At 38.1% G+C, this 142,906-nt stretch overlaps 3 protein-coding genes, 3 long non-coding RNA genes, 20 other non-coding genes and 20 pseudogenes across 29 annotated transcripts; 14 read left to right on the top strand and 32 right to left on the bottom strand.

Annotated features, from left to right (window-relative positions):
* Positions 1-1,669: 1,669 nt before the first annotated feature.
* On the top strand, positions 1,670-8,835 carry LOC125223210 (carbonic anhydrase 2-like). 4 transcript variants are annotated; one of them, XM_048126235.2, is made up of 9 exons: positions 1,670-1,822; positions 2,138-2,203; positions 4,000-4,061; positions 4,124-4,297; positions 6,145-6,193; positions 7,437-7,553; positions 7,687-7,740; positions 7,830-7,915; positions 8,448-8,835. In XM_048126235.2, exons 2-9 carry the CDS (start codon positions 2,150-2,152, stop codon positions 8,722-8,724), a joined length of 873 nt encoding a protein of 290 aa, XP_047982192.1. In that variant the 5' UTR covers positions 1,670-1,822; positions 2,138-2,149; the 3' UTR covers positions 8,725-8,835. The 4 variants fall into 4 exon arrangements, with proteins under 4 accessions (XP_047982192.1, XP_047982193.1, XP_047982194.1 ...); XM_048126236.2 differs by having other exon boundaries at positions 1,671-1,822; positions 4,142-4,297; XM_048126237.2 differs by lacking the exons at positions 1,670-1,822; positions 2,138-2,203 and adding an exon at positions 3,658-3,854.
* A 4,079-nt stretch (positions 8,836-12,914) lies between these two features.
* On the bottom strand, positions 12,915-19,477 carry LOC148934282 (uncharacterized; annotated as a pseudogene).
* A 14,294-nt stretch (positions 19,478-33,771) lies between these two features.
* On the bottom strand, positions 33,772-35,154 carry LOC125219207 (2-methylene-furan-3-one reductase-like). The gene is made up of 3 exons (XM_048121121.2): positions 34,884-35,154; positions 34,287-34,767; positions 33,772-34,189 (listed from the first exon to the last, which is right to left on the bottom strand). The coding sequence occupies exons 1-3, from the start codon at positions 35,061-35,063 to the stop codon at positions 33,918-33,920; spliced, it is 933 nt and encodes a 310-aa protein (XP_047977078.1). The 5' UTR covers positions 35,064-35,154; the 3' UTR covers positions 33,772-33,917.
* Positions 35,155-47,731: 12,577 nt separating this feature from the next.
* On the top strand, positions 47,732-49,112 carry LOC125219467 (2-methylene-furan-3-one reductase-like). The gene is made up of 3 exons (XM_048121446.2): positions 47,732-47,996; positions 48,113-48,593; positions 48,691-49,112. The coding sequence occupies exons 1-3, from the start codon at positions 47,817-47,819 to the stop codon at positions 48,960-48,962; spliced, it is 933 nt and encodes a 310-aa protein (XP_047977403.1). The 5' UTR covers positions 47,732-47,816; the 3' UTR covers positions 48,963-49,112.
* Positions 49,113-55,012: 5,900 nt separating this feature from the next.
* LOC148934281 (uncharacterized) lies at positions 55,013-59,246 on the bottom strand. Its single transcript, XR_016136778.1, has 2 exons — positions 55,703-59,246; positions 55,013-55,242 (listed from the first exon to the last, which is right to left on the bottom strand). It is a non-coding gene; the product is annotated as an uncharacterized LOC148934281 (long non-coding RNA).
* Positions 59,247-64,947: 5,701 nt separating this feature from the next.
* Positions 64,948-68,043, bottom strand: LOC148934280 (uncharacterized). Its single transcript, XR_016136774.1, has 2 exons — positions 65,638-68,043; positions 64,948-65,177 (listed from the first exon to the last, which is right to left on the bottom strand). It is a non-coding gene; the product is annotated as an uncharacterized LOC148934280 (long non-coding RNA).
* A 16,178-nt stretch (positions 68,044-84,221) lies between these two features.
* Positions 84,222-84,410, bottom strand: LOC125185860 (U2 spliceosomal RNA). The gene has a single exon (XR_007170342.1). It is a non-coding gene; the product is annotated as a U2 spliceosomal RNA (small nuclear RNA).
* Positions 84,411-86,416: 2,006 nt separating this feature from the next.
* On the top strand, positions 86,417-87,745 carry LOC125218184 (uncharacterized). Its single transcript, XR_007175895.2, has 2 exons — positions 86,417-87,435; positions 87,513-87,745. It is a non-coding gene; the product is annotated as an uncharacterized LOC125218184 (long non-coding RNA).
* Positions 87,746-87,826: 81 nt separating this feature from the next.
* LOC125185703 (U2 spliceosomal RNA) lies at positions 87,827-87,990 on the bottom strand (annotated as a pseudogene).
* A 463-nt stretch (positions 87,991-88,453) lies between these two features.
* Positions 88,454-88,648, bottom strand: LOC125185840 (U2 spliceosomal RNA). Its single transcript, XR_007170328.1, has one exon. It is a non-coding gene; the product is annotated as a U2 spliceosomal RNA (small nuclear RNA).
* A 486-nt stretch (positions 88,649-89,134) lies between these two features.
* LOC125185850 (U2 spliceosomal RNA) lies at positions 89,135-89,323 on the bottom strand. Its single transcript, XR_007170336.2, has one exon. It is a non-coding gene; the product is annotated as a U2 spliceosomal RNA (small nuclear RNA).
* Positions 89,324-89,746: 423 nt separating this feature from the next.
* On the top strand, positions 89,747-90,131 carry LOC148934279 (putative histone H2A.2; annotated as a pseudogene).
* A 259-nt stretch (positions 90,132-90,390) lies between these two features.
* On the bottom strand, positions 90,391-90,587 carry LOC148934278 (U2 spliceosomal RNA). Its single transcript, XR_016134768.1, has one exon. It is a non-coding gene; the product is annotated as a U2 spliceosomal RNA (small nuclear RNA).
* A 486-nt stretch (positions 90,588-91,073) lies between these two features.
* Positions 91,074-91,261, bottom strand: LOC125185852 (U2 spliceosomal RNA). Its single transcript, XR_007170337.2, has one exon. It is a non-coding gene; the product is annotated as a U2 spliceosomal RNA (small nuclear RNA).
* Positions 91,262-91,684: 423 nt separating this feature from the next.
* Positions 91,685-92,069, top strand: LOC125224330 (putative histone H2A.2; annotated as a pseudogene).
* A 259-nt stretch (positions 92,070-92,328) lies between these two features.
* Positions 92,329-92,525, bottom strand: LOC125185847 (U2 spliceosomal RNA). Its single transcript, XR_007170334.1, has one exon. It is a non-coding gene; the product is annotated as a U2 spliceosomal RNA (small nuclear RNA).
* Positions 92,526-93,011: 486 nt separating this feature from the next.
* On the bottom strand, positions 93,012-93,199 carry LOC125185853 (U2 spliceosomal RNA). The gene has a single exon (XR_007170338.1). It is a non-coding gene; the product is annotated as a U2 spliceosomal RNA (small nuclear RNA).
* A 423-nt stretch (positions 93,200-93,622) lies between these two features.
* Positions 93,623-94,007, top strand: LOC125224323 (putative histone H2A.2; annotated as a pseudogene).
* Positions 94,008-94,266: 259 nt separating this feature from the next.
* Positions 94,267-94,463, bottom strand: LOC125185846 (U2 spliceosomal RNA). Its single transcript, XR_007170333.1, has one exon. It is a non-coding gene; the product is annotated as a U2 spliceosomal RNA (small nuclear RNA).
* A 486-nt stretch (positions 94,464-94,949) lies between these two features.
* LOC148934277 (U2 spliceosomal RNA) lies at positions 94,950-95,138 on the bottom strand. Its single transcript, XR_016134774.1, has one exon. It is a non-coding gene; the product is annotated as a U2 spliceosomal RNA (small nuclear RNA).
* A 424-nt stretch (positions 95,139-95,562) lies between these two features.
* On the top strand, positions 95,563-95,947 carry LOC148934276 (putative histone H2A.2; annotated as a pseudogene).
* Positions 95,948-96,205: 258 nt separating this feature from the next.
* LOC148934275 (U2 spliceosomal RNA) lies at positions 96,206-96,402 on the bottom strand. Its single transcript, XR_016134767.1, has one exon. It is a non-coding gene; the product is annotated as a U2 spliceosomal RNA (small nuclear RNA).
* Positions 96,403-96,888: 486 nt separating this feature from the next.
* LOC148934274 (U2 spliceosomal RNA) lies at positions 96,889-97,077 on the bottom strand. Its single transcript, XR_016134773.1, has one exon. It is a non-coding gene; the product is annotated as a U2 spliceosomal RNA (small nuclear RNA).
* A 423-nt stretch (positions 97,078-97,500) lies between these two features.
* LOC148934273 (putative histone H2A.2) lies at positions 97,501-97,885 on the top strand (annotated as a pseudogene).
* Positions 97,886-98,143: 258 nt separating this feature from the next.
* Positions 98,144-98,340, bottom strand: LOC148934272 (U2 spliceosomal RNA). The gene has a single exon (XR_016134771.1). It is a non-coding gene; the product is annotated as a U2 spliceosomal RNA (small nuclear RNA).
* Positions 98,341-98,826: 486 nt separating this feature from the next.
* On the bottom strand, positions 98,827-99,015 carry LOC148934271 (U2 spliceosomal RNA). The gene has a single exon (XR_016134776.1). It is a non-coding gene; the product is annotated as a U2 spliceosomal RNA (small nuclear RNA).
* Positions 99,016-99,438: 423 nt separating this feature from the next.
* LOC148934270 (putative histone H2A.2) lies at positions 99,439-99,823 on the top strand (annotated as a pseudogene).
* Positions 99,824-100,076: 253 nt separating this feature from the next.
* LOC148934269 (U2 spliceosomal RNA) lies at positions 100,077-100,184 on the bottom strand (annotated as a pseudogene).
* A 452-nt stretch (positions 100,185-100,636) lies between these two features.
* LOC148934268 (U2 spliceosomal RNA) lies at positions 100,637-100,825 on the bottom strand. The gene has a single exon (XR_016134779.1). It is a non-coding gene; the product is annotated as a U2 spliceosomal RNA (small nuclear RNA).
* A 423-nt stretch (positions 100,826-101,248) lies between these two features.
* Positions 101,249-101,633, top strand: LOC148934267 (putative histone H2A.2; annotated as a pseudogene).
* A 253-nt stretch (positions 101,634-101,886) lies between these two features.
* Positions 101,887-101,994, bottom strand: LOC148934266 (U2 spliceosomal RNA; annotated as a pseudogene).
* Positions 101,995-102,446: 452 nt separating this feature from the next.
* On the bottom strand, positions 102,447-102,635 carry LOC148934265 (U2 spliceosomal RNA). The gene has a single exon (XR_016134778.1). It is a non-coding gene; the product is annotated as a U2 spliceosomal RNA (small nuclear RNA).
* A 423-nt stretch (positions 102,636-103,058) lies between these two features.
* Positions 103,059-103,443, top strand: LOC148934264 (putative histone H2A.2; annotated as a pseudogene).
* Positions 103,444-103,636: 193 nt separating this feature from the next.
* Positions 103,637-103,806, bottom strand: LOC148934263 (U2 spliceosomal RNA; annotated as a pseudogene).
* A 656-nt stretch (positions 103,807-104,462) lies between these two features.
* On the bottom strand, positions 104,463-104,651 carry LOC148934262 (U2 spliceosomal RNA). The gene has a single exon (XR_016134772.1). It is a non-coding gene; the product is annotated as a U2 spliceosomal RNA (small nuclear RNA).
* A 420-nt stretch (positions 104,652-105,071) lies between these two features.
* LOC148934261 (putative histone H2A.2) lies at positions 105,072-105,456 on the top strand (annotated as a pseudogene).
* A 12,094-nt stretch (positions 105,457-117,550) lies between these two features.
* On the bottom strand, positions 117,551-117,726 carry LOC148934260 (U2 spliceosomal RNA; annotated as a pseudogene).
* A 452-nt stretch (positions 117,727-118,178) lies between these two features.
* Positions 118,179-118,367, bottom strand: LOC148934259 (U2 spliceosomal RNA). Its single transcript, XR_016134777.1, has one exon. It is a non-coding gene; the product is annotated as a U2 spliceosomal RNA (small nuclear RNA).
* Positions 118,368-118,790: 423 nt separating this feature from the next.
* Positions 118,791-119,175, top strand: LOC148934258 (putative histone H2A.2; annotated as a pseudogene).
* Positions 119,176-119,982: 807 nt separating this feature from the next.
* LOC148934257 (U2 spliceosomal RNA) lies at positions 119,983-120,171 on the bottom strand. Its single transcript, XR_016134770.1, has one exon. It is a non-coding gene; the product is annotated as a U2 spliceosomal RNA (small nuclear RNA).
* Positions 120,172-120,912: 741 nt separating this feature from the next.
* LOC148934256 (U2 spliceosomal RNA) lies at positions 120,913-121,121 on the bottom strand (annotated as a pseudogene).
* A 2,535-nt stretch (positions 121,122-123,656) lies between these two features.
* On the top strand, positions 123,657-124,161 carry LOC148934255 (uncharacterized; annotated as a pseudogene).
* A 4,396-nt stretch (positions 124,162-128,557) lies between these two features.
* Positions 128,558-128,745, bottom strand: LOC125185843 (U2 spliceosomal RNA). Its single transcript, XR_007170331.1, has one exon. It is a non-coding gene; the product is annotated as a U2 spliceosomal RNA (small nuclear RNA).
* Positions 128,746-129,436: 691 nt separating this feature from the next.
* LOC148934254 (U2 spliceosomal RNA) lies at positions 129,437-129,549 on the bottom strand (annotated as a pseudogene).
* Positions 129,550-129,998: 449 nt separating this feature from the next.
* Positions 129,999-130,186, bottom strand: LOC148934253 (U2 spliceosomal RNA). Its single transcript, XR_016134769.1, has one exon. It is a non-coding gene; the product is annotated as a U2 spliceosomal RNA (small nuclear RNA).
* Positions 130,187-130,660: 474 nt separating this feature from the next.
* On the bottom strand, positions 130,661-130,868 carry LOC148934252 (U2 spliceosomal RNA; annotated as a pseudogene).
* Between the last annotated feature and the right edge of the window lie 12,038 nt (positions 130,869-142,906).

Genomic DNA, 142,906 nt, shown 5'->3' with positions numbered 1-142,906 from the left:
AGCTGAGAAATGGCGGAAAATGAGGGTTGTATGATTGGAATAAATGGCGAAATCGAACAATTAACAAATGAATTCAATCGAGTCTATGATGATGTGAATGGCACAAGTTGGAAATTTAGAAATTTAGAAGTTTCTATGATTCTTATGCTCATCACTTTCTTAATTTGTTAATTTGTTAGCTCATTAATATAGTGTATTAAAATATCAACATGATGACATTAAAATGTTAATAAATAATTTTATTTATATCTCAATAATTTTTAATAAACTGCGTTGATGAATTAACAGAGTTAGCAATATAACACACCATATTCTTTATGTTTCTATGTTTCGATTAACATATTTTTCGAAAATTAATATTTGATTTAATTTTATATTTTGAGTTAGATTTATTTATTCCCAATTAAGATTAAATCAAACTACTATTCAGAATTTAAATTATGATTTACTTTCTCCATTATATAAAAATATACAAATCACTCACAATACTTTCATCGTGTGATTCCCCTTAAAAATAAATCAATTTTATTTAAGGGAAAAAATTTCTCTGTGTCTCTCCACATTAACAATATTAAAGAGAGACAGTAGTAAATGTATCACACATTATTTTCATTACACAATCATAGTTTCCCTCTCATTTAATTTTGCCTTCAAACAAATTCTGCAAAATCACGAGAACAAAGCAAAATAGCTATAATGTTAATGGTTCATTCCACGTGGATGCAATTGAGATCACTGGAAAGAAGCATGATGAATTTTTCGGATCCCATACAACCCCTCTATTAGAAATGGGCCACTCATGGGACAAGGATTTGGAGAATTTAACACGCCCCTCTCACGTGTGGGCCGGAATGACACATCGGACTTCCATCACGTGGGTAGGCAAGAGAAGAGATAAAGAGATAAACCATCATCGACTTGGACCCTGCTCTGATACCATATTAGAAATGGGTCACTCACCCCTTAAAAGGCCTCATAAGGGGGAGGGTTATCCACACTTATATAGAGAAACTAGGATCATCACCAAGCCGATGTGGAACAAGGATTTGGAGAATTTAACACCCTCCAAACCATTCATACTATTCATACTGGCCGTTGTTCAATTACTATTATCTTCAATTAATTAAAACGTGAAATTGTCAAAATAGGAGAAAGATGACATTTGGCTAATCGTTCAACATTCACTCACGAACAAACATTTTTTTTTTTTTTAAAAAAAAGAAAAGACGGGACGTCATAATATATGTAATTTTGAACATTTACCTAATTATTATGTTAAAAGAGTGATCGTTATTAGATTAAATTACACATCACCAGTCCCACCACCCAATTACATCTAGTTTCTCGTTTTGAATAGACTATATATAGGACTCGTGTCATCGGATACTACAATACAAGACAAGATGTAAACTAAACATCTTATAAAAAGTGTTTTAAAGCGAAAAATGTAAATTATGGAAAAAAAGTAAAAGTGGGATAGTAAATTATTTTATACTATCATGCTTACAAATATATAGGAATAGGAAATTCCATCGTATACGTTATGAAGTCTTGTGGAATTCTGTGGCCCAAAAGTAATGTTAAACTAGGTTGATCATGTGTTCTCAATAAAGAAATAGTGACCATACATAGCTATCCTATTTCATCCACACCTCAGCACTGAGACACAATCCCTATCCTTTATTTTGTTGCATACCACACCACCAAAATATATTCTCTTATTTTGTTCACTGCAACCCCTTGCAACCAACTACCTTTCTTTTCTCTCAACTCATTTTCCTCAGCTCATCACCAAAAAAAGAGAAGCAACTAAGATTCTAAGGTACTACTATTCCTACTTATATATACCCTTCAATTTTCTCACGTATTTCACTAAATTCACTTTACTAATAAAATCGATGCTTATAATAAAATTTGTTATGCATGGGGTTAGTTTGCTTGTTTGTTTGACATATCAAAACCAGTACTACTATTTACACCAATTGAGATACCATCATTTCCAACCAAAAATAAGATAAATTTTGTATTGGGTAACATTTTATTTTTATAGAGTTAAAGAGGAATGACGCGTTTGAGAAACACTTGTGACTTCATTTATTTTTTAATCTGTGAATATTAATAAATTAATTTCATGCAGGGAGAGATTGAAATGGCTGCGAAATTGAAGAAGTGCATGATGCTATGCTGCACTCGCAATCCTGTGGTAATTAATATACTATTACTGTTCACTATGCTAATAATTTGGTCGACTTTTTAATTCAATCCACCAAAAATGGGCAGCCTTATTTTTTCTTCTTCTCGACACTATTTTTTTTTTAACTATTACTACATTACAATATTTCAGTATTCCTAAAAAATACAAGTGATAGTTTGCGAAAAATATATAAAAAACTGGTAATATCACTTTGGACAAACTAATGATTAATGACGTTAATTTATGTTCTAAATATGTCACCAACGTTTCAGAAAATATTCCCATTCTTAGTATCCCAATTTATCCTCAATTTAGAGATACTCTCTTTTATGTCTTAAATAGTACTCCCTCCATCCCATAAAAAATGTCACACTTGTGGGACGGTACGGGATTTTAGGAGGTTTTGTTTTGTGTGTTAAATGGAGAGAGAAAATATAATTTTTATATTCATGTGAGAGAAAACTTTTTCCAAAACGGGAAATGTGACATCTTTTGTGGGACAAACTAAAAAGGAAAGTGTGACATCTTTTGTGGGACAAACTAAAAAGGAAAGTGTGACATCTTTTATGAGACGGAAGGAGTACTTATTTTAATATTTTTCCAATACCAGTAGTTGCGTCTCTATTTTCGTGTTTTAAAAAGATCCAAGGAAGTTGTCAATCACCTCTCGTCTTTTGTGTGTGATTTATCATCAAGATTATTTCATAAAAAGATGCCTTATATGGAAACATTAATCCAAATGCTATAACTAGATGGATAAAGAGTCAACCTTGCATTTAGTGTGAATGTGATACTACGTACATACTCATCCTTCTATGTTTTATACATAAATCTTCAATCTAAATTGGAATATATACTCAAATTTTCCAGAATATGAAATCATGATTCATGAACTTTATAAAGTAAAAAAATAAAAAAACCCATGAATTTTCATTTTATGAATTCAAAATGTCAATGGTGGATAGAGTTTAATTATCATTTATTGATTAGTCAAATTCTAGCACCATCTATGTAAAAGGACAAATAAAAATACTTTGTATAAAAACTTTATCTCTTGATTGCAAAATGTCCCACTGTATCAGGTACCCAATAGCCAACTTATTGGACTCTATCCAAACGCCTACCAACCAAGAATTGATTTACACGTATAATATGGAGTAGTTAATTGGGACTTTCAGCCAGCACCACTATTCTTATTTTATTTGATTAATACTATACTTTTTTTAATTTGGAAACACTTTAACATAAATTTTGAAATATAATGAGCCCCTTACCAAAAATATGTGATCCATCTTCCCCACCGACGATTTATTTCCCATGTAATAAATCCTCCACCTCACACATTTAATATCGCTTTCACAACCAATTAAATAATTGAAACAATTCAATTATTCAAATAAACAGCCTAAAAACAATTCAAAAAAAACATCCACGATCATGATTCACGGAGCAATAAATAAAAATTAATTTAATTCGTGACACACCTTTTCCAAACTTGCAATAGTAGTCAACCTTATACCTTATTAAATTAAAAAATTCTTATACATTATAAATAAACACAAAGAGTGAAAGAACCAAGCCCAAATCTGCATTTCAGAGACAAAAACAAATCCAATCTTTCATTTTCGCAGCTTCAATTTGTGTATAGAATTCTCAAAAGGTCAGTTCTCGAATTACTTTTAAATCACCAAATTTATCGTTTTAATCAAACAACAAATTTTCCATTTTTCCTTTGTTCACCATTTTCACGTGTGTATGTAAAAAACTTAGTAATTTAGTAAAATCTTAATTTATTTAATTTGCAGAAAGAGGAAATGACGAAAGAGACGTGCGAGGAAGCCATCGTTGCTCTCCAGAAGCTTCTTAGGTATGATTTCTTCTGTTTTTTGTGCTCCTTTAATATTAGTCGCGGCTTTACTTTTTTTTTTGTGCGTGTTTTTACGGCAGCGAGAAAAGCGAGCTGAAGGCGGTTGCCGCCGCGAAGGTGCGGCAGTTGACGGCAGAGCTGGTGGGGGCGCGTCAGAATGTGGCAGTTAAATCAGTTTCCGACCCGGTGGAGAGGATTCGGGCCGGGTTTGATCATTTTAAGAAAGTGAAATACCAGTAAGTATCTTTCAATTATTCTGCTATTATTGTTGGAATTTTTTAAACTTTAACGAATGCTTTACAATTTTACACAGAAATTTTCGGGGCTTTATTGCTATTATAAAAATTAAAAAAGAAATGAAAGAGAGAGAGTGAGAGAGATGCATATCGATGGCACATTGTATGGATTCTAATTACTCCATAATCTCCATTTGTGAATATTAATTAAATCAAGTCTGAACATTTATGAGTATTAAGTAGATTTAATTAATATGAAGTACGTTCGAAAGTCGGATCTACGATTCTACATAATGTTACTCTATAATTAAAATACACTTATCCTCGGTGAATTTATCAATCACACACACTGACACAAGCACATTTATGTAATTGATAATAGCCCAATTTTGAAAACTTACTGATTTATTACAAAATTTTCAACCTAAATAAATGTTTTTTTTTCAATCCAACAAATCGTGACATGATATGCCGGTCAGCCGGTAAATGACATACTATTATTTTTCTTAGATTTTTCAATCTAACAAAATTATGACGTATACTATCTCCATCCTTTAAAATACCTATTTATATTTTAATTCACCCTCATTTTCTATTTTAGATTTTTACTTCTTTTAAGTAAGACTCATTTTTATCTCTCTTTTAACATTTCAAAATCTTAACTTTTACAAATAATTATTTTTAAAATGATTGTTTGATTTGAAACGAGCTAGTTAAAATATTATGATAGAGTTGATAAATTTCAAGGGTTCCGATATAAGTGATGCAATTGCTAAAGTTAGAGATATAGTCCATAGGGTTATATTCTAATGCTTATAGCACCCTAATTTAAAATCAAGACCAAATCTCCACCCTTAGATCTTAAAATGAGTGGATGAGATTAAATCTTACGAATCTCAATAAATAGTAGACAAAATATCAACAAAAGGATAATATCGTCATTATGTTATCATATGATAATTTTCGTAAATGTTTTTTTATATCAACATAGTGTATCACAAATATCAACAATATGACATAAGAATATCAACACTAGTACAAGAAAATATCAACACATATTTATTGAGATGATTTAAACATGGTTTTATTGAGATTTTTTTATGTATTTATTGATAAAAATCTGGTTATCAACATTTACGAAAACTAAAATAAAAAATATCAAATTTCATCATCCGAACGTCGTCGGAACATATGCAATTGAGATTTCGTTGGAATCCTTTTAAATTATCTTTAATTTGATATATTTTTTGCGAAAAAATAATTTAAATCAAGAGAGTTACGTAAATTTAAAGTTTTAAGATGATTTTAATGAGAAGGAATTGACATTAATACCCTCTAATTTTATTTATTAATTTTCTTAATTAAAAATATAATCCATATGGCATTATTTCAACCCCTAGATCTTCTAATCTAATGGCTAAGATTTAGTCTTAGTTTGGAATTACTAATTAGTTAGCCATTAATCACTCTCCATAGTCCATAAATTTAAAAAAAGTGGGATTGAAATGATATACTATAAAAATACGATAGATTTGGTCATTAATTTAAAAACAAAGTGGCATAAAAATGAGGGAAAATCGTATGTTCTTCCTTTAATAGTTATAAAAATTGTCAAAATGAAACCTCAAAAATAGGTGATATGCCTATTTCCTTTTCATCCCATTGAATAAAGAAAAAGACTATCCTAGAGAGAAATGCCACTTTAAGGATTAAAATAGTCTTAGTACATAAAAATTCAACTATAATAATGTGTTGAACTAGACCTTTCTGATTTTCAATGAATATAAAGACTTACTTGTAAAGTTGTATTAAAGAAATAATCTGAATGCATATTTTATCGCTTGTAGGAAGGATCATGCCTTGTACTCCAAGCTAGCCGTTGGCCAATCTCCAAAGGTAATAAACACATCGTTAAAATAAATTGAATCTCAACATGTTTATTTGTTTAAAACTGATAATCACATGATATAGCTTAATTTTAATTTTAGGCTGGTATTTCTTGTAGTGAACTTCTTATGCTTATTATAAGTTACCATTCGTAGGATTGCATAATTGATAGTAAAATATTAACTTTGTAATCAACAACGCAGAAAAAAACAACTAACTATGTAGTCTATGATAATTAAGGTGAAAAATTTCATTGAACAATGGTTCTCAAAATTGAACGCAATAATAAATAGGGTTTTTGGCTTTTTAAACCAAAACCTTTCCCTGAATTCCAGTTTTTCCCATGAACTATGAGATTTGTTTTTAATACCACGAACTTTCATTTCGTTAGGATTTTCCCAACCCGACCCGAATAGCACATTTCCGACCCGAATAGCATAATTCAAAATGTTAAAGTTGTGTCTTGTTTATTCAAAAGTTGTCATTTGTTATGTAATAATTGTGACTTTATGTATTATTGTGCCAAATAGGATCTAAGTAATCAATTTAGTGACAAATAGGATTAAAATTGACATGTAGACAACCCGGGTTTCGTCGTTGACCCGCCGGGGGAAAATCCCAACGAAATGAAAGTTCGTGGTTTTAAAAACAAATCTCATAATTCATGGGAAAAACCGGAATTCGGGGAAAGGTTTTGGTTTAAAAAGCCAAAAACCCTAATAAATACGGCTATTGGTTGCTAATATTATTGACCGGAGGTGCAAATTCCCTCCCTGAAATTTCTCACATATATAGATAAAATCTATTAATAAAAATATTTATTTTATATATTCAATAATTATTGATCCTTATGGAACACTTAATATTTGCTTATATGTAATGTTTCCCCTCCAAAGATGATTTCTCTGGCCCCGCCCTTGCTTAGTTGAGTATTTAGGTTTAGAGTATTTAGAGCCCAATTTTATTAGTCATATTCATCGTATTTCTTCCTCTTCTTCGATTACATTTGATCCAACAAAGGTCAACTATGAGTCAGTAAAAACCACATATGATTTGATTTTGCCAAATGGTGGAAAATTTAAAACATGATCTAAGTTCATTATTTTTACAATCAGAATTTAAGTTTAAGTTTATGGATAAACCCAAAATTTGATAATTGTTCATGATATTAGCGACTAATAATCTTAATTAATACAATAAAATAAAAAAAATAAATTGTATGATAATACTATTAATTATTACTTTTGTGCAGTTTTTGGTGTTTGCATGCTCGGATTCCCGAGTTTGCCCTTCACATATTCTAAACTTTCAACCAGGAGAGGCATTTGTTGTCCGAAACATTGCCAACATGGTCCCGCCCTTTGACAAGGTATTAATTTTATTTCAAGTTTTGATATTTTATTGTTTAACATTATTATATTAATCCGATTTGTAATTATAGAGTTAAATTTATTTAATGTATTTCTTGAAATGCATATCTCCTAACCTTGAAATCTATGTAGACAAAATACTCAGGAGTTGGGGCGGCCATTGAATACGCAGTACTACATCTCAAGGTGATTAATAATTAGTACTACTATCTCATTTTTTTTAGTAGTGCCAACCTTTTGAAAATAACTAAATAACTATAATGACAAACATATAGGTGGAGAACGTTTTGGTGATTGGTCACAGCTGTTGCGGAGGCATCAAGGGCCTCATGTCCATTCCTAGTGATGGCACGACTAAAAGGTTTGTGTATTTTCATTAATATTAAGTCAGGGTGAATATTAAAATTAAAAGGCGATAGATTTATTTATTGTGACGTTTTTGGTATAAAATATTGACAAATTGTTATGACAATAGGAGGAGTATAACCCATGAGATTTTCATAATGGTATCTTGGATGGATTCGACTATTTTTTTTATCGAGTTGTGAAGTTTTTGGTATAAAATATTGATAAATTGTTATGGCAATAGGAGGAGTATAACCCATGAGATTTTCATAATGGTATCTTGGATGGATTCGACTATTTTTTTTTATCGAGTTGGAACAATACTCTATTGATCTGGTTCAAATATAAAGCTCATATATATTATTGGGTCAGTTAAATGGCATCTCAACGAGCTATTCTGATATTACGATAGAACTCTATAGGTCACATTCTAAAACCAAATAGGTATATGAGAAGTGACCCATGCGTCTTATATAGTTATCTTAGTTTTCTCTCTTTACACCGATGTGAGATATGGTTATAATTATTTTTGTTTCATTTGACAATAGTGATTTCATTGAAGATTGGGTGAAGATCTGCAAGAGTGCTAGGGTCCGAGTGGAAACAGAATACAAGAACTTAAGCTTGGAAGAGCAATGCAGCCAGCTAGAGAAGGAGGCTGTGAATGTATCACTTGGGAACTTGTTAAGCTATCCATTTGTGAGGGAAGCTGTTGTCAAGAAAACCTTACTGCTGAAGGGAGCACACTACGATTTTGTCAAGGGCTCTTTTGAGCTTTGGGACCTAGACTCCACATTGTCTCCTTCCATTGCTTTTCGATTGTAAAATAACACTAACTTCTCCATATATTCATTTTCTAAAATCTTGAATAATTTTCTTGTATAATACTCCCTCCCTCCGTTCCATATTAATAGAGTCATTTAACTATTTTGAGAAGTTCCAAGTTAATTGAGTCATTTCTATTTTTGGCAAAAAGTAATCTATCTCTATTACTTTATTTTCTCTTCTCCTCTCTTACTTTATTCGCTATCCACTTAACACACTATTCTTAAACCAGTGACGAAAAGAAACGCATTTATTAACAAGGAACGGAGGTGTATACTTTTAGAGTTCACTTTTAGGGCATCCGCAATGGAGCGGACGATGCGATGGGTTACCCATCGTCCGCGCCCGATACATCGTCCGCGGACGATGCGCGGAGGATACCCATCGTCCGTCGCATCGTCCGCCACTGTGGACGACGCGGACGATGGGTCACGGACGATGCGACGCGTTTCCGTTTTTATTTTAATTTTATTAAATTTTCAAAACCTATATATTCCTCTCATTTCACTTCATTTTTCACTTCACTCTTCACTCTCAAATTCACTACATTTTCTACATTTCAAGCAAAATGGATTCCGGAGATTATCCGAATAGTCCGATGTTCGGTGGTGCACGATGGCCGGGTACAGAACCCGACGAATACCGGCCATTCGACACCAACGCCGAGTACGATCCCGACTTCAGCACCGATTCGTACGGGCTGTCCGACATGGAGCCTTCTCCCCACTGCCCCTCCTCCACCGCCGCACCTCGCCACCGCCCCTCTGCCGCCGCCGCCGCGTCTGGGTCCGCCACCAAGAAGAAGCGGACCAAGGCACGAGCCCAGAAGTTGCCTACCACGGAGGTGTGTGAAGAGTTTGCCCCGGGAAGGACGAACTACTCCGACCTCGAATCCATCATCTTGACGAGATGTTGGATTGATGTTTCGGAGGATCCAGTGTACGCCAACAACCAGAAGGTGACTGCGTATTGGGAGCGCATCGCCGAGAAATACAACGCGGCCAAGCCGGCGTACGCGTACAAGTGCCACAGGGAGCAGCTCCACAAACACTGGGATCAAATAAAAAAGCAAGTAAATTTGTTCGCGGGTAAGTACGAGAAGTGCGAGAGGGAGCACGCCAGTGGCGAGAGTCTCGCGGATGTGCGGGACAAAGCGATGTAGTCGTACATTTCATTGTACGGCGATTTCAAGCACTACCAGTCCTGGGCGCTGTTGAGGGACAAGCAGAAGTTCGTTGGTGGTGTGATTCCCCAATCAACGGCGGCAAGGAGTAGGGCGTCGAAGCGCACCCTCGCTGATTATACAAGTAGCGATAGCGGCGCGTCTCCAATGGACCTCAACAGTCCGGTGTTCGATGATGAGAGTTCCGGCACATCGATGTCCTCCCGGCGTCCCCCTGGCGTCAAGGCTGCCAAGGGCAAGGGCGAGGCCACATCATCCTCCGCCGCGCCGCCTGACCAGGCCCCGTCACCGACCCCGAGTTCGACGCCGTCCGCGACTTTGACTGCGCAAGTGTACGGGGCTAATGTAGTATACCCGCAAGTGTACGGGGCTAATGTAGCAAATAGTAAGCAAAGAGTATCGTATCCACAGAGACAATGAGTGTCAACCTAATTACCACGAACCAACCTCAACTACTATCTAGATTAATCGGAATTTTGGTTTTTCTAAATCTACTTAAAAGCAAGGTAAAAACAATTAAAAAATAACTAGAGAACTAAAAGCAAATAAGAATACGGATGTGACTCGGGGATGAGAAGGTAGAATCCTACGGGATCGATAACAACTATCCTATGCTCAACTAACTTCCTAACTATGCCAACAAAGGGTCTCAAGGGTTATTAAGCTATCACTAAGGTAAAACTATATCTTTTCTCAAAGCATATAATTTGTAGATTGCTACCTAGAACCGAAGTCTCCTTCCTAGAACTAAGGAAACAACTCCTAATAGCTCCTAAGATACTTAGCTTCATTCAAAGGCTCAAATCTCTCAATTATATTGGCAAAGACGTCAATTTCTTCTCTTTCAAATTAAACTACTCACTTCTCAGTTCTTGTAGTAAAATCCACATGCATTTATAAGGTGATCAGTCAAATAAATGTATAAGCACAGAAGAAATCAAAATAACCACATGAGCCAAGACATAGAAAAAGGAAATCAATTAAACATAAGAATCATTGTATCTCCCCCGTAGAATTCTACGAAGGATTTAGCTACTCATGTTCAACACAAAAGTCAAAGAAATATTCAAAGAAATATTCAAAAACATTGTTTGAACAAAAATAAAACTAAAAGTAGAAACTCCTAGAATTGGATTGGGCGGATTGGAGGTCTCGTCTTCAATCTTGCGATGAATACTCGTCCTCTACTCGTTCTTCTCTTCTTCCTAGGTGAAAAAGTAGTATTTTTGGGGTTGAAGGCGTGTAGAATGTTGTAGGAGGCGTCCCATGCACATTAGGTTAAATAGGGCTCGAAATTTCCTTGTTTGGATCTGTCGGCCGAACCTGGCGGGTCGCCAGGTTCGTTGTACGGTGAAGCTGGCGAGACGCCAGCTGCTCTCGGCAATTCTGGGCGAAGGATCTGGCGAGTCGCCAGGTTGGTACTGATGCGAATCTGGCGAGTCGCCAGCCTCGTGCTGCAATTTCGTCCTTTTTCCACCTCTCACCATTTAAGCTCATTTTCGACCCTTTTTCTACACATTCTTCACAAAATGGTCAAAATACCAATAACATAGAGAAGTAGCAATAAACCATGTCTCAAAATACACAATATACGATCAAATTCAAGTAAAACTACCCTCTAAAATAATGTAAAATCCAAGTGAATCAACTCCCCCAAACTTAAACAATTGCAAGTCCTCGGGCAATGAAGAAAAAGAACTAGAAGAAACTTGGATTCAAAAGAGTTTTAGACATCATCATCGTCTCAAAAATACGGAATAAAGGAGCATATCACAATACAAATTCCATTAAGTTAAGCCGTCGAATGCACTTTTACTACTAACTCGTATATCACCTTGGATTCATGCTTCACTTGGGATGTATATATGTGTGTATAATCACCTCACTCAAAGTGTATAAGATATAAAGTAACACTCAAATAAATCAAAAATGCATGGTTTACCATAGGCTTGCTCAATATCTAACCTCTCCTCTACTTCGTGTGACAATAAAGCTAGAGTCCGAAAGGTCTTTTGTTTAGGTTGCAATGTAGGCTCTTTGGTAAGGTGAGGTAATATTTGGCTAAAGTGACTCAATTCCCAATAAGATAAATATCCCAAGAAATCACAACAAACAACTTTTAACTTCAACCATTCGCCAAAACACTTTTCCACAATAACTAGACTTTGTCTAATTTCTTCCCAACTTCCAAAGACCTTGAATTATTCTCTATATACTAAATTTTTTTTTCTCACTTTTCTTTTTTTTTTTTTTTTTTTCTAAGTACAACCAATTTCCAACTTGATAAGCTAAACACAACCAATTTCTTTCAACAACTAAACTCTCCAAACTCTTCTTTTCATAGCTCAACAATTCTAGAGTCTAGGATTCCCAACCCCTTTGATTAGCTTGACAAAAGAAAAGGCAATAGGCTCAAACTTGGCTATCAAGGGTATTATTACATAATAAGGTTAGTGTTTAGGTAAAAATGAGGCTAACAACAATAGCCTAACATCTTCCCCTATCTTTAAGGTCACTATGTAGACTCAAGAAGACAAGGAGCAAGTTCTAGAAACACATACACCATTGATGATAAATCACATATGAAAGAATTAAAAGCTCAAGTCTCACTGGGCAAATAGCATGAATCAAGGCAAACAAGCAATTCGTTACTTATGCATCCTATTACTCAAACTCTCAAGTCAATGGTCAAGTGATAGCTCTAAGTGGAAGGTTCTTTTATCATAGACAACTAGTCTTCACCCAAATTACTACCAAATTTTCCAATTCAATTTCAATTTTTTTTTTTTCAATAAATCCCAACCAATCAAAGCAAAATTCATGGAGTTCTATCAAACTAAAACAAAATAAAGCTAAAAGTCAATTAAACGACTAAGGCAAAAATAAATCTACCAAAAAAAACGTACCTCGTAAGTGTCACTATCCACCATATCACCCCCCAAACTTATTCAAAGCTGCGCAAAGAATGAGTTTGAAACGTTGGTGGAGAAGTTATACTTACCTTGCACTAGTGTGGTGGTGGATGCGGCGGGTAGTTAGAGAAAAAGTTGGTGTTCCATTGGTTCATCATGGCAGTCAGCTGGTCTAACTGCTCTCTACTCTCTCGTTGCTCCCTTTGCACTTCCTCCAAAACTCGTGCTGCGTGCATATCCCGATCATACATCGCATTCCATTGATTAGTTTGGAACTGCTGCCACTGGTCATGGTTTTGCTGATGCTGATCCCAAGTTTGGTTCCACTCTCCATGCCACTGTTGATGCTGCACCCACTGAGATTGTTGTTGATCCCACCGCTCATCCACTCGATTAGACAAGTCGGTGTAGGAGTTTTGCAACTGCTCCAGCTGGTGAGTGACAGACTCTTGAAACTCTGCATCTCGGGCATTTTGGTTCCTTCTTCTGTTTCGATTCCTTTGTTGATACCTATGAGAGGTTCCCAAAGGTTCGACCATCTCATCTTCTTCCTCCTCCGCATCCTCATGAATGGCTATATGCTGGCTCGAACCAGCTTCAACTCCCGGGTCAAGAAATGGACCTGCAAGTGGATACTGTCTCATCTTCCAAGGTAGGCATGCAGGGAAGGCCGCCACCACTCGGCGGTGTGCAGATGTATCCATCTTCCAATTAGCTTGGAAGCTCCATCCATCAACATGTGTCAAATCTGGGCTAGGCAGGGGAAAATGATCACCTCGTGAGCCTTGGTAGAGATAGGCGTAACAGTTCTGATCCCTCTTGAGTACGTCCATTTGGTGAAGGACATCATAAGTCAAGTACATCTCTCCTGGAATTATATGATTTGGGTTGAGCTCGATGTTGAAGAAATTGCAGATAGCAGTGATGTGTCCCCCACAGCAGATCGTCCCTGTGTTATTCCTAGCAACTCTTTCCCAATACAAAGGGACATACTGATTGAGATGGATGAGTTTTCCACGAAGAAGGCTGTATAGTAGGAAAATCTCGGTACTGTTAATGCTTCCACTGTCGGAGCGGGCAAAGATCGAATTCGAGATCCCTCTGTGGCACAGTCGCAGCACTGGATTTCGAATGGCACTCGCCTTAGAGGTGCCGGCTGTGTAGTGCTCTTCTAATGTGATCAACTTCCAAAAAGAATCATGGTTAAAGTTTTCTTGATCTCCATCCATTGCAGTTTTAAACACAACATCGAAATCGGCTAAGGTGAGAACTCGGTTTTGATTGTCTAACCGAAATTCTACTCTATCTATCAGCTCGTGTCTGCCAACATTCCTCTTGATGACCCTTAGGGAGCTCAAAAACTCCAATGTATATCTGCGGAAGGACGGGTAAGCTCGAAATAGGAATCCATGGACTCCTTACTCTGGTTCGCCCACTAAGCTCAACTTTACTACGTCTGCTTCTACTCCTAAGTAGTTTAGCATATGCTCCTTCAAATATCGAGTAGGCACAGTTGGCCTGCGGGATAGTCTGTCCCATGCCTGCTTCTGTTCTTGATCGAGCCCTCGAACACCATATTTGCCCGGTGCCTCGGCTTTTCCTGTGGAAGACATGTACCTATAAAAAGAATGTGTGAGTTCACCAAAGAATAAAGTATGAGGGGTGGGTTCTCGAACTCCCCCAAACTTTCATCTACTTCATGTCTCTATGTAACAAAAACAATAACTCAGTTAAAAGACACATCATGAAGTAGGCATAAACTAAATTAACATAGGAAGATAGACTCAATTCCTATAGAACTAGGGAGATAGACTCGATCCCTAAAACATCATTAACTAACAAACGAGGGAGATAGACTCAATCCCTATAACCATTAACCACAATTTAGGGAGATAGACTCGATCCCTATAGCAATTCCCAACAATTCATCACACAATATCCCCCATTAAGAAACATGTCATCCTTGAACCAATTATACCTCCCAACACAATTATTCTACTGAAACCAAGTCTAGAAGCATCCAAATCTTAGTAATCAACAAGAACACCTCAATAAAACTCAATTCAACAATAATCCACCAATGCTTCAAAGAATTTCACCGTAAAACAAGTTCTAGCATATCAAAAGTTCAACTTTAACACAAACCCATCAACAATAATGGAGATTAGAGTGAAGGAACGTACCTTTTGAGTTTAATATTCACAATTTCGAGCAAAAGTAAGAGTTCACTTGTCTTCTTGAATAAATACTCAAAATCAACAAATTACATGGTGGATCTCTTCTAATAGGCAAGAATAGCGAATGGGTGGAAGGAATTTGAGATTAATTGGTAGAATGTAGTAAAAGAAAGGAAGAAATTTGGTGTTGGGGGTGTTAGGGTTCGAAATTGGGGAAGAGAAGGTAAAAAAAAGTAAAAAAAACGAAACTTACCTTTTGAATTTACCGCTGCACGTGTCTGGCGAGTCGCCAGGTTGGGCGAGGAACGAAGCTGGCGAGGCGCCAGCTAGCTACGGCAATTTTTTAAAACATACCTGGCGAGTCGCCAGGTTGGGTTTTGACGAATCTGGCGAGACGCCAGCACCTACAGAGAGATACGACACGCCTGGCGAGTCGCTAGGTTCGTGTTACTGTGAACTTGGCGACCCGCCAGTTACCTACGGGATTTTTTGATTTTTTGGTGTTTTTTTTTAAATTGAAATTCGAAACTAGCTACTGATGGACTAAAAAAAACAAACTAAAAGACTAAGGAAAAATGAAATAAAAACAAGGATTACCTACTAGGGGTTACCTCCCCTTAAGTGCCTTTGTTTTACGTCGTTGGCTCGACGTCTTGAAGCTTGCACTTAGGCCAATTTGAGGACGAACACTTCCCTCGCCTGATCCGGACTGTAGAATCTCTTGACATATTGTCCATTCACCTTGAACACTTTTCCATCTGCCCCTAGTAACTCCAATGTGCCATTTTGCATCACTTCTTTAACAATGTAAGGCCCCGACCATTTAGACTTCAACTTTCCGGCGAAAAGCTTAAGTTTAGCATTGAAAAGCAACACTGCTTCCCCCGGAATGAACTCTCTCTTTTCAATCATTCTATCATGATATGCCTTCATTCGTTCCTTGAGAATAGAAGAATTTTCAAAGGCTTCGTGTCTAAACTCGTCAAGCATATTCAACTGTAGCATTCTTTCTTTGCCTGCCTTAGCGAAATCTAAGTTCAACTTCTTCACTGCCCAATGTGAGCGATGTTCCATCTCCACTGGAAGGTGACATGATTTCCCAAACACCAATTGATATGGTGACATCCCTATCGGGGTTTTATATGCCGTCCTATACGCCCAAAGTGCATCATCGAGCTTGAGTGACCAATCCTTCCGATTTGAGCTCACTGTCTTTTGTAAGATTTGCTTGATCTCTCTATTGGCCAACTCGGCTTGGCCATTGGCTTGAGGATGGTATGGTGTCGTCACCCTATGCTTCACTCCATATTTCGCAAGCACGCTTTCCAGCCATCGATTGTTGAAGTGTGAACCTCCATCACTAATAAGGGCTCGTGGAGTACCAAATCTAGTAAATATATTCTTTTGCACCAATTTAATGACTACCTTGGAATCATTGGTGTGGGATGGCTTCTACCCATCTTGAGACGTAATCCACCGCCAAAAGAATGTATTGATGACCGCATGATGATGGAAAGGGGCCCATGAAGTCGATCCCCCAAACATCAAATAATTCAACCTCTATGATCGGGGTCATTGGCATCTCCTTCGTTTTTGACACACCCCCGGTTCTTTGGCATTCATTGCATTGAACTACGAACTTTTGGCAATCACCATAGATACTTGGCCAATAAAGGCCGCTTTGAAGCACCTTCATTGCTGTTCGATTTGCTCCAAAATGTCCCCCAGATGGGGACGAGTGACATTGTCTAATCACTGCTTCCCATTCTTCATTCGGCACACATCTTCTTATCACCATATCTGCACATCTTCTATAAAGGAACGGCTCATCCCAGAAGTAGAACTTGATATCATGGAAGAACTTCGTCTTTTGATAGGTTGATAATTTGGTTGGGATTATTTTGGCCACTAAGAAATTGACAAAGTGAGCATACCATGGGTGGTTATCTTGATCAAGGAACAAATGCTCATCGGGGAATACTTCGTTGATTGGCACATCCAAGTTTTCTCCTTCAACTGCTTTCTCTAACCTTGATAGGTGGTCAGCCACAACATTCTCACATCCTCTTCTATCTCGAATCTCTACATCGAACTCTTGTAGCAGAAGTATCCATCGAATCAACCTTGGCTTGGCATCTACTTTAGCAAAAAGATGTCGAATTGCTGCATGGTCAGTGTATACTATCGTCTTGGCCCCAATTAAGTAGGCACGGAATTTGTCGAACGAGTACACAACCGCCAACATCTCCTTCTCTGTGGTAGTGTAATTTGCCTGCGCGGAGTCCAAAGTGCGGCTTGCGTAGTATATCACTCTGAGAAGGCTATCTCTCTTCTGTCCAAGAGCGGACCCAACTGCTATATCACTTGCATCACACATTATCTCAAATGGTTGAGTCCAATCCGGCGTGATTAACACTGGAGCACTAACTAACGCCTTCTTCAATTTTTCAAATGCCTGCAAACAATCAGAAGAAAATTCAAATGCAGCATCTTTTTCTAATAAATGACATAGAGGCTTAGATATCTTAGAGAAATCTTGGATAAACCGCCTATAAAACCCGGCATGTCCTAGAAAGCTCCTAACTCCCTTTTCCGTCGTGGGTGGTGGGAGTTGCTCAATTGCCACTATCTTTGCTCTATCAACCTCGAGCCCTGCAGCAGAAATCTTGTGGCCTAACACTATTCCATCTCTAACCATAAAGTGACATTTTTCCCAATTCAAAACAAGGTTAGTTTCTTCACAACGCTGCAACACACTTGTTAGATTTTCAAGGCAGTGATCAAAAGAAGTACCATAAACAGAAAAATCATCCATAAACACTTCCATTATTTTCTCAATCATGTCATGAAAAATTGCCATCATGCATCTCTGAAAAGTAGCTGGAGCATTACACAAACCAAATGACATTCTCCTAAAAGCATAAACTCCGTATGGACACACAAATGCAGACTTATGTTGATCTTCTGGGGCAATTAAAATTTGATTATAACCCGAATACCCATCAAGAAAACAGTAGTACTCATATCCTGCCAACCTATCTAACATTTGATCTATAAAAGGGAGTGGGAAGTGATCTTTCCTAGTGGCTGCGTTCAAAGCACGGTAATCAATACAAACTCTCCACCCGGACACAACTCTAGTGGCTATCAATTCATCATTCTTTCCTTGTACAACTGTCATACCACCCTTCTTAGCTACAACTTGAGTTGGACTAACCCATTCACTGTCAGATATGGCATAAACAATTCCTGCATCTAACCACTTTATGACCTCTTTCCTAACCACATCTTGCATAATTGGATTAAGTCTTCTTTGATTTTGAACCTTAGGTTTATACCCTTCTTCTAACAAAATTTTATGCATGCACAAAGTTGGGCTAATCCCTTTAATGTCAGAAATAGACCATCCAATAGCACTTCTATGTTTCCTAAAGACTCTCAACAACTTATCAAGGTCAGATACAGATAGGGAAGAAGATACAATTACCGGATATGTTTCATTTTTCTCCAAGGAATGCATACTTTAAGTGAGTTGGCAATGGCTTTAGCTCAACTTTGTTTCCCTTTTCTTTCTCCTTTTCTTTCTCTTCATCCTCGTTCCTTAATGGAAGGAATTTTTTATGACGACGAGGGATCTCTTCGGCGGAATCAAGTGCACCTACAAAATCAAGTAATTCAGAGTTAGCATCAGTTATTTCATTAATACATGAAGAATAAAGAGATTGAAATAGGCATCGCTCAAGTTGATCATGTGAAGAGTTGATCTCGGCCACTCCTTCAACACAATCTTCCACCACTTGCACATAGTTGCAATGTTCTATCATCTCCACTTCTTCATCATCATGTACTTTCATCGCCTTGTAGATGGAAAAAGTAATGCTCTCATTGTCAAGGCGAAGTGTAAGTTCTCCTTTTGCCACATCTATCATTGCCTTCCCTGTAGCAAGGAAAGGTCTTCCCAAAATCAATGGGATCTTTTGGTCCTCCTCCATATCTAGCACAACAAAGTCCACCAGATAGATAAAGTTATTGACTTTCACTAGAATATCTTCCACAATGCCTTTAGGATATGTGACTGTCCTGTCTGCCATTTGTAGTGTGATAGTAGTAGGCTTCAATGTTCCAATCTTAAGCTTTCTGAAGAATGATAGGGGCATAAGATTAATGCTTGCCCCTAAATCACATAATGCTCTCCCCACTTGACTGTCCCCCACTATGCAAGAAATAGTGAAGCTACCGGGATCCTTAAGCTTGGCTGGCAGTTTCTTCTGAATTATCGCACTGCAGCTCTCTGTCAAGTTGACAGTTTCATATTCTCCCCACCTTCTTTTCTTGGAGATAACATCTTTCAAAAACTTAGCATAGTTTGGCATCTCTTGCAAAGCTTCCACCAATGGTATATTGATTTGCACCTTCCTGAAAATATCAAGAAATTTGGAAAATTGCTCATCCATCTTTTTCTTCTTCATCTCAAATGGGAAAGGCACCTTGACTGTCATAGGAATAGGCGGAGAGGGCATTTTTTCTGGCACTGATTCTTTCTCTGTCTGACCGTCGACCTTGTCCTTCCCCTTAGAATTCTCTTCTGCTTTGCCATCCTCCGCTGGAGTACTCTTCTTTTCCTCTATAGGCATGGAAGGTCCTTCATAGCTCTTACCGCTCCTCAAATTTATGGCCTTGCAGTCCTTGGGATTGTTTATGGTCTGTGCTGGAAATTGCCCTGGCTGATGATGGACACCCACAGCTTGAGAGATTTGGCTTATCTGAGTATCAATGCTCTTCATATGCACATTCAAGCTTTGCACGTCGTTTTCAACCTTCCCCAAGCTTTGACTAGTGCTCTCCATGTACTTGTCAGTTTTCTCCATGTACTTGGTAGTCTGATTCATGAATGCTGCCAAGATGTCTTCAGTAGTAGGCTTTTTCTGCTGTTCTACCATCCCATTAGACACTGTGAATCCTGGCGGTGGTTGCAGAGCATTGTTGGGATTCCCATATGAAAGATTGGGATGCACCTTGTTACCATAATTGTTGTAGTTACCACCACCTTGGTTGGAGCGATAGTTGTTGAAGTTCCTATTATTTCCTCCTTGGTGCACATAGTTCACATTTTCAACTCCTCCCTGCAGTTCTGGTCCAGGCTGTCTCATCTCCATGATTCCCAATTGAGTGGTTAAAAGATCTAGCTGTTGAGACAGCTTGTCTATCCTATCATCTTCTACAATGGAGGTCACCCTGTATGACGTGTTTCTTTCATTATTCCATCCTTCATCAGTGGAAGCTACTCTCTCAATCACTTGCATGGCATCATTCTCTCCTAATTGAAGTAATGCTCCTCCGGCGCTCCAATTCAGTTCACGCATTGCCTCTGGAGTACATCCCCTATAAAAAGTTATGACTTGGTGTCCCGGACTTAGACTATGTTTGGGGCATCTTTTCAGCAGTGTCTTGAATCTAGCCCATGCTTCTCGGATTGTCTCATGAGGCTTCATCTTAAACTGAATTATCTATGCTTGCCTCCTTAGAACTTCACTGGGTGGGAAATACTTCTCCAAAAATAAGTCTACCATGGCATCCCACGTTTTAACAGATCCTGACCCCATGCTGTCGTACCAGTCTCTAGCATCATCTCTCAAGGAAAATGGAAATAGCCTTAATCTGATTTGTTCATCTCTCACCCCATTAAGCTTCACCGTGTTACTGATCTGAATAAACTTAGTAAGATGCTTGTTGGGATCTTCATTGGCCTTCCCCGCGAAAGCATTAGCCTCAGCCATATTTAGCAATCCTGGCTTGAGGTCAAAATGATTGGCATCGATCCCATCGTTGCCAATTGGTGGGTCCTCTACCCCTCTGTAAGCGTACATGTTTTGCACTAGCACTAGGGCTTGTTGTTCATTTTTTTCTTTAACTTGTTTCACCAAATCTGCAAGTTGTAGTTGGAGCTGTTGGACTACTGGATCTGGATGTGGTGCATTGTTCTCTCCGTTGTCCGCCATTGTTACTGCAACAAGAATAGGCGGTTCTCTCTTATGAGGCGAAAGTGATCGCCTTTGGTTGAGCCTTCTGTGAGCGTTTCTCCTTCGATTGGATGCTTCGATCTCAGGATCGAATAACTCTAATGGTTGCCCCTTAGAGCGAGTGAGCATACAACCTGAAAAGAAAAACACGAAAGTGAGAATAACTCAAAAAGAAAAGAAAAATAAAGCAAGTAAAATCTAAATTAGTACTCTTAATTTTTATCACGATATTAGGCTATAGTAACACAAAATTGTCCCCGGCAACGGCGCCAAAAACTTGACTCAACTTATTTTTAACACAAGTATACCTGCAAGTGTACGGGGCTAATGTAGCAAATAGTAAGCAAAGAGTATCGTATCCACAGAGACAATGAGTGCCAACCTAATTACCACGAACCAACCTCAACTACTATCTAGATTAATCGGAATTTTGGTTTTTCTAAATCTACTTAAAAGCAAGGTAAAAACAATTAAAAAATAACTAGAGAACTAAAAGCAAATAAGAATACGGATGTGACTCGGGGATGAGAAGGTAGAATCCTACGGGATCGATAACAACTATCCTATGCTCAACTAACTTCCTAACTATGCCAACAAAGGGTCTCAAGGGTTATTAAGCTATCACTAAGGTAAAACTATATCTTTTCTCAAAGCATATAATTTGTAGATTGCTACCTAGAACCGAAGTCTCCTTCCTAGAACTAAGGAAACAACTCCTAATAGCTCCTAAGATACTTAGCTTCATTCAAAGGCTCAAATCTCTCAATTATATTGGCAAAGACGTCAATTTCTTCTCTTTCAAATTAAACTACTCACTTCTCAGTTCTTGTAGTAAAATCCACATGCATTTATAAGGTGATCAGTCAAATAAATGTATAAGCACAGAAGAAATCAAAATAACCACATGAGCCAAGGCATAGAAAAAGGAAATCAATTAAACATAAGAATCATTGTATCTCCCCCGTAGAACTCTACGAAGGATTTAGCTACTCATGTTCAACACAAAAGTCAAAGAAATATTCAAAGAAATATTCAAAAACATTGTTTGAACAAAAATAAAACTAAAAGTAGAAACTCCTAGAATTGGATTGTGCGGATTGGAGGTCTCGTCTTCAATCTTGCGATGAATACTCGTCCTCTACTCGTTCTTCTCTTCTTCCTAGGTGAAAAAGTAGTATTTTTGGGGTTGAAGGCGTGTAGAATGTTGTAGGAGGCGTCCCATGCACATTAGGTTAAATAGGGCTCGAAATTTCCTTGTTTGGATCTGTCGGCCGAACCTGGCGGGTCGCCAGGTTCGTTGTACGGTGAAGTTGGCGAGTCGCCAGCTGCTCTCGGCAATTCTGGGCGAAGGATCTGGCGAGTCGCCAGGTTGGTACTGATGCGAATCTGGCGAGTCGCCAGCCTCGTGCTGCAATTTCGTCCTTTTTCCACCTTTCACCATTTAAGCTCATTTTCGACCCTTTTTCTACACATTCTTCACAAAATGGTCAAAATACCAATAACATAGAGAAGTAGCTATAAACCATGTCTCAAAATACACAATATACGATCAAATTCAAGTAAAACTACCCTCTAAAATAATGTAAAATCCAAGTGAATCAACTCCCCCAAACTTAAACAATTGCAAGTCCTCGGGCAATGAAGAAAAAGAACTAGAAGAAACTTGGATTCAAAAGAGTTTTAGACATCATCATCGTCTCAAAAATACGGAATAAAGGAGCATATCACAATACAAATTCCATTAAGTTAAGCCGTCGAATGCACTTTTACTACTAACTCGTATATCACCTTGGATTCATGCTTCACTTGGGATGTATATATGTGTGTATAATCACCTCACTCAAAGTGTATAAGATATAAAGTAACACTCAAATAAATCAAAAATGCATGGTTTACCATAGGCTTGCTCAATATCTAACCTCTCCTCTACTTCGTGTGACAATAAAGCTAGAGTCCGAAAGGTCTTTTGTTTAGGTTGCAATGTAGGCTCTTTGGTAAGGTGAGGTAATATTTGGCTAAAGTGACTCAATTCCCAATAAGATAAATATCCCAAGAAATCACAACAAACAACTTTTAACTTCAACCATTCGCCAAAACACTTTTCCACAATAACTAGACTTTGTCTAATTTCTTCCCAACTTCCAAAGACCTTGAATTATTCTCTATATACTAAATTTTTTTTTCTCACTTTTCTTTTTTTTTTTTTTTTTTTCTAAGTACAACCAATTTCCAACTTGATAAGCTAAACACAACCAATTTCTTTCAACAACTAAACTCTCCAAACTCTTCTTTTCATAGCTCAACAATTCTAGAGTCTAGGATTCCCAACCCCTTTGATTAGCTTGACAAAAGAAAAGGCAATAGGCTCAAACTTGGCTATCAAGGGTATTATTACATAATAAGGTTAGTGTTTAGGTAAAAATGAGGCTAACAACAATAGCCTAACATCTTCCCCTATCTTTAAGGTCACTATGTAGACTCAAGAAGACAAGGAGCAAGTTCTAGAAACACATACACCATTGATGATAAATCACATATGAAAGAATTAAAAGCTCAAGTCTCACTGGGCAAATAGCATGAATCAAGGCAAACAAGCAATTCGTTACTTATGCATCCTATTACTCAAACTCTCAAGTCAATGGTCAAGTGATAGCTCTAAGTGTGGTGGAGAAGTTATACTTAACTTGCACTAGTGTGGTGGTGGATGCGGCGGGTAGTTAGAGAAAAAGTTGGTGTTCCATTGGTTCATCATGGCAGTCAGCTGGTCTAACTGCTCTCTACTCTCTCGTTGCTCCCTTTGCACTTCCTCCAAAACTCGTGCTGCGTGCATATCCCGATCATATATCGCATTCCATTTATTAGTTTGGAACTGCTGCCACTGGTCATGGTTTTGCTGATGCTGATCCCAAGTTTGGTTCCACTCTCCATGCCACTGTTGATGCTGCACCCACTGAGATTGTTGTTGATCCCACCGCTCATCCACTCGATTAGACAAGTCGGTGTAGGAGTTTTGCAACTGCTCCAGCTGGTGAATGACAGACTCTTGAAACTCTGCATCTCGGGCATTTTGGTTCCTTCTTCTGTTTCGATTCCTTTGTTGATACCTATGAGAGGTTCCCAAAGGTTCGACCATCTCATCTTCTTCCTCCTCCGCATCCTCATGAATGGCTATATGCTGGCTCGAACCAGCTTCAACTCCCGGGTCAAGAAATGGACCTGCAAGTGGATACTGTCTCATCTTCCAAGGTAGGCATGCAGGGAAGGCTGCCACCACTCGGCGGTGTGCAGATGTATCCATCTTCCAATTAGCTTGGAAGCTCCATCCATCAACATGTGTCAAATCTGGGCTAGGCAGGGGGAAATGATCACCTCGTGAGCCTTGGTAGAGATAGGCGTAACAGTTCTGATCCCTCTTGAGTACGTCCATTTGGTGAAGGACATCATAAGTCAAGTACATCTCTCCTGGAATTATATGATTTGGGTTGAGCTCGATGTTGAAGAAATTGCAGATAGCAGTGATGTGTCCCCCACAGCAGATCGTCCCTGTGTTATTCCTAGCAACTCTTTCCCAATACAAAGGGACATACTGATTGAGATGGATGAGTTTTCCACGAAGAAGGCTGTATAGTAGGAAAATCTCGGTACCGTTAATGCTTCCACTGTCGGAGCGGGCAAAGATCGAATTCGAGATCCCTCTGTGGCACAGTCGCAGCACTGGATTTCGAATGGCACTCGCCTTGGAGGTGCCGGCTGTGTAGTGCTCTTCTAATGTGATCAACTTCCAAAAAGAATCATGGTTAAAGTTTTCTTGATCTCCATCCATTGCAGTTTTAAACACAACATCGAAATCGGCTAAGGTGAGAACTCGGTTTTGATTGTCTAACCGAAATTCTACTCTATCTATCAGCTCGTGTCTGCCAACATTCCTCTTGATGACCCTTAGGGAGCTCAAAAACTCCAATGTATATCTACGGAAGGACGGGTAAGCTCGAAATAGGAATCCATGGACTCCTTGCTCTGGTTCGCCCACTAAGCTCAACTTTACTACGTCTGCTTCTACTCCTAAGTAGTTTAGCATATGCTCCTTCAAATATCGAGTAGGCACAGTTAGCCTGCGGGATAGTCTGCCCCATGCCTGCTTCTGTTCTTGATCGAGCCCTCGAACACCATATTTGCTCGGTGCCTCGGCTTTTCCTGTGGAAGACATGTACCTATAAAAAGAATGTGTGAGTTCACCAAAGAATAAAGTATGAGGGGTGGGTTCTCGAACTCCCCCAAACTTTCATCTACTTCATGTCTCTATGTAACAAAAACAATAACTCAGTTAAAAGACACATCATGAAGTAGGCATAAACTAAATTAACATAGGAAGATAGACTCAATTCCTATAGAACTAGGGAGATAGACTCGATCCCTAAAACATCATTAACTAACAAACGAGGGAGATAGACTCAATCCCTATAACCATTAACCACAATTTAGGGAGATAGACTCGATCCCTATAGCAATTCCCAACAATTCATCACACAATATCCCCCATTAAGAAACATGTCATCCTTGAACCAATTATACCTCCCAACACAATTATTCTACTGAAACCAAGTCTAGAAGCATCCAAATCTTAGTAATCAACAAGAACACCTCAATAAAACTCAATTCAACAATAATCCACCAATGCTTCAAAGAATTTCACCGTAAAACAAGTTCTAGCATATCAAAAGTTCAACTTTAACACAAACCCATCAACAATAATGGAGATTAGAGTGAAGGAACGTACCTTTTGAGTTTAATATTCACAATTTCGAGCAAAAGTAAGAGTTCACTTGTCTTCTTGAATAAATACTCAAAATCAACAAATTACATGGTGGATCTCTTCTAATAGGCAAGAATAGCGAATGGGTGGAAGGAATTTGAGATTAATTGGTAGAATGTAGTAAAAGAAAGGAAGAAATTTGGTGTTGGGGGTGTTAGGGTTCGAAATTGGGGAAGAGAAGGTAAAAAAAAGTAAAAAAAACGAAACTTACCTTTTGAATTTACCGCTGCACGTGTCTGGCGAGTCGCCAGGTTGGGCGAGGAACGAAGCTGGCGAGGCGCCAGCTAGCTACGGCAATTTTTTAAAACATACCTGGCGAGTCGCCAGGTTGGGTTTTGACGAATCTGGCGAGACGCCAGCACCTACAGAGAGATACGACACACCTGGCGAGTCGCTAGGTTCGTGTTACTGCGAACTTGGCGACCCGCCAGTTACATACGGGATTTTTTGATTTTTTGGTGTTTTTTTTTAAATTGAAATTCGAAACTAGCTACTGATGGACTAAAAAAAACAAACTAAAAGACTAAGGAAAAATGAAATAAAAACAAGGATTACCTACTAGGGGTTACCTCCCCTTAAGTGCCTTTGTTTTACGTCGTTGGCTCGACGTCTTGAAGCTTGCACTTAGGCCAATTTGAGGACGAACACTTCCCTCGCCTGATCCGGACTGTAGAATCTCTTGACATATTGTCCATTCACCTTGAACACTTTTCCATCTGCCCCTAGTAACTCCAATGTGCCATTTTGCATCACTTCTTTAACAATGTAAGGCCCCGACCATTTAGACTTCAACTTTCCGGCGAAAAGCTTAAGTTTAGCATTGAAAAGCAACACTGCTTCCCCCGGAATGAACTCTCTCTTTTCAATCATTCTATCATGATATGCCTTCATTCGTTCCTTGAGAATAGAAGAATTTTCAAAGGCTTCGTGTCTAAACTCGTCAAGCATATTCAACTGTAGCATTCTTTCTTTGCCTGCCTTAGCGAAATCTAAGTTCAACTTCTTCACTGCCCAATGTGAGCGATGTTCCATCTCCACTGGAAGGTGACATGATTTCCCAAGCACCAATTGATATGGTGACATCCCTATCGGGGTTTTATATGCCGTCCTATACGCCCAAAGTGCATCATCGAGCTTGAGTGACCAATCCTTCCGATTTGAGCTCACTGTCTTTTGTAAGATTTGCTTGATCTCTCTATTGGCCAACTCGGTTTGGCCATTGGCTTGAGGATGGTATGGTGTCGTCACCCTATGCTTCACTCCATATTTCGCAAGCACGCTTTCCAGCCATCGATTGTTGAAGTGTGAACCTCCATCACTAATAAGGGCTCGTGGAGTACCAAATCTAGTAAATATATTCTTTTGCACCAATTTAATGACTACCTTGGAATCATTGGTGTGGGAGGGAATGGCTTCTACCCATCTTGAGACGTAATCCACCGCCAAAAGAATGTATTGATGACCGCATGATGATGGAAAGGGGCCCATGAAGTCGATCCCCCAAACATCAAATAATTCAACCTCTATGATCGGGGTCATTGGCATCTCCTTCTTTTTTGACACACCCCCGGTTCTTTGGCATTCATTGCATTGAACTACGAACTTTTGGCAATCACCATAGATACTTGGCCAATAAAGGCCGCTTTGAAGCACCTTCATTGCTGTTCGATTTGCTCCAAAATGTCCCCCAGATGGGGACGAGTGACATTGTCTAATCACTGCTTCCCATTCTTCATTCGGCACACATCTTCTTATCACCATATCTGCACATCTTCTATAAAGGAACGGCTCATCCCAGAAGTAGAACTTGATATCATGGAAGAACTTCGTCTTTTGATAGGTTGATAATTTGGTTGGGATTATTTTGGCCACTAAGAAATTGACAAAGTGAGCATACCATGGGTGGTTATCTTGATCAAGGAACAAATGCTCATCGGGGAATACTTCGTTGATTGGCACATCCAAGTTTTCTCCTTCAACTGCTTTCTCTAACCTTGATAGGTGGTCAGCCACAACATTCTCACATCCTCTTCTATCTCGAATCTCTACATCGAACTCTTGTAGCAGAAGTATCCATCGAATCAACCTTGGCTTGGCATCTACTTTAGCAAAAAGATGTCGAATTGCTGCATGGTCAGTGTATACTATCGTCTTGGCCCCAATTAAGTAGGCACGGAATTTGTCGAACGAGTACACAACCGCCAACATCTCCTTCTCTGTGGTAGTGTAATTTGCCTGCGCGGAGTCCAAAGTGCGGCTTGCGTAGTATATCACTCTGAGAAGGCTATCTCTCTTCTGTCCAAGAGCGGACCCAACTGCTATATCACTTGCATCACACATTATCTCAAATGGTTGAGTCCAATCCGGCGTGATTAACACTGGAGCACTAACTAACGCCTTCTTCAATTTTTCAAATGCCTGCAAACAATCAGAAGAAAATTCAAATGCAGCATCTTTTTCTAATAAATGACATAGAGGCTTAGATATCTTAGAGAAATCTTTGATAAACCGCCTATAAAACCCGGCATGTCCTAGAAAGCTCCTAACTCCCTTTTCCGTCGTGGGTGGTGGGAGTTGCTCAATTGCCACTATCTTTGCTCTATCAACCTCGAGCCCTGCAGCAAAAATCTTGTGGCCTAACACTATTCCATCTCTAACCATAAAGTGACATTTTTCCCAATTCAAAACAAGGTTAGTTTCTTCACAACGCTGCAACACACTTGTTAGATTTTCAAGGCAGTGATCAAAAGAAGTACCATAAACAGAAAAATCATCCATAAACACTTCCATTATTTTCTCAATCATGTCATGAAAAATTGCCATCATGCATCTCTGAAAAGTAGCTGGAGCATTACACAAACCAAATGACATTCTCCTAAAAGCATAAACTCCGTATGGACACACAAATGCAGACTTATGTTGATCTTCTGGGGCAATTAAAATTTGATTATAACCCGAATACCCATCAAGAAAACAGTAGTACTCATATCCTGCCAACCTATCTAACATTTGATCTATAAAAGGGAGTGGGAAGTGATCTTTCCTAGTGGCTGCGTTCAAAGCACGGTAATCAATACAAACTCTCCACCCGGACACAACTCTAGTGGCTATCAATTCATCATTCTTTCCTTGTACAACTGTCATACCACCCTTCTTAGCTACAACTTGAGTTGGACTAACCCATTCACTGTCAGATATGGCATAAACAATTCCTGCATCTAACCACTTTATGACCTCTTTCCTAACCACATCTTGCATAATTGGATTAAGTCTTCTTTGATTTTGAACCTTAGGTTTATACCCTTCTTCTAACAAAATTTTATGCATGCACAAAGTTGGGCTAATCCCTTTAATGTCAGAAATAGACCATCCAATAGCACTTCTATGTTTCCTAAAGACTCTCAACAACTTATCAAGCTCAGATACAGATAGGGAAGAAGATACAATTACCGGATATGTTTCATTTTCTCCAAGGAATGCATACTTTAAGTGAGTTGGCAATGGCTTTAGCTCAACTTTGTTTCCCTTTTCTTTCTCCTTTTCTTTCTCTTCATCCTCGTTCCTTAATGGAAGGAATTTTTTATGACGACGAGGGATCTCTTCTCCGGCGGGCCGCCGCACCTTGGCCGGCGGTCGCCGCGTTGGAGTCCAGAGACTCTGACCCTTCGGTGGCGGACCGCCACATGTCCTCCGGCGGTCGCCGGGCGAGACTCTTCTCCTAGCGTAAATTTTCGAGGCGGGCCGCCACATAGCTCTGACCGCCGGGCGCCGGCGGTCGCCGTACAACTTCGCGGCGGTCTCCGGTCGCCGTCTGACTCCAGATTTCCAGACTATGCGTTTTTACTTCCCTTTTCGGCTCAAATATGCACATTTCTCACAAAACACGTCAAAATACCAAAATGTATAGAATATGCAAATAATGGACATGTTGAGTGATTTTGATAACAAAAACGGACCAAATAATGGCCTTAAAACAGTGCAAAATCCGGGCGTATCAGGAAACAACTCCTAATAGCTCCTAAGATACTTAGCTTCATTCAAAGGCTCAAATCTCTCAATTATATTGGCAAAGACGTCAATTTCTTCTCTTTCAAATTAAACTACTCACTTCTCAGTTCTTGTAGTAAAATCCACATGCATTTATAAGGTGATCAGTCAAATAAATGTATAAGCACAGAAGAAATCAAAATAACCACATGAGCCAAGGCATAGAAAAAGGAAATCAATTAAACATAAGAATCATTGTATCTCCCCCGTAGAACTCTACGAAGGATTTAGCTACTCATGTTCAACACAAAAGTCAAAGAAATATTCAAAGAAATATTCAAAAACATTGTTTGAACAAAAATAAAACTAAAAGTAGAAACTCCTAGAATTGGATTGGGCGGATTGGAGGTCTCGTCTTCAATCTTGCGATGAATACTCGTCCTCTACTCGTTCTTCTCTTCTTCCTAGGTGAAAAAGTAATATTTTTGGGGTTGAAGGCGTGTAGAATGTTGTAGGAGGCGTCCCATGCACATTAGGTTAAATAGGGCTCGAAATTTCCTTGTTTGGATCTGTCGGCCGAACCTGGCGGGTCGCCAGGTTCGTTGTACGGTGAAGTTGGCGAGTCGCCAGCTGCTCTCGGCAATTCTGGGCGAAGGACCTGGCGAGTCGCCAGGTTGGTACTGATGCGAATCTGGCGAGTCGCTAGCCTCGTGCTGCAGTTTCGTCCTTTTTCCACCTTTCACCATTTAAGCTCATTTTCGACCCTTTTTCTACACATTCTTCACAAAATGGTCAAAATACCAATAACATAGAGAAGTAGCTATAAACCATGTCTCAAAATACACAATATACGATCAAATTCAAGTAAAACTACCCTCTAAAATAATGTAAAATCCAAGTGAATTAATGTCGTGATTCTATTCACACATAGTCCCAATTTACTCACCAAAACACCCATTTGAAAAACAATCATTGTGAATATATTAATTGACGAATTGTCGTGAAATTTTGTCAAATTCAAATTAGTCACACAAGTTAAAAAATCAACCATTAATATTATTATAACATTGACATTTTCTCTCACACCAGTTTAAAAATCAACCATTAATATTATTACTCCCTCCGTCTCCTCAGAGCTGAGACAAAACTTTTCAATACAAAGTTTAAGAAAGAAATATTGAGTGTGTTAAAATAAATATATAAAAAAGTAAGAATAGAAAAAAGTAGAGAAAATAAAGTAGAAAGTGAATACAGTAAAGAGAATAAAGTAAGAGAGAGTAAAGTAAGAAAAAGAAAAAAGTTAATATATATGGAAATGACTCAACTATGAGAGAATTGTCTGAAATGGAAAAATGACTCAACTATGAAGGAACAGATGGAGTATAACATTGACATTTTCTCTCACACTGAAATATTCGGCCGCCTACATGACTTAAATTATTTATGCGATTATTCATGTTAGTAAACCCAACGGTCCACTGACTTTGTGGTATGTCGAACTTAGCGGTATTCTGACTACTCACTAAGATCTTCAAAACACCCCATGCGGTATGTTGAGTTCGCAAGCTGCAAACCCATTAGTCCGCTGGGAGCCTTCTATGAGTGGCGGATCCAGGATTCATAAATGGAGGGGGTGAAATATATATTACTAGGTTGGTTTAGGGCGAAAATAACAATTTTTTTCGATTTTCGGGACGAGATCGGGGCAAACGGAGGGGGCGGACATGGTAATTTTACGTCCGGATAAGAGAAAATTAGTCGCACGGAGGGGGCAATCGCTCCCTCTTGCCCCCTAGATCCGCCAATGCTTCTATCCTTTTGGGCGATTTTTACACATTCCATAATTTTACTGAATCTCTTCAAACTTTATAGGTATTTGTAATCATAAGGACCTCCACAACCCTGTCCCGGATCCAGGTCCCAAATCCCCAGCACGTCATTATTTTTTCTCATTTGTTGCGCCAGACCACAACTTCCAGATACAGCAGGCCCCATTCAGGCCCCAACTATTAAATTGCACTATTCACAGCTATAACCTGTATTTTACTTGTAAATTGAAGATGTTGAGCAATTATAACACAAAAAATTAATTCTTGATTCGAAAACTTCAAATTACAAACATAGAAATTAAAAACAAAAAAACACATTAAAACACAACATCAATGCTAAAAAACATTGGTGTGTGTCCAAATTTCTTCAATTAAATCTGCTTCGAGGCGAGTGTGAGCCTCCTCTTCTTCGCACATCTCAGTTTCACGAGCCATGACATTGCGTTGTTCGGCAAGAACATCATGCACTGGAGGGTCAGTTAGGACGAAGGAATTGGCGGTGTTGGCGCTAGCATCGTCCCTCCATGTCTCGACATAGTCTCCTTCGTCGTCAACGATCATGTCATGCATTATGACACATGTATACATGATGTCGACGATTATTGGACAGTGCCATCCATGGGCCGCTCCTCATGCTTGGATGACTCCGAATGCATGCTCCACGTCTTTCCGTGCTGCCTTCTGCTTTTAGCGAACAACAACCTATTTGACGTTATTGGACATGTGATCATCTTCACGAACACGAGCCATCGGGGATAGATCCCATCTGCTAGGTAGTACCACATACTGTACCAACGACGACTGACCATGAACTCTACATTCGGCGCTCGACCGACACACAAGTCGTTAAACAATGGAGACTCGTTAAACACATTGAGGTCATTGTTTGACCCATCGACACCAAATTAGGCATGCCAGATCCACAATCATTGGTTAGCAACTACCTCCAAAACGATTGTCGGATGTGTACCCTTGTGCCCACTAGTGTACAATTCGATGTTGTTGATGCTGCCCAGCATCCCCGGGAAGCCGTGGACCTACTCTCGTGCATGTTCACCAATTTCCGGGTGTCATCGATCGTTGGCTTTCACAAGTACGTATCATTGAATGCTTCGACGCCCGACAAAATATTGCTAGGCACTCTCTTCTAGTGCTCTCGACTACATGAAGATACTCGTCGAGCATATCTGCAGTACTTCTGTAAGCGAGTTGACGTATCGCAGATGTGTATTTCTGCAAAGTCGATAGACTTTGCCGGCCAACAATATCAGTGGTTTGGTTGAAATACGAGTCACGAGCTACAACTTTGTGGACGATGCGCAGGAATAAAGGCTTCTGCATCTGGAACCGACGGCACAACATCTGACCACTCCATCGAGGATCCCTGGAGAAATAATCTTTGAATAGCTGCAAATTTGCATTTTCATAGTCTTGGTGGATATACATCCGAGTCCGTGGTATGCGTACGTTTTGTTCGTTCCACGCTTAAAGTGCAGCTTCGTAGCGAGTAACCTCGTTGTTTACTTCCTCTTGGATTGCTGGCATCGCCTCCTCCAACATTCTCGCAATGTTGTCGCGGAAGGCTCTTTCATCAGGTCGAATGGGCATGGGCATTATTACGGATGTATTTGGGTGATTTGGTTTGAGAGGGATAGAAATGAAGTAGAACAGATGGAAATGCTGTGAAATGAGATGGTATTTATAGGAAAATTTTGAATTTTAAAAAAAATCAATTGGGGTCTTGGTTCGGCTCGAACACCCCACAACCCAAGGCCGGGCCACAACTGGGATTTCCCCGGGAGCGCGCAACGCCTGCACCCAGGCGTGGCCTTAGGCCTCTCCGGCAGCCCCGAACCCGTCCCAGCCCCATCCCCGACTCTCCGCAACGCGACAGGCCGGACCTAGACCCCGAGTGCGTTGGGGATGCCCTAATACCATGAAGCACCCCCAAAACTTAAGTCTTGCTCGCCCTTGAGCAAGATAGACTAAAGTACATAAATAAGACCAAAATGTTTTGGTAGAAACTTTGAATATGAATTTTAGTGTCCACGAAATTCATTAAATATGATTTCAGTCATAACCTAGTACTTATCCAACATTATGCTTATTACATACACAGAAAGTACTTGAGAAAAAACAAAAGTGTTATTTCTGGAACGGTAGTAGATCTTGTTACAACAAAATAGAAAAAAAAAAAAACACAACATATAGAGTTTTTTTTATTGAACACACGAGAAGAAGACATAATAGTAGTAGAAGTAGTTCCAAAATCCTAAGCAATGGGATGCACGACGACCTTTCCGGTAGCATGGTTGGTCTCAATATGCGCAAAAGCATCGTCGACCTTGTCGAAAGGGAAGGGTCCTTTTGGATCGAGCACGGCCTTGACTTTGCCACTGTCCAAATAGGGATTCAATTTTTTCAAATATTCTCCGCTAGCATTGAGTGAATAAGCAAAGGCAGGGGACGCCACGGCAACCCCAACAGCTACGACCACGGCTGAACCACCTTCCTTGAGAACCTTGACCGCCTTATCCGGTTGGCCTAATAGTATATATAATGAAGTATGGAATTAGGAATAATTTAATTAGTAAAGGAAATCATATACTAGTATAATTGAAAATATGAATCTTGTAATTACCAATAGTGTCATAAACCAAGTCATATTTGTGAGGCAAATCCTCGAAATTGTGTTGGGTATAATCAATAGCCAAATCAGCTCCCAAAGACTTCAAAAAGTCCAACTTGGGAGTGCTGGAAGTAGCAGCAACATGTGAAGCACCAAAGACATGCTTTGCAAGCTGAATGACGAGGGATCCGACACCGCCGGCTCCTCCGAGAACAAGGATGGATTTCCCCTCGGAAAACTTGGCGGCTTCGAGGCCGCCGTAGGCAGTCTGAATGGCGAGAGGGAGAGAAGCAGCGTCCACAAAACTAAGATTCTTGGGCTTGGGAGCCAACAATCTCTCTTCAGTGATGGTGTATTCAGCAAGAGTTCCCAACTGCTTCATTCCAGCATAAGGATCGTTGATGTCTCCATACACTTCATCTCCTTCCTTGAAACTCGACACTTTGCTCCCAACTTTCACCACTACTCCAGCAGCATCGAACCCGGGAATAATCTGCACATCATTATTTTTAATCATAAATATATACTATTGTTTTATCCATATATAATAATCAAATTGAATTCATTGAGGAGTACTTGTGTTGAAGAAACGTTACTACTATTACTTACAGGAAGAGGTGAATCGTACGCGCCGAAAACGCCGCCGCGCCTCTTGTAATCAACGGGGTTCAGCGCCGCCGCCACCACTTTGATTAGGACCTGATCCTCCTTCAGCTCCGGAACCGCCACGTCTGATTCCAGCTTCAACACCTCCGGACCACCGTACTGTTTGTAAGACCACGCCTTCATTTTTTCTACAAATTTTAAAATTAATTTCTCGACTCTGTTTCTATTGTATTTGTAACACTACTCACTGTCACTCATGATGATTTCCACCTTCCATTTAGGCGGTATTTATACATTTCCAAATTTAACGTTGATTATTCGTAGTGGGAGATATTATTGGCATTTTCCGAGAAGCATCGTCAAATGTTTTGGTCTCAATTGTCTGCAAAGCTATTTTATTCGAGAAGCCGCCATTGGCTTAGGATATGGTTGCTAAATTTTATATGGGTTATAACTTTATAATTATATAGTTTGTCTCGAAGAAAGTAATATTATATAGTTATTGTATTTTAGATTTGTTCATAATAACAATTTATTAGTATTAAACACATTATAAATTTTTAGTTTGCACTAAAGTCATTATAATTTTTTTTATTTTACAAGTTTTGTGATGGTTTGATTTGATTTTATCTTATATTCATTTTGTCTCATAAAAATATGTATTTAAATTGTTATGAGAATTAATATATAATTGATAAAGTTAGAGAGAAGAGGAAAAATATAGTTAAAGTATTGTTAGTGGACAATACCACTCATAGTTACTATTAGGCCATGTTTAATTGACACGAAAGTAAAGTTGACAAAGAAAATGATTACTGTGAAATGATTCCTAGGAATATGATTCCCAAAATCTTTACTTTCCATATATTTAGAAAATATTAAGATTTTAAATTTTATATTTGATTAAAACACTAAACTAAAAATGAAATAACGACCTTTTATTAATACAATATAATAGTAATAATTACTCCCTCTGTCCCTAAAAACTATGAACTATTTCCTTTTTCGCTCGACTCTGAAAAGTATGAACTTTCAAATTTTGAAAAATTCAAACAACATATTACTCATACACATCATTTTATTTACAACTTATACCATTACCATTAACAACTTATACCATTACAGAAATGTGGATCTCACTCTCCACTAACATTATATCCAGTACCATTTCTATCTTTATCTCTCTTACTTTTCTCATTATTTATTAAAATCCGTGCCAAACCCATTGTTTTTACTCTTTGGAGACGGAGGGGGTATATATTAAGATTTTTAATAATTTATTAATTAAAAACAGAATGATAATAATTATATTATTGTATTTGATATTATGATGAATAATTTAAATATGAATTTTCGTTATAATAATAAATATAAATATATAATTGTAATAATAATAATATTATTATTATTATTATTATAAAAATTATAATATAAATTTATACTTACTCCATTAAATAACTAGCTATGCAAAAATTCTAAAACCAAAAAAAAGAATACCTAAGAAGAGTGAGGGGCCATTTGGTAGCTATGTTACGGCTAGACAAGAGGAGTGATCTGATATTATTTGTGTGTTTGGTAGCTATATTATCAATCTGTGTAGCCTGTATTTTATATCCGGCTAGCACAAAGCCCACTGAAAAGCCTATGTTTCAATCATATTTGTAACTACTCATTTGTCTATGTTACGTATCTAGTATACCTAGTTAATTTTATCAAAACACATTTTTACCCACAAATTTTCTAACCATAAAAAAATATAAATATGCCTCCTTATTTCTCATATATCTCGTTGAATTGATTCCTCACCTGTCCAACTTGACTCCCCTTCAACTTTCGGTTCTTTCTTTTACCCCCATTTCGTTTTTTAATTAATTTCAGGTGAACCAAGGTCAATTTTTATAACTATTGTTATATACTCGACTTTTTTATAGAGTACAATTTTAGTTTACAATCATGATACAAGAAATTATTTGTTCAATCAAACACTAGTTATAATTTTTGTTTAGGATGCATCAACACACAAAAACACATGTTAAATTAATTTAGTTAATTATTGATCTAACGACACCTTAATTCATTATTTGTACATTTAGATATATTACTAGATGGCATGTTAGGTTGCCATCACCTCTTAAAATAACACCATACTATCATTTTTAGCCAATCATTTGTACACATGGAGAAATAATAAGCTGCCACATAGCCAAAAAAAAAGAAAAAAAAAAGTTAAAAAAGACGGCCAGCAATATGTTGTACACTATACAACAATTTTTCTTCGACAGCAATATCCAACACGCTAGACAACAATCTAGCGTATTGAATATTCCGTGTAGCGTTTATAATATTGCTGTATAAGTGGTGTCACGGTATCACTTTAATAAAGGTTGTCATTTTAACACAAACCTATTACTAGATATAATAAATTATTAGTATTTTTTTCAATAATAAATGGTGGACTTCGAATATTTTAAGAATAAAATGTTGTTTGAAACGTAAAACATAAATATAAATGTAATGAGTGACCAAAATTTATAAAGGAGAGAACAATTATTCTTCGAGGATAGTTTAGTCATTAATTTAAATTAATAACCATAATTTTGACAATTATAATTTTATCTTTATTTGTAATTTGTTGTGCTAAACATTTAAATAGGATAACTCATAATTATCTTAAGCTTCAAACACACAATCAAGATTAATTAACTAATCAAAACTATGATAACTATCACGAATTGTATTATGTCTAGTTGAAACATGACATAGCTACCAAACGATGTCTTACGATTCTGAATCTTAAAAAGTTGTGTTACTTTCCTTGTTTTTAGGATTCTGATTACTTTCCGAAGTTAAATAAAATTCAAAAAAGCACAAGAACTTAAAATTTAAGGAAATCAGATTACTTTTTCGGACAGAATCCTAACAACCAAACAATAGATGTTGAGTCATAGTTGTATAAGTTGTAAATAAATTGGGCAATGTGTTAGGGACAACTTTCCATAAAAAAATGTCTATATTTGTGTGGGATGAATGAAAATAGACAGATTTTTATGGATTTCTTTCTATTTATTTTAAATATACTCTCTTTGTCTCATTAATAATGATACGTTTTCCTTTTTGAGTTATTTAATTACAAATTAAATATTTTCTTAAATGGAAAATCTACCATCTCAATTTTTTTTAATCTCTCTTATTTTATTTTTTATTTATTAATTTATAAAATAGCATTATATATAATTGTATATTCAAAAATAATTATTTTATATTTAATAGGACGAAAAGATAGGGTATATAGTTATAATTTAAGAAAATGGTTTTGGATGTACTTGTTCAAAATTCTAGCCTCGATGATTTTGTTTTGTCTGGCTCCACCAACCTTAATTTATGTATTGACAGACTAAGAGTATTGAATAATTGGCTGCTACGACAGAGAAACTTTTCTACATTGCCAGCGGACGATGTATCGGGACATTACTTTTCTTCAAGATTAAAATCAGTAATATAATTTTTGTTGTATTTTAGAGAGTAAGTGTTGACCGTTGGATCTTACTTGGAGTTTATACTGTTTTAATATTAACAAATGATCTAATTGAAAAATACTCCCTCCGTCCTAGATAATTCGGGACACTTTGACCCGACACGGGTTTTAAGAGATCTAATGGAAAGTGGGTTGAAAAAGTTAGTGGGATGTGGGTCCTACTTTTAAAGTATTAGTTTTATAATAAAATGTAAGTAGGAATGAGTTAGTGGAATATGTGGTCCACTATCAAAATTGGTAAAAGTGAAGTGGGACAAATTATGTGGAACGGCCCGAAATAGAATACTGGGTCGAATTATCTGGGACGGAGAGAGTAACTTACATTTGAATTATATGGACAAGACTTAACCCTTACGAGTATTTTTCCACTGATTCATTTACTCCTATTTATTACTTTCTTCGTCATAGTAGAGGTCACACTTTCCTTTTTAGTTTGTCCTACAAAAGATGTCACATTTCTTCTTTTAGAAAAAATTCTCACTCACATCAATTATAAAATTATATTTTCTTTCACCACTTATAACACACAAAATAACATCTCCTAAAATCTCATGACATCTCCCAAGTGTGACATTTACAATAGGACTGAGGGAGTATAAAATTAATATATAAAAATAGGATTCATTTTCATTAATTCTTTTTATCACTTTATTTTACAAAGTTAACAATTTAAAAAATCCGAATCAGTAAAAAATAGGATATTTATATGCAGACGAAGGAAGTACTCTCTCCGACTGCCAATAGGAGTCTCATTTGTTTCCGACACCTTAAAAGGCATTATAAGGGGGAGGGTTATTCATACTTTTATAGGTGAGTTAGAATCGTTACTAAGTCGTTGTGGGACGGAAGTTTAGAGAATTTAACATGCCCCCTCACATAGGTGAGTAAGGATCGTTACTAAGTCGATGTGGGACGGAAGTTTAGAGAATTTAACACGCCCCCTCACATGTCGGCCGAAATGACACATCAGACTTCCATCACGTGGGTAGACAAGAGAAGAGCTAAAGAGATAAATCCATCACCCGCTCTGATACCATATTAAAAATGGGTCACTCACTCCTTAAAAGGGGGAGGGTTATCCATACTTTTATAGGTGAGTTAGGATCGTTACCAAATCGATATGGGACGGAATTTTAGAGAATTTAACAAAGTTAGTGGAATTTAGGTCCTATTTATTTATATATTAGTTTTAAATGAAATGTGAATGGAATGTGAGATAATATTACCATTTATAGTAAAGGTGAACCGAGATTCCTATTCGCGTATAGCTTAAAATGGAAAAACGAAACTACTATTCCTGGACAAAGGAGTAGTACAATTTAAGTTTTGGATTGAAATCCCATTCTGGACATGTCAGTTAGGTCGTAAGATAATGAAATCCACTAATGTCCACATAATCTTGTCAAAACTTTGAAGAAGGCTCTGAGCTATGGAGAAAGCAAACCTATAGTTGATTTCGTAGGTTCCACTGTTCACATAGTATCAAAGGCTAAATGAGATCTTGTACCTAAAGAATAGGTATTCTACGATATTCACTTCTCCTTGTAAAAATTAAATTGATTATCTCATATCCCAACAATGTGAAGAGTCTCTGTGTAGGGGTGGGTAAACGGTTTTCAGTTATTCGGTTAACCGAGAACCGAATCAAAACCGGTCGGTTATTAGTTAATCAATAACCGAATTTTACGGTTATCGGTTCGGTATCGGTTTTATGTTTTGCTAAAAGTCGGTTATCGGTTATAACCGACCGGTTATCGGTTATAACCGATAACCGAATTAAATTCAATTTTAATTTCAATTATATGTTTATTTAACCTTGAAAGAATTATAATTTATTTTCAAACTTTGTCACAATGGAAGAAATTGTAATTTATATCTAAATTTTGTCAAAGTCTCGTATTACAATGTCAAAAAAGTCCATTTTAATTTATGTCACTATCAATTATAGTATTGTACTTATAAATTTATATCTCAAAGTCTATAAAGTACTTAAGCCTTACTATTAAAATAAAAAGAATAATCCTTCACTTATTATTGGATAAAAGTTTTTAAATTATAGATCATTTAAATTTTAAGTCTTTTAAAGTGCCTAAACAATTTATGTATTACTTGTAAATAGGGGTATAATAATAATAATAACAATAACAATAACAATAACAATAATAATAATAATAATAATAATAATAATAATAATAAAGGAGATGAAAAGTTAAAAGTTAAAACCATAAACAAGTTTAATTAATAATAGAAGAAATTGTAATTTACTTTTAAACTTTGTCACAATAGAACAAATTGTAATTTACTTCCAAATTTTGTCAAAGTCACATATTGTAATGTCAAAAAAGTCTATTTTAATTTGTATTACTATTAGTTATACTTATAATATCTCAAAGTTTATAAATTTTCTAAATATTAGTATTTAATACTCTCAAATTCAATAAAGTGGTTAAGCATTACTACTATTTTAAAAATAGGATAACCCTTCAATTATTATTGGAAAAAAAGTTTTTATATTTAAGATCATTTAAAGTTAAGTCTTTTAAATTGCCTAAACAATTTACGTATTAGTTGTAAATAGAAATATAATAATAATAATAATAATAATAATAATAATAATAATAGAAAGTAGATGAAAAGTTAAAAATCATAAACAATTTTCATTTCAATTCGGTTAGTTTGGTTATAATCAATAACCGACCGGTTCTAACCGAGTCGGTTAATTAAGTAACCAAACTTGAGGTCGGGTCGGTTCCGGTTAGTTTTTTGATGAAATTTTGGGATCGGTTAATCGACAAGTCGGTTCGGTTATTAACCGAACCGGGTCTTATTTTAAGTATAGCCATACTCGCAATTTTGCTCGAGGCAGGGTAAGATTCCCTCGTCATACGTCCAGATTCCTATGTTACATTCTCATTTATACTTCGCTTGGTGGCCTGTAGAACAACGTTCCACACCTAAAAAGAAAGACCACATTCTCACATCACTCGTATTTACATTAAAAAGTCAAAACTATATAATTCACGGTACGTAAGAGTTCCCCAAATGATTCCTCTTTCTTTTGCATTCTTTCCCAATTTGAAAAAAAAAGGGTCCACGTCCAGACTCTTCTATCCCTATCCCATCCCCATCCCCATCCCCATCCCCATTAGGCTCTGAGAGCATCTATAATGGGGGCGTCTTATAGCCCGCCCTATAGGGCGCCTTATAGTTCTCTCCACGTGAGCATTTTACCCTCCTACCTATTCACCTGCAATGGGACGCCCTATAGCCCGTCCTATAGCATTTTAATAATCTTTTATATTTATTTTACTTTTTATTAGTATTTGAATATATTAAAATTGTAATTTAACACTAAGGCCATGTTTGGTTGTCAGGATTCTTTCTAGGAAAGTAATCTGATTCCTTAAATTTTAAATTCTTGTGTTTGTTTCGGTTTCTAATCAAACTGGGAAAATAATCAGAATCCGAGAACAAGGAAAGTTAGTACAACTTTCAAGGATTCTGAATCCTAACTTTTCTTAGGTATTATTGTTCCCAGTTTTAGGATTCTTATATATTTAAGCTATATAGTATAGTTTTTTATTTTATTATTATTATTATTATTATTATTATTATTATTATTATTATTAATTACAATGTTTTAAAAATAATTGAAAATTATAAATCATACTTAATTTCACTATAATAAATAACTATAATTAAAATTATCATATTATAATTATATTTTATAATAATTCATAATAGTAATTAATAATTTATTAATAATTAATAATTAAAATAAAATTATTTAATATAAATTATATAATAAATAATAATTATATTTTATAAGTTAATAATTAATCAATAAAGTCACAGTGCATTTATAAATTTATTCAATTATAATATCCGTAAATATTATAGTTATAGTATAATAATTATTATATTTTATTATTTTAATAAATGAGTATAATACTCCATGTAACTATAATTATACTTATATTAGCATATATTATGATGAATAATCCATATTTAAACTATCCTTCGTAATAATAAATATAATAATATAGTTATTATTATTTAATATTTATAATTACAAATTTATTAAAAAATTTACAATATTATTCTTTTTTATAAATAAAAAATAATAAGTATATTTTTAGTTTGGTGTTTAAATATAATAGTATAAATTTAAAATCTTGATATTGTCTAAACACATCAAAGTAAAGTTACTAGGAATCATATTCCCGGGATTCATTTTCCCAGGAATCATTTTCCTTGCCAACTTTACTTTTCCGTCAACCAAACATGGCCTACGATCATTTTATTGAAAGTCGAAAGAGTACAATACGAAATACTTTAAAAACTACAATTTCAAAGGCGGTTACGTGCCCAAATTTCTTCAACTATGCTGGACATGAGCCGAGCATGTTGCGCATTGAGATCCGAGTAATACCCTCAGAGGTACTCCAGCGTCGCCGGTATTCATTTTTATAGAGTGAGAGAGAATTGAGATGAGAAAGAAAGATTGATGTGAAAAATTAGGTATATTTATTGATACAAAAATATAAAATAAAATAAAATAACAAAAATGCGTCGCATCATCCGGACCTATCGTCCACATCCCCCGTCCTAGGAAGTGTTGAAACAACATGGGTTTAAATGCACAATTGGTAAATAAAATATAGAAAGAGAAGTGGTAGTGTTTTCTAATTTTAAGGAATAGACTAAAATACCAAAAGCAGTCTATTTTTATAGGATTAATGAAATTTTAAATTAAACATAGTCTACAAACAGGATAAAAATCTATGTGGATGAGATCATGTTACTGCAAACATCTTTCTTATACTTGTATACGTAATACCTCCTACATCTATATTAACCATATTTTTGAGAATGAATATTTTGTTTCAATGTGTTATGCTAATGCATTTATAAGATGTTACAATGTGTTTTACATTTAAATACATAAGAAGCAAAATAAGTCTAAGTTTTTAGCATAGTAGACTAGTTGTGAGCGACGTTCATAGGATTTGTCTACCTATCTTGAAAGGTTGCGATGTAAGTTCGAAAGATTCCATATCGTCTGGCTTGATTCGCCTCGTTTCCTTCCTCGAGCTCTAGCCGCCTTCTCGATGCCTCAATCGTATGGATATGGGCTTTTTCGTTGCCCTAGGCTTCCTTCACTAAAAATATTTGCACGTTGAGAGAGATGAAGATGTAGAGAGTTTTGGTGTGAGAAATATGATGTGATAAATATAAGGTATTTGTAGGTGAGTTTTGGGATATAAAAAAATGGGTATTTTTCTTTTGAAAAAAACAGTTAAAAAATGGCTAATTTTTGCTGATGTGGATTATTTACCTGATTTTTTTTAAAAAAGAAACATTTTTATCGCCAATGCAAGCGTGCCATGTGGGAAGGGGCTCGTGGCACGCTAGATCGTCCCCTTCCCCTCCACCCATCGCGCTTGGTGAGACGAGTCAGCTACAATGCTGGCTTGCTATTCATGTCTACATGTTTGGTTTGATCATGTGGAACCAGATTCTTAGATATTGATGGCAGTCTTGTTATCGTAGAACATCCTGCATGGTAGTGACAAGTGAAGGTCGAGTTCTTATTGGAATCATGGACTAAATGTGCCCGGTCAATGGACTTTGACCAAATAATAAATGTGACAAGACATTTAATTCTTTGAAATTAAATGCTACAGCATTGGTCTACGTTCCGTGTAGATGATCGTAGTATATTCACTTTCTCAAATCCGATTCCTGGTGAGTGAGAAATAGTGGATTAAAGTTGGGCGCGATTGAGCTTTATTTAAGCTTGGACTGAGTGTAGGGAGCAATCAACTAGTGTTAGTTGTCTCACATTGGAAGTGAGAGCCTCTTTTGAGGTGTATAAATTAAGTGATCTACTACACTTATAAATTCTAATGGATCAAGTTGGGTTGAAAAACGCACACACGCGTGCGTCGCCGCCGGCCTGCCGTGCCGAGCCGCGCCCTTGGACTTGGACTTGGACTTGCCAAGGTATTACTTTTTGGACCAACGACCTGATCAAGTTGTAGAACCGCCATGATCAAGCTGGTGAAGTTTCGCGACTTGGACTTGGACTTGGCAATTGGTCTTTGGGCTCTTGGGCCTTGCCAAGGTATTACTTTTTGGACCAACGACCTGATCAAGTTGTAGAACCGCCATAATCAAGCTGGAAAAGTCCAGGTGACCTGATCAAGTTGGCGAAAGTCTAGCGATGTGATCATGCTGGAGCTGGCACAGACCAGTGAACTGATCAAGCTAATTGTAGACTTGATCAAGTTGATACTCACTTCAGGATGTACATGTCCAGATACATCTGGGATTCAAAATCCGTAACGTTTTGTAACCCCCGGCGGTTACAGACTCTGTCTTGATGATCCATGATGACAGCCATCAAGGTTGTTGACCCCTGCAGGTGGATTGAGCCTATAATATTGGCTAGTCATTCTAGCATTCTAGGACCCCAGATACAACATCAAACACTAGAAGCATCATAAGCTCTCTCCCTCTCTGCATTCTGCATTGTCTTTCTGTCAAAGCTCTGCCCTCACCTTATTCCAGTTCACCGGAGCTCGTTTCGACTGTGGTGATGCATCGAACGAGAGGTAGCCATTTTAACTTTGGGGACGAAACGCCGATCCCAGAGCACTACCGGGTATATCTCGTCTTGCGGAAAGAGGACTCCTCGACTCGGCTAATCTTTCCTACGATTTATTGTTTCGATTTTATCAGTTGTAATTTCGTTTCAGTTTGTTCCTCTGTATTTGTTTTGGGTTGTATTACGCCCGGTTTATATCTTGTAATTCCAGAGTCCCCAACAGTTCAGTCATGAACTTCTTAAACCATAGTATCTCAGTTAGGTCTAACCCGATTCTTTGCAATTTTGCCTCAACACTAGATAAGAGAGTGCAACTACTTTCTACTTCTTTTTTCTCCATGTGACGAGATTTCCTCCCACAAAGGTGAAGTTCCATGCAGTCGATATCCTGTCATTTGGGTTCCTAAGCCAATCTACATCAGTAAATCCATGTATTTCTAAGGGCCCATGCTTTTTAAACAGTAATCCATGTTCAACTGTTCCTTTCCAGTACCGCACGATTCTCAGTGCTGCATCCCAATGGTCCTCTTGGGGTGAGTGCATGAACTGACTTACTACTGCTGCAATATAATCTATGTCTGGACGTGTATGGGAGAGATAGATGAGTTTCCCTACCAATCAGATTTCTCCCCTTATATGTGGGTCTCGCACCTTCAAGTATCAGCAGTCCGTGATTTTGTATCATCGGAGTGTCTGCGGGTTTGCAGTCTATCATTCCAATTTTAGATAATAGGTCGAGTACGAAGTCAAATAAGCTAAAAATAACCAAGTTTGGATCTGAGTATGTAATGTAAAGATAAAAACATTCAAAAACTTGAAATAAGATTGTTTCGTGCTCCCAAGAGCAGTGGATCTAGCTGGCTAAGTAGACGACAACAGTGGATTTCTGACTATGCTTTGACACCATGAAGAAAGGATCAGTAATAGGTTTATATAATGTATATATGGTAAACCTAATTTGAAGGGATTCTATTCTATGTATGGAAGTAAATCAATTATGTATCAATCCCATTATTCTCGTAATTTCTTTCCAACACATACAAAAAGCGTTGGTGTGTTTAAGTAGGGGTGGGTCAGTACGGTATACTATATCGAGATCGCCATATCGCATACCATACCGAAAACTACGGTATGATAAAATATCATATCGAATTTTTATTATACTGCAATTCACTATACGGAAAATTCGGTATGGTTAATTTTTTATACTGTTACCTTACCGTTATTGCGGTATACCACAATTTTTACTAAGTAGGGAACGATTTACTGTAATATCTTTATGCAAAAAAAAATCTACTTTATACACGAAATTTTTAAAAATAGGATTTTTGGATATTTTTTAAAATTCTATTTTATACTCCCTCTGTCCACGAAAAATAGACAAGATTGAGAATGTCACGGGTTTTAAAGTATAATCGGTAAAGTAAGAGAGAGATAAGAAAAAAAGTATGAGAGAGAGAAGGAAAAGGTAGTGGAATGAGTGTTAGTGGATTGTGAGGTCTATATTTAGAATGATGTGTAGGATTAGTATTGGTTGAAAACTTCCTTTTTGAACATAGTCTATTTTTCGTTGATGGACCAAAATGAGAAAACTTGTCTATTTTTCGTAGACGGATGGAGTATATAAATATATTAAATATAATATAATATTTATATAATATTTAAGCATATATATACCGATTTTCGGTATGCACCAAGGATTTGGTAAACCGAATCTATGGTCTAAACCATACCAAAAATTGCGATATACCGAAAAATCAGTATTTTCGGTATTGTTTTGGTACGGTAAGTGTGGCATTTTGATATTTTGGTATTTTTCCCTATCCCTATGTTTAAGGATGGAGGTTGGAATTATTTTCATTCTTGGAATTAAGTTTGTTCAAAGTGATACTTGTGCTGAGTATGTGTTTCTGTTTGAAGAATTATATAGTATAAGTGGCGTAATTTATCAAATAACAACGCTCATATTCTCTTCACTCAAATTATTAATGCTCCGTTTAGTATATAAAATTAGGGATGCGTAATTAGAATTCGAGCATTCAATTCCAAATACAATATTTTGTCTCATAAAATTATATGGATTTGAAATTGGAATTGGAATTGGAATTGAAATTTGTATGTCTCATCAAATTATATAGATTTGCAATTGGAATTGAAATTAGTACTCCCTCTATCCCATTAGAAATGCAACGTTTTCCTTTTTAGGTTGTCCCACTAAAAATGAAACGTTTCCTAAAATGGAAACACCACTCTCTCTACTTTTCCCTCTCTCTTACTTTACTCTCTCTCTTCATTAACTCACAAAACAACACTTGCATAAAATCTTGTGCTGGAAACCAAATGTTTCATATTTATTGAGACGGAGGGAGTATTAGAATTGGAATAGGAATAAAATTAAATTATGATAAATGAAAAATAGGGAAGGGGGTAACTTTCAAAAAATTAATGGTCTGAAGCGTAGGCAAATATGGCGGCTCGATCTGGTGTTAATTAATTTCAAAATATTGGGATTTGGGCATAAAACAAAAGAAAAAAACTTACAGACAAACACGACCGAAAAGTTTGAGGGCCAGAAATTTCGGAGAACGTCATTAAATTCTTCAGACGCACACATATTCAACGTCAAAATAGTACTATGCTTTTTCACCATAGAAATTTCGGACGCCAAAAATTTGGAAATGTATAAATACCGCCTAAATGGAAGGTGGAATTCATCATGAGTGACAGTGAGTAGTGTTACAAATACAATAGAAACAGAGTCGAGAAATTAATTTTAAAATTTGTAGAAAAAATGAAGGCGTGGTCTTACAAACAGTACGGTGGTCCGGAGGTGTTGAAGCTGGAATCAGACGTGGCGGTTCCGGAGCTGAAGGAGGATCAGGTCCTAATCAAAGTGGTGGCGGCGGCGCTGAACCCCGTTGATTACAAGAGGCGCGGCGGCGTTTTCGGCGCGTACGATTCACCTCTTCCTGTAAGTAATAGTAGTAACGTTTCTTCAACACAAGTACTCCTCAATGAATTCAATTTGATTATTATATATGGATAAAACAATAGTATATATTTATGATTAAAAATAATGATGTGCAGATTATTCCCGGGTTCGATGCTGCTGGAGTAGTGGTGAAAGTTGGGAGCAAAGTGTCGAGTTTCAAGGAAGGAGATGAAGTGTATGGAGACATCAACGATCCTTATGCTGGAATGAAGCAGTTGGGAACTCTTGCTGAATACACCATCACTGAAGAGAGATTGTTGGCTCCCAAGCCCAAGAATCTTAGTTTTGTGGACGCTGCTTCTCTCCCTCTCGCCATTCAGACTGCCTACGGCGGCCTCGAAGCCGCCAAGTTTTCCGAGGGGAAATCCATCCTTGTTCTCGGAGGAGCCGGCGGTGTCGGATCCCTCGTCATTCAGCTTGCAAAGCATGTCTTTGGTGCTTCACATGTTGCTGCTACTTCCAGCACTCCCAAGTTGGACCTTTTGAAGTCTTTGGGAGCTGATTTGGCTATTGATTATACCCAACACAATTTCGAGGATTTGCCTCACAAATATAACTTGGTTTATGACACTATTGGTAATTACAAGATTCATATTTTCAATTATACTAGTATATGATTTCCTTTACTAATTAAATTATTCCTAATTCCATACTTCATTATATATACTATTAGGCCAACCGGATAAGGCGGTCAAGGTTCTCAAGGAAGGTGGTTCAGCCGTGGTCGTAGCTGTTGGGGTTGCCGTGGCGTCCCCTGCCTTTGCTTATTCACTCAATGCTAGCGGAGAATATTTGAAAAAATTGAATCCCTATTTGGACAGTGGCAAAGTCAAGGCCGTGCTCGATCCAAAAGGACCCTTCCCTTTCGACAAGGTCGACGATGCTTTTGCGCATATTGAGACCAACCATGCTACCGGAAAGGTCGTCGTGCATCCCATTGCTTAGAATTTTGGAACTACTTCTACTACTATTATGTCTTCTTCTCGTGTGTTCAATAAAAAGAAAAAAAAACTCTATATGTTGTTTTCTTTACTTTTTTGTTGTAACAAGTTCTACTGCGGTTCCAGTAATAACACTTTTGTTTTTTCCCGAGTACTTTCAGTGTTTGTCATAAAAATAATGTTTGATAAGTACTAGTCATGACTGAAATCATAATTAATGAATTTCGTGGACACTAAGGTGGTGTTCGGATTCAAAATTAAATAGTAGCGAGATATAACAAGTCCGTGAAATCTATTTGCTTTATTTGATTTGCATTGTGAGCTTTGACTACTTAGTTCGATTTAGCGACTTTCAATGCCGCCAAATGATCAAGAAGAAATATTTCAAGAGAGTTGATGTTGCATGAAACACGAAGAAGGGACAAGCCCAGGAATGCACCCTTGTTTCAAGGGAACCAACATCACTAGAGAAATCCCTTGGGGTTGGAGCCCAAAGCAATCCTATAAAAGCGAGATCAACATGGAAAAGTAGGAGTTCTAGCGTAGTTAGAGGGTATCATCCTTTCCATTCACTTCAAATCCATGGCGCTTCTTGCATCTTAGCTCAAGGAAGATCCAGCATAGTCGGAAATCCACCGTTGCCGTCTACTTAGCCAGCTAGATCCACTGCTCTAGGGAGCACGAAACAATCTTATTTCATGTTTTGAATGTTTTTATCTTTACATTACATATTCCGAGACTTGGTAATTTTTAGCTTATTTGTCTTTGTACTCACATTTGAGAAGTTATTTGTGTTGGGACTACCGCAGCGGAAGACACGGAAAACAAACAGGTCCTTAACGGATCTATTTAGGTGATTATGCATTCGATTCCAATTTCATGCAATGAATATAGATCTATAGATATAACACATCAAAAACACATAATCATGCATATTCGATGTGTATTAATTTGTTACCTCATAATCCATCATTGGATTGACGTTACTCGCTGCACCTCCGGGCGATCCTTGGTTTATCGACCACGAATCTTCCGTACTATTCCCTTGTCCTTGATCATTCATCCGTGTGGGTGGATCTTGGATAATCAACAAATAGCTTTGAGGAGATCTAGGAAAACCAAACACAAAACACGAGATTGACTCGATCTAATCATATGAACTAGGATAGATCAAGAACAAAACAAGAACCCTAAATCTCCCACGTGCTAGGCACGAAAATCGAGCCAAGAGGGAGAGAGAGACGCCAAGAATGACGGCTAGGGTTAGGGTTTAGTGTGTGTTGTGTATTGTTTGGTGTGCTAGGGGTTTCCATACTCCTCACTAGTTATAATAGACTTAATGGGCTAGTAAGTGGATCTATGGAATGATTTAAGTTTTGAGCTCACCCATTAGATAAGTTACTAATTAAATCAAATGACCCATGATTTAATATATTATCAATGAAATATTATTTTGTTCCACTAAAGAATAATATTGCACTCCCACTTAAATCACCAAATTACAAATAACTTGGGTCCATTTTATTTTATAATATTTCCCGCGTTTAAGACTATCTTGATCCGTCAATTTAATTCTTTTTCTGTGTGACTAGAATTAAATTAATTCTCCAAAGAGTTTTCTAGTTTGAAACTTTATTTATTATTCGTGGAATAAATTCCAAATGCGCAGATTTCTGATAATAAATTCCTTTTTCAAACACCTCATTGGGGATCACCCTTTTAGGGATTTAGTCATACCACTCTAGGCACGCGAATTCTATGAAATAATATTCCAATACCTTCATGTTATTCAATTACTACCACCCAAGATATCATGAACTTGAGTTACGTATAAACTCTCACATATTGATAAGTCAAAGTGGCGTTTGATTAAATAAACATATTGATATTAATTTCATAGACTAGAAAATACTAAACTTTCTGAATTGTATTCTTACAGTAGATAGCAATAAAGAATACATTTCACATTAGATCCTTTCAGTGCTTTACCACACCGGTGTTACTAATCTCTTCTTAGGTAAGAGAGAATTATCACAAACACCGCAACCATACCAATAGGTAGCCAAAACCTATCTAGGTTGTGAATACGTTTTTCTTCTTACTAGATCTGCCCAAGTCCCCTACTGGAAAACTCATGAGGACATTCATCGAATTTCCCAACTTGACCTTCTTAGTAAAAAACCTTAGACTTGTTTATTATATTTCAATAATAAACCATTATATTATATTATTTATTCTCATAATTAGGTAAACAAGTGGATGTGACGTTTCTTGTATACATGCACAAGCTGACTGTACAAAGACATGTACGTTCGAAGCATCTTTTAGTATACAAACCCCAACAATTTTTTGATTAAAGTTGGTTATTTTATAATCCTTGCATTATGGAAGTTTATGTTGATCTTGTTGTGTTCGTTGTTCACTTTTATTCAATTAGATTCTTTTCGCAATCGTTAATTCTTTGATTCCGTAGATCTAGTTACTTTGCGTAAAATACAAGTGTAGAGTTTACGCTTATCTTATTCGCATGCTACTTGATCAGTTAGAGTAGTTTCAGTCGTTACAACCTTAAATTTCGTATTTACATTTCATGCGAAGCATGCTCAATTTTCTTGCATGTTGTTCATCTTCAGTTCTTCAGATGCTCTATACTTAGTTGTTTGAGAAGATGAAGAAGTGAAATCATTTCAGGAAATTAGATTTGAATTTCTACTTTTTTTTTATGTGTAAATGAATCAAATAAAATCAAGTAAAAGTACAAGCATAACTCAGGAATGCCCGAGAGATATAGCCAACTAGTCTAGGTAGCGAGCCAAGGGGGGGAGAACAAAATACAAGAGAACTTGTGTATACCAAGGGCTTATATCAAGATAGAGTACATCACGAACCAAATTCTAGAAGTCCTTAGAAAGCCTAATGTCTCTGAGACAAACGTCCTTGCGAGATTTACAAGGGAATATAGGCATACCTATGTGGGATTCTACTCTTTGCTTTTGTACTATGTTGCTTTTTCAGCTTTATTCCTTTAGGTTAGTTAGGGAAATATGGTCCCCTTTTATTTTTTATGCATGTGACTCCATTTTAGGTAAGTCAGGTGCTCTTGTTTGTTCCACTTTCAAATCACAGCGTTTATTTGTTTACATGTTTGTTGAAGTTTAGGTGCGCTAGTTCGCAGTTTTCGTGTTTTTCAATCAAACTGTCATTTTAGGTAGGATTCATAGTTTTCTATCTCCAAACCCACCAATATTCTGTGGCAGTAGCAATCCCATTCCCACAACATCCAGGCATAATCCGCTTCTTGTGAATGCATGTGGGAATCAATCCTTACTTCCCTGTGCTACTCTATAGTTTTGTGGGTTAAGGTTATGAGAAATCACTTTGGAATCACATGTCCAACAAAGTGAAGATATGTCTAGAGAGTCTACTTGATCAAGGGGTGAGAAAAAAAAATCGAAAACCGAATATCCGAACCGAGGCAAACCGAAATTTTGAAATTCGGTTCGGTTTGGTTTTGAAAATATAAAATTTTTGGTTTTTCAGATCGGTTTGGTTCGGTTCGGGCGAAAAAAAAACTAAATAACCAAATAACAAAATTATATTTTAAATATAATATTATATATATGTATATATATATATATTCTTTTAAATATTTTATATAATATGTATTATATATATTCTATTATATAAAATAAAATATATTATATATATTACTACCTCCGTCCCCCAAAATTTGCTACACTTTGACCCGACACGGGTTTTAAGAAATGTAATGGAAAGTGAGTTGAAAAAGTTGATGGGATGTGAGTTCTACTTTTAAAGTATTAGTTTTATAATAAAATGTGAGTAGGAATGAGTTAGTGGAATATGAGGTCCACTACCAAAAATGGTAAAAGTGAAGTGTATCAAATTTTCAGGGACGGACCAAAATAGTAAACTGTATCAAATTTTCAAGGACGGAGGTAGTAATATTTAGTATATGTTTTTTTTTTTGGTTTTTCGGTTTTTTGATTTTTTCATATAATTTCGGTTTTTTCAGTTAAGTTCGATTTTTGAAGTTCGATTTTCGGTTTTTCGATTTCGGTTTTTCATGTTAGGTTCGGTTTGGGTTTTGAACTAAATTCATTTTTTCGGTTTTGGTTCGGTTTAGGTGAAACACCGAACCGAAACCCGAATGCTCACCCCTAACTTGATCAGTTCACACATTTCTTATACTCATGCACGAACGCGGATAGGTGTTTCTTATACAAATGCACGAAGGTGAATAGCTCTAGGCAGTCTACTTGGTCAATCAGCGATACTTATTTACTCATTCCGTCCCGACCTAAGCGAGACGTTTCCATTTTCACATAAAAATTTAGATAGTGGTGTTTAGTGAATTAAATTATTAATAGTAAAATAAGACAAAGAATAAAGTAAAAAAGAGAAAGAGATAAAAAGTACGCCTAAGAAAGGGAGTAAAGTAAGAAAGATAAAGAGAAAGATATAATAAAGTAAGAGAGATGACAAAGTTGGAGAGAGGAGTGAGTTATTTTTTGCTGAAAAAGGAAACGTCCCACTTAGATTGGAACGAAGGGAGTATGTTTTAATATACGTGAAAATAAGTCTCACATGCGTTCAGTCATGCGCTACTTTAACTTGTCAATGTGTGTTGGCTTTTTATGTTATTAATAAACGGGGGAAGATGTCTCGGGTAGCGATGGTTTACATTCAAGATTGACTAGTATTGTTTCTTGATAGATACGTGTCTCGGTTTGCTGGAGTTGATATTATTTCCAAAAGTTCTGGTTATAAATCTTAACGCTTTAATAAATTTTAACACTCTTTGGAAAAGAAATCAATTAGATTAAAGTTGTTCAACAAGCTTGATTAATTAACGGATATAGAATATCTTAAATGCGAGAAATAGAAATTTATTAAGTATTCAGAATTTGTAATTCAATACTCTCTCCGTCCCCTAATAATTGTCCACTTTGATTCCACACAGATTTTAAGAAATGTAAATGAAAGTGGGTTGAAAAGGTTATTGGAATATGAGTCCCACTTTTATATTTTAATCTATACATATATAAAAGACGAGTTTTGAGAGGTTTTGAATAGATATTTTGTGCAAGGGATGTAAATGAAATAATTAAAAATAAATTTTGATTAAGCAAATTTAGTTGTGGAAAATTTTAATGCAACAGTTACAATGACTATTCCCATTGATTACTTTTAATTCATTTCATTTGGTAGTAAAAGTGAAGGGGTTGGCAGCGGAAGCGCTCACATAAATCAATGACATAATAATTCTGATCTATTTAGCAGATTATTTAGACAAATTCTATTCGCGTAATTATCACATGTATCATGCTCATAACTCAAATAAAAACATTCTTTAAATTAATTGAAACCTAAAACATGCTTTTCTAGGGTTTAGCCATTATACCTTGATGATTCTCCAAAGAATCGAAGATAGCTTGCGCCTTCTCCACGTGAAGATCTTGTTAGAGTTTGTATTCTAGAAAACACGTTTCGAGTGATTGAATACTGTAAAACTCTTATTTTATTTTCCAATAAATAAAACAGATTATTTTTGTCATAATGTTGTTATGTTTTACATTTAATGGATGTTAATGCATGTTTAAATGTATAAGTTAACTTAACAAAGTCTAAGTCTTTGTTTTAGTAGACCGGTTGTGGGTGTCGTCCACTTTAAGGTAACACGGTCAGTTCTAAACAAAGAAAAAGATGAATTTCACAACCTAGATGGAATTTGACTACCCATCGAGAAAGGTTGCAATGTCAGTCCGCATATTTCTAAGCCTTACTGAAATAAGATGACATTGGTGTGGTATAGCACTGAACGGATCTAACAGCAAGACTTGCCTTAGGCTATCTACTGAAAGGCGAGGTCTTGATAAATATTTATTTCTTAATTAATGTAGGTTAGCATTGAGCATACGGTATTGATTATGCACTGCTTTGACTTATCAAATTGTCACGACCACAACTCCCTAGTGCTAGTGAGCGTAGCTATTTCGCGACTAAAAATTCTCAATAATCAAGGGACAACAATAAAAGGATGAAATCACTTAGATCAATAGTATCAAAGGCATATGGGTTCATAGTCAAAACGTGTTCAGAGTATCAAGACTAAGTTCATAGCTTTCTAGCACATAATTCTAGATTTGCAGCGGAAGAGTCCAAGACAAAATAGCACGTATGAAGACATGCTACTTTGGGTTACCTAACTACTTATTTAAAAGCCTTGTCCCAACACCTTCGCCTCCTCGTACACGTTCAACCTGCACATTTGAAAATAACATGCAGGGCTGAGTATTTGATATACTCAGTGGGCACATTGCCAAAAATGGTTTTATCTTTAATTGTCAATGCCAGAGTTGAGTGATCACGGGGTTTTACTTAAAAAGACCCGAGTCACTAAAATACTTTTCCTTTAGTAAAGATTTGATTGCGCAATCACGTAACATAGATATACCATATCTGAACCTTGTGTGAACCGGGAATGTGGCCACATTCCACGACGGTCACTGGACCGGCCAACCCCTTTTGTTAGCTCACGGTCCCCTTATGTGTACACTAGTCCGAGTAGGGTTTGCGGCCCTACTGGGACCCGAATTCGATTTAACTTGAATTGGCATAGCCAAGCAGATAGGTAATCATAAAACAAAACATGGCATGACAACATACTTGAGCAAAGAATCACATTTTCATACTAAAAACACGTTTTAAAAGAATGCCCACCTCAAAAGCTAAAGCTCTTTCCGTAATTTCCTTAACTTGGCCTTAGATGACGTTCGTAGACGCCCCTTTAGGAAATAACATAATACTTAATTAGACTTTGATAAATCAATTAAGCTTAAACGTGGATGCATCCTAAGTGCGTGCTCTTTTGTTCTTTTCCTTAAAATTTTCTAGAAAGGTTATAGAATTCTTGAATATTAATTAAATCAGTAGATTTAATTAATTTAAACCAAATGCTTAACTAGAGGGTGTTACCTCCTATGCCATTTATTCAAGCACTAAAATAAATCCGAGGTCTATTTATTGTTAGCGTAAAAGTTCTCAAATATTAATTATTCGAGCACTTAAGCTAAGATCCGGAAAGTTCTATTTTTCTCGAAAACAAAAACTTGAGCATTTAATAATGTATGGATTCTTTAAATAAAATCCCTTGTCAAATCTTTTCTTTGAATTTTCTTAAGGTGCGTCGCGGGGCGTCGCCGGTCGGCTTTCACATCTTACTTTAACATTTTTCCATCTTCGGAAACTGGATAAATTATTCGAAATAATTAATTGAGCTCCGACTCAAGTCCTTAAATTAAATTCCAAACCAACAAAAAAAAAAAAAAAAGGTCATCGGCCCAATTATTTAATCTTGGTCCATACTCTAATTAAATTAGTGGCCCAAATTAATACTATCACTAGCCCAAACATAAAAATAAAACAAGAGGCCCAACAACTAAAAAAAGGAAACCCAACTACTCTATCACTAATCCATCGGCCTCTCTCTACCATAAATCACAAAATCCCCAATTCAACAACACACCCAACCCTAGCTTTGAAGAGAAATCCGGCGGCGCCTCTGTTCACGCCGCCTCTCGCCGCTGCCTCCGGCGGCGTCCCTCTCTTCTCTCTAAGTTACAAGGATCGAGAAGCAGCGCCTCTCATCTTCCCCTGCGGTCTCCGGCGAATTCGCCGCTCGTTGCCATTCGCCGCTGCCCCCTTCGCGAGGCAGCTACGACACTCACCGGAGACTCACGTCTGTTGCCTCTGGCTCACGCTCCCGTCCTCGGCGAGTCCAGCAGCAGAGAGGAGGCATCGCCCCCTTGACTCCCCCTCTCGACTGCTACACAACAGTGCAGCACCTCCAGCCAGCCGCCAGCCCTGGAACGACGACGAGCTGGTGCCGTTGCTGCCACGCGGCTGAGGCCTCGCCGCTTTTCCGCGGCAGCATCCGTCATCGCCGTCCAAGGCTCGGGGAGCGACAGCTGCTGCTCCGCGGTGATCCTCCGGGCTCCGTCGCTGCCGGGCAGCCCTTCTAAGCTAAGTCTCGTATTTAAGTCCTTAGTTTACATTTTATTCTAGATTTCCATTTTGGAGCATGTCCTCTATGATGTTAGAGAATCTTGGCTAAAGTTCTTTAAAGTTGTGATTTTGGGGAAAGTTTAGTTCATTGGAAGGAGTTTTGATTATTATGAAAGTTGCTAAAAGCAAATCTTAAGCCTACTGTATCTCGAAAGCTACTTAAGATTTGGAAATTCTAATATGCCGTGCCTACTTGTTCTCAAATGTTCGTGCTTTCATGTTTCTATAAGTATGGTGGGGAAGAGAGGGTGTTATACCTCTTGTTGCAGTAGCTATCCTCTTACAAAACTTCTGCTCCTAACTCTTCCAAGATCACTTGCCACTCTGGAACTCCTTGTTGTGAAGTAAGGGAAGTGGTGAGTGGTGAAGGGAAACAAGTATTGAAGGGGAAGACATTTATATAAGCTGCTGCTGCAGTTTGTTGAGATATGGCAGAAATCGAATCTGCATTCTTTGGCTCTTTGTTCACATTGGTTGGCTGTTTGTGAGATAGTACTTGTGAAGAAATAATGGCTGTCGTACCTCTTGTTGTTATCCTGCAGCAAATTATACTTGAGGATTGGCTATATTGAGTACCTAGTACTCGGCCATTAATCCTCTCTGTTTGCTTGTGGCTGGACTTGTTTGCTTGAAGCTGGACTTACCCCTTTTTGGCAGTCTTTGGTCTCTTATCAAAAGAGATGTTGTCCCATTTCTTTAATTAGTAGCACTTAATTCCTTTTGTTTCTTAGTAGCTTAAGCTAGTCTCTTTATTGCAGGATGGGGAGGGGGCTTGAGCTGCCAAGCGGCTGTTCGAGATGTCTTGATGCCTCGGCCCGACGGTTGATCGGATGGGGCCGCGACTTCCAGCCCGGAAGGAGAGACCGATTTCATTTGATTAATGCACGTTTTATCTTCCCTTTTCTTGTTTCCTTTATTTGAGGATTTGATCCATGTAACATATTTATTATTAATTTTTGTTCACTGAAATAAGCCTTGTTCTATGTATTGAAGTGTTTTGATGGTTAGTTGTTCTCTTATTGAAAAAGAAAACTACACGAAAAGAGAGGACGTTACATTTCTAGTTCCATATTAATATATCGAAAGCAAACTAATGGTGCGGGTATTACAATCTACCCTCCTTAACGAAAATTTCGTCCCGAAATTTGCTTATGTCACTTAAAAAGTTCTGGGTACTTTTCCTTCATTTTGTCTTCCAATTCCCACGTAGCTTCCTCGTGACCATGATGCTTCCATAAAACTTCCACTGTTACAATGGACTTATTCCTCAATTCCTTGACCTTCCTATCCAAGATTGCATCTGGCTTCTCTTCATAGCTTAAGTCTGGTTCCAAAACCATCTCCTCTTGGTGGACTATGTGTTTTGGGTCGAACACATATTTCCTCAATTGAGATACGTGAAAAACATTGTGCACGTTCCCGAAACTCGGCGGGAGTGCCAATCTGTACGCCACAGAAGCGACTTCTTCTAGAATCTCGTAGGGTCCGATGAAACGTGGTCTTAGCTTGCCCTTGACGCCGAATCTCGAAATCCCTTTAGACGGAGATACCTTTAGAAAAAACTTTGTCTCCCGCCTTGAACTGCAGGCCGGTTCGGCGAGCATCCGCGTAAGACTTCTGCCTGTCTTGAGCTTCCTTGATTCTCTCACGGATCTGGCGGACGATCTCTATCATTTCCTCTACAGAATCTGGTCCAAGCGTCTTTCTCTCACCGACCTCATCCCAATAAAGTGGTGATCTACATTTCTTTCCATACAATGCTTCATTTGGGGCCATGTTTATAGATGCTGATAACTGTTGTTGTAAGCAAACTCTATAAATGGTAGTACTAGCTCCAAGTTTCCTCCACGGTTGAGCACTACGGCTCTCAGCATATCTTCCAAGGTCTGGATTGTCCTCTCAGACTGCCCATCAGTCTGTGGATGGAATGCCGTACTGAATTCAATCTGGTGCCTAGCTCTTGCTGCAAGCTTATCCAAATCTAGAAGTAAATTTCGGATCACGGTCTGATGTGATCGTCACCGGTATTCCATGTAATCGTATGATCTCTTGCACATAGATTTGAGCTAACTTGTTCGATTCGTAAGTAATACGAACTGGTACGAAGTACGCGCTTTTGGTGAGGCGATCTATAATCACCCAAATAGCAATCCTGTCACGAAGTGCGCGCTTTTGTGACCTTGGTAACCCTGTCATGAAGTCCATAGCAATGTGTTCCCATTTCCACTCGGGGATTTCTAGGGGTTGCAATTTCCCATAGGGTCGTTGATGTAGAGCCTTCACTTGTTGACATGCTAGGCACCTTTCTACAAACGACGCTATGCTCCTCTTTATGCCATCCCACCGAAACTGCTTCTTCATATCTTGATACATTTTCGTACTTCCTGGGTGGGCAGTATAGGGTGTTTCATGCGCTTCGCTCATGATCTCATTTCTGAGAACCTCGTCATCGGGTACACATAATCTCCCTTCAAAAGTGAGGGCGTCATCCGCTTCTTCATGATAACTCACCTCTTTTCCCGACCTCACTTTAAGACGAACTTTCTCTAATGCTTCATCACTCCTTTGAGCCTCAACAATTCTGGCCCTTAAGTCTGGTTCAATCACTAAAGTGGCGGTCCTACTTTCCACCGTCTCTGGTGCTCTTACTACCTCCAGTCGCATCTTAGCAAATTCCCGTATGAGCTCCTCATTCTGTGTGAGGAAGGTGGCCACTTGGGGCATAGTCTTCCTGCTCAAGGCATCTGCCACTACATTGGCCTTGCCTAGGTGGTAATTTATACCACAGTCATAATCCTTGACTAATTCGAGCCATCTGCGTAGTCGCATGTTTAAATCCTTCTGCTCGAAGAAGTACTTAAGGCCCTTATGGTCCGTGAAGATCTCACATCGAACTCCGTAGAGGTGATGTCTCCAAATCTTCAAGGCATGTACCACTGCTGCTAGTTCCAGGTCATGAGTGGGGTAATTTAGCTCGTGTGGCCTGAGTTGGCATGACGCGTACGCAATCACCTTGCCATTCTGCATCAGTACGCATCCGAGTCCGGTCTTTGATGCATCGGTGTACACCACATAGTCTGCTCCTGGTGCTGGCACGGCTAAGACTGGTGCGGTGGTCAATTTTTCTTTTAACAACTGGAAGCTTGCCTCACACTCCGGCGTCCAATTGACCTTAGCTCCTTTCTTGAGCTGTTGAGTCATTGGTCTGGCTATTTTAGAAAATCCTTCAATAAACCTTCGATAATATCCAGCCAAACCTAAGAAACTTCGAATCTCATTATGTGTTGTTGGTGACTGCCAACGTTGTACTGCTTCCACCTTTGTAGGGTCTACTCGGATCCCTTCTGCCGTTACTATATGTCCAAGGAAATTCACCTCGTTAAGCCAGAACTCACACTTGCTAAACTTAGCATAGAGCTTTTCGGCTCTCAACGTCTCTAAGGTGGTTCTCAGATGTTCCTCGTGTTCATTCTCGTTCTTCGAATAGATAAGTACATCATCTATAAAGACTAGGACGAACTTGTCCAAGTATGGGTGGAACACGCGGTTCATTAGGTCCATGAACACCGCCGGAGCATTTGTAAGCCCAAAAGGCATTACAGTGAATTCGTAATGGCCATATCTGGTGCGGAACGCCGTCTTGGGTACATCGTCATGTCGGACCTTCAGTTGGTGATAGCCTGATCTCAAGTCCATTTTTGAGAATACACCGGCCCCTCGAAGTTGGTCAAAAAGGTCATCAATCCTCGGTAGAGGATACTTGTTCTTGAGCGTCAGCTTGTTCAACTCTCGGTAGTCGATACACATTCTCAGTGTTCCGTCCTTCTTCTTTACGAAGAGCACTGGTGCGCCCCATGGTGACACACTGGGTCGGATGAAGCCTAGGTCTAGTAGTTCCTGTAACTGTATCTTGAGTTCTTCTAACTCTTTAGACGCCATTCTGTATGGTGCCTTCGATACTGGGGCCGATCCTGGTTTGAGATCGATTGTGAATTCTAATTGCCTGTCTGGCGGCAATCCAGGTAGTGCGTCTGGGAAGACATCTGGAAAATCTCGTACCACTGCTACATCTTCAATCTTACGGTCCTCTTTCTCTTCTCCATTCAGATAAACGAGGTATGCAGAGCATCCTTTCCTTATCATAGTGGCCGCTTGTAGCGCAGAAACTATGGACTTTCGTCGCCTCACGGATATTCCGTGAAAGATTGTGGGTTCTTTCTCTGGGTATTGCACAGAGATCTGCCTTTCCTTACAAAGAATGGTAGCGTAGTTCTCGGCTAACTAATCCATTCCCAATATGATGTCGACGTTCCACATCAACATTACATGTAAATTGTGAGCCACTAGCTTAAGGTTTCCCATAGTGAATTCTACGTTCGAGCAAGTTCGTGAGGTATCTTTAAGGCCTCCTATGGGTGAGAACACCCTCATCTTATGTTCGATTTCATCAGTAGGCAATTCTAAAGTATCCACGCAAGGTGCTGACATGAAAGAATGACAATAGGTATGTTGAGGAGAGTTCCCATACTTGCTAAATTGTCTTGCTCTTGGTTCCCTGCTCAATCTTAGGCTGCTTCTGCCTCGGTGCAGTAACTATAGTCTGAGTGGGAAACCTCTGGCGTAGCTGCCGCTGGTGATATAGTGATTAGGACTGTCCTTCTTCTTGGCTCAGCTTGAAGTGCCCGCAACTACGGACGCTGCCCTTAATAGTCCTGCCGCCCTCCTGTCCTAGTATTCTTGTTCGGCATTCCCTGGAGAAATGTCCGCTTCTGCCACAATTAAGGCATCTGTGTGTCCTAACTCTGCACTCTCCACGGTGGTTCCATCTGTGTGCTATTGCTTCTTATTCTCATTTGAAGTACGTTTCCATTTTCCTGATCGTTCCTTCATTCATTGGTTTTATTGCGCCATATCTCAGACAATTTTCCTCTTGTCGAAGACATCCGTTCATTAAAACGTAATCTGTGAGAGTGTTCATATTTTCACTAGATTTCGTTACCTAACGATGATCTTGATCTCCATTTCCTCGTGGCTCTCCTAGTTCACTTTGTTATTTGTGCCCCAAACGATTAATCACTTAGATAAATAAGTCTTGTGCAACGAAAAGTCATTAGGTCTGTACGTATATAAGATTCCTTTACATTTCTCTTTTTGTGGCCTATATTCTATGCATATAGCGTAACGATCCATCCCATAGCAGCTCGTGACCGGTGGCACACAAGTGCGAAAAGTCCAAACAACTATGCCCTTCGTGATTGCCTTGTACTAAGAACTCGATGATTAATCAAACAGTCTTAACTTGGATAGGTACTGATGTCACCTAGAAGAAGCATGACTGCAAATTTCTTTTATTGAAAGGACTATAGAATATCCAAAGGGATAAGAATAACATCTCTTGCTCGACTGTTGTGAATTTTCATCATCAATTTGCAACAATTGATTTTTTTTTGAAAGAAAGAACTGGGTTCAATTGAACTCATCGTGTCAATTCAAAAAAAACTAGGCGGCCCCAATGGTTTTAGATAAACCCATCGAATTTGAAAACTCACTTCTGATGGGAGCTTGAAAGAACATGGGGTAGGTCATGAGAATAAGATGATACTTTATTAACTCTCAATTTCCATAGTAGGTTGTCAAACAAGATAGTTCAATTGTCCGCTCAACTTGACTAGATCCGGACATCAAGGATGATGGTTTCAACATGTCAAGACCTTAGATGATTAGTCATAGGAGGGTTTAGAAATGTAAACAATTGCCATGAATTAACGTTGATCATGGTTCACCAACGTCATAATGTGGAAATCATGGAAATACATCCATGGATTCACAGGTAGCGACCAAAGTGAAAGAAATATTTTTGGAAAAGTCAACTACCATCAAGGAAAGAAAAAAAAATGCAATACATTAGCCTTAACTTAGTGTTTCAGAAAGAAATCATGAGCTAGAAACAATGCATGTAGTGGAACTGGGCTAAAAATTTACCCATATAAGCACGAAATAGTCACAATATGGTTGCCAAATAAGAAGGTGAACAAAAGTTCCACTTAATGTGCCATTCTCCGAGGAGAAATGTCTGAACAATAAGCAACTTAAGGGTGAAGTTATATCATGAGAGTTAAAGAAACCATGATATTAATCTTGCAAAATGATGGGGCGTAGGAGACAACAACCAACAAAGATAATTGAGAACATATGAGTTCTTCTGAATTTAGAATTTGAAAGTGAGTCACCACTTTCGTTGAAAAAAAAAAATGATAGTGACTTATTACTTGCCAAAATGCGAGTCAATCAAAAGTCTTAAATAGACGGCAAGACACCCTTGTTAAGGATGTTCAAAATGAGATTATTTTGAAGGGAATGGTCGTAAGCAACTTTAGAATCGAAGGTTTATGATCGAAGCTTATGAATTCGACACTTTACATTTTCTAAACAAGGAGCTCAACTACTATAGTCAACCAACTGAAAGCGAGTCACAACTCTCATAGGATAGGAAAAAGTGAGGCATTACTTGCATAAATGCAAGTCAATCTAAAGTATAAGGTAGACGAGGGCATTTTCATTAAGGAGGTTCATAGAAAGAAATTGATTGGAATCCAAGTAAGTACTGTTGATCATAATCATCTGTTCAGTTATGTGACACTCCCTTGTTTGCTCTTTCGGAGCTCGGACATGATCAGGGCGTTATAGGAAACCATACATTCCAAGCTAGGATTCCTGGTGTTACCACTAATAACTGTCGTTGAAGGTCATATTTTCATAATGTTCTCGACAAGTCAGGACGGCCATTCTCGTAAAACATTGCACTCTTCATCGTGCTTCACAGCGTGCTATAAGCATTGTTTCTAGATCGCGTAGCCTCCTTGACTTGCTACGCAAGACTGGATCACTTAATTAGATCGTAGGTACGTTATCTTTTCGTGTAAGGATACACCTCCTTTACTGGATCGAGGGTACGTTCATTTCGGTTATGATTGAGATCATGAAGACAAAGGGAACTTCATGTTGTTCACATCATTTAAAACGTTCAACAGACGCCCATGTGCCGTAGGTAGTTTCTCGTATCTCGTGTGATCGTTACCATCTAAGAATAGATGGGTTATTTATAAATTGTTAGGTTCATTCTTGTAAATTTGGAATTGTTCCAATTACAACATCATGGATCGTGGTCTCGTCAAGAGATAGGGTAGAGGAAAAGGTGTGGGGTCCACTTTTAGACACATTCATCTATATTTCCTCATTCTTAAAACAAAATTAGGGGTTTGCCCTAACTTGCATATACTTGTTCATTTTATCGCTTAGAAAAGCGGTAAGGAAGTCATCAACTTACAACACTGTTCAAGAGCGTTTAGTCTAACGTCCTTCTTAGGCATTCTATGTTCGCATGCGTTAGTCATTCCGTAACTTTCTAAAAGGCTCCTTAATCTATCATCATACTTCACATAATCGAGCATGCGTAATTAATAATACTTTAGCATTTGTCTCAAGACATCTTTATGCTTAACATTTTAAACTTGAAATTCTATAGTTCATAGGAAAATTGAAATTTACATGCTTTTCCTTGAAAACCTTGAATGTTTTCACAACATCTTCAGAAAGAAATCATTTTTCCTCTTATCAAGTTCTTTCATGGATAACTGAAAATTTTCTGGTAAGAACTTCTTTCTTACCTCATTGCTGCAGTTGAACGTGACGAGTCGAGGTGTTGGGTCCCTTTAAGCTTTCCATTTTAGTACTATTCTAGTCTAGTACTATCATTCTAGACTAAGGCTTGAAAAGAAGGTTCTTGGGTCCAGAGCGAAAGAACGTTGCTCTGATACCACTCTGTCACGACCACAACTCCCTAGTGCTAGTGAGCGTAGCTATTTCGCGACTAAAAATTCTCAATAATCAAGGGACAACAATAAAAGGATGAAATCACTTAGATCAATAGTATCAAAGGCATATGGGTTCATAGTCAAAACGTGTTCAGAGTATCAAGACTAAGTTCATAGCTTTCTAGCACATAATTCTAGATTTGCAGCGGAAGAGTCCAAGACAAAATAGCACGTATGAAGACATGCTACTTTGGGTTACCTAACTACTTATTTAAAAGCCTTGTCCCAACACCTTCGCCTCCTCGTACACGTTCAACCTGCACATTTGAAAATAACATGCAGGGCTGAGTATTTGATATACTCAGTGGGCACATTGCCAAAAATGGTTTTATCTTTAATTGTCAATGCCAGAGTTGAGTGATCACGGGGTTTTACTTAAAAAGACCCGAGTCACTAAAATACTTTTCCTTTAGTAAAGATTTGATTGCGCAATCACGTAACATAGATATACCATATCTGAACCTTGTGTGAACCGGGAATGTGGCCACATTCCACGACGGTCACTGGACCGGCCAACCCCTTTTGTTAGCTCACGGTCCCCTTATGTGTACACTAGTCCGAGTAGGGTTTGCGGCCCTACTGGGACCCGAATTCGATTTAACTTGAATTGGCATAGCCAAGCAGATAGGTAATCATAAAACAAAACATGGCATGACAACATACTTGAGCAAAGAATCACATTTTCATACTAAAAACACGTTTTAAAAGAATGCCCACCTCAAAAGCTAAAGCTCTTTCCGTAATTTCCTTAACTTGGCCTTAGATGACGTTCGTAGACGCCCCTTTAGGAAATAACATAATACTTAATTAGACTTTGATAAATCAATTAAGCTTAAACGTGGATGCATCCTAAGTGCGTGCTCTTTTGTTCTTTTCCTTAAAATTTTCTAGAAAGGTTATAGAATTCTTGAATATTAATTAAATCAGTAGATTTAATTAATTTAAACCAAATGCTTAACTAGAGGGTGTTACCTCCTATGCCATTTATTCAAGCACTAAAATAAATCCGAGGTCTATTTATTGTTAGCGTAAAAGTTCTCAAATATTAATTATTCGAGCACTTAAGCTAAGATCCGGAAAGTTCTATTTTTCTCGAAAACAAAAACTTGAGCATTTAATAATGTATGGATTCTTTAAATAAAATCCCTTGTCAAATCTTTTCTTTGAATTTTCTTAAGGTGCGTCGCGGGGCGTCGCCGGTCGGCTTTCACATCTTACTTTAACATTTTTCCATCTTCGGAAACTGGATAAATTATTCGAAATAATTAATTGAGCTCCGACTCAAGTCCTTAAATTAAATTCCAAACCAACAAAAAAAAAAAAAAAAGGTCATCGGCCCAATTATTTAATCTTGGTCCATACTCTAATTAAATTAGTGGCCCAAATTAATACTATCACTAGCCCAAACATAAAAATAAAACAAGAGGCCCAACAACTAAAAAAAGGAAACCCAACTACTCTATCACTAATCCATCGGCCTCTCTCTACCATAAATCACAAAATCCCCAATTCAACAACACACCCAACCCTAGCTTTGAAGAGAAATCCGGCGGCGCCTCTGTTCACGCCGCCTCTCGCCGCTGCCTCCGGCGGCGTCCCTCTCTTCTCTCTAAGTTACAAGGATCGAGAAGCAGCGCCTCTCATCTTCCCCTGCGGTCTCCGGCGAATTCGCCGCTCGTTGCCATTCGCCGCTGCCCCCTTCGCGAGGCAGCTACGACACTCACCGGAGACTCACGTCTGTTGCCTCTGGCTCACGCTCCCGTCCTCGGCGAGTCCAGCAGCAGAGAGGAGGCATCGCCCCCTTGACTCCCCCTCTCGACTGCTACACAACAGTGCAGCACCTCCAGCCAGCCGCCAGCCCTGGAACGACGACGAGCTGGTGCCGTTGCTGCCACGCGGCTGAGGCCTCGCCGCTTTTCCGCGGCAGCATCCGTCATCGCCGTCCAAGGCTCGGGGAGCGACAGCTGCTGCTCCGCGGTGATCCTCCGGGCTCCGTCGCTGCCGGGCAGCCCTTCTAAGCTAAGTCTCGTATTTAAGTCCTTAGTTTACATTTTATTCTAGATTTCCATTTTGGAGCATGTCCTCTATGATGTTAGAGAATCTTGGCTAAAGTTCTTTAAAGTTGTGATTTTGGGGAAAGTTTAGTTCATTGGAAGGAGTTTTGATTATTATGAAAGTTGCTAAAAGCAAATCTTAAGCCTACTGTATCTCGAAAGCTACTTAAGATTTGGAAATTCTAATATGCCGTGCCTACTTGTTCTCAAATGTTCGTGCTTTCATGTTTCTATAAGTATGGTGGGGAAGAGAGGGTGTTATACCTCTTGTTGCAGTAGCTATCCTCTTACAAAACTTCTGCTCCTAACTCTTCCAAGATCACTTGCCACTCTGGAACTCCTTGTTGTGAAGTAAGGGAAGTGGTGAGTGGTGAAGGGAAACAAGTATTGAAGGGGAAGACATTTATATAAGCTGCTGCTGCAGTTTGTTGAGATATGGCAGAAATCGAATCTGCATTCTTTGGCTCTTTGTTCACATTGGTTGGCTGTTTGTGAGATAGTACTTGTGAAGAAATAATGGCTGTCGTACCTCTTGTTGTTATCCTGCAGCAAATTATACTTGAGGATTGGCTATATTGAGTACCTAGTACTCGGCCATTAATCCTCTCTGTTTGCTTGTGGCTGGACTTGTTTGCTTGAAGCTGGACTTACCCCTTTTTGGCAGTCTTTGGTCTCTTATCAAAAGAGATGTTGTCCCATTTCTTTAATTAGTAGCACTTAATTCCTTTTGTTTCTTAGTAGCTTAAGCTAGTCTCTTTATTGCAGGATGGGGAGGGGGCTTGAGCTGCCAAGCGGCTGTTCGAGATGTCTTGATGCCTCGGCCCGACGGTTGATCGGATGGGGCCGCGACTTCCAGCCCGGAAGGAGAGACCGATTTCATTTGATTAATGCACGTTTTATCTTCCCTTTTCTTGTTTCCTTTATTTGAGGATTTGATCCATGTAACATATTTATTATTAATTTTTGTTCACTGAAATAAGCCTTGTTCTATGTATTGAAGTGTTTTGATGGTTAGTTGTTCTCTTATTGAAAAAGAAAACTACACGAAAAGAGAGGACGTTACATTTCTAGTTCCATATTAATATATCGAAAGCAAACTAATGGTGCGGGTATTACACAAATGGTGCGGGTTTTTCGTAACCCAATTATCCTGATATATTGGGCAGTGGTGATCGATATCTAGCGGTGCTAGGATTGCTATTATATTGAATCGTGCGCGAGCTGAGTCTCGCTTGATAATGTCCTCAAGAGGAGCGCGAAACGAGGTTTTATTATTCGGAACCTAGCTAGTTGGAGTGTGATTACTCTATGAATAATAAATAAGCGTTTCATGCTAAGTCCACTCTTGGAATTAATAAGAAGTTAATTAATTAAGTCAATAGCAGACATTAATTAATTAATGGACATTTTAATCTTAAGCACGGGAAATGAAAGTTAAACGGAAACCCGGATTACTTGTAATTTCGGATTTGGATGGGGAGAGTTCAATATTACTTCTGTAGTGGCTGCTCGTAATATTCCAATTATAACTTATATTAAATTGTGGGTTCAATTTAATTAGTAAAAAGTAAATTGGATGAGCCCATATCCAAAACCTTCCATAGATCCCTGTCTGGGCCCAAAAGGAACTTAATATAAATAGGAGAATAAAGGAGACAGAAAACAATAATTTCTCATCATTGTAATTTTCGAAAATCCCTTCTCCAGCTGAGGAGATTTTCGAATTCCTCTCCTATTCCGAAAAGGATTTCTTCTGTCTTCTTTATTTAAGTCCTAGTATTCTAGTAAGATCAGCCCACACTGATATTGGGATACAGTTCGGGAACCAGAGAGAAGATTTGTGGTTTAGTACTCAAAGCATCACGTGGAGAAGAAGCTAGCCATCTTCAATTCTTTGGAATATTAATTAGGTATTTTTCTGCTCCGTAGAAAAGCATGTTTTAGGTTTCAATATTCTTAAAGCATGATTGATTCAAGTTATGAGCATGATACATGTGATAATTACGCGAATAGCTTTTGTCTAAATAATCTGCTAAATAGATCTGATTATTATGTGATTGATTTATTCACGCACGCTTCCGCTGCCAGCACCTTCAATTGGTATCAGAGCCAGTCTTTGGCTCTGATTATTTGGATTTAAATTTCGCGAAATTCATGTATGCATGTCTTATTTGATTACGAAGCATGTTCTTGTGTTTTTGTTATTTTTGTTTATGCATGTTGAACTCAAGAACATTCGAATCATAGAACTTGAATTTCGAACGCACGAGATGTGCGATTCGTCGGCGTTTACGCCGGGACGAATCGCACTACATGCGATCGGAGTAGGGTTGTCGAATTGAGTGGGAGCCGAGGGTCACGGGTAAGGGGCGACGCGCCGGTGAGATTGGACTCGCGCGCGCCACCGGCCGAACCCGCCAAACCCTAGCCGGCCCCGATCACAGCTCGACTATCGCCGACGTAAAAGTGGGAGCCGAGGGGCGATGATCTCGCGGCGACGCGCCGACGATCATGGGCTCGTGCGCGCCGCCGGTCGAGACCGCGACCCCGAGCCGGAGTGTGTTGCAAGTCGCGCGGAGGAGACCAGGTGCGGCGGCTCGTCCGAGAGCTGCCGAGGCGCCGAGAGGTCACCGGAAATAGCAAACCCTAACCCTAACCCTAGCAAAACCTAACCTTAGTCGCCTAGCCCTGACGTCGCCGGACCGAGAGCAGCCATGCCTCTCGAGGCAGCTGCTGGTTCTCGCGTGAGTCGCCGGGGCAGTGGGAGATCGCCGGAAAAGGCGCGGCTTCGGCCGCGTTTCTGGCTGACGTGCGACGGAGGGATATCGCGGCGGTCATACGCCGGGAAGGAGGGAGGAGGAAGCGCGCGCCTTCGGGCGCGGCCTACCGGCGGCGGTCGGGCGGCGAATTCGTCGCCCCGGCGAGCGTCTCCGGAGGATGTCTTCAAATCTTCGTCGTGTAGATTCGTGCCAACCTCGAATCGCAAGATATTGACGAAAGATTATTTTGATGATTATTTAATTCCTTAATTAATAGAAATCATTAAAAATAATATTATTTAATGAAATAAAATATTTTGGGAAGATTTCCCTATATTTTAGGAATATTTGGATTATTTTCTATATCTATGAATATTTTATATCCTAGATGATATAGATGAGAATAATTTAATAGTTTCCTAAATATAATATATCTAGAATCTATAATAAGATAGATATATAAGATTACATTAAATAATATAATTTAATATTCTTCCTAAATCTTGAACTTGGATATTATATGAATTTAATTTTTCATGTCTAATTAAGATTATAAATAATGTATTTTATTTTAGATATATCTTATAGTATGACATGAATAAGAATTAATTTCTAGATTAATAATTCCTAAAACTAAGACTTTAAAGATTATAAAAGATTTAATTATCCAGTCAATTAAATACCAACAGAATTTAATTAGTCTTAATCTGCCTTAAGGCTAAAGGATAATTAATGAAAAACCATAACTAAAATGTCTAAGCGATAATTATCTACTTAAGGTTTATATATGGTCTCCATCGGTTGGACTGCCAAACTTTGTGAAGCTGATTTTCTAATATTATCGCCACCTACAAAGTATGGACAATAATCCTACGAAAACGGTAAGTTCATAAGGGCGGACTTCTCACATAATAAATAGAATGAACTAGAAAGTGGTTCCCAATATTATTGCCACCTGCAAAGTGGGGACAATAATCCTAAGGAACTGCAAGTTTCAGGGTTCAATCAGAATTTATGAGATAGCTTGATTTTGTTATCAGCACATGAACATTGTTATGGGAGTGTGTTGTAGAAATAAAATTCTGTAATGCTAAATCTGATGGTCGTGCTTAGGCAACATTAGGCGTGTTGACCTCCAAAGGAGGAAGATATTGATGCGTCGGTGTTGTGACCAGTAAAATTGTAAAGTTTTTGATGCGTATTAACCTCCAAAGGAGGATACAATTTATTAATTTTGCTGTTGTAAGATTTTGAAAAGTTCTATGGTTAATCTACTCAATTTCCTTACATAAGTTTATGACAAATAGTAAAATCTTCTGTTTGCAGTGCAATAAAATCCGTCAAGATGTCTTTTAATCCTCTTTCTGCCATTCTCAAAGAAAACAAACTCGAAGGCCAAAATTACATCGAATGGAAACAAAACTTGGATATCGTTCTCACAGCCGAAGAGTACAAGTTCGTGCTCACTACTCCACGCCCAGCTGTGCCGGCAGCTAATGCCGCGCATGTTAGAGTTTGTATACTAGAAATCACGTTTCGAGTGATTGAATACTGTAAAACTCTTATTTTATTTTCCAATGAATAAAACAGATTATTTTTGTCATAATGTTGTTATGTTTTACATTTAATGGATGTTAATGCATGTTTAAATGTATAAGTTAACTTAACAAAGTCTAAGTCTTTGTTTCAGTAGACCGGTTGTGGGCGTCGTCCACTTTAAGGTAATACGGTCAGTTCTAAACAAAGAAAAATATGAATTTCACAACCTAGATGGAATTAGACTACCCATCGAGAAAGGTTGCAATGTCAGTCCGCATATTTCTAAGCCTTACTGAAATAAGATGACATTGGTGTGGTATAGCACTGAACGGATCTAACAGCAAGACTTGCCTTAGGCTATCTACTGAAAGGCGAGGTCTTGATAAATATTTATTTCTTAATCAATGTAGGTTAGCATTGAGCATGGTATTGATTATGCACTACTTTGACTTATCAAATGGTGCGGGTTTTTCGTAACCCAATTATCCTGATATATTGGGCAGTGGTGATCGATATCTAGCGGTGCTAGGATTGCTATTATATTGAATCGTGCACGAGCTGAGTCTCGTTTGATAATGTCCTCAAGAGGAGCGCGAAACGAGGTTTTATTATTCGGAACCTAGCTAGTTGGAGTATGATTACTCTATGAATAATAAATAAGTGTTTCATGCTAAGTCCACTCTTGGAATTAATAAGAAGTTAATTAATTAAGTCAATAGCAGACATTAATTAATTAATGGACATATTAATCTTAAGCACGGGAAATGAAAGATAAACGGAAACCCGGATTACTTATAATTTCGGATTTGGATGGGGAGAGTTCAATATTACTTCTGTAGTGGCTGCTCGTAATATTCCAATTATAACTTATATTAAATTGTGGGTTCAATTTAATTAGTAAAAAGTAAATTGGATGAGCCCATATCCAAAACCTTCCATAGATCCCTGTCTGGGCCCAAAAGGAACTTAATATAAATAGGAGAATAAAGGAGACAGAAAAATAAGAATTTCTCATTATTGTAATTTTCGAAAATTCCTCTCCCAAGCTGAGGAGATTTTCGAAATCTTCTCCTATTCCAAAAAGGATTTCTTCTGTCTTCTTTATTTAAGTCCTAGTATTCTAGTAAGATCAGCCCACACTGATATTGGAGTACAGTTCGGGAACCAGAGAGAAGATTTGTGGTTTAGTACTCAAAGCATCACGTGGAGAAGTAGCTAGCCATCTTCAATTCTTTGGAGAATTAATTAGGTATTTTTCTGCTCCGTAGAAAAGCATGTTTTAGGTTTTCAATATTCTTAAAGCATGATTAATTCAAGTTATGAGCATGATACATGTGATAATTACGCGAATAGATTTTGTCTAAATAATCTGCTAAATAGATCTGATTATTATGTGATTTATTATGAACGCACGCTTCCGCTGCCAGCACCAACAGCGCAAGCATTGCGAGATGCGCATAGACGGTGGCATAAGGCGAATGAGATGGCTAAGTGCTATATGTTGGCTTCTATGTCATCAGTACTCAAGCATCAGCATTCAGCCATGGAAACTGCCGCCGAGATCATGACAAATCTCGCAAATCTTTTTGGTACTCAGAATCGAACGGCTAAGTCTCAAGCCTTTCGGAGTATCATGACGAAGTCTATGAAGGAAGGCTCGTCTGTGAGGCAACACGTCCTCGAGATGATGAGTCACCTCAACCAGATTGAGGTGTTGGGAGGGACAATAGATCCCGAGTCCCAGGTTACTATAATCCTTCAGAGTCTTCCCCCTAGCTTCCAGCAGTTCAAGCTCAACTTCGAGATGAACAAGCGGAATTACACTTTGGCAGAGCTGCTGACTGAACTTCAGTCGGCGGAGGACCTTATGGTTCAAGCTAAGGTGGCCATGTTGAGTTTGGCGACTAATTCCTCTGGCTCTAAGCCAAGAAAAGGAAAGAAAAAGGCACCGAACCCAGTGGCAGCTAAGAATGCTAAGGGAAAGAAGAAACAGCCGGGTGACAAGAAGCAAACTGGAAAGTGCTTCAAATGTGGAGAGAAAGGTCATTGGAAGCCAGACTGTCCTAAAAAGGGCAAGGCTACAGGTATGCACCATGCTCTAGTAGTCGAGTCATGTTTGGCTTCGACATCTACTCATACTTGGGTTATTGATACTGGAGCAACTGATCATATATGTTTTGATCCTGACTTAATGCAGGTGACAAGACGACTACATGATCGTGAGATCGAAGTCCAGCTGGGCGACGCTACGAAAGTGGCGGCCGTTGCAGTGGGAGACGTTTATTTACGTTTTTCTAGTGATAGATTTTTGATTTTGAAGAATGTTTTGTTGATACCTTCTTTTAGAAGAAATTTAATTTCAGTTTCTAAATTGTCTTTTGATGGATATTCGATTTCTTTTGATGACAATTGCGTTATTAAGAAAGATGGCTCTTATATCTGTCGTGGTATCATGGAAAGCAATCTGTACACAATCACTTCTACACAATTTAATCAACGTAAATCAGAACTCAATAATACATCGAAAATTTCTAAGAAAAGAAAAGAACCTTCAAGTTCAATGAATGACACGTACTTATGGCACCTTAGACTTGGTCATGCCAACGAAAGAAGGATTCATGCGATGGTTGATCAAGATCTCATCAAAGGTCTTGAGAAGGAACCATTTTCGAAGTGTGAATCCTGTCTCGAAGGCAAGATGACTAAGAGACCTTTTAGGTCAAAGGGAAATAGGGCCAAGGAAGTACTTGAGCTCATTCATACTGATGTGTGTGGACCAATGTCAACCGAGGCAAGGGGCGGCTATCGATACTTCGTCACCTTTATAGATGACTTCTCGAAAGTTAGATATGTCTATTTGATGCGCTACAAGTCTGAAACTTTTGACAAGTTCAAGGAGTTTAAGGCTAAAGTAGAGACGCGTCATGGTAAGACTATCAAACGACTGCGCCGGGCACACCCCAGCAGAATGGCGTAGCTGAAAGAAGGAATAGGACCTTATTAAACATGGTCCGATCGATGATGAGTTATGCACGGTTACCTACTTCGTTTTGGGGGCATGCGTTGCTTTCCGCTACCTATCTCTTAGACCACTTACCTTCTAAATCAGTTCCTACTACCCCATATGAGTTGTGGAATGGGCGAAAGCCCAATCTAGAGCATCTCAGAGTATGGGGGTGTCCGGCTCATGTATTGGAAAAGGATCCAACTAAGCTGGAATCTAGGACGGAGGTTTGTGTGTTTATAGGATACCCTAGAGGAACGAAAGCTTATGAATTCTATAGTCTCAGAGATCAGAAAGTGATTGTGAGCACTCATGCCACATTCTTAGAGGAAGACTATGTAATGAATCATAAGCCCAGCAGTGAGATAGCTCTTGATGAGCTCACTCAAGTTACAACTTCCATTAACCAAGAACAATTACCTAGTGTAACAACAACTCCAGAAATTTCAACTAATACACCAGATATTGTAGTGCCGCGCCGCAGTGGGAGGGTCTCTCATGAGCCCGATAGATACATTGGTTTGGGTGAGTGCATGGATCACTCCTCGGACAGCAATGTACTTGATCCCTGGAACTTTGCAGAAGCGCAGACAGATGTCGATCATTGCGAATGGGTGAAAGCAATGGATTCGGAACTACAATCAATGGTAGACAAAGACGTCTACGATTTGTCTGTCCTACCCGAAGGCTGTACTGCCATTGGGAGCAAATGGATATACAAACGTAAACGTGGACCCGATGGACGAGTTAAAGTCTTTAAGGCAAGACTAGTGGCTAAGGGGTATACCCAAAAGGAAGGCATCGATTACGATGAGACCTTCTCCCCAGTGGCCATGCTCAAATCGATCCGTATACTTTTGTCTATAGCAGCTTACATGGATTGGGAAGTATGGCAGATGGACGTTAAGACTGCGTTTTTAAACGGGAGTTTTGAGGAGACCATCTACATGGAACAACCCGAAGGCTATGTGGTAAAGGGCAAGGAACACATGGTTTGGAAGCTTAAGAAGGCCATTTATGGCCTCAAGCAAGCATCTAGATCATGGAACCAGTGTTTCGATCAAACTGTTCAAAAGTTTGGATTCGAGAAATGCCCAAATGAAAGTTGTGTGTATAAGAAGGTTGAAAAGGAAAATGTTATGTTCTTAGTTTTGTATGTAGATGACATTATTCTAATTGGAAACAACAAAAAGATGTTGTCATCAATGCGAACTTGGTTGTCCAGCCAGTTCGAGATGAAAGATATGGGTGATGCGGGACACATTCTCGGTATCAAGGTTCTTAGGAACCGAGGTAAGAGAATGTTGTGCTTATCCCAAGAATCTTACATCGAAACAGTACTTAGACTCTTTAGCATGCAAGATGCCAAGAAATGTTTTCTTCCTTTTAGACATGGCATCCATTTATCTCAAGAGATGTGTCCTAAGACAGCATCTGAGATAGCAGAGATGAGAAGAATACCATATGCCTCGGCAATTGGTAGTCTCATGTATGCTATGCTTTGTACTAGACCCGATATCTGCTTTGCTGTTGGCATGGTGGCAAGATATCAATCAAATCCCGGCCAAGGACATTGGACTGCCGTAAAGAACATACTCAAGTACCTTAATCGGACTAAAGACTATGTTCTAGTTTACAATGCAGCCGAGCTCTGTCCTTTAGGATATACAGATTCAGACTTTCAATCTGATGTAGATTCGAGGAAATCAACTTCCGGATATGTGTTTACCTTAGGAGGTGGAGCTGTAATTTGGAAGAGTGTAAAGCAGAAATGCATTGCAGAATCTACCATGGAAGCCGAATATGTGGCCGCTTCGGAGGCTGCAAAAGAGGCTGTTTGGCTTAAGAACTTCCTTCTGGACTTAGGTGTGGTTACGAACATGCCCAAGAGCATCACCATTTATTGCGATAATTCTGGTGCTGTGGCAAATTCGAGGGAACCACGAGCTCATAAAGCGAGCAAGCACATAGAGAGGAAGTATCATATCATTCGAGATAGAGTGCAGAGAGGAGACATACAAGTGGTCAAGATTGAGTTAGAGAACAACCTGGCAGATCCTTTCACGAAGGCACTAGCGGTAAAGCCGTATGAAAGCCATGTTGAAGGAATGGGAGTTCGACTAATTCAAGACCTCAATCCGCTTTCAGTATAAGTGGGAGATTTTAGACGTTAGCACATTTTTTTTGTATACTCGAAAGTGTTTTGAGTATAAGTGGGAGATTGTTAGAGTTTGTATACTAGAAATCATGTTTCGAGTGTTGAATACTGTAAAACTCTTATTTTATTTTCCAATAAATAAAACAGATTATTTTTGTCATAATGTTGTTATGTTTTACATTTAATGGATGTTAATGCATGTTTAAATGTATAAGTTAACTTAACAAAGTCTAAGTCTTTGTTTTAGTAGACCGGTTATGGGCGTCGTCCACTTTAAGGTAACACGGTCAGTTCTAAACAAAGAAAAAGATGAATTTCACAACCTAGATGGAATTTGACTACCCATCGAGAAAGGTTGCAATGTCAGTCCGCATATTTCTAAGCCTTACTGAAATAAGATGACATTGGTGTGGTATAGCACTGAACGGATCTAACAGCAAGACTTGCCTTAGGCTGTCTACTGAAAGGCGAGGTCTTGATAAATATTTATTTCTTAATCAATGTAGGTTAGCATTGAGCATACGGTATTGATTATGCACTGCTTTGACTTATCAAATGGTGCGGGTTTTTCGTAACCCAATTATCCTGATATATTGGGCAGTGGTGATCGATATCTAGCGGTGCTAGGATTGCTATTATATTGAATCGTGCGCGAGCTGAGTCTCGCTTGATAATGTCCTCAAGAGGAGCGCGAAACGAGGTTTTATTATTCGGAACCTAGCTAGTTGGAGTGTGATTACTCTATGAATAATAAATAAGCGTTTCATGCTAAGTCCACTCTTGGAATTAATAAGAAGTTAATTAATTAAGTCAATAGCAGACATTAATTAATTAATGGACATTTTAATCTTAAGCACGGGAAATGAAAGTTAAACGGAAACCCAGATTACTTGTAATTTCGGATTTGGATAGGGAGAGTTCAATATTACTTCTGTAGTGGCTGCTCATAATATTCCAATTATAACTTATATTAAATTGTGGGTTCAATTTAATTAGTAAAAAGTAAATTGGATGAGCCCATATCCAAAACCTTCCATAGATCCCTGTCTGGGCCCAAAAGGAACTTAATATAAATAGGAGAATAAAGGAGACAGAAAACAACAATTTCTCATCATTGTAATTTTCGAAAATCCCTTCTCCAGCTGAGGAGATTTTCGAATTCCTCTCCTATTCCGAAAAGGATTTCTTCTGTCTTCTTTATTTAAGTCCTAGTATTCTAGTAAGATCAGCCCACACTGATATTGGGATACAGTTCGGGAACCAGAGAGAAGATTTGTGGTTTAGTACTCAAAGCATCACGTGGAGAAGAAGCTAGCCATCTTCAATTCTTTGGAGAATTAATTAGGTACTTTTCTGCTCCGTAGAAAAGCATGTTTTAGGTTTCAATATTCTTAAAGCATGATTGGTTCAAGTTATGAGCATGATACATGTGATAATTACACGAATAGCTTTTGTCTAAATAATCTGCTAAATAGATCTGATTATTATGTGATTGATTTATTCACGCACGCTTCCGCTGCCAGCACCTTCAGATCTTTAGTACAAAACCACGGATCTTCTGTCCGGTTCCCGGACTGTAAACTGATATCAGGGTGGGCTGATCTCACCAGTATACTAGGACTTAAATAAAGAAGACGGAAATCCTTTCACTCGAAGGAGAGAAAATCGTCCCTCTTCTATGTAGAGAGGGGGACAAAAATTTTGGAAGAAAAACAAGTGTATTTTCTGTCTCCTTTATTCTCATATTTATAATAAGTCACATATTGGGCCCAGACAGGGATCCATGGAAGGCTTTGGATATGGGCTCCTCCAATTAGCTTTTTACTAATTAAATTAAACCCAATTTAATATAGGCTTATAATTGGAATATTACGAGCAGCCACTACAGAAGTAATATTGCACTCCCCATCGAAATCCGAAATTATAAGTACTTCGGGTTTCCATTACTTGATATTTATTTCCCGCGCTTAAGATAGAAACATCCATTAATTAATTATTGTCTGCTATGGACTTGATTAATTAATATCTTATTTATTCCAAGAGAGGACTCAACAAGAAAATTTTATTTATTATTCATAGAGTAATTAAACCCCAACTAGCTAGGTTCCGAATAATAAAACCTTATTTCAAGCTTCACTTGAGGATGTTATCAAACGAGACTCACCTTGCGCACGATTCAACATAATAGCAATCCTAGCACCACTAGATATTAATCACCACTACCCAATATACCAGGCTTATTGGGTTGCGAAAAACCCGCACCATTTGGTAAGTCAAAGTAGTGCATAATCAATACCGTATGCTCAATGCTAAAGTACATTGATTAAGAAATAACAATTTACAAGACCTCGTCTTTCAGTAGATAGCATAAAGACTGTCTCGCTGTTAGATACATTCAGTGCTATACCACACCAACGTCATCTTATTTCAGTAAGGCTTAGAAATAATCGGACTGACATTGCAACCTTTCACGATAGGTAGTCTAAGCCTATCTAGGTTGTGAAATTCTTCTTTTTCTTTGTTAAGAACTGACCGTGTTACCTTAAAGTGAACGACGCCCACAACCGGTCTACTAAAACAAAGACTTAGACTTTGTTAAGTTACTTATACATTTAAACATGTAATAAACATCCATTAAATGTAAAACATAATAACATTATGACAAAAATAATCTTTTTATTCCTTTGGAAAATAAAATAAGAGTTTTAACAGTATTCAATCACTCGAAAGTTGATTTCTAGTATTCTAACTCTAACAAAAACAACATTCTTTTGGAATTGGACCATATGATGTAACCGCCCATTAGAGTGTGGCATTACATTACCTTAATTTTGCATCTAATAATTTAATTATGCATCATTTTCAAATACATAGTCAAAAATAATTTCAATTATTTACTCACAATTTAGTGAATGACTCTATACAATAGTCCATATCTTGGACTTTTTTTAAAATGCCAAATTAAACTAATAATAATCAATTAAGAGTATGAATTGAATATGATTATAACAATGATTTCTAACGTTTTTATTTATATCACAAATTAATACTCCCACTAGTCCGCGGTAGTTGAGTCATTTCATTTTCTGCACTCGTTTGGGAAAAATCATACTCCCTCCGTCCAACAATAGGAGTCCCATTTTTCGGTTTTTAGACGTCCGGGAATAGGAGTCCAGGTTCTACTTACTCCTATATTTGGACAATCTAATTACCCTCAAACTTCTCACTTATTTACATCTCTACCATAAAAAAACACCCCCCACCCGTCTAACTCACTCTCGCACTCTATCACTCTCTCCCTCCCCCTCTCCCTCTCTCTCTCAACCCCTCGGAACCCTAATTAACCGCCGCCACCGCCTCCGACAAAAGGCTTCCTAACCGCCGCCTCCTCCTCCTCCTCCTCCTCACTTTCGGGAACCCTAGCCCCTAATCGCCAGTCGCCTCCGCCGACCTCTACTGTCTCCTGCCTAAACACATTCCAGAACAACTGTCCTCTAACCTTAATCGGGTAATCCTCTTCATCGAAGGCGAAGATTGTGGGTGTGGAGCGACCTCCAGACTGAGAGTAGTGAAAATCACGAAGAGGGCTCTGCTTCCTTTTAATTTTGCAAAGTTTGTTCTTGAAATTTTGTTCATATGGCCTCTCAGCTCTTTTTGCTCTCTGATTTTCATTCAGTGTTGTTTTGATTCATCCGTTTTGATTCAAATCTTTTCTTTTGATTTCGATTCATAGCGAATTTTGAATTGGAGTGTGAATTTTTCCGTTTGTGTTGATTTCTTTTGATTTCGATTCACGACAGATTTGGAGTGTGGATTTTGTTGTGTTTTGGCGTTTAATCCTCAGATTGATTTGTATGTGAGCAATTACAGTGAATTATTTCATTTAATTGTGTAGATATGTTAGCAAATTTAGTGAGTTGTTTCATTTAATTCTCCAAAATCCGATTTAAAAGCATAAATAAAATCATAACATTGATGTATAAAAGCTAAATTTATAAATTTGTGGGTCTCAAATTCCACTAACACACCATTTATTACACACTCCAAAGCTTCCTTAAAACCCGTGCCCTTTAGAAATGAGATTGCTATTGTTGGACAGAGGGAGTAATAAATAGTTAAAATGGAGAGAGAGTAAAGTAAGTGACATAATAAGATAGATAAGAGTTTATCTACATTATTCTCTCTCTTACTTTATTTTTTTCCACTTTAACTATTTATTATCATTTTTCTAAAACGAGTGCAGAAAATGAAAATATTCAACTACTGCGGAAACAGAGGGAGTATTTTTTTTAATTTCTACTCCTATTTATTAGCTAGATAAATGTTCTTTCATTTTTGTGATGTATAGTTGCATTTGAAAGATTTAAGAAATTGTTGGTGATTAATGCACTACTCCCTCCGTCCCGCTTAAGATGACACATTTCCTTTTTTGGTAACTTTCTCTCTCCAATTAATACACTCAACCACTTTTTCTCACTCCTATTAAAAATATCCATCTTTCTTTATCTCTCTACTTTAATACTTACACTCACCTTCTCTCTCTCCAATTAAACACTTTAACCAATAACTCCTAAAACCCCGTGCCGGCTAAGCAATGTGCCATCTTAGCCGGGACGGAGGGAGTATTTTTTAGCACTATTAATACCTACAAGTATATAGAGTATGAATAGTATAGCTAAAGATTAGTACCGGATATCGAACACGGGGAAAACAAACACAAAATGTTTATCTTCTACTAAAACTCAATTACTATCTGGTGAACTAAAGGGTTTTGAGAATTTTGGAAAACAGAAAACAATTGAAAGTAGTAAACAACTGATTGCAAATAGATCACAGAGATAAAATATAGAGATAAAGGAATCCTGGGATGTGCGTTCACAGTTATGGTTATACAAGTTCCAACTACAATATCCTAGCACAGCTAATTCATTGATAGGACGAGTCACCTAGTTTATGCTCATGCGATGCAAACGTTGGTTACTAACACTAGGGTTGTCAATCCTAAATATGTAACTCCCAAAAGCACCTAAGACCCTTGAAAGGTCCTCAATTAACAGTGTCATTTTAAGAGAAGCTAATTGTAGTGTTTACTAAGTGGACCTAATTCGCTAGAATCCTCTCACAATTATGAAGCAAGTTATATTAAATCTTACACGATTGTGTCACTCAATCATGAAGCGTCATGATTAACTTAGGGAAGAAACAAAGTGAAAACAAAATGGAAATTAAATGGAAAAAGGAATTGTATAACCAAAGTCGTTACTAACACATCCCCTGAATCCTATGAATTTAGTTACACATGATGTAATAATTCTAAACACATAGATTGAAGGGAAAACAATAGGAACATAAAACTAAGGCTAATAAAACCCGTAGGTTGAATCCATGTCATTTTGATGCTTTTGAATCCTTCTTCAACTACTTGCACGATGTACTCTAGCTTTTAATCTCTGGAAAATATGTTGCAAAAAGAGGATTTGTTTGATGAAGCTTGAGGGCTTATTTATAGAGAAAAATCGCTCCTCATCCTAGATGGAAAACATCTACAAAATATGGTAAATTTTGGAGAGAAATCTAGGTCAAATCTAATTCGCCGTTTTTTGTGGCGCGCCGCCGCACTTCGGCCGGCGGTCGCCGGGCAACGGTCCAGACTCTCTGCCTCGTTTGTAACGGTCGCCACAAATTCTCTGGCGGTCGCCGGACGTGACTTCATTTCTTGCACAGAATTTTCGAGGCGGACCGCTACAGAGTGTAGGTCGCCGGGCGCCAGCGGTCGCCAAATATGTTGCAGCGGTCGCCGGTCGCCGCCTGAAACTCCAAATTTCCAGACTTAGCATTTTTACTCCTTTTTCGGCTCAAATATGCACATTTCTCACAAAACACGTCAAAAAAACAAAATGTATAAAAAGTGCAAATGATGGACATGTAATGCGATTTTGACATTGAAAACAGACCAAATAATGGCCTTAAAACAGTGCAAAATCCAAGCGTATCAGTGATCTTTGTCTATAAATACATGTTCTATCATTGTGGAAACTGTAAATGAGGCGGAGCAGGTGTCATGTGAGAGAGTGAAAGATGAAGAGCCGAAGATGTGAGTCAGAGGTAGTGGAGAGAGAGTTGTGCAAAAGATGGTAAAAGGCAATTAGCACTTTTAAATCCTATGTTGAAGATCATTCTATTTAGTGATATTAGTTCATATTTAAGTATTTTCTTCATGTTAATTTTTTTTATTTTTCCATCTAGGCTACAATATTTTGTTTTTTACAAATAAAGAAGTAACATAAGTTGGTGACTATCTATTATATTTTGAACCTACAACGTTACACATTCGTCGTCAACTTCGTCACTTCCATAATTTTCATGCAAAGAAAAATACCTAAAGTCAACGAAAACATAAATCATAATATTAGAGGTTAAGGATAAAAATTAGGCTGAAGAAGAGTATAGGCTAAACCCTATGAAGAGTCAGCGATAGATGTGGTTTGTGTTTTATATCTCTCTTTTCTATTTTTCATGACGTACTAACTTTTATTTTATTTTTCTAATGTTTATATATGTGTATTTTTTATTTGTTTTGTTGTTTATTATTTATTTTTTTTATGGCTATATCATTGTCCTAATTATATTTTTTAGTTGTATATATATCAATTGAATATTCATAGTATTTTAATATTAATATGTGTTATGTGTTAAGGATGGTAATTTTATTTGTTGTAAGCCAAATATAAGTGTTATAATTCACAAATATTTTCATGTTGTGACTGTAACGTATTACATTTTATTTTTAATCTTATGTAATGATGTTATTTTTTATTTTATTTGAATTATTCATAGCGTCTAATATAAATCAAAAATATTTTATGTTGCGCATAGCACGTGGGCTAACACTAGTTTTATAATAAAATGTGAGTGGAACAAGTTAGTAGAATGTGGAGGCCTATTTACCATTAATGGTATAAAGTGAAAGTGGACAATTAATGGGGGACGAACGAAAATGATAAAAGTGCACAATTAATGGGTGACTGAGAGAATATTACGTATGATAGTAGCAATGATTAATATTCATTTAATACTTTAATTAAATTTGTCTTATTAAATTATGCATAGGTCTTAGGATGAGGTCACACAAAATCTTCTTGGATCTAAAATAAAACTTAAGAATTACTCCACAACGGGCCGCTGAACCTTCATCGACTGCTAGCTGCTGACTTGGGTCAGCTAACCACTAATATGGTCTGATTCCTTCGAACTTCAGTTTCAACGTTTTTATGCCCTTTTGTAGGACTATTTTTATATTTCTCACAAAACATATCAAATTACCCAATTGTACAAATATTACTATTTCAAGAACATATTTTGCATGAAAGGCAGTCAAAACGAGCCAATTAAGCATTCCCTTTGTCCCATGATTACTCGCACTTTTCATTTCAGGTCGTTAATTTGGAATTGATATTTAAGTGTAATTAAATCAATATTTTAAGTGTAATGAAAGATCACTTAATAATGAAATACTTAATTAACTCTAATATATTAGTTAACCTAATTTTTACTTATAATATAAATAGTATAAGTAGTTTCGAATGAGCCAAAAAAGAGAAGCTCGAGTAACATGGGACAAAGGCAGTACTATGTTATGAAAGATACCCAATATCAAGTATAACTACAATCAATTTCGAAAATACACTCTAATATGAAACACATATAAATCAATAATAAATAATAAATAAAAGAAACAACTATGTACTATAAAGTGAGAAATCAAACTAAAGATTGAACATCAATTGGTGAGGTGCGCCAGACCCGAACAGTACACATGGGCAACGCTTGAGGACCTAAATAGCAAGCTAGTTTGATAGACCTTCCCCCTCAAAAAATGAAGTTAATATCGTGTGAGTTGATGGCCCACATATCAGACATTAAACAGATAAGACCAATCCTTCAATTGATCTTACCCAAAAGGTCGAGAAAAGTATGAGCTTCAACATCTACGAACCTCCTCTTTTGTACTCTCTCCGTCCCTCATTTTATTTTGAGCACTCTTCGCTGTATTATTCTCTCTCTCCACTTTAACTATTTATTACTCCTTCAGTCCCACTTTAGGAGTCTCGGTCATTTTTGCACACACGTTTTGTAAAAATTATAATAACTAGTTAAAGTGGAGAAATGATAAAGTAAGAGAGAGAATAATGTAGAAAAGGGTTATAATCATATAAATTAAGATGGTTATAATCATTTAAAGTTTGAATATATTTTTTTAAAAGTTAGTTATAACTACTTTTTGAGAAATTGACACTAACACCCCTAATTGACTTTTTTTGTGCATTGTATTGATATTCGTGAATGAATGATCTTGTACCTTGATCTAATAATCCAATGTCTATCATTTAGTTGTAGTCAGCAATTTAAGAGTGAGCTAGCAATATAACACACCCCTTTAGACACCCAAGTAAAGATTTAACTTGAATTGGTGGGGTGTGCCAGGCCCGTGCATTAGTGCAACGCATGGGCGATGCTTGAAGACCCAAGTACCATTAAAAAATAAATTTAATATCATGTGAGCCTATGGCCCACATATAATATATTAAACTTGTCACGACCACATTCTCCCTAGTGGTAGTGACTGCATCTATACGTGACTAAATAACACTTTAGAAATAATGAAACGGGGTAAACATGATTGATAAGTTGAATATAGGACATTAGTCTCATAGGCGAATGTGAATCAAGGCCAAAATAAAATCAGAGTGCGGTCTAGGTTCATAAATTCCTAGTACAAGTCCTAATGCAGCGGAAAAGTCCTAGACAAAGTAGTATGTATGGAGACATACTACCTTGGGCTACCTATCTACTTATTTAAGGATCGTTCCCAATACCTTCGCCTGCTCGTCCACGTTCAACCTGCACATTTGAAAATAACATGCAGGGCTGAGTATTTGATATACTCAGTGAGCACATTGCCAAAAGCAGTTTTATTTTTAATTGTCAAGCCACAACTGAGTGATCACGGGGTTTTTATTAAAAAGGCCCGAGTCACTAAATCCTTTTCTTTCATAAAGATTTTGATTGCGCAATCTCGTAACATAGATATACCATATCTGAAACTGATGTGAACCGGGAATGTGGCCACATTCCACGACGGTCACTGGACCGGCCAACTCCTTTGTTAGCTCACGGTCCCCTTATGTGTACACTAGTCCGAGTAGGGTTTGCGGCCCTACTGGGACCCGAATTCGATTTAACTTAAATTGGCATAGCCAAGCAGATAGGTAATCATAAAACAAAACATGGCATGACAACATACTTGAGCAAAAATTCACATTCTCATACTGAAATCACGTTTTGAAAGAATGCCCACCTCAAAAGCTAAAGCTCTTTCCGTAATTTCCTTAACTTGGCCTTAGATGACGTTCGTAGACACCCCTTTAGGAAATAACATAATACTTAATTAGACTTTGATAAATCAATTAAGCTTAAACGTGGATGCATCCTAAGTGCGTGCTCTTTTGTTCTTTTCCTTAAATTTTTCTAGAAAGGTTCTAGAATTTTTGAATATTAATTAAATCAGTAGATTTAATTAATTTAAACCAAATGCTTAACTAGAGGGTGTTACCTCCTATGCTATTTATTCAAGCACTAAAATAGACTCGAGGTCTATTCATCGTTAGCGCATAAAATTCTGAAAAATATTTATTCGAGCACTTAAATTAAGGTCCGGAAAATTTAACTTAGCTTCGTGGAAATAATTAGCGGACTATTAATTATTTAATCCATAACATAGGAAGGCTCATGATTTAATTAGATTCCTAGTCCATACTTTAATTTAGTTGGTGGCCCAACTTAGTACTTTATATCACTAGCCCATCTTCCATTTAAACTCTAGCCCGTGTTTTTAGTTAGTAAGGGCCCAACACTTTCTTCTTCTCATTTCCATCGACCTCTCTCAACATTCTCAAATCCAACAAAAATCCCCAATTTGAAACCCTAGTTCTTCTCGCCGTTCGCCGTCGCCACGCCGGTCATCAGGTCGCCGTTGTCTCGCAGTCGGCGCCGCCAGCTATGGACCGGCGACGAACCCGTGCCGCTGCCGTCGTGCGAGGATTTGGAAACGGCGCCTCTGTATAACGCTGCCATCCGCCGCCGCCTCCGGCGGCGTCCCTCTCTCCCTCTGAATCCGCTGCGACGCGGCTGTTGTTCGAGAGCTTGGGAGCTGCTCGTCGCGGCCTCCCGTTGCCGTTGCCGACGCTGCTCAATCTGTTTCTCAGACCAGCGCCGACGCCGCCGCCTCGCAGCCCTCCGTCGTTGTCCAGATCGGTCAGCTCAAGCATATTTTTTTTTAAAGCTAAGTTCTTTTACCCCTTTCATTTCTTAGCCTTTTGATTAAAAACAAACTGAGGCAGTAGCTATGTGCGATTAAAGACTTTGATTTTGGAGCTCAACTCACTGGAATGAGCTTGAGTTGTTTATCTTGCTTATGCTAAGTGTTGCTTCTATAATTCTAAGAGTCGAGGCTTTACTAGGGCTTTACTAATCTGCCATCAACCTATGAGTTTGGCTAAAAGAAGCTGATCCTTTGATTATTAAAGCTTGTTACTGATGTGAGGCTCCTACAGCCATAAATCTATGTTCTTGAGCCTAGCATGATGTTCGAAAAAAAAAAGCAGAGGGTGTGCTTGTGTTATTTTGATTGAGATTCTTAAGTTGTGGTGCCTCTATATGATGATATGTAAATTTGACTGGGAGAAGGGGTGGAGGTGGAATACCTCTTGAAGCTGCGGCTGCTTTGAGAATTCAGCTCTTCAAACCTCAGCTTTCTTCCTCTCAACTTGCTATGTTGCTGGAAAAATTTGAAGTGTGTAGGAGAGTGATCAAAGGTGGTGTGGAGGGGATTTTATAGGCAAGAGTGTGGCTGGTAGAAACAGGTGCTGCATAGTGTGGAGGATTTGCAGGATTGACTTTCCCCTCTTGGTGAGTCTTTGGTCCTCCATAGCAAAAGGAAAGGTTGTTTCTCCCCTTCTAATAGTAGTCCCTTAATTACTCTTGTTCCTTAGCCATTAAAACTTGTTTTTATCTTGCAGGTGAGAGAGAAATCTTGGCTACTACCTAGCTGTACCTCGAGCGGGCCTGGGTTCGTTGTCTGGGCCGACGGGCTGCTCGAAACGGGCCCTAATTTGGGCCTGGAGAAAAGGCCCGAAGTGCACCCAAAATTTTATATTTTCCTTTCCTTGTTTTCTTTCTTTGAGGACTTTGATCCATGTAACCTATTTTATTAGTTGTTCATTTTATTGAACATGAAATGCCATTCGAAACACTTTATTTTTCCGAAAAGTATCTTTAGTCTGTTTTTAATTCGGTCACCTACTTCTTTAGTTTTTTTTTGTAACTAAAAGGTTAAGTTTGAATAACGGCTCGAGTTCCATTTATTTTCACGAAATGAGAGAACGTTACATTTCTAGTTCCACATTACTATATCGAAAACAAAATACTGGTGCGGGTATTACAAAACTGATGAACAGATACTACACTTGATCTTAGCCAAAAGGCCGAGAAAGGTATGAGCTTCAATATCTACGCACATATTCTTTTATACTTAAGATTCGAATACAACTTTCTTTCTCGTGTTGGATGGGGGATAATATAAAATTTTATTTTTTTAATCAAAATTATGCTTTTTTAACGTAGCTTCATCGGATATAAAAGGAATTATAAACTACAAACCTGTAGCACAAATATTTTTCTAATTAGCATATGAAAATAACTCACAAAGGAATTTTTCTATAGAGAGGATGAACTCAATCCTAGAAAACTATAGAATCTAAATTGCGAACCTAAAATATTCACAAACCCCAAACCGATATGTGAAAAGCAATTACGTAGAGAAATATCCCAAGATATTTATAACTACAAATTAATATAAAAAAAACACTGTAAAGGAAAACTCATAAAATTAATATTGAATAAAAGAAAACAATTAATTACAATAAAGAAAGACACACAAGAAAAGATTCAGCTTAAATTGGTGCGGTGCGTAGGCCAGTGCAATAGTGCAATGCATGTGCGACACTTGAAGACCCAAGTAGCAAGCTACTTTGATGGATATTCACCCTAAAAAAATAAATTTAATATCGTGTGAGCCGATGGCCCACATATCAGATATTAAACAAATAACAACAGATACTACACTTGATCTTAGCCAAAAGGCCGAGAAAGGTATGAGCTTCAACATCTACGCACATCTTCTTTAATACTTATGATTCAAATACAACTTTCTTTGTCGTGTTGGATGTGGGATAATATAAACTTCAATTGTGTTGAATCGAAATATCCACAAACCGATATGTGAAAAATAATTACGTAAAGAGAGATCCCAACGTAGTTATAACTAGTAATTAATATAAAAAGCACACTGTAAAGGGAAACTCATAGAATTAATACTCCCTCCGTCCCATTAAATATGCAACATTTACTTTTCGGCACATGATTTTATGTAGTGTTATTTTGTGAGTTAATGAAGAGAGAGTAAAGTAAGTGAGAAGAAAAAGTAGAGAGAGTATTGTTTCCATTTTTAGAAATGTTTCATTTTTAATGGGACAGACCAAAAAGAAAAACGATTCATTTCTAATGGGACAGAGGGAGTATTAAATAAAAAAAATTAATTACTTTAAAGATAGACACTCAGGTAAAGATTCAACTTTAATTGGTTTGGTGCGCCAGGGCCATGTAATAGTGCAACACATGGGCGACGCTTGAAGACCCAAGTAGCAAGCTACTTCGATAGATCCTTACCCTCAAAAAATATATTTAATATCGCGTGAGCCGATGGCCCACATATCGGACTGAGAAGAACAGACACTACATTTGATCTTAGTCAAAATGTCGAGAAAGGTATGAGCTTCAACATCTCTACGCACGTCTTCTTTTATACTTATGATTTGAATACAACTTTCTTTCTCGTGTTGGATGTGGGATAGTATAAACTCTTATTGTTTTGAATCAAAATTATGCTTTTTTAACGTAGTTTCATCGGATATAAAAGGAATTATAAACTACAAACCTGCAGCACAAATACTTTTCTAATTAGCATATGAAAATGACTCACAAAGGAATTTGTCTATAGAGAGAATGAACTCAATGCTAGAAAACTATAGAATCTAAATTGCGAACCTAAAATATTCGCAAACCGATATGCGAAAAGCAATTACGTAAAGAATGAACCCAATATAGTTATAACTACAAATTAATATAACCCAACGACGCATCCGAGAAAGTCATTTAGCTTCAATACTCACAAATGGTTCAATCTTCATTTCCAATGGAGGCTGCCGCTAAACCGAAGAAAGGCGCAGCAGGGAGGAAGGGCGGCGACCCCTAAAAGAAGCCGATCTCCCGCTCCGTTAGAGCCGGTCTCCAGTTTCCCATCGGCAGAGTTGGCCGTTATTTGAAGAAAGGTTGTTACGCGCAGCGTGTCGGCACTGGTGCGCCGGTGTACATGGCTTCCGTTCTCGAGTATTTAGCTGCTGCTGAGGTGTTGTAGTTGGCTGGAAATGCGGCTAGGGATAACAAGAAGAACAGGATCATCCCGAGCCACATTCTGTTGGCTGTGAGGAACGATGAGGAAGAAGACTGGCGGTGAAAAGCCCACCAAGGAGCAGAAGCCCGCCAAGGCTGCGAAATCACCTAAGAAAGATGCTGCTTAGATTATGGAAAATTTGGTTTAGCGATTTTTATCAATTGTGTGTTATTTTTGGCTTAGAATGGGATCCAGCGTAATATAGTTAAAGGTTGTAATTATATAGTGCTGTTGATTTAGAGCCCATTTTCAATAAAAAAAAACACTACAAATTAAAATTAAAAAAAAAACACTGTAAAGGAAAACTCATTAAATTAATATTGAATAAAAGAAAACAATTAAATACTATAAAGAAAGACACACAAGAAAAGATTCAGCTTGAATTGGTGCAGTGCGCAGGCCTGTGCAATAGTGCAATGCATGTGCAACACTTGAAGACCCAAGTAGCAAGCTTCTTTGATGGATATTCACCCTCAAAAAATAAATTTAATATCGTGTGAGCCGATGGCCCACATATCAGATATTAAACAGGTATAACAACAGATACTACACTTGATCTTAGCCAAAAGGCCGAGAAAGGTATGAGCTTCAACATCTACGCACATCTTCTTTAATACTTATGATTCGAATACAACTTTCTTTGTCGTGTTGGATGTGGGATAATATAAACTTCAATTGTGTTGAATCGAAATATCCACAAACCGATATGTGAAAAATAATTACGTAAAGAGAGATCCCAACGTAGTTATAACTAGTAATTAATATAAAAAACACACTGTAAAGGGAAACTCATAGAATTAATACTCCCTCCGTCCCATTAAATATGCAACATTTACTTTTCGGCACATGATTTTATGTAGTGTTATTTTGTGAGTTAATGAAGAGAGAGTAAAGTAAGTGAGAAGAAAAAGTAGAGAGAGTATTGTTTCCATTTTTAGAAATGTTTCATTTTTAATGGGACAGACCAAAAAGAAAAACGATTCATTTCTAATGGGACAGAGGGAGTATTAAATAAAAAAAATTAATTACTTTAAAGATAGACACTCAGGTAAAGATTCAACTTTAATTGGTTTGGTGCGCCAGGCCCGTGTAATAGTGCAACACATGGGCGACGCTTGAAAACCAAGTAGCAAGCTACTTCGATAGATCCTTACCCTCAAAAAATATATTTAATATCGCGTGAGCCGATGGCCCACATATCGGACTGAGAAGAACAGACACTACATTTGATCTTAGTCAAAATGCCGAGAAAGGTATGAGCTTCAACATCTCTACGCACGTCTTCTTTTATACTTATGATTTGAATACAACTTTCTTTCTCGTGTTGGATGTGGGATAGTATAAACTCTTATTGTTTTGAATCAAAATTATGCTTTTTTAACGTAGTTTCATCGGATATAAAAGGAATTATAAACTATAAACCTGCAGCACAAATACTTTTCTAATTAGCATATGAAAATGACTCACAAAGGAATTTGTCTATAGAGAGAATGAACTCAATGCTAGAAAACTATAGAATCTAAATTGCGAACCTAAAATATTCGCAAACCGATATGCGAAAAGCAATTACGTAAAGAATGAACCCAATATAGTTATAACTACAAATTAATATAACCCAACGACGCATCCGAGAAAGTCATTTAGCTTCAATACTCACAAATGGTTCAATCTTCATTTCCAATGGAGGCTGCCGCTAAACCGAAGAAAGGCGCAGCAGGGAGGAAGGGCGGCGGCCCCTAAAAGAAGCCGATCTCCCGCTCCGTTAGAGCCGGTCTCCTGTTTCCCATCGGCAGAATTGGCCGTTATTTGAAGAAAGGTTGTTACGCGCAGCGTGTCGGCACTGGTGCGCCGGTGTACATGGCTTCCGTTCTCGAGTATTTAGCTGCTGCTGAGGTGTTGTAGTTGGCTGGAAATGCGGCTAGGGATAACAAGAAGAACAGGATCATCCCGAGCCACATTCTGTTGGCTGTGAGAAACGATGAGGAAGAAGACTGGCGGTGAAAAGCCCACCAAGGAGCAGAAGCCCGCCAAGGCTGCGGAATCACCTAAGAAAGCTGCTGCTTAGATTATGGGAAATTTGGTTTAGCGATTTTTATCAATTGTGTGTTATTTTTGGCTTAGAATGGGATCCAGCGTAATATAGTTAAAGGTTGTAATTATATAGTGCTGTTGATTTAGAGCCCATTTTCAATAAAAAAAAACACTACAAATTAAAATAAAAAAAAAAACACTGTAAAGGAAAACTCATAAAATTAATATTGAATAAAAGAAAACAATTAAATACTATAAAGAAAGACACACAAGAAAAGATTCAGCTTGAATTGGTGCAGTGCGCAGGCCTGTGCAATAGTGCAATGCATGTGCAACACTTGAAGACCCAAGTAGCAAGCTACTTTGATGGATATTCACCCTCAAAAAATAAATTTAATATCGTGTGAGCCGATGGCCCACATATCAGATATTAAACAGGTATAACAACAGATACTACACTTGATCTTAGCCAAAAGGCCGAGAAAGGTATGAGCTTCAACATCTACGCACATCTTCTTTAATACTTATGATTCGAATACAACTTTCTTTGTCGTGTTGGATATGGGATAATATAAACTTCAATTGTGTTGAATCGAAATATCCACAAACCGATATGTGAAAAATAATTACGTAAAGAGAGATCCCAACGTAGTTATAACTAGTAATTAATATAAAAAACACACTGTAAAGGGAAACTCATAGAATTAATACTCCCTCCGTCCCATTAAATATGCAACATTTACTTTTCGGCACATGATTTTATGTAGTGTTATTTTGTGAGTTAATGAAGAGAGAGTAAAGTAAGTGAGAAGAAAAAGTAGAGAGAGTATTGTTTCCATTTTTAGAAATGTTTCATTTTTAATGGGACAGACCAAAAAGAAAAACGATTCATTTCTAATGGGACAGAGGGAGTATTAAATAAAAAAAATTAATTACTTTAAAGATAGACACTCAGGTAAAGATTCAACTTTAATTGGTTTGGTGCGCCAGGCCCGTGTAATAGTGCAACACATGGGCGACGCTTGAAAACCAAGTAGCAAGCTACTTCGATAGATCCTTACCCTCAAAAAATATATTTAATATCGCGTGAGCCGATGGCCCACATATCGGACTGAGAAGAACAGACACTACATTTGATCTTAGTCAAAATGCCGAGAAAGGTATGAGCTTCAACATCTCTACGCACGTCTTCTTTTATACTTATGATTTGAATACAACTTTCTTTCTCGTGTTGGATGTGGGATAGTATAAACTCTTATTGTTTTGAATCAAAATTATGCTTTTTTAACGTAGTTTCATCGGATATAAAAGGAATTATAAACTATAAACCTGCAGCACAAATACTTTTCTAATTAGCATATGAAAATGACTCACAAAGGAATTTGTCTATAGAGAGAATGAACTCAATGCTAGAAAACTATAGAATCTAAATTGCGAACCTAAAATATTCGCAAACCGATATGCGAAAAGCAATTACGTAAAGAATGAACCCAATATAGTTATAACTACAAATTAATATAACCCAACGACGCATCCGAGAAAGTCATTTAGCTTCAATACTCACAAATGGTTCAATCTTCATTTCCAATGGAGGCTGCCGCTAAACCGAAGAAAGGCGCAGCAGGGAGGAAGGGCGGCGGCCCCTAAAAGAAGCCGATCTCCCGCTCCGTTAGAGCCGGTCTCCAGTTTCCCATCGGCAGAATTGGCCGTTATTTGAAGAAAGGTTGTTACGCGCAGCGTGTCGGCACTGGTGCGCCGGTGTACATGGCTTCCGTTCTCGAGTATTTAGCTGCTGCTGAGGTGTTGTAGTTGGCTGGAAATGCGGCTAGGGATAACAAGAAGAACAGGATCATCCCGAGCCACATTCTGTTGGCTGTGAGAAACGATGAGGAAGAAGACTGGCGGTGAAAAGCCCACCAAGGAGCAGAAGCCCGCCAAGGCTGCGGAATCACCTAAGAAAGCTGCTGCTTAGATTATGGGAAATTTGGTTTAGCGATTTTTATCAATTGTGTGTTATTTTTGGCTTAGAATGGGATCCAGCGTAATATAGTTAAAGGTTGTAATTATATAGTGCTGTTGATTTAGAGCCCATTTTCAATAAAAAAAAACACTACAAATTAAAATAAAAAAAAAAACACTGTAAAGGAAAACTCATAAAATTAATATTGAATAAAAGAAAACAATTAAATACTATAAAGAAAGACACACAAGAAAAGATTCAGCTTGAATTGGTGCAGTGCGCAGGCCTGTGCAATAGTGCAATGCATGTGCAACACTTGAAGACCCAAGTAGCAAGCTACTTTGATGGATATTCACCCTCAAAAAATAAATTTAATATCGTGTGAGCCGATGGCCCACATATCAGATATTAAACAGGTATAACAACAGATACTACACTTGATCTTAGCCAAAAGGCCGAGAAAGGTATGAGCTTCAACATCTACGCACATCTTCTTTAATACTTATGATTCGAATACAACTTTCTTTGTCGTGTTGGATGTGGGATAATATAAACTTCAATTGTGTTGAATCGAAATATCCACAAACCGATATGTGAAAAATAATTACGTAAAGAGAGATCCCAACGTAGTTATAACTAGTAATTAATATAAAAAACACACTGTAAAGGGAAACTCATAGAACTAATACTCCCTCCGTCCCATTAAATATGCAACATTTACTTTTCGGCACATGATTTTATGTAGTGTTATTTTGTGAGTTAATGAAGAGAGAGTAAAGTAAGTGAGAAGAAAAAGTAGAGAGAGTATTGTTTCCATTTTTAGAAATGTTTCATTTTTAATGGGACAGACCAAAAAGAAAAACGATTCATTTCTAATGGGACAGAGGGAGTATTAAATAAAAAAAATGAATTACTTTAAAGATAGACACTCAGGTAAAGATTCAACTTTAATTGGTTTGGTGCGCCAGGCCCGTGTAATAGTGCAACACATGGGCGACGCTTGAAAACCCAAGTAGCAAGCTACTTCGATAGATCCTTACCCTCAAAAAATATATTTAATATCGCGTGAGCCGATGGCCCACATATCGGACTGAGAAGAACAGACACTACATTTGATCTTAGTCAAAATGCCGAGAAAGGTATGAGCTTCAACATCTCTACGCACGTCTTCTTTTATACTTATGATTTGAATACAACTTTCTTTCTCGTGTTGGATGTGGGATAGTATAAACTCTTATTGTTTTGAATCAAAATTATGCTTTTTTAACGTAGTTTCATCGGATATAAAAGGAATTATAAACTACAAACCTGCAGCACAAATACTTTTCTAATTAGCATATGAAAATGACTCACAAAGGAATTTGTCTATAGAGAGAATGAACTCAATGCTAGAAAACTATAGAATCTAAATTGCGAACCTAAAATATTCGCAAACCGATATGCGAAAAGCAATTACGTAAAGAATGAACCCAATATAGTTATAACTACAAATTAATATAACCCAACGACGCATCCGAGAAAGTCATTTTAGCTTCAATACTCACAAATGGTTCAATCTTCATTTCCAATGGAGGCTGCCGCTAAACCGAAGAAAGGCGCAGCAGGGAGGAAGGGCGGCGGCCCCTAAAAGAAGCCGATCTCCCGCTCCGTTAGAGCCGGTCTCCAGTTTCCCATCGGCAGAATTGGCCGTTATTTGAAGAAAGGTTGTTACGCGCAGCGTGTCGGCACTGGTGCGCCGGTGTACATGGCTTCCGTTCTCGAGTATTTAGCTGCTGCTGAGGTGTTGTAGTTGGCTGGAAATGCGGCTAGGGATAACAAGAAGAACAGGATCATCCCGAGCCACATTCTGTTGGCTGTGAGAAACGATGAGGAAGAAGACTGGCGGTGAAAAGCCCACCAAGGAGCAGAAGCCCGCCAAGGCTGCGGAATCACCTAAGAAAGCTGCTGCTTAGATTATGGAAAATTTGGTTTAGCGATTTTTATCAATTGTGTGTTATTTTTGGCTTAGAATGGGATCCAGCGTAATATAGTTAAAGGTTGTAATTATATAGTGCTGTTGATTTAGAGCCCATTTTCAATAAAAAAAAACACTACAAATTAAAATAAAAAAAAAACACTGTAAAGGAAAACTCATAAAATTAATATTGAATAAAAGAAAACAATTAAATACTATAAAGAAAGACACACAAGAAAAGATTCAGCTTGAATTGGTGCAGTGCGCAGGCCTGTGCAATAGTGCAATGCATGTGCAACACTTGAAGACCCAAGTAGCAAGCTACTTTGATGGATATTCACCCTCAAAAAATAAATTTAATATCGTGTGAGCCGATGGCCCACATATCAGATATTAAACAGGTATAACAACAGATACTACACTTGATCTTAGCCAAAAGGCCGAGAAAGGTATGAGCTTCAACATCTACGCACATCTTCTTTAATACTTATGATTCGAATACAACTTTCTTTGTCGTGTTGGATGTGGGATAATATAAACTTCAATTGTGTTGAATCGAAATATCCACAAACCGATATGTGAAAAATAATTACGTAAAGAGAGATCCCAACGTAGTTATAACTAGTAATTAATATAAAAAACACACTGTAAAGGGAAACTCATAGAATTAATACTCCCTCCGTCCCATTAAATATGCAACATTTACTTTTCGGCACATGATTTTATGTAGTGTTATTTTGTGAGTTAATGAAGAGAGAGTAAAGTAAGTGAGAAGAAAAAGTAGAGAGAGTATTGTTTCCATTTTTAGAAATGTTTCATTTTTAATGGGACAGACCAAAAAGAAAAACGATTCATTTCTAATGGGACAGAGGGAGTATTAAATAAAAAAAATTAATTACTTTAAAGATAGACACTCAGGTAAAGATTCAACTTTAATTGGTTTGGTGCGCCAGGCCCGTGTAATAGTGCAACACATGGGCGACGCTTGAAAACCCAAGTAGCAAGCTACTTCGATAGATCCTTACCCTCAAAAAATATATTTAATATCGCGTGAGCCGATGGCCCACATATCGGACTGAGAAGAACAGACACTACATTTGATCTTAGTCAAAATGCCGAGAAAGGTATGAGCTTCAACATCTCTACGCACGTCTTCTTTTATACTTATGATTTGAATACAACTTTCTTTCTCGTGTTGGATGTGGGATAGTATAAACTCTTATTGTTTTGAATCAAAATTATGCTTTTTTAACGTAGTTTCATCGGATATAAAAGGAATTATAAACTACAAACCTGCAGCACAAATACTTTTCTAATTAGCATATGAAAATGACTCACAAAGGAATTTGTCTATAGAGAGAATGAACTCAATGCTAGAAAACTATAGAATCTAAATTGCGAACCTAAAATATTCGCAAACCGATATGCGAAAAGCAATTACGTAAAGAATGAACCCAATATAGTTATAACTACAAATTAATATAACCCAACGACGCATCCGAGAAAGTCATTTAGCTTCAATACTCACAAATGGTTCAATCTTCATTTCCAATGGAGGCTGCCGCTAAACCGAAGAAAGGCGCAGCAGGGAGGAAGGGCGGCGGCCCCTAAAAGAAGCCGATCTCCCGCTCCGTTAGAGCCGGTCTCCAGTTTCCCATCGGCAGAATTGGCCGTTATTTGAAGAAAGGTTGTTACGCGCAGCGTGTCGGCACTGGTGCGCCGGTGTACATGGCTTCCGTTCTCGAGTATTTAGCTGCTGCTGAGGTGTTGTAGTTGGCTGGAAATGCGGCTAGGGATAACAAGAAGAACAGGATCATCCCGAGCCACATTCTGTTGGCTGTGAGAAACGATGAGGAAGAAGACTGGCGGTGAAAAGCCCACCAAGGAGCAGAAGCCCGCCAAGGCTGCGAAATCACCTAAGAAAGCTGCTGCTTAGATTATGGAAAATTTGGTTTAGCGATTTTTATCAATTGTGTGTTATTTTTGGCTTAGAATGGGATCCAGCGTAATATAGTTAAAGGTTGTAATTATATAGTGCTGTTGATTTAGAGCCCATTTTCAATAAAAAAAACACTACAAATTAAAATAAATAAAAAAACACTGTAAAGGAAAACTCATTAAATTAATATTGAATAAAAGAAAACAATTAAATACTATAAAGAAAGACACACAAGAAAAGATTCAGTTTGAATTGGTGCAGTGCGCAGGCCTGTGCAATAGTGCAATGCATGTGCAACACTTGAAGACCCAAGTAGCAAGCTACTTTGATGGATATTCACCCTCAAAAAATAAATTTAATATCGTCAGAGCCGATGGCCCACATGTCAGATATTAAACAGGTATAACAACAGATACTACACTTGATCTTAGCAAAAAGGCCGAGAAAGGTATGAGCTTCAACATCTACGCACATCTTCTTTAATACTTATGATTCGAATACAACTTTCTTTGTCGTGTTGGATGTGGGATAATATAAACTTCAATTGTGTTGAATCGAAATATCCACAAACCGATATGTGAAAAATAATTACGTAAAGAGAGATCCCAACGTAGTTATAACTAGTAATTAATATAAAAAACACACTGTAAAGGGAAACTCATAGAATTAATACTCCCTCCGTCCCATTAAATATGCAACATTTACTTTTCGGCACATGATTTTATGTAGTGTTATTTTGTGAGTTAATGAAGAGAGAGTAAAGTAAGTGAGAAGAAAAAGTAGAGAGAGTATTGTTTCCATTTTTAGAAATGTTTCATTTTTAATGGGACAGACCAAAAAGAAAAACGATTCATTTCTAATGGGACAGAGGGAGTATTAAATAAAAAAAATGAATTACTTTAAAGATAGACACTCAGGTAAAGATTCAACTTTAATTGGTTTGGTGCGCCAGGCCCGTGTAATAGTGCAACACATGGGCGACGCTTGAAATCCCAAGTAGCAAGCTACTTCGATAGATCCTTACCCTCAAAAAATATATTTAATATCGCGTGAGCCGATGGCCCACATATCGGACTGAGAAGAACAGACACTACATTTGATCTTAGTCAAAATGCCGAGAAAGGTATGAGCTTCAACATCTCTACGCACGTCTTCTTTTATACTTATGATTTGAATACAACTTTCTTTCTCGTGTTGGATGTGGGATAGTATAAACTCTTATTGTTTTGAATCAAAATTATGCTTTTTTAACGTAGTTTCATCGGATATAAAAGGAATTATAAACTACAAACCTGCAGCAAAAATACTTTTCTAATTAGCATATGAAAATGACTCACAAAGGAATTTGTCTATAGAGAGAATGAACTCAATGCTAGAAAACTATAGAATCTAAATTGCGAACCTAAAATATTCGCAAACCAATATGCGAAAAGCAATTACGTAAAGAATGAACCCAATATAGTTATAACTACAAATTAATATAACCCAACGACGCATCCGAGAAAGCCATTTAGCTTCAATACTCACAAATGGTTCAATCTTCATTTCCAATGGAGGCTGCCGCTAAACCGAACAAAGGCGCAGCAGGGAGGAAGGGCGGCGGCCCCTAAAAGAAGCCGATCTCCCGCTCCGTTAGAGCCGGTCTCTAGTTTCCCATCGGCAGAATTGGCCGTTATTTGAAGAAAGGTTGTTACGCGCAGCGTGTCGGCACTGGTGCGCCGGTGTACATGGCTTCCGTTCTCGAGTATTTAGCTGCTGCTGAGGTGTTGTAGTTGGCTGGAAATGCGGCTAGGGATAACAAGAAGAACAGGATCATCCCGAGCCACATTCTGTTGGCTGTGAGGAACGATGAGGAAGAAGACTGGCGGTGAAAAGCCCACCAAGGAGCAGAAGCTCGCCAAGGCTGCGAAATCACCTAAGAAAGCTGCTGCTTAGATTATGGAAAATTTGGTTAAGCGATTTTTATCAATTGTGTGTTATTTTTGGCTTAGAATGGGATCCAGCGTAATATAGTTAAAGGTTGTAATTATATAGTGCTGTTGATTTAGAGCCCATTTTCAATAAAAAAAAACACTACAAATTAAAATATAAAAAAAACACTGTAAAGGAAAACTCATTAAATTAATATTGAATAAAAGAAAACAATTAAATACTATAAAGAAAGACACACAAGAAAAGATTCAGCTTGAATTGGTGCAGTAAGCAGGCCTGTGCAATAGTGCAATGCATGTGCAACACTTCAACTGATAACAACAGATACTACACTTGATCTTAGCCAAAATGCCGAGAAATGTATGAGCTTCAACATCTACGCACATCTTCTTCTATACTTATGATTCGAATACAACTTTCTTTATCATGTTGGATGTGGGATAATATAAACTTCAATTGCGTTGAATCAAAATTATACTTTTTTAACATAATTTCATCGTATACAAAAGGAATTGTAAACTATAATCCGGCATCACAAATATTCTTCTAATTGGCATATGAAAATGACTCACGAGGGATTTGTCTATAGAGTGAATGAACTCAACGCTAGAAAACCATTGAATCTGAATTGCGAACCTAAAATACCCACAAACCGATATGTGAAAAATAATTACGTAAAGAGAGATCCCAACGTAGTTATAACTAGTAATTAATATAAAAAACACATTGTAAAAGGAAACTAATAGAATTAATATTAAATAAAAAATAATAATTACTTTAAAGATAGACACTCAGGTAAAGATTCAACTTTAATTAGTTTGATGAGCCAGGCCCGTGTTATAGTGCAACACATGGGCGACGCTTGAAGACCCAAGTAGCAAGCTACTTCGATAGATCCTTACCCTCAAAAAATATATTTAATATCGCATGTGCCGATGGCCCACATATCGGACTGAGAAGAACAGACACTACATTTGATCTTAGTCAAAATGCCGAGAAAGGTATGAGCTTCAACATCTCTACGCACGTCTTCTTTTATACTTATGATTCGAATATAACTTTCTTTCTCGTGTTGGATGTGGGATAGTATAAACTCTTATTGTTTTGAATCAAAATTATGCTTTTTTAACGTAGTTTCTTCGGATATAAAAGGAATTATAAACTACAAACCTGCAGCACAAATACTTTTCTAATTAGCATATGAAAATGACTCACAAAGGAATTTGTCTATAGAGAGAATGAACTCAATGCTAGAAAACTATAGAATCTAAATTGCGAACCTAAAATATTCGCAAACCGATATGCGAAAAGCAATTACGTAAAGAATGAACCCAATATAGTTATAACTACAAATTAATATAACCCAACGACGCATCCGAGAAAGTCATTTAGCTTCAATACTCACAAAGGGTTCAATCTTCATTTCCAATGGAGGCTGCCGCTAAACCGAAGAAAGGCGCAGCAGGGAGGAAGGGCGGCGGCCCCTAAAAGAAGCCGATCTCCCGCTCCGTTAGAGCCGGTCTCCAGTTTCCCATCGACAGAATTGGCCGTTATTTGAAGAAAGGTTGTTACGCGCAGCGTGTCGGCACTGGTGCGCCGGTGTACATGGCTTCCGTTCTCGAGTATTTAGCTGCTGCTGAGGTGTTGTAGTTGGCTGGAAATGCGGCTAGGGATAACAAGAAGAACAGGATCATCCCGAGCCACATTCTGTTGGCTGTGAGGAACGATGAGGAAGAAGACTGGCGGTGAAAAGCCCACCAAGGAGCAGAAGCTCGCCAAGGCTGCGAAATCACCTAAGAAAGCTGCTGCTTAGATTATGGAAAATTTGGTTAAGCGATTTTTATCAATTGTGTGTTATTTTTGGCTTAGAATGGGATCCAGCGTAATATAGTTAAAGGTTGTAATTATATAGTGCTGTTGATTTAGAGCCCATTTTCAATAAAAAAAAACACTACAAATTAAAATATAAAAAAAACACTGTAAAGGAAAACTCATTAAATTAATATTGAATAAAAGAAAACAATTAAATACTATAAAGAAAGACACACAAGAAAAGATTCAGCTTGAATTGGTGCAGTAAGCAGGCCTGTGCAATAGTGCAATGCATGTGCAACACTTCAACTGATAACAACAGATACTACACTTGATCTTAGCCAAAATGCCGAGAAATGTATGAGCTTCAACATCTACGCACATCTTCTTCTATACTTATGATTCGAATACAACTTTCTTTATCATGTTGGATGTGGGATAATATAAACTTCAATTGCGTTGAATCAAAATTATACTTTTTTAACATAATTTCATCGTATACAAAAGGAATTGTAAACTATAATCCGGCATCACAAATATTCTTCTAATTGGCATATGAAAATGACTCACGAGGGATTTGTCTATAGAGTGAATGAACTCAACGCTAGAAAACCATTGAATCTGAATTGCGAACCTAAAATACCCACAAACCGATATGTGAAAAATAATTACGTAAAGAGAGATCCCAACGTAGTTATAACTAGTAATTAATATAAAAAACACATTGTAAAAGGAAACTAATAGAATTAATATTAAATAAAAAATAATAATTACTTTAAAGATAGACACTCAGGTAAAGATTCAACTTTAATTAGTTTGATGAGCCAGGCCCGTGTTATAGTGCAACACATGGGCGACGCTTGAAGACCCAAGTAGCAAGCTACTTCGATAGATCCTTACCCTCAAAAAATATATTTAATATCGCATGTGCCGATGGCCCACATATCGGACTGAGAAGAACAGACACTACATTTGATCTTAGTCAAAATGCCGAGAAAGGTATGAGCTTCAACATCTCTACGCACGTCTTCTTTTATACTTATGATTCGAATATAACTTTCTTTCTCGTGTTGGATGTGGGATAGTATAAACTCTTATTGTTTTGAATCAAAATTATGCTTTTTTAACGTAGTTTCTTCGGATATAAAAGGAATTATAAACTACAAACCTGCAGCACAAATACTTTTCTAATTAGCATATGAAAATGACTCACAAAGGAATTTGTCTATAGAGAGAATGAACTCAATGCTAGAAAACTATAGAATCTAAATTGCGAACCTAAAATATTCGCAAACCGATATGCGAAAAGCAATTACGTAAAGAATGAACCCAATATAGTTATAACTACAAATTAATATAACCCAACGACGCATCCGAGAAAGTCATTTAGCTTCAATACTCACAAAGGGTTCAATCTTCATTTCCAATGGAGGCTGCCGCTAAACCGAAGAATGGCGCCGCAGGAAGGATGGGCGGCGGCCCCTAAAAGAAGCCGATATCCCGCTCCGTTAGAGCCGGTCTCCAGTTTCCCGTCAGCAAAATTGGCCGTTACTTGAAGAAAGGTTGTTACGCGCAGCGTGTCGGCACTGGTGCGCCGGTGTACATGGCTGCCGTTCTCGAGTATTTAGCTGCTGCTGAGGTGTTGTAGTTGGCTGGAAATGCGGCTTGGGATAACAAGAAGAACAGGATCATCCCGAGGCACATTTTGTTGGCTGTAAGGAACGATGAGGAAGAAGACTGGCGGTGAAAAGCCCACCAAGGAGCAGAAGCCCGCCAAGGCTGCGAAATCACCTAAGAAAGCTGCTGCTTAGATTATGGAAAATTTGGTTTAGCGATTTTTATCAATTATGTGTTATTTTTGGCTTAGAATGGGATCCCGCGTAATATTGTTAAAGGTTGTAATTATATAGTGCTGTTGATTTTGAGCCCATTTTCAGTAAAAAAAAAAAAACACTACAAATTAATATAAAAAAAATACTGTAAAGGAAAACTCATTAAATTAATATTGAATAAAAGAAAACAATTAATTACTATAAAGAAAGACACACAAGAAAAGATTCGGCTTGAATTGGTGCGGTGCGCAGGCCTGTGCAATAGTGCAATGTATGTGCAACACTTCAACTGATAACAACAGATACTACACTTGATCTTAGCCAAAATGCCGAGAAATGTATGAGCTTCAACATCTACGCACATCTTCTTCTATACTTATGATTCGAATACAACTTTCTTTATCATGTTGGATGTGGGATAATATAAACTTCAATTGCGTTGAATCAAAATTATACTTTTTTAACATAATTTCATCGTATACAAAAGGAATTGTAAACTATAATCCGGCATCACAAATATTCTTCTAATTGGCATATGAAAATGACTCTCGAGGGATTTGTCTATAGAGTGAATGAACTCAACGCTGGAAAACCATTGAATCTGAATTGCGAACTTAAAATATCCACAAACCGATATGTGAAAAATAATTACGTAAAGAGAGATCCCAACGTAGTTATAACTAGTAATTAATATAAAAAACACACTGTAAAGGGAAACTCATAGAATTAATACTCCCTCCGTCCCATTAAATATGCAACATTTACTTTTCGGCACATGATTTTATGTAGTGTTATTTTGTGAGTTAATGAAGAGAGAGTAAAGTAAGTGAGAAGAAAAAGTAGAGAGAGTATTGTTTCCATTTTTAGAAATGTTTCATTTTTAATGGGACAGACCAAAAAGAAAAACGATTCATTTCTAATGGGACAGAGGGAGTATTAAATAAAAAAAATTAATTACTTTAAAGATAGACACTCGGGTAAAGATTCAACTTTAATTGGTTTGGTGCGCCAGGCCCGTGTAATAGTGCAACACATGGGCGACGCTTGAAGACCCAAGTAGCAAGCTACTTCGATAGATCCTTACCCTCAAAAAATATATTTAATATCGCGTGAGCCGATGGCCCACATATCAGACTGAGAAGAATAGACACTACACTTGATCTTTGTCAAAAGGCCGAGAAAGGTATGAGCTTCAACATCTACGCACGTCTTCTTTTATACTTATGATTCGAATATAACTTTCTTTCTCGTGTTGGATGTGGGATAGTATAAACTTTTATTGTTTTGAATAAAAATTATGCTTTTTAACGTAGTTTCTTCGGATATAAAAGGAATTATAAACTACAAACCTGCAGCACAAATACTCTTCTAATTAACATATGAAAATGACTCATAAAGGAATTTGTCTATAGAGAGAATGAACTCAATGCTAGAAAACTATAGAATCTAAATTGCGAACCTAAAATATTAGCAAACCGATATGCGAAAAGCAATTACGTAAAGAATGAACCCAATATAGTTATAACTACAAATTAATATAACCCTACGACGCATCCGAGAAAGTCATTAAGATTCAATACTCACAAATGGTTCAATCTTCATTTCTAATGGAGGCTGCCGCTAAACCGAAGAAAGGCGCAGCAGGGATGAAGGGCGGCAGCCCCTAAAAGAAGCCGATATCCCGCTCCGTTAGAGCCGGTCTCCAGTTTCCCATCAGCAAAATTGGCCGTTACTTCAAGAAAGGTTGTTACGCGCAGCGTGTCGGCACTGGTGCGCCGGTGTACATGGCTGCCGTTCTCGAGTATTTAGCTGCTGCTGAGGTGTTGTAGTTGGCTGGAAATGCGGCTTGGGATAACAAGAAGAACAGGATCATCCCGAGGCACATTCTGTTGGCTGTGAGGAACGATGAGGAAGAAGACTGGCGGTGAAAAGCCCACCAAGGAGCAGAAGCCCGCCAAGGCTGCGAAATCACCTAATAAAGCTGCTGCTTAGATTATGGAAAATTTGGTTTAGCGATTTTTATCAATTATGTGTTATTTTTGGCTTAGAATGGGATCCCGCGTAATATTGTTAAAGGTTGTAATTATATAGTGCTGTTGATTTTGAGCCCATTTTCAGTAAAAAAAAAAAAACACTACAAATTAATATAAAAAAAACACTGTAAAGGAAAACTCATTAAATTAATATTGAATAAAAGAAAACAATTAATTACTATAAAGAAAGACACACAAGAAAAGATTCGGCTTGAATTGGTGCGGTGCGTAGGCCTTGTTAGAGTTTGTATACTAGAAATCACCTTTCGAGTGATTGAATACTGTTAAAACTCTTATTTTATTTTCCAAATGAATAAACAAATTATTTTTGTCATAATGTTGTTATATTTTACATTTAATGGATGTTAATTGCATATTTAAATGTATAAGTAATTTAACAAAGTCTAAGTCTTTGTTTTAGTAGACCGGTTGTGGGCGTCGTCCACTTTAAGGTAACACGGTCAGTTCTAAACAAAGAAAAATAATTATTTCACAACCTAGATAGGCTTAGACTACCTATCGTGAAAGGTTGCAATGTCAGTTCGATTATTTCTAAGCCTTACTGAAATAAGATGACGTTGGTGTGGTATAGCATTGAATGGATCTAACAGCGAGACAGTCTTTATGCTATCTACTGAAAGACGAGGTCTCGTAAATTATTTCTCAATCAATGTACGTTAGCATTGAGCATACGGTATTGATTATGCACTACTTTGACTTACCAAATGGTGCGGGTTTTTCGTAACCCAATAAGCCTGGTATATTGGGTAGTGGTGATTAGTATCTAGCGGTGCTAGGATTGCTATTATGTTGAATCGTGCGCGAGGTGAGTCTCGTTTGATAACATCCTCAAGAGAAGCTTGGAATAAGGTTTTATTATTCGGAACCTAGCTAGTTGGAGTTTAATTACTCTATGAATAATAAATAAGATTTTCTTGCTGAGTCCTCTCTTGGAATAAATAAGATATTAATTAATTAAGTCCATAGCAGACAATAATTAATTAATGGATGTTTCTATCTTAAGTGCGGGAAATAAATATAAAGTATTGGAAACCCGAAGTACTTGTAATTTCGGATTTGGATGGGGAGTGCAGTATTACTTCTGTAGTGGCTGCTCGTAATATTCCAATTTTAAGCTTATATTAAATTGGGTTTAATTTAATTAGTAAAAAGCTAATTGGAGGAGCCCATATCCAAAGCCTTCCATAGATCCCTGTCTGGGCCCAATATGTGACTTATTATAAGTAGGAGAATAAAGGAGACAGAAAATATACTTGGTTTTTATCTCAAATTTTCGGCGGTCGAATTTTTTCTCTAACCCTGATATCAGTTCACAGTCCGGGAACCAGTCAGAAGATCCGTGGTTTTGTACTAAAGATCTTCACGAGGAGAAGGCGCTAGCTATCTTTGATTCTTTGGAGAATCATCAAGGTATAATGGCTAAACCCTAGAACAACATGTTTTAGATTTCATTTAATTTAAAGCATGTGATTATTTGAGTTATGAGCATGATACGTGAGATGATTACGCGAATAGAATTTGTCTAAATAATCCGCTAAATAGATCTGATTATTATGTAATTGATTTATGAATGCGCTTCCGCTGCCAACCCCTACAATTGGTATCAGAGCCAGTCTTTGGCTCTGATTATTTGGATTTAAATTTCGCGAAATTCATGTATGCATGCGCTTTTTGTTTACGAAGCATGTTCTTGTTTTTAGTTGTTATATTTTTATGCATGATGAACACAAGAACTATCGAAACAAAGAACTCAAATTTTTGGAACGCTAGAGACGTGCGATTCGTCGGCGCTTGCGCCGAGACGAATCGCGCGACACGCGATCCAATTAGGGTTGTCGAGCGAGTGGGAGAATGAAGGGTGATCGACCGGCGACGCACGGACGAGAGTGGCCTCGTGTGCGCCGCCGGCGTGACCACCGGACCGGCAGTCTCCGAGCACTCACGGGACGATCGAAAAGGAGCTAGAATGCGATCATGCGGCGACGCGAACACGAGCGTGGGCTCGTCCGCGCCGCCGGCAAGAACGCGACGGCTGCTCCTCCATTCACGCGGCGATCGACGGTCGCGGAGGTAGACGGTAGCCGCTGCTCGTTCGAGAGCAGCGGCGGTATTCCTTCCGGCCAAGAAACCCTAACCCTAACCTAACCCTAGCCCTAGTTCGACCCAAGTTGCGCGACGCCGATTGGGAGTGGCTCTGCCTTGTGCGGTGGCCGCTGCAACCCGGCAGCATGTCGCAGGCGACGGCGGGAGTCCGCCGGTAAGGCGCGGCGTTAGCCGCTCTGTGGCGGACGTCGACCGAAGGAGAAAGCGGCGCTTTCGCGCTGCAGTGGGAATAGCGGGAGCTGCCGCGCTTAGCGCGGGCTGCCGGCGGTGGCTGGGCGGCGAAGTCGCCGTCCCGGCGGATCCACCCCGGTGTGATTTCGTTGTTCGTCGTGCGTGCGAACCTCGTGCGACGAGATATCGATGAAATCTTATTTTTAATGATTATTTAATTCCTAAATTAATAGATATCATTAAAATATTATTATTTAATTGAAATAAAATATTTTGGGAAGATTTCCCTAGATTTTAGGAATATTTTGATTATTTTCTATATCTATGAATATTTTATATCCTAGATGATGTAGATAAGAATAATTAAATAGTTTCCTAAATTATATTATATATCTAGAATCCTAATTAGGATAGATATGTAGGATTTCATTAAATAATAAAATATATTCTCTTCCCAATCTTAATAAGGAATTAATTTAAGATTATTTATTCATGTCCGTAAAAGATATAAATAATTAATTATTTTAGATAAATCTTATAGAAGACATGAATATGGATTAATCTTTAGTAATTAATATATTATCCTTTAATAAGATGTTTAAAAGATTATAAAAGATTTAATTATCCAGTCAATTAAATACCAACAGAATTTAATTAAGCCTTTAATCTGCACTAAGGCTAAGGATAATTAATGAAAAACCATAACTTAAATATCTAAGCGATAATTACGAACTATGTTTGTATATGGTCTCCATCGATTGGTCCACAACTTATGAAGCTAATTTCTAATATTATCGCCACCCATGCTGTGGGGACAATAATCCTAAGAAATAGCGAGTTCGTATAGGTGGACTTCTCATTTGTAAATAGTATGGACTAGAAAGTGGTTTCTAATATTATCGCCACCCATGCTGTGGGGACAATAATCCTAAGAAATTACAAGTTTCAGAAGTTCAAACAGAATTTACGAGATAGCTTGGTCTTGTTATCAACGCACGAGCATTGTTATGGGAGTGTGTTGTAGAAACGAGATTCTGTAATGCTAAATCTGATGGTCGTGCTTAGGCAACATTTGGCGGCCATGCCGTGCTGCGGTCTCTGGACTATTCGTCGGTGTTGTGACCAGTAAAAATGTTAAGATTTTAATGCGTATTGACCTCTGCTTGAGGGTACAAAATTTTAATTTTACAGTTGTGAGAATTTGAAAAGTTTTATGGTTTAACTGTCACAACCACAAACTTCCTAATGATAGTGACTGCATCTAAACGTGATTCAAAAAGCACCTTAGGATCAAGGGGTGAAAATAAACATGATTTATAAGATGAAACCTAGGACAAAAGTCTCGCAGGTGAAAGTGAAATGGGACAACATAAAGTCAGAGTGCGGTCTAGGTTCACAATCCTTCTAACATAGAATCCTATTACAGCGGAAACGTCCAAGACAAGGCAGTATGTATGGAGACATACTACCCTGGGCTACCTATTGACTTATTCGAGAATTCATACCCAACACCATCGCCTGCCCGTCCACGTTCAACCTGCACATTAGAAAAGAAACATGCAGGGCTGAGTATTTGATATACTCAATGAGCACATTGCCAAAACAGTTTTTGGTTTTAATTGTCAAGCCACAGTTGAGAGATCACGGGGTTTTTATTTAAAAGGCCCGAGTCTCTAAACACTTTTCCTTTTATAAAGATTTTTTTTTTGATTGCGCAATCACGTAACATAGATATACCATATCTGAACTTTGTGTGAACCGGGAATGTGGCCACATTCCACGACGGTCACTGGACCGGCCAACCCCTTTTGTTAGCTCACGGTCCCCTTATGTGTACACTAGTCCGAGTAGGGTTTGCGGCCCTACTGGGACCCGAATTCGTTTTAACTTAAATTGGCATAGCCAAGCAGATAGGTAATCATAAAACAAAACATGGCATGACAACATACTTGAGCAAAGAATCACATTTTCATACTAAAAACACATTTTAAAAGAATGCCCACCTCAAAAGCTAAAGCTCCTTCCGAAATTTCCTTAACTTGGTCTTAGATGACGTTCGAAGACGTCCCTTTAGGAAATAAAAAGATACTTAATTAGATTTTGAGATATCCATTAAGCTTAAGCATGAATGCATCCTAAGTGCGTGATCATTTTATTCTTCCTTTAAAAAAAATTTTCTAGAAGAATTCTAGAATTCTTAAATATTAATCAAATCAGTAGATTTAATTAATTTAAAACAATTGCTTAACTAGAGGGTACTACCTCCTATGCCATTTATTCAAGTACTAAAAAAAATTAGGCTCGTGGTCTACTCATCGTTAGCGTATCATGATTTCTTAAAATTAATCATTTGAGCACTTATACTAAATTCCGGAAAAATTAGACTTATCCTCGTGGAACTAATTAGCGGACTATTATTTAATCCATAACGTAGGAGAGTCCATGGTTTAATTAAATTCTTGGTCCATACTTTAATTATTTGGTGGCCCATCCTATTACTAAAGAGGCCCAACAACAAAAAAAAATGAAGCCCAACTACTCCCTTCCCTAAACCATCGGTGTCTCTCTCTCAACAAAACACAAAATCCCCAATTCAACACACACAACCCTAATCCATTCTCCCTCCTCTCTCTCTCGGCGGTATCGCCTCATTCTCACCGCCACCGTCGACGCCTCTCGCCGGATTATGAGCTCGATCTCTCAGCTGCTACACAGCACCGCCGCCCGAAGCCGGCCCTGGACCGGTGACAGCCGGTGTCGTTGCGTACGTGAGCTCAGCGAGGCAGCACCGCCGTCGCAGTCAGACACTCCGTAAGGCGGGGTTGTCTCCTGTGCTCCTCCGCCGCTCTCCGTTGAAATCGCGGAGGAGTTCTCGGCATCTCCGTCGCGCCAGCCAGTTCCGCCGTCGCCGCACGGCTGAGGCCTCGCCGCTTCCCGACGCGGTGGAACAGCCGTTACTGCCCCGGTTAGGGAGAAGGCGTCGCCTTTCCCTTCCTCCGGTTCCTCTCTATAAGCTAAGTTTTTTTTGCTGCCTTCCTTTGCTTAGCTCAAATCGGGGTTTATTTAGCAACCTATGTAAAAATCGATTCTTGACTATTGGTGATGTTCAAGCTTTGATCTTGTGGGAGTTTGATTATTGAATCCATTAATTGAGTTTGTGGCAGAAGCTCTATATTGTGATTAATGGGGATTTCTTGAACTTGTTGGGATTTATTTGTTTGCTCACTGGAAAGAGCTTAACCCTTAAAAGAACTTGCTACAAAACTATAGCATAAAGGCAGCCTATCGTGCTTGTTTTATATTGATTGTGATTCCTAAGTTGTGGTGACTCTATATGATGGCATGAAGAATGATTGGGAGGAAAGGGTGGAGGTGTATTACCTCTGAAAATTGAAGGAGTGGCTGACTTGCTGCTGCTCACTACTTGCTCTACCCTCTAACTCTCTGTTTTTGCTGAATTTTGAAGTGTGGGTGAAAGGAGTTGGTGTGTGGTGTGGAGGGGCCTTTATAGGCCGAGCTTTGGTGTACTCTTGAGCCTTAAATGGCTGCTGTACCATTTGTTGCTACGTGGCAGAAAATCTCACCTTTAGTGATTCTTATGCAGCACTCTTTAACTGAGAATTGGTGGTATTCTAAGGACATAAGGACTATGCATTCATGCCATTTGTTGTCTTTCTTCTCCTTTTTGCAGGGTTTGTTGAGGGGTCAAAAGTTGCAGCTGTTCTTGCCTCTTTTGGCAAGTGTTGGGTCTATATTTGAAAGGTTGTTGCTCACTTTTCTCTACTTAGGAGATAGTTAGTCTCCATACTTGCAGGGTTATTAATTTTTTTTTTCTTTGATTGCTCTTGGTCTTCATGTTACATGGCTCGTGTTAAATCAGAAGGGCCGAGAAAGGGTTTGGGTCTGAGGAGGAAGTCGAAGTCCAAGGGTGGAAGCTGCACTAAAAAAAAGTCCCTCTTCCAAGCTCTAGGCCCATACTTGTATAATTTGTACTTAGCATTCAAATTTCCTTTTTCTTAAACCCACATGTATTTAATTAAGTAAGCTAAAGTGTAATTTGGAAAGTAGTAGCACTTTCTTAGCTAGAAAGTAAATTCTTCACATTCTTCTTCGTTAGATGTGTATCGAACATATTTTTATTTTGCATCTAATCGGCACTTAAGTAACACAAATTAACGAGTTCTTATTTATTTCATCATAAGAAGAGAGTGACGAAAATTTTCAAGTTGGTGAACCTTTACAACTTAACTCAAAAGAAAACGAGCGGGTATTACATTAACCTACTCAATTTCTTCACATAAGTTTATGACAAATAGTAAATAATTCTGTTTTGCAGTGCAACCTAAATCGTCAAAATGTCACTCAATTCTCTTTCTGCAATTCTTAAAGAAAACAAACTCGAGGGCCAAAATTACATAGAATGGAAACAAAATTTGGACATCGTTCTCACGGCTGATGAGTACAAGTTTGTGCTCACTACTCCTCGGCCCCCAGTGCCGGCGGCTAATGCCGCGCAGGCAGCGCGAGATGCCCATAGACGGTGGCACAAGGCGAATGAGATGGCTAAGTGTTATATGTTGGCCTCCATGTCAACAGTGCTTAGACATCAGCATGCCGCCATGGCAACTGCCACCGAGATTATGGAAAATCTCACGAATCTCTTTGGTACTCAGAATCGAACGGCTAAGTCTCAAGCCTTTCGGAGTATCATGTGCAAGACTATGAAGGAAGGCTCGTCTGTGAGGGATCATGTCCTCGAGATGATGAGCCATCTCAATCAAATTGAAGTATTGGGAGGCGTCATTGATGCCGAGTCCCAAGTTACTATTATCCTTCAGAGTCTGCCCCCTAGCTTCCAACAGTTCAAGCTCAACTTTGAGATGAACAAAAGGAATTACACCTTGGCTGAGTTGTTGACTGAACTTCAGTCGGCGGAAGATCTCATGAACCAAGCTAAGGCTGCGATGGTTAGTTCGTCACATCGTTCCTCTGGCCCTAGGCCTGGCGCAGGAAAGAAGAAAGTGACAAACCAGGTTGCACCTAAAGATGCTAAGGGAAAGAAAAAGAGGAGGTCGGGAAAGAAGCAAACCGGAAAGTGTTTCATGTGTGGAGAGAAGGGGCATTGGAAGCCAGATTGCCCTAAAAGGAGCAAGGCTACAGGTATGCACCAAGCTTTAGTTGTTGAGTCATGTTTGGCTTCGACTTCTTCTCATACTTGGGTTATTGACACTGGAGCTACTGATCATATTTGTTTTGATCCTGACTTAATGCAGGTGACAAGACGGCTATATGATGGAGAGATCGAAGTTCAGCTGGGCGACGCTACTAAAGTGGCGGCCGTTGCAGTGGGAGACGTTTATTTGCGTTTTAGTAGTGATAGATTTTTGATTATGAAGAATGTTTTGTTGATACCTTCTTTTAGAAGAAATTTAATTTCAGTTTCTAAATTGGTTTTTGATGGATATTCGATTTCTTTTAATGACAGTTGTGTTATTAAGAAAGATGGTTCTTATATCTGTCGTGGTATCATGGAAAACAATCTGTACACAATCGTATCTACACAATATAATGATCGCAAATTAGAACTCAATAATGCATCGAAAATTTCAAAGAAAAGAAAAGAACCTTCAAGTTCAATGAACGAAACGTACTTATGGCACCTTAGACTTGGTCATGCCAACCAAAGGAGGATTCAAACACTTGTGGATCAAAACCTTCTTAAAGGGCTAGATACTGAATCATTTTCCACGTGCGAATCCTGTTTGGAAGGCAAGATGACCAAGAGACCTTTTAGAGTGAAAGGAAATAGGGCCAAGGAAGCACTAGAACTCGTTCATACTGATGTGTGTGGACCAATGTCAACCGAGGCAAGAGGCGGCTTTCGCTATTTCATCACTTTTATTGGTGATTACTCGAAAGTTGGATATGTTTATTTGATGCGCTTTAAGTCTGAAGCTTTTGACAAGTTCAAGGAGTTTAAGGCTTATGCTGAGACGCATCATAGAAAACGTATCAAGAGCCTGCGATCTGATCGTGGAGGCGAATACCTCAGTGCTGAGTTTTTGGACTACTTATCAGTAGAGGGAATTGAATCCCAAACGACTGCGCCGGGCACACCTCAGCAGAATGGCGTAGCTGAAAGAAGGAATAGGACCTTGTTAAATATGGTCCGATCGATGATGAGTTATGCACGACTGCCTATTTCGTTTTGGGGACATGCCTTGCTTTCCGCGAGTCATATTTTAGACAATTTACCGTCAAAATCTGTTCCTGCTACTCCATATGAGTTGTGGACCGGGCGTAAGCCTAATCTAGAACATCTCAAGATATGGGGGTGTCCAGCTCATGTTTTGGAAAAGGATCCAACTAAGCTGGGCTCAAGGACAGAGGTATGTTTGTTTATAGGGTACCCCAAAGGTTCGAAAGCTTATGAATTCTATAGTCTCCGAGACAAGAAAGTCATTGTGAGTACTCACGCGACATTCTTAGAGGAAGACTTTGTTATGAATCATAAACCCAGCAGTGAGGTAGCTCTTGATGAGCTCACTTCAGTCACAAGTTCCATTAACCTAGAACACGTACCATTAGTACAACCAATTCCCGAACCTTCAACTTCTACACCTAACATTGTAGTGCCGCGCCGCAGTGGGAGGGTCTCTCATGAGCCCGAAAGGTACATTGGTTTGGGAGAATCTATGGATCACTCCTCGGACAGTAGTGTACCAGATCCCTGGAATTTTGCAGAGGCGCAGGCGGATATCGATCATTGCGAATGGGTGAAAGCAATGGATTCGGAACTACAATCTATGATAGACAAAGACGTCTATGATTTATCCGTCCTACCCGAAGGCTGTACTGCCATTGGGAGCAAATGGATATACAAACGTAAACGTGGACTCGATGGACGAGTTAAAGTCTTCAAGGCAAGACTAGTGGCTAAGGGGTATACCCAAAAGGAAGGTGTCGATTACGACGAGACCTTCTCCCCAGTGGCCATGCTCAAATCGATCCGAATACTATTGTCTATTGCAGCTTACATGAATTGGGATGTATGGCAGATGGACGTTAAGACTGCGTTCTTGAACGGCAGTCTTGAGGAGACCATCTACATGGAACAACCCGAGGGTTATGCCGTCAAGGGCAAAGAGCACATGGTTTGGAAGCTTAAGAAAGCCATTTATGGCCTCAAGGAAGCATCTAGATCATGGAATCAGTGTTTCGATCAAACTGTTAATAAGTTTGGATTCGAGAAATGCCCTAACGAGAGCTGCGTGTACAAGAAGGTAGAAAAAGGGAATGTGGTGTTCTTAGTTTTATATGTAGATGACATTCTTCTAATTGGAAACAATAAAAAGATGTTGTCATCAGTACGAACTTGGTTGTCGAACCAGTTCGAGATGAAGGATATGGGAGACGCGGGACACATTCTAGGTATCAAGGTCCTTAGGGATCGTGAGAAAAGAATGTTGTGCTTATCCCAAGAACCCTACATCGACACTGTACTTAGTCGCTTTAGCATGCAAGATGCCAAGAAAGGTTTCTTACCTTTTAGACATGGCATCCATTTATCTCAAGAGATGTGTCCTAAGACAGCATCTGAGATAGCAGAGATGAGAAGGATACCATACGCCTCGGCTGTTGGTAGTCTCATGTATGATATGCTTTGTACAAGACCCGATATTTGGTTTGCTGTTGGCATGGTAGCAAGATATCAATCAAATCCTGGCCAAGGACATTGGACTGCAGTAAAGAACATACTCAAGTACCTTAAACGGACTAAGGACTATGTTCTAGTTTACAAAGCAGGCGAGCTATGCCCTTTGGGATATACTGATTCAGACTTTCAAGCTGATCAGGACTCGAGGAAATCTACTTCTGGCTATGTGTTTACCTTAGGAGGTGGAGCCGTTATTTGGAAGAGTGTAAAGCAGAAATGCATTGCAGACTCTACCATGGAAGCCGAATATGTGGCCGCTTCGGAGGCTGCAAAGGAGGCTGTATGGCTCAAGAACTTTCTTATGGACTTAGGTGTGGTTACGATCTGCCCAAGAGCATCACCATTTATTGTGACAATTCTGGTGCTGTGGCTAATTCGAAGGAACCAAGAGCTCACAAAGCGAGCAAACACATTGAGAGGAAGTATCATATCATCAGAGATATAGTGCAGAGAGGAGACATACAAGTGGTCAAGATTGCGTCAGAGAACAACCTGGCAGATCCCTTCACTAAGGCATTGGCGGTCAAACCGTTCGAACGCCATGTAGAAGGAATGGGAGTTCGACTCGCTCGAGACCTCAACTCGCTTTCAGTATAAGTGGGAGAATTAGACGTAGTGCACAATTTTTTTGTATACTCGAAAGCTGTTTTGAGTATAAGTGGGAGATTGTTAGAGTTTGTATACTAGAAATCACCTTTCGAGTGATTGAATACTGTTAAAACTCTTATTTTATTTTCCAAATGAATAAACAGATTATTTTTGTCATAATGTTGTTATATTGTACATTTAATGGATGTTAATTGCATATTTAAATGTATAAGTAATTTAACAAAGTCTAAGTCTTTGTTTTAGTAGACCGGTTGTGGGCGTCGTCCACTTTAAGGTAACACGGTCAGTTCTAAACAAAGAAAAAGAATTATTTCACAACCTAGATAGGCTTAGACTACCTATCGTGAAAGGTTGCAATGTCAGTCCGATTATTTCTAAGCCTTACTGAAATAAGATGACGTTGGTGTGGTATAGCATTGAATGGATCTAACAGCGAGACAGTCTTTATGCTATCTACTGAAAGACGAGGTCTCGTAAATTATTTCTCAATCAATGTACGTTAGCATTGAGCATACGGTATTGATTATGCACTACTTTGACTTACCAAATGGTGCGGGTTTTTCGTAACCCAATAAGCCTGGTATATTGGGTAGTGGTGATTAGTATCTAGCGGTGCTAGGATTGCTATTATGTTGAATCGTGCGCGAGGTGAGTCTCGTTTGATAACATCCTCAAGAGAAGCTTGGAATAAGGTTTTATTATTCGGAACCTAGCTAGTTGGAGTTTAATTACTCTATGAATAATAAATAAGATTTTCTTGCTGAGTCCTCTCTTCGAATAAATAAGATATTAATTAATTAAGTCCATAGCAGACAATAATTAATTAATGGATGTTTCTATCTTAAGTGCGGGAAATAAATATAAAGTATTGGAAACCCGAAGTACTTGTAATTTCGGATTTGGATGGGGAGTGCAGTATTACTTCTATAGTGGCTGCTCGTAATATTCCAATTTTAAGCTTATATTAAATTGGGTTTAATTTAATTAGTAAAAAGCTAATTGGAGGAGCCCATATCCAAAGCCTTCCATAGATCCCTGTCTGGGCCCAATATGTGACTTATTATAAGTAAGAGAATAAAGGAGACAGAAAATATACTTGGTTTTTATCTCAAATTTTCGGCCCTCTCTAATCCTAGGAGGGGTCGAATTTTTCTCCTCCGTGGGAAAGGATTTCTGTCTTCTCTATTTAAGTCCTAGTGCGCTGGTGAGATCAGCCCACCCTGATATCAGTTCACAGTCCGGGAACCAGTCAGAAGATCCGTGGTTTTGTACTAAAGATCTTCACGAGGAGAAGGCGCTAGCTATCTTCGATTCTTTGGAGAATCATCAAGGTATAATGGCTAAACCCTAGAACAGCATGTTTTAGATTTCATTTAATTTAAAGCATGTGATTATTTGAGTTATGAGCATGATACGTGAGATGATTACGCGAATAGAATTTGTCTAAATAATCCGCTAAATAGATCTGATTATTATGTAATTGATTTATGAATGCGCTTCCGCTGCCAACCCCTACAGGCCTGTGCAATAGTGCAATGCATGTGCAACACTTCAACTGATAACAACAGATACTACACTTGATCTTAGCCAAAATGCCGAGAAATGTATGAACTTCAACATCTACGCACATCTTCTTCTATACTTATGATTCGAATACAACTTTCTTTATCATGTTGGATGTGGGATAATATAAACTTCAATTGCGTTGAATCAAAATTATACTTTTTTAACATAATTTCATCGTATACAAAAGGAATTTTAAACTATAATCCGGCATCACAAATATTCTTCTAATTGGCATATGAAAATGACTCACGAGGGATTTGTCTATAGAGTGAATGAACTCAACGCTAGAAAACCATTGAATCTGAATTGCGAACTTAAAATATCCACAAACCGATATGTGAAAAATAATTACGTAAAGAGAGATCCCAACGTAGTTATAACTAGTAATTAATATAAAAAACACACTGTAAAGGGAAACTAATAGAATTAATATTAAATAAAAAAAAATAAGTACTTTAAAGATAGACACTCAGGTAAAGATTCAACTTTAATTAGTTTGGTGAGCCAGGCCCGTGTTATAGTTCAACACATGGGCGACGCTTGAAGACCCAAGTAGCAAGCTACTTCGATAGATCCTTAGCCTCAAAAAATATATTTAATATCGCGTGAGCCGATGGCCCACATATCGGACTGAGAAGAACAGACACTACAGTTGATCTTAGTCAAAATGCCGAGAAAGGTATGAGCTTCAACATCTCTACGCACGTCTTCTTTTATACTTATGATTTGAATACAACTTTCTTTCTCGTGTTGGATGTGGGATAGTATAAACTCTTATTGTTTTGAATCAAAATTATACTTTTTTAACGTAGTTTCATCGGATATAAAAGTAATTATAAACTACAAACCTGCAGCACAAATACTTTTCTAATTAGCATATGAAAATGACTCACAAAGGAATTTGTCTATAGAGAGAATGAACTCAATGCTAGAAAACTATAGAATCTAAATTGCGAACCTAAAATATTCGCAATCCAATATGCGAAAAGCAATTACGTAAAGAATGAACCCAATATAGTTATAACTACAAATTAATATAACCCAACGACGCATCCGAGAAAGTCATTTAGCTTCAATACTCACAAAGGGTTCAATCTTCATTTCCAATGGAGGCTGCCGCTAAACCGAAGAATGGCGCCGCAGGGAGGATGGGCGGCGGCCCCTAAAAGAAGCCGATATCCCGCTCCGTTAGAGCCGGTCTCCAGTTACCCGTCAGCAAAATTGGCCGTTACTTGAAGAAAGGTTGTTACGCGCAGCGTGTCGGCACTGGTGCGCCGGTGTACATGGCTGCCGTTCTCGAGTATTTAGCTGCTGCTGAGGTGTTGTAGTTGGCTGGAAATGCGGCTTGGGATAACAAGAAGAACAGGATCATCCCGAGGCACATTCTGTTGGCTGTGAGGAACGATGAGGAAGAAGACTGGCGGTGAAAAGCCCACCAAGGAGCAGAAGCCCGCCAAGGCTGCGAAATCACCTAAGAAAGCTGCTGCTTAGATTATGGAAAATTTGGTTTAGCGATTTTTATCAATTATGTGTTATTTTTGGTTTAGAATGGGATCCAGCGTAATATTGTTAAAGGTTGTAATTATATAGTGCTTTTGATTTTGAGCCCATTTTCAGTAAAAAAAAACACTACAAATTAATATAAAAAAAACACTGGAAAGGAAAACTCATTAAATTAATATTGAATAAAAGAAAACAATTAATTACTATAAAGAAAGACACACAAGAAAAGATTCGGCTTGAATTGGTGCGGTGCGCGGGCCTGTGCAATAGTGGAATGCATGTGCATTTAAACTGATAACAACAGATACTACACTTGATCTAGCCAAAATGCCGAGAAATGTATGAGCTTCAACATCTACGCACATCTTCTTCTATACTTATGATTCGAATACAACTTTCTTTATCGTGTTGGATGTGGGATAATATAAACTTCAATTGCATTGAATCGAAATTATACTTTTTTAACATAATTTCATCGTATACAAAAGGAATTGTAAACTATAATCCTGCATCACAAATATTATTCTAATTGGCATATGAAAATGACTCACGAGGGATTTGTCTATAGAGTGAATGAACTCAATGCTAGAAAACCATTGAATCTAAATTGCGAACCTAAAATATCCACAAACCGATATGTGAAAAATAATTACGTAAAGAGAGATCCCAACGTAGTTATAACTAGTAATTAATATAAAAAACACACTGTAAAGGGAAACTAATAGAATTAATATTAAATAAAAAAAATTAATTACTTTAAAGATAGACACTCACGTAAAGATTCAAGTTTAATTGGTTTGGTGCGCCAGGCCCGTGTTATAGTGCAACACATGGGCGACGCTTGAAGAACCAAGTAGCAAGCTACTTCGATAGATCCTTACCCTCAAAAAATATATTTAATATCGCGTGAGCCGATGGCCCACATATCAGACTGAGAAGAATAGACACTACACTTGATCTTAGTCAAAAGGCCGAGAAATGTATGAGCTTCAACATCTACGCACGTCTTCTTTTATACTTATGATTCGAATACAACTTTCTTTCTCGTGTTGGATGAGGGATAGTATAAACTTTTATTGTTTTGAATCAAAATTATGCTTTCTTAACGTAGTTTCTTTGGATATAAAAGGAATTATAAACTACAAACCTGCAGCACAAATATTTTTCTAATTAGCATATGAAAATGACTCACAAAGGAATTTGTCTATAGAGAGAATGAACTCAAGGCAAGAAAACTATAGAATCTAAATTACGAACCTAAAATATTCGCAAACCGATATGCGAAAAGCAATTACGTAAAGAATGAACCCAATATAGTTATAACTACAAATTAATATAACCCAACGACGCATCCGAGATAGTCATTTAGCTTCAATACTCAAAAAGGGTTCAATCTTCCTTTCCAATGGAGGCTGCCGCTAAACCGAAGAAGGGCGCCGCAGGGAGGAAGGGCGGCGGCCCCTAAAAGAAGCCGATCTCCCGCTCCATTAGAGGCGGTCTCCAGTATCCCGTCTGCAGAATTGGCCGTTACTTGAAGAAAGGTCGTTACGCGCAGCGTGTCGGAACTGGTGCGCCAGTGTACATGGTTGCCGTTCTCGAGTATTTAGCTGCAGAGGTGTTATAGTTGGCTGGAAATGCGGCACATTCCGAGGCACCAGGATCATCCCGAGGAACATTCTATTGGCTGTGAGGAACGATGAGGAAGAAGGCTGGCGGTGAAAAGCCCACCAAGGAGCAGAAGACTGTGCAATAGTGCAATGCATGTGCGACACTCTAAGACCCAAGTAGAAAGCTACTTTGATGGATATTCACCCTCAAAAAATAAATTTAATATCGTGTGAGCCGATGGCCCACATATCAGATATTAAACTGTTAAGAAAAACTGTTAAGAACAGATACTACACTTGATATTAGCCAAAAGCCGAGAAAGGCATGAGCTTAAACATCGACACACCTCTTCTTTTATAGTTATGATTCGAATACAACATTTTTTGCCGTGTTTGATGTAGGATAATACAAACTTTTATTGTTTTGAATCAAAATTATGCTTTTATAAAGTAGCTTCTTCGGATATAAAAGGAATTACAAACTACAAACCTGCAACACAACATTTTGTAATAACCCGAATTTCATTAATTTAAAAGTAGTTAAAATGGGAAAGAAGTCTATGCTTAAATGAAATTAGATCGTTCGGTGAGTAAAAATATGTATGTCGGATTAGTAGGAAATAAATTGATTAGAAATGAGTTTATATTAGTTTTAGAATACAATGGGGTTTTGGATTTTATAAATAAAAGAAAAAGTAAATAAAGATTAATAGTCCCTCCGATCCTTGTTAAATGGATGGTGAAAAAAGTAAGAGGGAGTAGAGTAAGAGAGATGAAGACAGAATAAAGTAAAAAGAAGAATTACTTTTTGCCAAAAACAAAATGACTCATTTAACTTGGAACTTTTCAAAATAGAAAAATGAGCCTATTAACATAGAACGGAAGGAGTAAAAAAAAAAAGAAAATTTAAAAAATTGAAAATATGGAATGAGTTTTTTTTTTATCTCCACTCTCCAACATATGGGAACATTCTACTGAATCGAAAACATCTCAACGAGAATCGAAAACGTAACACTAAATTTACTGAATCAAAACATCAAGAGTCTGCAACATCAAAAGTGAACTGGAAATAGACAAACGAAAACAGAAATTGTTTCATCGCTCCTTCTCGAAGTGGGATTACATAACTAAACAATTAACTTGATGAAAACCAACACCATACTACCACTACACTAAAATTAAACAGGAACTAAGCGTAGATACAACGGAAATCAGGAGTTTTGAGTGTTGGAGTTTCCAATTCAGCCCTAGAAGAGAGTTGAAGTCTAGTGAGCATTGAGCTGGAAGCGCTCCTCCTTCCTCCTTCTCTATTTCCATTTATAGGAAGCCGTGAGGTCTTGATCCCTAGGGCAACTATCCTTCGAAAAGTCTTTCCTACCCTTCGCCCTTGGGGATCATTCTTGTGTGACGCTCAATCTTCTAGTCGGGTGCTCCTGTTGCATGTCATGTGATCTGACTTGAACCGTTTGCGCAGCAAAATTGACTCTTTCTCCTTGATCGATTCATCCGCCTAATTGATCCACTCGTTTTCTGAATATGGCGGACTTTCACACACACCTGGCTCACAATTAGACGTTAGATTACAGAATTTGGTGTAGTTTTATCACAGAAGACATGCATGAAACGAGCCACATCATTGTTGTTTTGTGATATCTATGTTGATACGTCTCTGCATGCAGGATTAATTCACGTTGGGGGATGGATTGTTGTTGTTATTTTGTATTGGTTTTGTTTTACATGTTCACATGCTACACTTTATAACACATTTTTGATACAAGCTTGCTCTGTATTGTTGTTTGTTGATATTTGTATGGTTGAGTGCAAGTTTGGGGCAAACCCTTATTTGTCTATTGGTTTGGTGCTCTCTTGAGAGCTTGATTTTCTTTTGTAGGAAAATGACAACAAGAGGCAAGCACAAGAATGCGAAGATCTATGGAATTATCCTTCCGACCGATGACCATAAGGCGATGTGGAAGAGTGTCACGACTAGAGAAACAATTCCCTCACGGTAGCCACACAAGTTTCCCCTTGCTATCTTGGGGATTCTCGAGGACTTCTGGGCGTTGTGCAACATCGGGCAAGGGAATGGCTTGATCTATATGTTCCAAGGGAGATGGCCTTCCTATAGGAGACTCACTCTCGAGTTTCTTAGAACGCTCAAGGTGCACAAAAACCGCCGTTCCCGCATTCCCGAGATGATAGACTTCCGCCTCAGACCTACAACCACACCTTCTCCATGGAGGATCTTTAAGAGGTGTTCCATTGTTACAACCACAACCCCGGTGAAGAAGTGGAGTACGACTATTCCGACATGAGATGACCGTGGAAGGGGAAGGCTTCATTTCGGCCTACGCCAAGTCCTCTTCCATCCGTAACCCCGTCCTGAGGTACCTCCACTGGGTTATGACGCAATTGATGTTTACTCGGATTGACGGTGGAGGAGTTTCCCAAACCGAGCTAGATGTGATGTGGAGCCTCCTCAACAAGAAGGGGATCAACTTTGGGATCATTTTTACTACTCATGTCAACCGCATCTCAAAGAAGGACGGTAGCCCCATTTGTTGCCGGGGATTGATCACGGCGATTGCCGAACATATTGGAATCCCGACTATGGACTTCATCGCGGACATGGGTGAGATGTACATCACCTATGAAATGCTCTTTTCGGTTGGACTATTGAAGACCAATTCGAGTGGGCAAGCTTTCTTTCTCCAAGGGGAGCGGGATCACTTTCCTGTTCCAATCCTATTCTTGACTAAGGTCGACATGTGGGAAAACAAGACAACGTGGAAGCTCGACACTGCCACCCACCGAAGAGCCATTGAGGCAAACCCCATGCAAGGGGAGTTTAGGAAAACGAACATGCCGATGCGCACCCCCGTTTTCGACCCCGAGGAGGACTCTGCCTTCGACTCCATTGATCAATTCCATGAGGACAGAGAGCATTCACATGCTCAAGGAAGTGGGGCACCGCCGCAAGAAAAGGAGGAAGTTGAAGGCCACCGCCGCCGCAATAGACGAGGGAGGCCGAATCCCGCCAAGGAGTTCCAAGTCGCCCAACTAGGAGAGATGTTCTCCTAAATGCAAAACATGTCCAACACATGGGGACAACCGTTGGGCGGATCAACAACATGTCAATGCCTTCAATCAACAAGGTCGGGAAGCGCAAGGCGATTGGCGGGCGACGGGGCAAGATTTTTGGGAAGCTCAAAAGCTCGCGGATGTGCAACAATGTCAACAAATAGCCGAGCTCCAAAGGATGGCCGTCGAGGCTCAAGATGAGCGCCAAACCATGAGTGGCAATATCGCCTATCTTATTGGCGCGTTTGACGACCTCAACGCTCATTTCCCTCCTCCTCCTCAATGAACTTTGAAGAAGTCAAGCTCATGACTTTAAATGAGCACTTGTATAATATTTGTTTTAATTTTGAGACAATTTATTTTTATGTTTGACAAATTTTTGCTTAGGTTTTTGAATACTTTTTAGTTTAATTTTTGTTTTGTGTTGATTGAAAATTTTCGCAGGTTCTAGACTCTCGCCAGCGACCGCGGCAGAGTCCACAGGCAGCAGCGGCCTGCTGGGCATTCACTGGAAACGATATGACTTGTCGTAGCGACCGCTGGAGGACTCCCAGCGACCACTGCCCATTAGGCCGAGTTGCCAATGATATGACTTCTTTTCATCTTTGATTAAGTATGGCTTGATGTTTTGATATAATAGTTTGGTGAAAAGGTGCATAATTAGTAAATTGCTTGTTCGCCTAGATTCGTGCTTATACCTTGTGAGATTTGAGCCAAATTTATTTCTTGTGTGATTTATCTGCATGTATGTATATGTTTCTAGAACTTGCTCCTAGTCTGCCTAAGTTTACATAGTGTTAGTGTTGATTTAGGAGCATGTTGGGCCATCTTTTCTTAACTAATTTTATACCTAAAATTTTCTGCCCTCTCAAAATTTTCAACCCTTTGTAGCCAATTTAGAGCTTTTAAGCCTATTCTTTAGAAACCAAATAAATGAGGACAATTCCTTGGGTTGGTATAGTTTTTGATATCTTTTTGTAAAGAAATTCGAGAGATAAAGAAGAAAGTTATAGAAAGTAGTGTGCTTAACTATAATAAAAGTGCAAGTTGTGAAATAGTGAAAAATTCAGAATGTGTGCTTGATCTAGAAATGGATGCTTATGAAAAAGAAAAGAATAAGAAAAAAGAAAGAAAGGTTGCAAAGAAAAGAAAAGTAAAAAATGTAAGGAATGGAAAGTGAGTTGAAGGAGAAAAATAAGTGTTAGAAGCGCCTTGGGTGTTTAGAAAAGTTGAGTCATTTTAACTGTACCAGGGATATTTTTACTTTTGAGTCACATTTTAACAAAATATTCCTCACCTACCAAAGAGCCCACATTACAACAAAAAATGAAGACCTTTCGGACTTTTGATGCTTAATCACATCTAATAGAGTAGGGATTGGACTTTGACCAAACTTATGGTAAATTTTGCCTGATGCACGATTTGAATGTTTACACATATTACCTTTATACACTTTGAGAGTGAGAGATAAATCACTTCCCATCTTTGGTAGGTTGCCACATGAAAGCGCATGAATTCAAGGTGATCTACGAGTTAGTAATGAAAATGCACTAATAAGCCTTGCTTGATTTGATTGCGTTAATTTATGCTTACTCTATCTTTTCCATACTTTGAGGCAATTATGACATCTAGGCCTTATGCATTCCGTGCCTCTGTTTGTGTCTTTATTGTTTTGTTTGAGGACAAACAAAAATGTAAGTTTGGAGGAGTTGATATGCTCGGATTTTTCACTGTTTTAAGGAATTTATTTGGTCAGTTTTTAATGTCAAAATCACAATTCATGTCCATATTTTGCATATTTTATCTATTTTGGTATTTTGACGTGTTTTGTGAGAAACGTGTATATTTGAGCCTAAAAATACAGCAAATCTGGAGCATTCGAGACGCCTAGCGGTCCGCTGCAACTCATACAGCGGCCGATGGGGCCCAACGACCGCTGAGCCAGTAGCGGTCCGTTGCAGAGAAAGTTGTGCTGAAACGAAGAACACGCCCAGCGACAGCTCCAAGAGTTTCAGAAGCTACAGGATTATACACAGCGACTGCAACATAGTGTAGCGACCGCTATCCAAGAGGCTGAGGCTACGGATCAACGTGCAGCGACCGCTAGCCAAAGTGCAGCGGCCCGCTGCAAAAATGTGGCGCACCAAATTGACCTACTTTCTCCCCAAGATTTACCAAACTTAGCCACTTTTTTACCTTATTTGCTGGAGCTCGATTTTTCCTCTATAAATACCCCCTCAAACCTCTTCATCAAGGATCTTCTTTTTGCCATTTAATTCCAGAGCATAAATTTGAGAGTTCTTCTTTGCGCAAGAGGTTGAAGAAGAAATTAAGAGAAGATCAAGGCTATAAGGATTCAACCTTTGGGATTTATTGCTTTAGTTCTTATGATCACTTTGTTTTCTGATGCACTTTTTATTAGCACTAAAAATACCTGCAAGTATACATGGTAGATCTATTATAGCTAAAGGTCAGTACCGGGTTGTCGAACACGGGGAATATAATTGCAACTTGCTATTATGTACTAAGCGTCAAATACTATCTAGAGAAACAAGAGAATTTTGGAGTATTGAAAATAAATACAATTAAAAACAAGAAAACAACTAATTGCAATTAAATCACAAAGATAAAATATGAGAGATAAGAGAATTCTAGGGATGTGCATTCACAATTATGGTTATACAAATTCCAACTAAAATACCCTAGCACATTTTATACTTCGATTGAACGAGTCACACAAGTTATGTCCATGCGGTACAAGCATAGATTACTAACACTAGGGTTGTCAATCCTAGATTCGTAACTTCTAAAAGCTCCTAAGACCCTTGAAAAGTCCTCACTCTGAATTAACAGTTTCGTTTTAAGGGCTAATTGTAGTATCTATTAAGTGGATCTAACTCGCCAACCTCCTCTCACGATTATGTAGCAAGTTATATCAAATCAACATTGAATGTGTCACTCAAGCATGCAGTATTACAGAACAACTTAAGGAAGAAACGAAGTAAAAACAAAACGGATATTAAATAGAAAAAAGGAATTGTATAAACCAATAAAAGTTACTAACACGCCCCTAAAATCCTATGAATTTAGTTACACATGAAAGAATAAGCTAAAAACATAGATTGTAGGGAAGTCAATAAGAAAATAAGAACTAAAGCAAATAAAACCCAAAGGTTGAATCCTTGTAGCCTTGATCTTCTCTTGATTCCTTCTTCAACCCCTTGCACAATGAAGAACTGTCAAATTTATGCTATGGAATTAATTGGCAAAAAGATGAAGGGTGAAAGATTAGGGTTGGAGGAGGAACTATGAAAGCTCCCCTTTTTCGGGCTATGGAAGGGTTGAATTCTATGAATGAGGTTACGGGGTATATATAGGCTTGAGAAGGATTTAAATTTGGTAATAAGTTTCCTCCAAGCATTAGGAAAGATATCATTTTCGTTCCCCATAGTAGAAGTAAAAGATTTGGCTTCACAAGGTAATATCTTCTTTCCTTCTTTAAATTTCCGCCTAGACTGCATTTGACATCTTTGCGCGACTTTGGTAGAACGGCCATAACTCTCTCCACAGAACTACGATAGAGGTGATCTTGGTACCATCTTTAATCGCTTTTCAAGACAAAGAGAATGGTGTGTAGAACGCCATGATTGGACTTCAGTATCGCCGGCAAATTGAGTTTGAAGACAGATGTCACGCGCCGCGTTTTCCCAGCGGTCGCTGGCAAGGGTGTAGCAACCGCTGGAGAGTGTCAGAGCCTTCTGGAGTCTTTGCAGAGACCTCTGCACTTGTTCCAGCGGCCCGCTGCGCGTCCCTTCACTTCCAGCTTCCGGAAATTCACCTTTTGATGCCCTTTTTCTGCTCTATATTGCACATTTCTAACAAAACACGTTAAAATACCAAAATGAATGAAATATGCAAATAATGGACATGTAATGCAACTTTGACACTCAAAACGGACCAAATAATAGCCTTAAAACCGTGCGAAATCCGAGCGTATCATTTTCCCTACAATATATGTTTTTAGCTTATTCAATTATGTGTAACTAAATTCATAGGATTCTAGGGATGTGTTAGTAACGACTTTGGTTATACAATTCCGTTTTCTATTTAATATCCATTTTGTTTTTACTTCGTTTCTTCCCTAAGTTGTTTTATAATACTTCACGTTTGAGTGACACATTTGGTGATGATTTAATATAACTTGGTACATAATTGTGAGAGGAGGTTGGCGAGTTAGGTCCACTTAGTAAACACTACAACTAGCTTCCTTTAAAACGAAACTGTTACTTGAGAGTGAGGACTTTTCAAGGGTCTTAGGAGTTTTTTGGAGTTACGGATCTAGGATTGACAACCCTAATGTTAGTAACCTATCTTGGGATCTTTCTTTACGGATCTAGGATTGACAACCCTAGTGTTAGTGAACGCACAACCCTGGAATTCTCTTATCTCTCATATTTTACTTCTTTAATTATTTGCAATTAGTTGTTTATTTTCTTTCAAATTGTTTTAAGTTTTCAAAATTCCCAAAACATTCTGTTATCCAAATAGTGAATGAAGTTTAGTAGAAGATAGAAAATCTGTGATTGTTTTCCCAGTGATCTATATTCGAAACTAACCTTCAGCTAAACTATTCCTAGTATGTATACTTGCAGGTATTTATACTACTAATAAAAAGTGCATCAGTGGGGTGTGCCAGGCCCGTGCATAAGTGCAACGCACGAGCGATGCTTGAAGACCCAAGTAGCACGATGGATCTTCACCCTGAACAAATAAATTTAATATCATGTGTGCCTTTGGCCCACATATCAGATATTAAACTGATAAGAACAGATACTACACTTGATCTTAGCCAAAAGGCCAAGAAAGGTATGAGCTTCAACATCTACGCACCTCTTGTTTTGTACTTATGATTCGAATACAACCTTCTTTCTTATGTTGGATGTGGGACAATATAAACTTTTATTGTTTTGAATCGAAATTATGCTTTTTAACGTTGCTTCATCGGTTATAAAAGGAATTTTAAACTACAAACATGCAACACAAATAATCTTCTAATTAGCATATGACAATAACTTACAAAGGGATTTGTGTATAAAGAGAATGAACTCAATGCTAGAAAACTACAGAATCTAAATTGCGAACCTAAAATATTCACAAGCCTATATGTAAAAAGAAATTATATAAAGAAAGATCCCAACATAGTTATAACTAGTACTCCCTTCGTCCGCCATTAGGAGTCCCGGTCACTTTTGCGCACTCATTTTGTAAAAATGATAAAAAATAGTTAGAGTGAAGAAATGGTATAGTAAGAGGCAGTAAGAGTTTTATCTAAGTTATTCTCTCTTTTACTTTACCATTTCTCCACTTTAACTATTTATTATCATTTTTACAAAACAAGTGCGCAAAAGTGACTGAGACTCCTAATGGTGGACGGAGGGAGTAATTAATATAAAAAACACACTGTAAAGGGAAACTCTTTAAATTAAATTAATTTTAAATAAATAAAAACAATTAATTACTATAAAGATAGACACTCAAATAAAAAGATTCAACTTGAATTGGTGTGGTGCACCTGGCCCGTGCAATAGTGCAACACATGGGCGACGCTTGAAGACCCAATGGCCCACATATTAGATACTATACTTGATCTTAGCCAAAATGCCGAGAAAGGTATGAGCTTCAACATCTACGCACGTTTTCTTTTATACTTAGGATTCAAATTCAACTTTCATTCTCGTGTTGGATGTTGGATAATATAAACTTTTATTATTTTCAATTAAAGTTATGCTTTTTTATATAGCTTCAGCGGATATAAAAGGAATTTAAACTACAAACCTGCAGCACAAATATTCTTCTAATTGGCATATGAAAATGACTCACATGGGATTTGTCTATAGTGAATGAACTCAATGCTAGAAAACCATAGAATCTAAATTGCGAACCTAAAATATCCACAAACCGATATGTGAAAAACAAATACGTAAAGAGAGATCCCAACATAGTTATAACTAGTAATTAATATACAAAACACACTGTAAAGGGAAACTAATAGAATTAATATTAAATAAAAAAATATTAATTTCTTTAAAGATAGACACTCAGGAAAAGATTCAACTTTAATTGGTGTGGTGCGCCAGGCCCGTGTAATGGTGCAACTCATGGCGACGCTTGAAGACCCAAGTAGCAAGCTACTTCAATAGATCCTTACCCTCAAAAAATAAATTTAATATCGCCTGAGCCGATGGCCCACATATCAGACTGAGAAGAACAGATACTACACTTGATCTTAGTCAAAAGGCCGAGAAAGTTATGAGCTTCAACATCTACGCACGTCTTCTTTTATACTTATGATTCGAATACACCTTTCTTTCTCGTGTTGGATGTGGGATAGTATAAACTTTTATTGTTTTGAATCAAAATTATGCTTTTTTAATGTAGCTTCATCGGATATAATATGAATTATAAACTACAAACCTGCAGCACAAATACTCTTCTAATTAGCATATGAAAATGACTCACAAAGGAATTTGTCTATAGAGAGAATGAACTCAATGCAAGAAAACTATAGAATCTAGATTGCGAACCTAAAATATTCGCAAACCGATATGTGAAAAGCAATTACGTAAAGAATGAACCCAATATAGTTATAACTACAAATTGATTTAGAGCCCATTTACAATTAAAAAAACACTACAAATTAATATAAAAAAAAACATTGTACAGGAAAACTCATAAAATTAATTACTATAAAGAAAGACACACAAGAAAAGATTCAGCTTGAATTGGTGCGGTGCGCAGTCCTGTGCAATAGTGGAATGCATGTGCGACACTTGAAGACCCAAGTAGCAAGCTACTTTGATGGATATTCATCCTCAAAAAATAAATTTAATATCGTGTGAGCCATTGGCCCACATATCACATGTTAAACTGTTAAGAAAAACTGTTAAGAACATATACCACACTTGATCTTAGCCAAAAGGCCGAGAAAGACATGAGCTTCAACATCTATACACCTCTTCTTTTATAGTTATGATTCGAATACAACTTTCTTTGTCGTGTTGGATGTAGGATAATACAAACTTTTATTGTTTTGAATCAAAATTATGCTTTTATAACGTAGCTTCTTCGAATATAAAAGGAATTACAAACTACAAACCTGCAACACAATATTATGTAATAACCCGAATTTCATAAACTTAGAAGTAGTTTAAAATGGGATAGAAGTCTATGCTTAAATGAAATTAGAGGGTTCGGTGAGTGAAAATATGTGTGTTAGATTAGTAGGAAATAAATTGATTAGAAATGTGTTTATATTAGATTTAGTATACAATGAGGTTTTGGATTTTATAAATAAAATAAAAAATAAATAAAGATTAATACTCCCTCCGTTCCTTGTTAATAGAGACATTTCTTTTCGGCACGGAGTTTAAAAATAGTGTGTGAAATGGATGGTGAAAAAAGTAAGAGAGAGTAGTGTAAGAGAGATGAAGACAGAATAAAGTAAAAAGAAGAATTACTTTTTGCCAAAAATAAAATGACTCAATTAACTTGGAACTTTCCAGAATATAAAAATGAGTCTATTAACATGGAACGGAGGGAGTAAAATAAAAAGAAAATTAAAGAAATTTAAAATATGGAATGAGATTTCTTTTATCTCCACTCTCCCACTTATAGGAACATTCTACTGAATCGAAAACATCTCAACGAGAATCGAAAACATAAAACTAAATTTACTGAATCAAAACATCAAGAGTCTGTAACATCAAAAGTGAACTGGAAATAGAAAAACGAAAACAGAAATTGTTTCATCGCTCCTTCTCGAAGTGGGATTACAGAACTAAACATTTAGGTTGATGAAAACCAACATCAAACCACCACTAAACTAAAATTAAACAGGAACTAAGTGTATATACAACGGAAATCAGGAGTTTTGAGTGTTGGAGTTTCCAATTCAGCCCTAGAAGAGAGTTGAAGTCTACTGAGTGTTGAGCTGGAAGCGCTCCTCCTTCCTCCTTCTCTATTTCCATTTATAGGAAGTCATGAGGTCTTGATCCCTAGGGCAACTATCCTTCGAAAAGTCTTTCCTACCCTTCGCCCTTGGGGATCTTTCTTGTGTGATGCTCGATCTTCTAGTCAGGTGCTCCTGTTGCATGTCATGTGATCTGACTTGAAAGCAAAATTGACTCCTTCTCCTTGATACATTCGTCCGCCCAACTGATCCACTCGTTTTCTGAAAATGGCGGACTTTCACACACACCTAGCTCACAATTAGACGTTAGATTACAGAATTTGGTGTAGTTTTATCACAGAACACATGCATGAAACGAACCACATCATTGTTGTTTTGTGATATCTATGTTGATACGTCTCTGCATGGGGGATTAATTCACGTTGGGGGATGGATTGTTGTTGTTCTTTTGTGTTGGTTTGGTTTTACATGTTCACAAGCTACACTTTATTTACGAGCTTGCTCTTATTTCCGACTGATGACCATAAGGCGATGTGGAAGAGGGTCACGACTAGAGAAACAATGCCCTCACGATAGTGCATATTTTGTCTATTTTGTTATTTTGACGTGTTTTGTGAGAAATGTGCATAATTGAGCTGAAAAAGGGAGCCAAAACGCAAAGTCTGGAAATTTGAAATCAGACGGCGACCGGCGACCGCCACAGAGTTGTACCGCGACCGCCGGCGCCCGGCGGCAAGGCAATGCAGCGGTCCGCCTCGGAAAAATACGCTTGGAAGAGAAGTCTCGCCCGGCGACCGCCGGAGCCATGCGGCGGTCCGCCGCCGGAAGAACAGACTCTCTGGACTCCAACGCGGCGACCGCCGGCCAAGGTGCGGCGGCCCGCCGGAGAAAGGCGGTGAATCCGAGATGCCCTAGATTTGCTCCAAGATTTACCATATTTTGAAGATCTTTTCCTTCTACAACAAGGAATGACTTTCCCCTATAAATAAGACCTCAAACTTCATCAAAAGAGAGAGCTTCTACTTGCAAAATAATTCATAGAGACCAAAAGCTAGAGTATTTCACTTGTGCAAGGAGTTGGAGAAGGATTTCAAGAACATCAAGAACGACAAGAATTCAACCTACTGGTTTTATTTGCTTTAGTTTTATGTTCCAATTGTCTTCCCTTCAATCTATGTGTTTAGCTTATTTCATTATGTGTAACTAAACTCATAGGATTATAGGGATGTGTTAGTAACGACTTTGGTTATACAATTCCTTTTTCTATTTAATATTCGTTTTGTTTTTACTTTGTTTCTTCCCTTAGTAGTTTTGATGCTGCATGATTGAGTGACACAATCATGTATGATTTAATATAGTTTGTTTCATAACTGTGAGAGAGTTCTAGCGAGTTAGATCCACTTAGTAGATGCTACAGTTAGCTTCCCTTAAAACGGCACTGTTAATTGATAGACTTCTAGCGAGTTAGATCCACTTAGTAGATCCACTTAGATCCACTTAGTTTGTTTTTACTTTTTTTATTGTTTCTGCAGGTTGTGCAGATTTGGGTATCTTGTGGAGAAAATAAGATGGCGGAGCCTACCAACCACGATCTTATCGTCGCCCTCCGAAAGGAGTTGGAAGAGATGCGAGAAGAAAGAGCTTGGGCAAAAGATGAAAAAGAAAAATGTGTAAGGGAGGTAATTCCAATCTTGAATATGTTTAGTCATGGTAACATTGTGGACATTCCCGCAGGTCCGCAGATAGAGGCCAACAACTTCAAATTGGGGATACACTTAATCAATAGGGTTGAACAAAATGCCTTCGCAGGAAGAGACACCGAGGACGCAAATCGACATCTCACCAAGTTCGTGGAAATAGCTAATACAATCAGAATCAATGGTGTTGATGATGATATTGTGAGGGTAAGACTTTTTCCCTTTTCCTTAACTGATGCTGCTAAAGAATGGTATGATTGTCTGCCTGCAGATAAAACCACAAATTGGAAGGATCTAGTGGTCTTCTTCCACGACAAGTACTACCTTTCTGGCACTATCCTAAAGCTTAAGTGTGAGATTTTTCAATTCGTGCAAGGATCCGATGAGCCTCTATATGAAGCTCTTGCACGTTTCAAAGCTCTTCTCCGCAAATGCCCGAACCATGGTTTTGGAATAGACCATCAGGTAGAAATCCTTTATAATGGGTTTAACGAAAAAATCTCTAGTTTGTTGGATTCAGTCAGTTATTCTCGCAGTTCAGATAAGATTCGGACCACCACTTCTCTGAAAGCATGGTTCTTGACTCACTCCCCCCTTTGAGCTCGTCCACTCCGGTAAAGAGCGGAATGTCATCAAAGATGTCAAATATGTCCAAAATGGGGGTGATCCCAACAGGCTTTATAATAATAATTATCGCCCTAATCAGGGGGGGTGGTAATTTTAATAATTATAATGGAAATTACCCACATCCACATGTCTCTCATGCTAATAATCTTAATTTTGTCCAATCATGTAACAACCCAAACCTTCAAAACATATGACTATTACTATTACTATTATTATTATTAGCTTAACAGTAAATAATATCAACTAAGTGATTCTTGTAAAATCAAGAACCTGCCCTTTATATTTTGAATGAATCCATATTGAGCTATAAAGGAATCAAGACGAGACATACAATAATAGTTGTTGTTCTATCCCGATTATTTCAAGTGAAAATACAAGAATAAATCCAAAATAAAAAGTTCTCAATGCCCGATACAATCTAAAACTATAACAAAAGAATCAAGTTATAATCTTTTACAATTTGAGGAGAGAGATGCAAGCCTCAGATCGCCCGTTCAATGGTTGCACTCTACTCCAAGGAATAGCCAAGGTTCTTTAAATGAGTGTTCCTACATGATGAGAGAGAGTTAGAAGGAGTAAGATACTAGCATTTATTATTCATATCAAGAGAAATCTTTTAAAAATCATATTAGATTTGGAAATCTCTGATCAAATCCATAGAGATTTCATGAAGGCAATGGAGATGCAAGTAGTGTGATATCTAACGGTTATTATCAACTTAGCATTAAATGCTATAATCCTAATATAAGATTACAACAGTTTTTTTTTGTTTGGCAGTAAACCTCCCCAAGGTAAAACTCCCCCATGTTAAAACCTTTCCCAAGTTTAAGCTCCCCCCACACTTGCATAGCAACTTGCAAAGGAACATCAATTATATAAACCCCAAGGCTTTGCACTTCAAGCACACATCACTATCAAACATTCTAAAATTCTCTTCACACCCACATACCAACACAACATAGAATAGAGGAGTACAGGGATGGAGATTTGCACACAATAGTAGAGTCGAGCCCAACGATCCAACGATACTTTTTCACATCAAAAGGTGAATCCCAAGCCTTTCTTTCTTATGTACAAGCATTTGCATATCTAAAGAGAAAGTAGAATCTGCCCAAATCTGAAATCAACAATACACAGCAAGTTTAACACCATGTTTCACCATCAAATCTCAAATAGCAAGATAAATGTTCAAATTCATATAACATGTATAATCCAAGTCCTACAACCAAGCTAAGCATAAATTAAGAATCTTATCTCTTGAATATGAATCTGCTGGATTCCGGCCACTGAACTTAGGCACCCCGTGACAAGGTGGAAACCCTAACTGTGAATGCACATCCCTGGGATTCTATCTCTATCGATTGTCTATTTGTTTTGCTTGCATTTAGTTGTTTATTGATTTCAAATATTTTCTGTTTTCAAAAGTTTTCAAAATCTCTTGATCTGCCAGATAGTAATTGAGTACTAGTAGAGGATAGACACTTTGTGTTTGCCTTCCCCGTGTTCGATATCCGGTACTGACCTTTAGCTATACTATATATACTCTGTATACTTGCGGGTTTATTTAGTGCTAAAAAATAGTGCATCAAGTTTTTGGCGCCATTGCCGGGGAAGACAATTCACTTTGGAGTGATATCTTCAAACGGATAATTTTACTACTTTGGATTTTACTGATTTCAATTTTATTTTTTTCATTTTTTTTTTATTTTTATTTTTCCTTTTTTTTTAGTTTCTGCAGGTTGTGCAGACTTGCGTATCTTGTGGAGAAAATAAGATGGCAGAGCCTACCAACCACGATCTTATCATCGCCCTCCGAAAGGAGTTGGAAGAGATGCGAGAAGAAAGAGCTTGGGCAAAAGATGAAAAAGAAAAACGTGTAAGGGAGGTAATTCCAATCTTGAATATGTTTAGTCATGGTAACATTGTGGACATTCCCGCAGGTCCGCAGATAGAGGCCAACAACTTCAAGTTGTGGATACCCTTAATCAATAGGGTTGAACAAAATGCCTTCGCAGGAAGAGACACCGAGGACGCAAATCGACATCTCACCAAGTTCGTGGAAATAGCTAATACAATCAGAATCAATGGTGTTGATGATGATATTGTGAGGGTAAGACTTTTTCCCTTTTCCTTAACTGATGCTGCTAAAGAATGGTATGATTGTCTGCCTGCAGATAAAACCACAAATTGGAAGGATCTAGTGGTCCTCTTCCTCGACAAGTACTACCTGCCTGGCACTATACTAAAGCTTAAGTGTGAGATCTTTCAATTCATGCAAGGATCCGATGACCCTCTATATGAAGCTCTTGCACGATTCAAAGCTCTTCTCCGCAAATGCCCGAACCATGGTTTTGGAATAGACCATCAGGTAGGAATCCTTTATAATGGGTTTAACGAAAAAATCTCTAGTTTGTTGGATTCAGTCAGTTATTCTCGCAGTTCAGATAAGATTCGGACCACCACTTCTCTGAAAGCATGGTTCTTGACTCACTCCCCCCTTTGAGCTCGTCCATTCGTATAATGCATGCAGGGTTCCTCGACCAACCCTTGGTTCGCCTAAAAATTCTTAACAAAGGTGTTCATATGACCTTCTATATCAGTTCCGTCTATCTGATAGATTAGGAGAAACCTTACCTATTTTTTTTTCAATTTTGATTTTTGTAATCTGATTAAAAGAATCAAAATTCAAATGTTAACTCAGATTCCATTTTGAGAGAGTTGAAAAAGCACTTTCAAGGAGATAATGGGGGATTCTTGAGGAAAGGAGGAGTTCCTGCTATGGAGGTGATAGAGGAATTAGCTACCAACAGTCGGGTTGGTCCAGAGAGAAGCACAAAGCTGAAAGGCTAGATGCAGTGAAGAGACCATGTAGGAATGAGACATCTTAAGAATTGGCAGCTACCGAATATTTCATCTTAAGAGCACCACAAATTTCGGGACGAAATTTATTTTAAGGGGGGTAGAATGTAATAACCCAAACCTTCAAAACGTATGATTATTACTCTTACTATTATTATTATTAGCTTAACAGTAAATAATATCAACTAAGTGATTCTTGTAAAATCAAGAACCTGCCCTTTATATTTTGAATGAATCCATATTGAGCTATAAAGGAATCAAGACGAGACATACAATAATAGTTGTTGTTCTATCCCGATTATTTCAAGTGAAAATACAAGAATAAATCCAAAATAAAAAGATCTCAATGCCCGATAAAATCTAATACTATTACAAAAGAATCTAATTCTAATCTTTTACAATTTGAGGAGAGAGATGCAAGCCTCAGATCGCCCGTTCAATGGTTGCACTCTACTCCAAGGAATGGCCAAGGTTCTTTAAATGAGTGTTCCTACATGATGAGAGAGAGTTAGAAGGAGTAAGATACTAGCATTTATTATTCATATCAAGAGAAATCTTTTAAAAATCATATTAGATTTGGAAATCTCTGATCAAATCCATAGAGATTTCATGAAGGCAATGGAGATGCAAGTAGTGTGATATCTAACGGTTATTATCAACTTAGCATTAAATGCTATAATCCTAATATAAGATTACAACATTTTTTTTTGTTTGGCAGTAAACCTCCCCAAGGTAAAACTCCCCCATGTTAAAACTTTCCCCAAGTTTAAGCTCCCCCCACACTTGCATAGCAACTTGCAAAGGAACATCAATTATATAAACCCCAAGGCTTTGCACTTCAAGCACACATCACTATCAAACATTCTAAAATTCTCTTCACACCCACATACCAACACAACATAGAATAGAGGAGTACAGGGATGGAGATTTGCACACAATAGTAGAGTCGAGCCCAACGATCCAACGATACTTTTTCACATCAAAAGGTAAATCCCAAGCCTTTCTTTCTTATGTACAAGCATTTGCATATCTAAAGAGAAAGTAGAATCTGCCCAAATCTGAAATCAACAATACACAGCAAGTTTAACACCATGTTTCACCATCAAATCTCAAATAGCAAGATAAATGTTCAAATTCATATAACATGTATAATCCAAGTCCTACAACCAAGCTAAGCATAAATTAAGAATCTTATCTCTTGAATATGAATTTGCCGGATTCCGACCACTGAACTTAGGCACCCCGTGACAAGGTGGAAACCCCAACTGTGAATGCACATCCATGGGATTCTATCTCTATCGATTGTCTATTTGTTTTGCTTGCATTTAGTTGTTTATTGATTTCAAATATTTTCTGTTTTCAAAAGTTTTCAAAATCTCTTGATCTGCCAGATAGTAATTGAGTACTAGTAGAGGATAGACACTTTGTGTTTGCCTTCCCCGTGTTCGATATCCGGTACTGACCTTTAGCTAAACTATATATACTCTGTATACTTGCGGGTTTATTTAGTGCTAAAAAATAGTGCATCAAGTTTTTGGCGCCGTTGCCGGGGAAGACAATTCACTTTGGAGTGATATCTTCAAACGGATAATTTTACTACTTTGGATTTTACTGCATTCAATTTTTTTTTTTTCATTTTTTTTTTTTTTTTCCTTTTTTTTTAGTTTCTGCAGGTTTTGCAGACTTGCGTATCTTGTGGAGAAAATAAGATGGCGGAGCCTACCAACCACGATCATATCATCGCCCTCCGAAAGGAGTTGGAAGAGATGCGAGAAGAAAGAGCTTGGGCAAAAGATGAAAAAGAAAAACGTGCAAGGGAGGTAATTCCAATCTTGAATATGTTTAGTCATGGTAACATTGTGAACATTCCCGCAGGTCCGCAGATAGAGGCCAACAACTTCAAGTTGTGGATACCCTTAATCAATAGGGTTGAACAAAATGCCTTCGCAGGAAGAGACACTGAGGACGCAACTCGACATCTCACCAAGTTCGTGGAAATAGCTAATACAATCAGAATCAATGGTGTTGATGATGATATTGTGAGGGTAAGACTTTTTCCCTTTTCCTTAACTGATGCTGCTAAAGAATGGTATGATTGTCTGCTTGCAGATAAAACCACAAATTGGAAGGATCTAGTGGTCCTCTTCCTCGACAAGTACTGCCTGCCTGGCACTATCCTAAAGCTTAAGTGTGAGATCTTTCAATTCGTGCAAGGATCCGATGACCCTCTATATGAAGCTCTTGCACGTTTCAAAGCTCTTCTCCGCAAATGCCCGAACCATGGTTTTGGAATAGACCATCAGGTAGGAATCCTTTATAATGGGTTTAACGAAAAAATCTCTAGTTTGTTGGATTCAGTCAGTTATTCTCGCAGTTCAGATAAGATTCGGACCACCACTTCTCTGAAAGCATGGTTCTTGACTCACTCCCCCCTTTGAGCTCGTCCATTCGTATAATGCATGCAGGGTTCCTCGACCAACCCTTGGTTCGCCTAAAAATTCTTAACAAAGGTGTTCATATGACCTTCTATATCAGTTCCGTCTATCTGATAGATTAGGAGAAACCTTACCTATTTTTTTTTCAATTTTGATTTTTGTAATCTGATTAAAAGAATCAAAATTCAAATGTTAACTCAGATTCCATTTTGAGAGAGTTGAAAAAGCACTTTCAAGGAGATAATGGGGGATTCTTGAGGAAAGGAGGAGTTCCTGCTATGGAGGTGATAGAGGAATTAGCTACCAACAGTCGGGGTTGGTCCAGAGAGAAGCACAAAGCTGAAAGGCTAGATGCAGTGAAGAGACCATGTAGGAATGAGACATCTTAAGAATTGGCAGCTACCGAATATTTCATCTTAAGAGCACCACAAATTTCGGGACGAAATTTATTTTAAGGGGGGTAGAATGTAATAACCCAAACCTTCAAAACGTATGATTATTACTGTTACTATTATTATTATTAGCTTAACAGTAAATAATATCAACTAAGTGATTCTTGTAAAATCAAGAACCTGCCCTTTATATTTTGAATGAATCCATATTGAGCTATAAAGGAATCAAGACGAGACATAGTTGTTGTTCTATCCCGATTATTTCAAGTGAAAATACAAGAATAAATCTAAAATAAAAAGATCTCAATGCCTGATACAATCTAATACTATTACAAAAGAATCTAATTCTAATCTTTTACAATATGATGAGAGAGATGCAAGCCTCAGATCGCCCGTTCAATGGTTGCACCCTACTCCAAGGAATAGCCAAGGTTCTTTAAATGAGTGTTCCTACATGATGAGAGAGAGTTAGAAGGAGTAAGATACTAACATTTATTATTCATATCAAGAGAAATCTTTTAAAAATCATATTAGATTTGGAAATCTCTGATCAAATCCATAGAGATTTCATGAAGGCAATGGAGATGCAAGTAGTGTGATATCTAACGGTTATTATCAACTTAGCATTAAATGCTATAATCCTAATATAAGACTACAACATTTTTTTTTTGTTTGGCAGTAAAACTCCCCAAGGTAAAACTCCCCCATGTTAAAACCTTCCCAAGGTTTAAGCTCCCCCCACACTTGCAAAGGAACATCAATTATATAAACCCCAAGGCTTTGCACTTCAAGCACACATCACTATCAAACATTCTAAAATTCTCTTCACACCCACATACCAACACAACATAGAATAGAAGAGTACAGGGATGGAGATTTGCACACAATAGAAGAGTCGAGCCCAACGATCCAACGATACTTTTTCACATCAAAAGGTAAATCCCAAGCCTTTCTTCCTTATGTACAAGCATTTGCATATCTAAAGAGAAAGTAGAATCTGCCCAAATCTGAAATCAACAATACACAACAAGTTTAACACCATGTTTCACCATCAAATCTCAAATAGCAAGATAAATGTTCAAATTCATATAACATGTATAATCCAAGTCCTACAACCAAGCTAAGCATAAATTAAGAATCTTATCTCTTGAATATGAATCTGCCAGATTCCGGCCACTGAACTTAGGCACCCCGTGACAAGGTGGAAACCCCAACTGTGAATGCACATCCCTGGGATTCTATCTCTATCGATTGTCTATTTGTTTTGCTTGCATTTAGTTGTTTATTGATTTCAAATATTTTCTGTTTTCAAAAGTTTTCAAAATCTCTTGATCTGCCACATAGTAATTGAGTACTAGTAGAGGATAGACACTTTGTGTTTGCCTTCCCCGTGTTCGATATCCGGTACTGACCTTTAGCTATACTATATATACTCTGTATACTTGTGGGTTTATTTAGTGCTAAAAAATAGTGCATCATGTTTTTGGCGCCGTTGCCGGGGAAGACAATTCACTTTGGAGTGATATCTTCAAACGGATAATTTTACTACTTTGGATTTTACTGCTTTCAATTTTATTTTTTTCTTTTTTTTTTTATTTTTTTTTTTTTCCTTTTTTTTTAGTTTCTGCAGGTTGTGCAGACTTGCGTATCTTGTGGAGAAAATAAGATGGCGGAGCCTACCAACCACGATCTTATCATCGCCCTCCGAAAGGAGTTGGAAGAGATGCGAGAAGAAAGAGCTTGGGCAAAAGATGAAAAAGAAAAACGTGCAAGGGAGGTAATTCCAATCTTGAATATGTTTAGTCATGGTAACATTGTGGACATTCCCGCAGGTCCGCAGATAGAGGCCAACAAACTTCAAGTTGTGGATACCCTTAATCAATAGGGTTGAACAAAATGCCTTCGCATGAAGAGACACCGAGGACGCAAGTCGACATCTCACCAAGTTCGTGGAAATAGCTAATACAATCAGAATCAATGGTGTTGATGATGATATTGTGAGGGTAAGACTTTTTCCCTTTTCCTTAACTGATGCTGCTAAAGAATGATATGATTGTCTGCTTGCAGATAAAACCACAAATTGGAAGGATCTAGTGGTCCTCTTCCTCGACAAGTACTACCTGCCTGGCACTATCCTAAAGCTTAAGTGTGAGATCTTTCAATTCGTGCAAGGATCCGATGACCCTCTATATGAAGCTCTTGCACGTTTCAAAGCTCTTCTCCGCAAATGCCCGAACCATGGTTTTGGAATAGACCATCAGGTAGGAATCCTTTATAATGGGTTTAAAGAAAAAATCTCTAGTTTGTTGGATTCAGTCAGTTATTCTCCTAGTTCAGATAAGATTCGGACCACCACTTCTCTGAAAGTATGGTTCTTGACTCACTCCCCCCTTTGAGCTCGTCCATTCGTATAATGCATGCAGGGTTCCTCGACCAACCCTAGGTTCGCCTAAAAATTCTTAACAAAGGTGTTCATATGACCTTCTATATCAGTTCCGTCTATCTGATAGATTAGGAGAAACCTTACCTATTTTTTTTTTCGATTTTGATTTTTGTAATCTGATTAAAAGAATCAAAATTCAAATGTTAACTCAGATTCCATTTTGAGAGAGTTGAAAAAGCACTTTCAAGGAGATAATGGGGGATTCTTGAGGAAAGGAGGAGTTCCTGCTATGGAGGTGATAGAGGAATTAGCTACCAACAGTCGGGGTTGGTCCAGAGAGAAGCACAAAGCTGAAAGGCTAGATGCAGTGAAGAGACCATGTAGGAATGAGACATCTCAAGAATTGGCAGCTACCGAATATTTCATCTTAAGAGCACCACAAATTTCGGGACGAAATTTATTTTAAGGGGGGTAGAATGTAATAACCCAAACCTTCAAAACGTATGATTATTACTATTACTATTATTATTATTAGCTTAACAGTAAATAATATCAACTAAGTGATTCTTGTAAAATCAAGAACCTGCCCTTTATATTTTGAATGAATCCATATTGAGCTATAAAGGAATCAAGACGAGACATAGTTGTTGTTCTATCCCGATTATTTCA

Source organism: Salvia hispanica, chromosome 1, assembly GCF_029641045.1.
Source record: "Salvia hispanica isolate PSC_SH4W2 chromosome 1, Shi_PSC_v1, whole genome shotgun sequence".
Lineage (NCBI taxonomy): Eukaryota > Viridiplantae > Streptophyta > Magnoliopsida > Lamiales > Lamiaceae > Salvia > Salvia hispanica.
This window is presented reverse-complemented; position numbering and strand designations above follow the sequence as displayed.

Coding starts and splice junctions, on each gene's coding strand:
- LOC125219207 (XM_048121121.2), bottom strand. CDS start 35,063: ATGAAGGCGTGGTCTTACAAACAGTACGGTGGTCCGGAGGTGTTGAAG. Junction 34,768..34,883: donor CGTACGATTCACCTCTTCCT/GTAAGTAATAGT, acceptor AATGATGTGCAG/ATTATTCCCGGGTTCGATGC. Junction 34,190..34,286: donor CTTGGTTTATGACACTATTG/GTAATTACAAGA, acceptor ATATACTATTAG/GCCAACCGGATAAGGCGGTC.
- LOC125223210 (XM_048126235.2), top strand. CDS start 2,150: ATGGCTGCGAAATTGAAGAAGTGCATGATGCTATGCTGCACTCGCAAT. Junction 4,062..4,123: donor GCTCTCCAGAAGCTTCTTAG/GTATGATTTCTT, acceptor CTTTTTTTTTTG/TGCGTGTTTTTACGGCAGCG. Junction 7,741..7,829: donor ACGCAGTACTACATCTCAAG/GTGATTAATAAT, acceptor ACAAACATATAG/GTGGAGAACGTTTTGGTGAT.
- LOC125219467 (XM_048121446.2), top strand. CDS start 47,817: ATGAAGGCGTGGTCTTACAAACAGTACGGTGGTCCGGAGGTGTTGAAG. Junction 47,997..48,112: donor CGTACGATTCACCTCTTCCT/GTAAGTAATAGT, acceptor AATGATGTGCAG/ATTATTCCCGGGTTCGATGC. Junction 48,594..48,690: donor CTTGGTTTATGACACTATTG/GTAATTACAAGA, acceptor ATATACTATTAG/GCCAACCGGATAAGGCGGTC.